The sequence below is a fragment of the Cherax quadricarinatus genome, chromosome 89 (assembly GCF_038502225.1).
Source record: "Cherax quadricarinatus isolate ZL_2023a chromosome 89, ASM3850222v1, whole genome shotgun sequence".
NCBI lineage: Eukaryota > Metazoa > Arthropoda > Malacostraca > Decapoda > Parastacidae > Cherax > Cherax quadricarinatus.
Window position 1 is genome coordinate 10,203,758 of NC_091380.1, and position 144,179 is coordinate 10,347,936.

General features: G+C 40.2%; 3 protein-coding genes across 6 annotated transcripts in view; 1 reads left to right on the forward strand and 2 right to left on the reverse strand.

Annotated features, from left to right (window-relative positions):
* Positions 1-13,005: 13,005 nt before the first annotated feature.
* Atg13 (Autophagy-related 13) lies at positions 13,006-89,473 on the reverse strand. 3 transcript variants are annotated; one of them, XM_053788842.2, is made up of 9 exons: positions 89,341-89,473; positions 78,095-78,677; positions 73,739-73,957; positions 56,706-56,835; positions 53,633-53,825; positions 44,618-44,731; positions 27,853-28,087; positions 19,971-20,120; positions 13,006-13,493 (listed from the first exon to the last, which is right to left on the reverse strand). In XM_053788842.2, the coding sequence occupies exons 2-9, from the start codon at positions 78,326-78,328 to the stop codon at positions 13,275-13,277; spliced, it is 1,494 nt and encodes a 497-aa protein (XP_053644817.1). In that variant the 5' UTR covers positions 78,329-78,677; positions 89,341-89,473; the 3' UTR covers positions 13,006-13,274. The 3 variants fall into 3 exon arrangements, with proteins under 3 accessions (XP_053644817.1, XP_053644816.1, XP_053644818.1); XM_053788841.2 differs by having other exon boundaries at positions 19,971-20,126; XM_053788843.2 differs by lacking the exon at positions 44,618-44,731 and having other exon boundaries at positions 19,971-20,126.
* Positions 89,474-97,936: 8,463 nt separating this feature from the next.
* Positions 97,937-99,298, forward strand: LOC128697244 (group XIIA secretory phospholipase A2). The gene is made up of 2 exons (XM_053788845.2): positions 97,937-98,303; positions 98,809-99,298. Exons 1-2 carry the CDS (start codon positions 98,040-98,042, stop codon positions 99,142-99,144), a joined length of 600 nt encoding a protein of 199 aa, XP_053644820.1. The 5' UTR covers positions 97,937-98,039; the 3' UTR covers positions 99,145-99,298.
* A 30,320-nt stretch (positions 99,299-129,618) lies between these two features.
* Positions 129,619-144,179, reverse strand: part of LOC128697246 (uncharacterized) — a 106,708-nt gene continuing 92,147 nt past the window's right edge. The window contains exons 11-13 of one of the 2 annotated variants that reach the window (XM_070104173.1): positions 143,035-143,217; positions 140,003-140,147; positions 129,619-130,643 (exon numbers count right to left, since the gene is read on the reverse strand). In XM_070104173.1, the coding sequence (XP_069960274.1) occupies positions 130,491-130,643; positions 140,003-140,147; positions 143,035-143,217 (481 nt within the window). In that variant the 3' untranslated portion in view covers positions 129,619-130,490. The remainder of the gene's footprint in view (positions 130,644-140,002; positions 140,148-143,034; positions 143,218-144,179) is intronic. The other variant, XM_070104172.1, reaches the window with a different exon arrangement.

A 144,179-nucleotide genomic window follows, 5' to 3' on the forward strand; every position in this document is an offset into this window, starting at 1 on the left:
TTTTTTGCTGAAGGCCTAATATCATTCATTTTCTGTAGTACTAATAGCAACCATCCAACATGGCAATGAACTCAAGATTGTCATCCATTACCTGTAGACCAAATGGAACCTGGCCAATGCAACAGTACACTTTAAAATTGTCTATGTACAAAACACTGCATTTCAATTTTTTCTAAACTCCTTAAATATCCTATATCTCTTGCCTTAGAAAGCTAAATGTTAACTATTAATTCTAAGATTTTATTTACGATTTAGACAAGTGTTACTTCTACCTAGAGCCAGTATTGTAGCAAAACTTTCCAGCATAGCCTTAAAACAATCTTCAAGCGTGATGATGCGTGTGCTACCCCACCGTTTGTCATCAATACACTAGTGAAACACCAGCATTACCTTAAAACAATCTTCAAGCGTGATGATGTGTGTGCTACCCCACCGCTTGTCATCAATACACTAGTGAAACACCAGCATTACCTTAAAACAATCTTCAAGCGTGATGATGTGTGTGCTACCCCACCGCTTGTCATCAATACACTAGTGAAATACCACATCACATGTTTAGTAATCTCTTAACTTACAAAATCATAATGGCACAACTGTAAACAAACCATGGAAGGGGCAGGAACTAACCCCTTGGCAAGTGGGGTTCAATCCCTGCCTGTTCCATGGTTTGCTAATATAGTAGAATCCTAGTATCTGTGGATTCAGTTTCCACATTTTCAGTTACCCATGGTTTACTGTGGCCCAAAAATAACCCTTAATTTTACTTTATAATGGCCCCAAAACATAAAAGCAGTGATGGTGGCAATTCTTCAAAGCCTAAGAGAAGCTGTCAAGTGCTTCCCATTGGTGCAAAAGTACTAATTCTCCACTTATTGTGTGTAATTTATCAATTAAACTTAATCACTGATAAAGTTTACATACATACATAAGTATGGATATATATGAATAACTTTTATAGCACTCCTCATTTAACAACCGAATTCCGTTCTGTACTTCTTTCATTCTTTCCCCCTCTTACTCTTCCAAGTGCTGCTATGGTTCCAACTCTGTTATATTCCACTAATTATTCAACATCTTCCACTTCAATCGTTTGGTTGGAGAGCTGGTCATAAGTCCGCGCAGTCGTTAAACAGGTAGGTTGTTAAGTAAGGAGTGTCTGTGTAGGGTTAGCTCCTATCTGTAGTTTTGGGCATCCATGGTAGGTCTTGGAACATACCACCCGCAGATACGGGGTACTACTGTAACCTCTTACTTCATCATAAACAACAGCAAGAGAATTTACTTCATGTAGACCACTCCTTCACATGACCTACAGTTACATCAGTAATGTTATTATATTTTATGTGAAGGAGAGAACTCGTGTGGGTAATCCAGTGCAAGGAGTCAGGGAACAGGGTGGAATCTGAACCCAAGGCAAGTGAATCTTAACCCTTAAACTGTCCAAACGTAGATCAACGTTCACTTGCTTATCGCTCAGAACGTAGATCTACGTTTTATTTTACACGCTTTCAAGTGAACGTAGATCTACGTCTGGACAGTTTAAGGGTTAAAACTCACAGGCCAGAGCATAGGGGCCACATAATCCATCTGCTGATTGCATGACATACATTTTACCTCACTAGAATTATACAGTGGACCCCCAGTTTACGATATTATTTCATTCCAGAAGCATGTTCAGGTGCCAGTACTGACCGAATTTGTTCCCATAAGGAATATTGTGAATTAGATAAGTCCATTTCAGACCCCCAAACATACACATACAAATGCACTTACATAAATACACTTACATAATTGGTCGCATTGGGAGCTGATCGTAAACCGGGGGTCCACTGTATTACCATACAAAAAATTTTTAACTAAAGGCATCCCTGGCTTTATGCAGTGGAGACATTCCAAGCTTATAGTACCTCTACTATTAATACTTAATTCTGCAGAAGAAGCTTCAGTGCACTTTTTGAAAGTAGTCAATCACAAACAGCAAATGTATATCGCATATACAAAATTACTAATGGAAATTTACATAAAGTAAACTCGCACATTGTGAGGGTAAACTTTTATTCGACTTCATGTCATCCTTCTTTTCACAGTGATTTTTTTACTAAACCAGCTTTGGTTGACACTTGCTTCTCCACCTATCTAATGCTGTATGACCCTTGTCGGTTTAGCGCTTCCTTTGATAATAATAATAATTCTCCACCTATCCAGTACAGTATACAGTGGACCCCTGAGTTTCGTGATTAATCTGTTCCAGAGAGCCTGCCTAAAGTGGAAATTCCCGAAACTCGAAACCATTTTCCCCATAAGAAATAATGGAAATAAAATTAATCCATTCCAGACACCCAAAAATATTAAAATATTTTTTTTTTCAAATTAAATAAAGATTTATATACTGAAATCAATGAGAAATCAAGTACATGCATATAAAAAATAATAGTAACATTACACTTACCTTTACTGAAGACTTCTAGGTGGATGGAAGACGGGAGGAGGTGATAGGAGGAAGGTGTACACTATTGTTTGGAAGGAGAATCTCCTTCCATTAGGACTTTAGGTAACAAGTCCTTATCTGGGGTTACTTTCCTTCTTCTTTTAATGCCACTGGGAACAACTTGAGACTCACTGGACCCCTGGCGCACAAAATATCTATCCAGAGAGGTCTTTTTCTGGCGTTTCTTTAAGATTTCCCTGAAGTGGGACACAACACTGTCATTGTACGTGTTGCAGATACGGCTTGTTTCAGCTTGGTCAGGGTGATACTTTTCAACAAAACTTTGCAACTCGTTCCACATTCCACACATGTCCTTAATCACTGAAGAAGGCACCTCATCCACTCCCTCTTCCTCCTCCTCTGAAGCAAGTTCCTTGGCTGTGATCTGATGCTGTTCCAGTTGAAGCTCTTGCAGTTCGTCAGTGGTTAGCTCTTCCCTGTGGTCGTCCACCAACTCTTCCACATCCCCGTCACTCACCTCCAACCCCATGGACTTGCCCAATGCCACAACACCTTCCACAACAGGCAGAGGGTCGGCAGGGACAGGGTCTGCCTCAAACCCTTCAAAATCCCTCTGGATCGTGTTCCTCACTTTATTTACCAAAGGGCTTGCACTAGCTTTCCTTGGGTCCATGATGACTTATTTAGCAGTTGCAAGCACAAAAACAATGGATTATTATGAAATGTATTGTATGAACCCGTGGGGTGATGGTCGTGTGTTGGTAAACAATGGCACACTGAGCTTGAATGGCATGGGAGACTGGCTTGGTGTGCGCGGTGACGGGTGGACGGGTACCGGACGGTCACCGAAACACGAGTCTAATCACGAAATTCGAGGCCAAATTTTGCCAAAAAAACTCGCTGAAGGTCAAATTTCATGAAAGTCGAGGCTGCCGAAACTCGAGAGTCCACTGTACTACTGTTTATTATTTTTGGTCCACCTGCTGCAACCTTATCCTAGCTGTAAATTATTCTACCTTCCATCCTACAGATAATTTCAATCCCTGCAGGATCATGCAGCGTTGCACGTTACAATGATCTTAATTTGAATTACAGCGGTACCAACATTATACAACACATCCTGATGCAGACTTCATACACCGTTTGTCTCTTGCAGATTCAATAATCTATTTGTTGAACACCTTACAATTACACATCAATAAATTAATTCATCTCTCAAGCAACAAGACACATGATCAAATAAAAGCAGTAACGAGAATCTGAAGAAACAAAATGCATTAGCAATTTGCTGTAACTCCGGTAATTTTCCTGTGTCCCATAGCTCAGTTGGTAGCACACTCAGCTCACACATTAGGGCCAGTGGTTTGATCCCCAGTACGGGTGGAAACATTTGGGCATGTTTCCTTAAGACATCTGCTGTCCCTGTTCACCTAACAGTAAATAGGTGCCTAGGTGTTAGCTGACTAGTGTGGGTCGCATCCTGGGGACAAAACCTAATTAGCCGAAATGCGCTGTATAACAAGGGGCTTTCTACACAGTACAGTGGACCCCCGCATAACGATCACCTCCGAATGCGACCAATTATGTAAGTGTATTTATGTAAGTGCGTTTGTACGTGTATGTTTGGGGGTCTGAAATGGACTAATCTACTTCACAATATTCCTTATGGGAACAAATTCGGTCAGTACTGGCACCTGAACATATTTCTGGATTGAAAAAATATCGTTAACCGGGGGTCCACTGTACGTCACTGATGTCAGCCAGGTCTGTATACATCGTAGATGTACTTGTAGAAATAAAGTTTACTATTATTAAGCTAAAAACAACAAAGATGCTTCATGTTAAGGCCTAATATCAGTTACTCGAGGCAAGTCTCATGCAACTGACACTCAGCATTCAGGTTTAACATCTGCGCACACTTGCCAGTAAGTGCTATTCCATTGCTTCCATATGTGCAGAAAGCTGAGAGAAATCTTAAATACTGATATGTGAGAATTGCAAGGCATGGCTGGGAATTTAGGAGAAGCAGATGTGTTGCAAGAGTGACTATGTTCATGTTTATGTGCATATATAAATTAATTATATTTTGTGTGTAATAATATTCCTTTGTGGCATAGTAACAGAGCTATATATGTAACTTCCTCCTGACACTTGTTCCACTCATCAACTTCTTTGTGAAGAAATATTTCCTGCCATCACTGTTTTCAAATAATTTTAATAATTTATAAAAATTATTACAATGATTATTATTTTACACTGCCCCAGTCACTCAACCTAGTTAATACTTATCACATTTCCTCTTTCAGTCCTAATAACCCATGCTAGGCATGGGTTATTAGGACTAACTAGAGCAGTACTGCTAACTCATGCTAGGCATGGGTTACTAGGACTAACTAAAGCAATCCTGCTAACCTATACTAGGCATGAGTTAGCAGGACTAACTAGCGCAGTCCTGTGAGCCCATCCTAGGCATGAGTTAATAAGACTGCTCTAGAGCTGCTATTATTTTGTTACAAAGAATAAAAACTCGCAATACCGTGACTGGAACAATACACAAATAACCTGCACGCAGGAGAAACTTAATTACAACTTTACGGTCCCACTCAGATTAGTTAATGGTCTAAGTTGGACTAATATGTTATCCTAAGCTTCACTGCCTTATTAATCTTAAGTTTGTCTTAAGTTAGCCTGAAATTCTCTGCATACAAAGGGACTTTCAGCATTTACACCCAAATGTTACTTACCTTTGTATAAACATTGTATCATGCTGAAATAAACATTATTATTATTATTTTCCTACGTGTGGGTTATATGTGTATTATGTTGTAGTGAAGACACTGTACTTCCCACCTTCACGGCTGTAACATCCCTCCCCCTCCTTCATAGTGAAGACACTGTACTTCCCACCTTCACGGCTGTAACATCCCCCCCTCTCCTTCATAGTGAAGACACTGTACTTCCCACCTTCACGGCTGTAACATCCCCCCCTCTCCTTCGTAGTGAAGACACTGTACTTCCCACCTTCACGGCTGTAACATCCCTCCCCCTCCTTCATAGTGAAGACACTGTACTTCCCACCTTCACGGCTGTAACATCCCTCCCCCTCCTTCATAGTGAAGACACTGTACTTCCCACCTTCACGGCTGTAACATCCCTCCCCCTCCTTCATAGTGAAGACACTGTACTTCCCACCTTCACGGCTGTAACATCCCTCCCCCTCCTTCATAGTGAAGACACTGTACTTCCCACCTTCACGGCTGTAACATCCCTCCCCCTCCTTCATAGTGAAGACACTGTACTTCCCACCTTCACGGCTGTAACATCCCTCCCCCTCCTTCATAGTGAAGACACTGTACTTCCCACATTCACGGCTGTAACATCCCTCCCCTCCTTCATAGTGAAGACACTGTACTTCCCACATTCAGGACTGTAACATCCCTCCCCCTCCTTCATAGTGAAGACACTGTACTTCCCACCTTCACGGCTGTAACATCCCTCCCCCTCCTTCATAGTGAAGACACTGTACTTCCCACCTTCACGGCTGTAACATCCCTCCCCCTCCTTCATAGTGAAGACACTGTACTTCCCACATTCAGGACTGTAACATCCCTCCCCTCCTTCATAGTGAAGACACTGTACTTCCCACATTCACGGCTGTAACATCCCTCCCCCTCCTTCATAGTGAAGACACTGTACTTCCCACATTCACGGCTGTAACATCCCTCCCCCTCCTTCATAGTGAAGACACTGTACTTCCCACATTCAGGACTGTAACATCCCTCCCCCTCCTTCATAGTGAAGACACTGTACTTCCCACATTCAGGACTGTAACATCCCTCCCCCTCCTTCATAGTGAAGACACTGTACTTCCCACATTCAGGACTGTAACATCCCTCCCCCTCCTTCATAGTTCAGGTTCCGTACTGCATAGTCTCTAATTTATGACTACTGTACGCCTCTACAGTTACAAGATATTATCTATGATCGTGGGTTCCTATCTTCTCTTACTCATTGGCCTTACAGTTTTATGACCACTCCAAGCGTACATACCATACACTAACAATCTTAGAAACTGTCTTACCCATCTACCACTCAAAGGAATATGTGATTGTAACTCCTTTGAGGTGATTGTTTCTTTCAATCCAAGGTAGCAACTGTTGGCTCTTTCTTGCTTCCGTTAATGGTAAAATTTACATAGATTGTTTTGAAAGTGATATATATTTCTTTCAAGTGCTTCAGCTGCACTAATATATCAATAATTTAGTTTTTGAGGAAGGGGCTAGTAACCCCTTCTCCTGTATAAATTACTAGATGTAAAAAGAAAGATTTTTTTTTCTTTTTTTTTTGGTCACCCTGCTTTGGTGGGATATGGCTGGTTTGTTAAAAAATATAAATTAAGTTTTGTTTGAGCATACAATGTGTATACATACATCAGTTGTATTACATAGTAATAAGTACGGTAAAAAGATAAACATGGTTTATTGTATTGTACTGAAAAGCTTTTCCTCCACCAGCAACTTATCAACTGAATACCGCCTCTCCTCACTTAATGATGGAGTTCCGTTCCTAATACCTCGTTGATAAACACATTCATCGCTAAACGAGGAGCCTACTATAACGGTAGTGGGTTTATGTCAACTATCTTTGATACTGCTTTAATGTCACCTTTGCACTATTTATAACATTTTTAGTATATTTTTAAATCTTTATATAGTAGTGTACTGTACATTATATATTAGGTATGCATACTGGTCAGAGAGCCCGTCGTAAGTCCCAGTCATTGGTAAACGAGTACGTCACTAAGTGAGGAGACGTTGTATTATCTTAATATGCAATGTATGATTCCTTTTGTATTGATCTCTGAATTAAGGTTTTTTTAAGTGCACCTTTGTGAATGTCTGCAAATGTAATCTTTATAATACAATTGTTATTTCATGTTTCCCTGAATATTTTCCTTCGTTGTCTCTTGCTTGCTAATTTTCAATTATGGATGAAATTACATATATTACTATATTAGCTTAAAGCATTACAACTGTGTGTGTGGTATTGTTTCTTGCAACTAATCTGCTTAACATATTTTCTAGAAATCGTTCTTCTGTCATGTGTCGTAAGAGACGACTAAAATGCCGGCAGCACGGAGCTAATAACTCCTTCTCGTGTATAAATTACTAAATGTAAAAGGAAGAAAGACTTCATAAAAAAAGTCTGGGAGTGAGTACTTGCCTAGTTGTGTTTGCCGAGGTTAAGTCATAGCTCCTGGCTCTGTTTCTTAACCCTTATCAAGCAACTTCAGTGATTTCTGGCCTACAGGGCCTGTAATGGTGAATGTGAACCTTCTCTGGATTATCTTAATGGACACACTGTGCTAAAAAAAAAATTAAATTTGCTATCTTGAATTCCATTTCAGGTATCAACTACCATTTGTTAAGATGTACACATACTTCTTATCATTCTGTAATAATTTCTGTTGTACAGGTGCTCCATGACTTATGATATTTCAAGTTACGATGGTGAAAAGGCGATTACTCTATAGATTCAACTAAAGATAATTACCCAGCATGAAGGCAAGTCCATAACTTGTATTCACTTATTTACTTTTCAATACTGGTATTTAGTTACAGCAATTGTTTATTTACTTATTAAGTGACAGTAGTTAGTTATTTACTTATTTATTTAGCATTCTTCATGGGGAAGTGGGACAGAATTCTTCCTCCGTAAGTCATGCATGTCATAAGAGGCAAGACTAATATGCCGGGAGCAAGGTGCTAATAACACCTTCTACTGTATACATTACTAAATTTAAAGAGAGAAACTTTTGTTTTTCTTTTTGGACCACCCTACCTCAGTGGGATGTGGCTGGTTTGTTGAAAGAAGATTTATTTAGCATATCATATCCACGTTCAACTTACGATATTTTTGACTTACGATGGGTTTGTCCGAACGTAGCTCCATTGTAAGTCAAAGAGAGCCTGTATATGAACAATACAGTGTCTTTTCCACTTATCCACAGTGTCTATGATCTTGTAGCAGATACGTTTCAGGCCCATAGCAACTGTAGCAACCTTAATCAGGTCAGAACTTAAAATTTTCCATTATATGACTCATGAAATAGTAATGAGATGATTGCAAGCAAACCATGGTATGGGTGGGGATTGAACTCGCAGCAAGTGTCGCAAAACTCCAGGCCAGTGCTGACCCAGTGGCCTATGCGCTGGCCTGGAGTTTTACCACTCGTTGTGAGTGGTAACACACCATTGTTTCCATTATACGAATCTTCATTCCGTTGAATGAACCACTAATCACATAAAATGAAATTTGTGCTGCATATAGTAAATTACTTTAAAAAATCGAGCATCGCATAGTGAAATCTGGTATAGCAAATGCACATAAAACAAGGGACTACTGTATTCTCATAGTCTTTCACAAGTTTATACATGATATACTTATCTTCTATTTTATTCTCTTAATGCTGAACCCAATTTCTGGTATACAGTGGAACCTCGGTACTCGAACTTAATTGGTTCCAGAAGGTTGTTCAAGTGCCAATCTGTTCGAGTACCGAACAAATTTTTCCCAACCAATTTTCCTTTTGGTTGTCTGCTATCATTAACCCTCTTACACCCTATGGTGATTTATTTATACAAATATATAATAAACGAAAAATGCGAAGAAACACGAAATAGTTTACAGTGAAGTTCTGGCAGGTCATGTTTCTTTGGTCGAATGCCGAGCAAACAGTCAACTACCGAGCAATTTTTTTTTTTACCGAGCAAAACGTTCAAACACCGAATTATTCGAGTATGGAGCTGTTTGAGTACTGAGGTTCCACTGTATATCTCTGCTCTTTTTCTAGTGTTTTGTCTGAGTGTGAATATTAGACAATAGCTGCAAGATCCTCTCTAGATTTAACCTATTTGCTGAACAATTATATTAGTATCTCTTCAATCATATGTTTATGTATATGCACATGTATATCCACATGTACATGTACTTGGGTCTATTTATAAGCATGTGAAACATAAGCATCCATATATTATACACCAAAATGTATACAGGTCTCCCTCAACATTCGCGTTTTCAACTTTCGCGGGCTTCACACATTCGCGAGTTCCCAACTGCCAAATTCCCAGCCTCCAAATTCCCAGCCGCCAAATTCCCAGCCGCCAAATCATATTTAAGTTTCCCGCCACCTGCGAGTCCCTACTACCCTCCCTCCGACCCCCGCAACTGGCAGCCAGCCCTCCCACCACTCAGTGTGGTGAGTGTTTTGTTTGTTCATTATTTGTTATTAAACTACAGTATAAATAATGTAAACCCATTCATGACTGCATATTGGAATGGCTATTTGGACAGGTATTGGACGGTGACATCATGTGTTTACTCTTGAACACTGCGAAGAATCAAACATTTTTGCTACTGCTAATAATAACAATAGTAGTAGTAGTAGTAGTAGTAGTAGTAATAATAATAATAATAATAATAATAATAATAATAATAATAATAATAATAATAATAATAATAATAATAACAACAATAATAATAATAAGAATAATAATAATAATAATACGATATAATTGAAGAAGGAAATTGTACAAAAATACGAGGGAGTGGTTGACACATCGTCAGTGTGACTTTGTTTATGCTGGAGTGAACATTAGTCTCCGTGCTCTTCCAAACATTTCACAATAATTCATTGTGTTTGGTGCTTGTAGATTGAGTGCGACTGGAGTGGTAGAGGCAGTGGTTGAGGAAGTGGTTGAGGCAGTGGTTGAGACAGTGGGTGAGGCAGTGGTTGAGACAGTGGGTGAGGCAGTGGTTGAGTCAGTGGTTGAGGCAGTGGTTGAGGCAGTGGTTGAGACAGTGGTTGAGGCGCTGGTAGAGGCAGCGGTTGAGGCAATGGTGGAGGCAGCAGTTGAGGCAGTGTTATATAATAACATGTTATAAATAATAACAATACATATTATTAACATTTATTATTATTAACATGTATGTTATTAAATACCACTGTCTCATCTGCTGTCTCACCCACTGCCTCAACTGCTGCCTCACCTACTGCCTCAACCGCTGTCTCACCTACTGCCTCACCCACTGCCTCAACCGCTGTCTCACCTACTGCCTCACCCACTGCCTCAACTGCTGCCTCGCCCACTGCCTCACCCACTGCCTCAACCGCTTCCTCAACCACTGCCTCACCCACTGCCTCACCCACTGTCTCAACCACTGCCTCAACCGCTTCCTCAACCACTGCCTCTACCACTGCCTCTACCACTCCAGTCGCACTCAATCTACAAGCACCAAACACAATGAATTATTGTGAAATGTTTGGAAGAGCACGGGGACTAATGTTCACTCCAGCATAAACAAAGTCACACTGACGATGTGTCAACCACTCCCTCGTATTTTTGTACGATTTCCTTCTTCAATTATATCGTATTATTATTATTATTATTATTATTATTATTATTATTATTATTATTATTACTATTGTTATTATTAGCAGTAGCAGAAATGTTTGATTCTTTGCTGTGTTCAAGAGTAAACACATGATGTCACCGTCCAATACCTGTCCAAATAGCCATTCCAATATGCAGTCATGAATGGGTTTACATTATTTATACTGTAGTTTAATAGCAAATAATGAACAAACAAAACACTCACCACACAGTGGTGGGAGGGCTGGCTGCCAGTTGTGGGGGGTCGGAGGGAGGGTAGTAGGGACTCGCAGTGGTTGAGGAAGTGGTGGAGGCAGTGGTGGAGGCAGTGGTGGAGGCATTGGTGGAGGCAGTGGTGGAGTCTGTGGTATTTAACCCTTTGACTGTCGCGGCCGTATATATACGTCTTACGAGGTACCGTGTTTGACGTATATATACTCATAAATTCTAGCGGCTTCAAATCAAGCAGGAGAAAGCTGGTAGGCTCACATGTGAGAGAATGGGTCTGTGTGGTCAGTGTGCACCATATAAAAAAAATCCTGGAGCACGCAGTGCATAACGAGAAAAAAAACTCCAACCATTTTTTTTAATTAAAATGCCGACTTTGTGGTCTATTTTCGTATAGTATTTATGGTTGTATTCTCATTTTCTTGGTCTCATTTGATAGAATGGAAAACATATTATAGAAGTAGAGGTGATTTTTGATTGATTTTACTATAAAAAGAACCTGGAAATGGAGCTCAAAGTAGGGAAAATGTTTGATTTTTGCCAATGTTCAAAAGTAAACAAATGATGCCATTGTCCAATAAATGTCCAACTAGCCATTCTAATATACAGTCATGAATGGGTTGATGTTATTTATACAATTATTACAGTATTGCAGTAGTCTGCATAACAGTAAGTCTTCTATTTTTTGTTTGAATAAAAATTCAAAATAGAAAGCAAGAGTAATATCAGAGGGGCCTGGAGACATGACTGATGAACAAAGAAAATGTTATTTTAGATCCAGGAATGTCTGCATTGTTCATTCTGGATCTTATTTTGAAATTGTCATATTTTTTAATTTTTGTGAAATTGGCCAAATTGCAAATTTCTGACCACATTATTGGGTAGTTGAAATCGGTAAATGGGCAGTTTCTTGTACTCAATCGATAGAAAAAATGGAGTTCTAAAGAAATAGCTACGAGTTTGGTCGACTGGAATAACGGAATTAGTCGAAAATAGGGCTCAAAGTGGGCGAAATCGCCGATTTGTAAATATCGCCGAGGTTGCTAACTTCGCGAGAGCATAATTCCGTCAGATTTCCATCAAATTTCGTTTTTTTGGTGTCATTACAATCGGGAAAAGATTCTCTATCATTTCATACGAAAAAATAATTTTTTTTTTATAAATTTTGCGACACCAGAAGACACCTCAGGATTGGGGGTTGCGACAGTCAAGGGGTTAATAACATACATGTTATTAAAGTATAACATGTATATATTTAGTACAATTTACGACATTTTCATGTATTTTATGATTGTTCATGGTTCAACAAGTTAAGGAAGCAGTATTGTATTATATTTCCCTACAATATTTTGGGGCACCAAACATTTGTGAGGCTCTTGATCCCCTAACCCTCACGAATGTTGAGGGAGACCTGTACAGTATATCTTGCATGTACTATATACATACATATACGCAAATAAATAATTTGATACAAAACACAGCATACATACACTGTACATGTTGCCATGTACAAGGACAGCCACATCAGTGATTATTTTTAATATATACAACATACACACCCAGAGTGGCAGATGTATGGTCGTCCACACCAACACTTCCCCACCATACACTGAACTACCACGCACTCACCAACACCGAGCTACCACACACTCACCAACACTGAACTACCAGGCTGTGATGGATATGTGGGGCAGCGGGCCTCCAGCAGCAACAGCCTGGTTGACCAGGCGAGCACCAGACGAGCCTGGCCCATGGCCAGGCTCAGAGAGTAGAGAAACTCTCGAAACTCTTCAAAGCTACCATGCACTCACCAACACCGAGCTCAACAACAATGTTCTCCACGCAGGGGCCAGATTTTGAGCTGTATAACAACAAATGCGTAAATAAAAACTATAAGCCCATGATGAAATTTATTTGGACGCTGCAAGAGGTCCCATCTAAGATTCCCATTTAAAAAAGTTCAATGAACATATTTTCATCATTTTTTTCCTCAGCCTAAAAAAAATTTAATAGCAAAGTGATATTACTAGCCACACAGATCAGTAGGTTTTCTTATTGAAAAATTTTATATTAATTACTTTAAATTTTAAAACACTTAAGATTTAATTGCCATGACTATTTACACTCCACTTACACAGAAGATAAACTGAACACTCATGCCTACTTTAATCTGAGTTATTAGGACTATTCTCAGAATGAAGCGATTTGACTAATTCATTATATTCATCCATATTGGCCTCAAAGGTCAAGAGCTGCTCGGTCAAGTCGCTGATCTCGTCTTCGGGTGTGTCGGCAAACATTCGGAGAGGAGGGGCACTCTGACATTCCCGGTAGAACGCTCCCAGGTCATTGCCAGTGTCGTATGTCCCGGCAAATGGCGTTTTCTGTGAAGAAAAAGAAAAATGTCAAAAAGACAGAAGAACTTCTGCAGGTTGAGAGAAAACTTTTACCTAAAAAAACTGGGAGTGGAGGTAAGTGGTTTTTATGACTTGATGTGCTGTTGGAGTGTGAGCAAGGTAACATTTATGAAGGGATTCAGGGAAACCGGTTAGACGGATGCAAGTCCTGGAGGTGGAAAGTACAGTGACTGCACTCTGAAGGGGGGGGGTGGACATATGTTGCAGTTTTTGATCTCTGGCAAGACAGTGATGGAGTGAATGATGATGAAAGTGTTTCTTCATTTCTGAGTCACCTGCCTTGGTGGGAAATGGCCAATGCATTAATGAAAAATAAAAAATGTTCTATAAATATGGTCATTGTCTTATAGTTATTCCATACGGTGCAATTTATTGAAAATGAATATAAAATAAGTGCATTCATGGGCTATTCAACTGAATAACGTATTATAAAATCCCTTTTATGGGCTACTCAACTGAACAGTACATATTATAAAAGCCTTTTTATGGGTTATTCACTTCTAGATGCATTTTTTCAATCACATTTACAAAAAAAAAAAAAACACCCTATATAAATTAGCTTTATTAACCCTTTCAGGGTCCCCAGGCCCTCTCCGAGACTTGTTCTCAGGGTCCCCAAATTTGAAAAAAAAAAATTTTTTTTATGAAAAGATAGAGAATCGTTTCCTGGTTATAATGACACCAAAAGTATGAAATTTGATGGAAAACTTATGGAATTATGCTCTTGCAAAGTTAGCGATGTTTACACATCAGCGATTTTGCCCACTTTGAGCCCTATTTTCAGCCAATTTCAATGTACTAGTCAACAAAAATCATAACTATTTTGCTAAAACTCCATTTTTTCTATCGAATGAGTACAAGAAACCAACCATTTACCCATTTCAACTATCCAATAAAGTGGTCAGAATTTAGCAATTTTGCCAATTTCACAAAAATTTCGAAAGATGGCAATTTCCAAATAGGGTCCAGAATAAACAAGAAAGACATTCCTGGCACTAAAATAACAAGTTCTCTGTTCATTAGTCACATCCCCAGGCCCCTCTTATATTTCTTTGGCTTTCCACTTTGAATTTTTATTCTTACAAAAAATAGAAGATTTACTGTTATGCAGACTACTGCATTAGTGTAGAATTGGTATAAATAATATCAGCGCACTTGTGAAAGAATATTAGACTCACCAGTTGACATGTATTGGACGCGTGGCATGATTTGTTTACTTTTGAACTTTGGTAAAAATCGAACATTTCTGCTACTTTGAGCTCAATTTCAAGGTACTTTTAATTGTAAAACCAGTCAAAATCATCTCAATTTCTGTACTATGTCTTCCATTCTATAAAATGAGACCAAGAAAATTAGAATACAACAATAAATACCGTACGAAAATACAGTGCAAAGTCGCTGTTTTAATCCAAAATCACGGTCAATGTTTTTTTTTCTCATTATGCACTGTGTGCTGCAGGATTTTTTTTATACTGCACACACTGACTACATAGACCCATTCTTTCATATGTAGGCCTACCAGCTTTCTCTCACTAGAACTGAGGGTGCTAGAATTTAGGCGTACTAGTACGTCAAAAACCCTGGGGCGTACACTGTACTAGTACGGCCGAAACCCTGAAAGGGTTAAGGAACTGGCTCTACCATTTATAATATTAGCTTTATAGATAGTCTGCATGTGACATGGTGATCCTCCGGCATGTTGGTGATCTAGCTTAGGCCAGTGCTGAGAAAACAGACACAATTGCAGAATAATGCAGTCTTTTAATGACTACATTTTGCCCACCATGTGGGCAAAACGTGCTTGTTCTCGGGGTTCTTTAGGTAAGGGCGAGGTAGCAATGGCACCAGTAGATGAGGCTGTTAACCCTTAAACGGTCCAAACGTATATATACGTTTTCTCGCGTAGTGCCCCAAACATATATATATATACGTTCTCTCGCGTAGTGCCCCAAATGTATATATACGTTTCATTTTTCATTCATTCAACATTGGCACGATAGGCCTGAGTCACCTAGACATGAGAGAATGGGTGTGCGCACTCAGTGTGCGCCATATGAAAAAAAATTGGGGACGCCTGGGTACCACATGCTCTCTTTTCCTATAAAAAAAAACTTTTTTTTTTCTCAAAATATTCGGGGTGCTGCGCAGGTGAACGTATATATACGTTTGAACCGTTTAAGAGTTAAACCATGCTCAAACACAAAGACAGAGCCTGGCTTTTATCAATGTCTACTCTCAGGGTCTGACTGCAATCTAACCCCTACAGGCTAGCTTGGCACAGTTCAAATGGGGAAGTCAAATAATGCTAGAATCATGTACAGTGGGATGGTGCATACAAGGTATTGGCACGTAAGGTATAAGGGCTGGGCACTGTGACACAGGATCGAATCCTGGCTAGCTGCAGTTCTGATAATGATTCAGAATCACTTGTTTTGTGATTTCATTAATATACATGTATATGCAGTGGAACCTCGGTATATGACCAGCTCCCTATTCGAACAGAGCTCAGCACTCGACCAAACAAATACAACCTGCCAGAATTTCACTGTAAACTACAGTGGACCCCCGCATAACGATCACCTCCGAATGCGACCAATTATGTAAGTGTATTTATGTAAGTGCGTTTGTACGTGTATGTTTGGGGGTCTGAAATGGACTAATCTACTTCACAATATTCCTTATGTGAACAAATTCGGTCAGTACTGCCACCTGAACATACTTCTGGGTTGAAAAAATATCGTTAACCGGAGGTCCACTGTATTTCATGTTTCTTCGCATTTTTTGGTGTTTTTTGTACTATTTGTTTAAACAAGTCACCATGGAGCCTACGAAGATTAGTGATAACAGCCAACCAAACAGAAAATTGGTTGGGAAGAACTTGTTCGATACTCAAACGGAGCGGCACTTAAACACCCTTCTGGAGTGAATTAAGGTCGCATACCTAGGTTCCACTGTACTACACAATTCTCACACCACTGACATAGTCAATAAAGTATCACATTATACTGTATTTATGGCTATTTTCCAAAGTCTTGGTATTTTATATAATTTATCTCCATTGTACCTGTGGTGCTGTGTTTACCTCTCCTAAGGTTAGGTTAGGTAAGATTTGTCAGATTGTAATAAAGTTGGTAGAATTACCAACAATATGTAAAGTAAAAGGACACAAGTGCAACTAATGTGACACTTTATTGTGGCAATGTTTCGCTCTCCAGGAGCTTTATCAGGTAACAAGATAAGTGTTTCCTGACGCAGGTCTCAGTCATATCATGACCAACCACTGGAGCTTTTGGTCATCTGACCGAGGCCTTCCACTGGCTTACCACTCCACCACTTTAAAAATTATGGTTATAATATACCTCTCCTAAATCTGAACAAAACCATATATCTGAAACTTAATACTGCACCTCACCACTATCAATTCTGTTGCTAAAAGAATTAATAATGAAGAAGAAATGTGGATACTTGCAGTTTGGAGGGACATCTGAACTGTAGCATCAGTGTGTCTGATGAGACAGTGGTAGAGTGAATGATGCTGAAACTGTTTTTTTCTTTTCTGGTTACCCTACCTCAGCGGGAGATGGCCAATACGTTAAAAACAAAATATATCGTAAAAATTATAATAATAGTAGTAGTAATAATTCAAGAACAAAAAGGCACAATATCGTGACTGGAACAATGCACAAACAACCCGCACACAGGAGAGAGATGTTTACAATGTTTCAGTCCAACTTGGACCATTTACAAAGTCACACAGTGTGACTTTGTAAATAACCCAAGTTGGAACAAAACACTGTCATAAGCTTCTCTCTCCTGTGCACTGGTTATTTGTGTAATAATAATTATAATAATGTTAAGTTAAAAGTTTATTTTAAAATTTTGAAGCATTGATACTTTTTATTTGTAATATAGTATTTTTTTCAACACATCAGCTGTTTCCCACCAAGGTGGCCCCAAAAAAAGAAGAAACACTTTCATCATTACTTACTCCATTCACTGTTTTGCCAGAAGCATGCCGATACTACAGTTCAAATATTGCAACGTATCTCCGCACCTCCTTCAGAGTGCAGGCAATGTACTTCCCACCTCCAGGACTTAAGCCCAGTTAACCTGTTTTCCTAAATCCCTTAATAAGAGTCGCCGTGCTCATACTCCAACAGAATGTCGTCATAAAATCCATTTGTTTCCACTTGCTCCTAACACGCTTGCTGGAAGTTCAAGCCCCTTGCATACAAAACCTCCTTTACCCCCTCCCTCCAGCCTTTTCTAGGATGACCCCTACCCCGCCTTCCTTCCAATAGAGATTTATACGCCTTCCAAGTCATTCTATTTTGTTCCATCCTTTCTAAATGTCTGAACTACCTCAACAACTCCTCTGGATAATACTTTTAAAAACCTTGCACCACCTCCTAAATTCCAAGCTACTGATTCTTTGCATAATACGTATTTACACCACACATTGCCTTCAGACATGACATCTGCACTGCCTCCAGCCTTCTCCTTACCAAAACATTCATCACCCATGCTTCACATCCATATAACTATACTCTCATACATTCTCCTCTCTGCTTGCATGAATAATGTTGTCTCCACAGATTCCTCAGTGCACCAGACATCTTTTTTCCCTTCATCGACCCTATGATTCACCTCGTCTTTCACAGACCCATCTGCTGACAAGTCCATGCCCAAATATCTGAACACATTCACTTCCTCCATACTCTCTCCCTCCAATCTGATATCCAATCTTTCACTTCCTAAATTTTATCCTCATTACCTTACTCTTTCCTATATTCACTTTTAATTTTCTTCTTTTAGACACCTTCCCAAATTCATCCACCAACCTCTGCAACTTCTCTACAGAATCTCCCAAAAGCACAGTGTCATCAGCAAAAAGCAGCTATGAAAACTCCCACTTTGTGTTAGATGTTTTATCTTTTAATCCCACAACTCTTGCCAACACCAGAGAATTCACTTCTCTTACAACCCCATCTATAAATATACTGAACAACCATGGTGGCATCACACATCCCTGTCTAAGGCCTACTTTTACTGGGAAATAATCTCATTCTCTTACATACTCTAACCTGAGCCTCATTATCCTCATAAAGACTCTTACTGCTTTCAGTAACCTACCTCCTATTCCATTCACTTGCAACATCTGCCACATTGCTCTCCTATCCACCCTATCATATGCCACTTTCCAAATCCATAAATGCAACGAAAACCTCTTTACCCTCATCTAAATACTGTTCACCTATATGTTTCACTGTAAACACTTGGTCTACACACCCCCTACCTTTCCTAAAGCCTCCTTGTTCCTCTCTGATCCTACTCTCCATCTTGTTCCTTCAATAACAACTCTACTATACACTTTAGTATACTCAATAGGTTGAGTCTCCTATAATTCTTACACTATCTTTTGTCCCCTTTGCCTTAATACAAAGGAACTATGCACACTCTCTGCCAGTCCCTAGGTAATATATTATGTGTTTACATTTTAAAATACAATGTTCTATTAAGTGCCCCTGTATCTGTCCACACTTTATATCTCTTGTGACTGATATTATTTTTTTCATTAACACATTGGTCATTTTCCATGAGGCAGGGCAACCCAAAAGAGAAGAAACTCTCTCACCATCATTCACTCCATCACTGTCTTGCCAGAGGCATGCCTACACAACAGTTAAAACTGCAGCATACCAACACCCCTTCTTCAGAGCGCAGACACTGTACTTCCCACCTCCAGGACTCAAGTTCGGCTAACCAGTTTCCCTGAATCCCTTCGTACAATGGCTGTTCAAAGGTGAATGACATTTGGGCGTACATGCAGAGAATTTCGGGGAAACTTAAGACTAAATATTTATTACCACCAACATGAAGGAACCTTCCTTGAGAGGCATACATTATTACAGTCTAGAAGTGACGATGTTTTGTAATCTGCTCGTCTTGCAACTTTCTCCGCAGATAATGTTTACTCGACACATTTTGTTACGATGGGCTATGGATCTGTTATTCCCTATCTCTTGTTCTACATTTTCAACCTTATCTGCTACTTCTGTTTAACAAGTGGATCTCTAAGAAAGTAAAACTTACCAGCTCTATCATGACTGTGTCAGCCTCAGAGAGAGAGAGAGAGCAAGAGTGAGAGAATGAGAGTGAAAGAATGAGAGTGAGAGAGTGAGAGTGAGACAGTGAGAGAGTGAGAGGGTGAGAGAGTGAGAGGGTGAGAGAGTGAGAGTGAGAGAGAGTGAGAGAGAGTGAGAGAGAGTGAGAGACAGAGTGAGAGACAGAGTGAGAGAGAGAGTGAGAGTGAGAGTGAGAGTGAGAGAGAGTGAGAGAGTGAGAGAGAGTGAGAGAGAGTGAGAGAGAGTGAGAGAGAGTGAGTGAGAGTGAGAATGAGACAGTGAGAGTGAGAATGAAAGAGAGAGATGGAATAAGACATACCAGCTCAACCATAACAAAATCAGCTTCTTCCTTGAGGTGTGCTGAAGTAGTGGACTTGTGTGAACCATCAGAGGTTGTCATGAGAGTCTTCTCCGCAGCTTCGTGTTGAGGTATGCCACCCGTTGCTCCACTCACTGCACCTCCTCTCTCCTGAAACTTCACAAAGATAATTACCTACTCACTCCTTTGATTCCAGGTGATCAAAATATTGTAATAATGTTGCTAGAATTACCCACAATATGTTAGGTAAAAGAACACACGTGCAACTAATTTTTTTTTTTATTAAAACACTGGCCATTTCCCACCCTGGCAGGTTGACTTGAAAAAGAAGAAATGCTTTCATCATCACTCACTCCATCACTGTCTTGCCAGAGGCATGCCTACACTACAGTTGAAAAACAGCAACATATCAACACCCGTCCTTTAGAGTGCAGACACTGTACTTCCCACTTCCAGGACTCAAGTCCAGCTAACTGATTTCCATGAATCCCTTCATAAATGTTACCTTGCTCACACTCCAACAGCAAGTCATAAAAACCATTCACCTCCACTCAAGCACACCAGTAAAGGCTTGACAAAGCTCCTGGAGATGAAATGTTGCCATAATAAAATGTCATATTAGTTGCACTTGTCCTTCTGCTAATCAAAATCTTCCATAAAATCCTTTTACATTTCTAACTATAACTTTTGTTTTTCCTTTCGGGTCGCCGCCTCAGTGGAATACCGCTGATGCGTTGAAAGGATTTCTAACTAAAGAACGCTGAACTGAACTGAATAACAAAAAAGGGCACAATACCATGATTGGAACGATACACAAATAACCCGCACATAGAAGAGAGGAGCTTACGATGACATATCGGTCCGACTTGGACCATTTACAAAGTCACACTGTGCGTGAATTGAATTGAGGCCATAAAAGAAAGCTTTTCGTAAAATATGTTACTGTTACTGAGCATAACTCTGTATAAAGAACCCTTAATGTAACCAACTTCTGTAATAACTGTCAAATCTACTGAGTAATATAACTGAGGTAGTATAACTGAGCAGTATAATTGTGAATAGTGTGTATAATATTATATTACAGTGTTACAGTGTCTTTTAATTCATTTTTAACATTGTTCAGATTTAATAGACACTCAGAAAATCCCCCAACAATTAATTTCTTATATCGAGGGTTTATTGTACACGTGATCCTCGTCTTACGATGGTTCAGCAATTACTTTAGCGGTGGAACTTAACCCTTTCAGGGTCCAAGGCCCAAATCTGGAGTCACGCACCAGTGTCCAAGAATTTAAAAAAAAAAAATTTGTTATTTTTTCTTATGAAATCGTAGAGAATCTTTTTGTGAAGGTAATAAAACAAAAAGTACGAAATTTGGTGGAAAATTGACGAAATTATGCTCTCACGAATTTTGATGTGTCAGCGATATTTACGAATCGGCGATTTTGCCGACTTTGACTCCCATTTTAGGCCAATTACATTATTCCAATCAACCAAATTCTTAGCTATTTCACTAGTATTACTTCTATTCTATCGATTGAGCACAAGAAATCGCCAAGTCAACTGTTTCAACTACAAAATAAAGTGATCGGAAATTGTTAATTTGGCCAATTTAACACAAAGTTCAAAATATTCCAATTTCAAAATAGGGTCCAGAATGAACAATGTAGGCATTCCTGGCACTAAACTAACATTTCCTCTGTTCATTAGTTATGTTTTGAGGCTTTACAAATAAATTCCATTTTGATTTTTATTCACACCAAAAAATAGAAGATTCACTGTTATGCAATACTGTAATAATTGTATAAATATCATCACCATATTTGTGAATGTATATTAGACCCACCAGCTGACGTGTATTAGACGTGTGAGGTCGTTTGTTTACTCTTGAATATCGGCAAAAATTTAACATTTCTGCTACTTTGAGCTCAGTTTGAAGCCATTTCCAGTGCTAAAACCAATCAAAATCATCTCTATTTCTGTAATATGTCTTCCATTCTATCAAATGAGACCAAGAAATCGCAAATACAACTATAAAAAACATACGAAAAAACACTGCAAAGTTGCTGTTTTAATCGAAAAATCATGATTTCATTTTTTTTCTCTCATTATACACAGTGTGCTGCAGGATCTGTTTTATGTGGTGCACACATACCACATAGATGTATTCTCTCATATCTAGGCCCAAATGTACCACTCACAGTTTATCAGAGTGAGCTGAGCTCATGGCGTAGATCTACGGTTTGGACCCTGAACGTAAAGCCGTAGATCTACGGGACGGACCCTGAAAGGGTTAAGGTAACAAGTCCATAACTTGTATTCATTTATTTACTTTTCAATACTGGTACTTAAGTTACAGTAATTACTTATTTACTTATACGGTGGCAGTAGTTATTTATTTACTTATTAATTTAGCATATCGTATTCATAATCGAGGTACTACTACCATCCTGCCGAGTGTAAAACAAAAGCCTATAATTGTTTTACATGATGGTAGGATTGCTGGTGTCTTTTTTTTCTGTCTCATAAACCTGCAAGATTTCAGGTACGTCTTGCTACTTCTACTTACACTTAGGTCACACTACACATGCAAGTACAAGCATATATATATACAGTGGAATCCCGAATATCAGCCTTAATTTGTTCCAGAAAGCTGTTTGAGTGCCGTTTCCGAACGAATTTGTTCCCCTAAGGAATAATGTAAATCAGATTAGTCTGTTTCAGACCCACAAAAATATACCTTTGAAAACGCTTACAAAAATGCACTTACAGAATTGTTTGAGTTGGGAGCTGTTCAAAATTTGAGGTGCCACTGTATATACACTGTATATACACACCCCTCTGGGTTTTCTTCTATTTTCTTAACCCTATCAGGGTCGACAGGCCCTCTCCCAGACTTGTTCTCAGGGTCGACAAATTTAAAAACAAAAAAAATTCTTATGAAAAGATAGGGAATCTTTACCCGACCATAATGACACAAAAAGTAGAGAAATTTGATGGAAAACTTATGGAATTATGCTCTCGCGAAGTTAGCGGTCTCGACGATGTTTACGTATCAGCGATTTTGCCCATTTTGAGCCCTAATTTTGGCCAATTGCAATGTACTAGTCAATAAAAATCATAACTATTTCGCTAGAATTCCATTTTTTCTATCGAATGAGTACAAGAAACCACCCATTTACCGATTTCAACTATCCAATAAAGTGGTCAGAATTTAGCAATTTTGCCAATTTCACACAAATTTCAAAAGATGCCAATTTCCAAATAGGGTCCAGAATAAACAAGAAAGACATTCCTGGCACTAAAATAAAATTTCCTCTGTTCATTAGCCATGTCCCCAGGCCCCTCTTATATTCTTTTGTTTTCCACTTTGAATTTTTATTCTCACAAAAAAATAGAAGATTTACTGTTATGCAGACTACTGCATTAGTGTAGAAATGGTATAAATAATATCAGCGCACTTGTGAAAGAATATTAGACTCACCAGTTGACGTGTATTGGATGCGTGGCATGATTTGTTTACTTTTGAACTTTGGCAAAAATCAAAGATTTCTGCTACTTTGAGCTCAATTTCAAGATACTTTTCATTGTAAAACCAATCAAAATCGTCTCAATTTCTGTAATATGTCTTCCATTCTATAAAATGAGACCAGGAAAACTAGAATACCATCATAAATACCATACAAAAATACAGTGCAAAGTCGCTGTTTTAAATCAAAAACACTGTCAAAGTTTTTTTTTCTCATTACGCACTGTGTACTGCAGGATTTTTTTTATACTGCGCACACTGACCATATAGACCCATTCTTTCATATGTAGGCCTACCAGCTTTCACTAGATTTGAGGGCACTAGAATTTAGGTGTACTAGTGTGTCAAAAACCCTGGTGCGTAAGCCGTACTAGTACATCAGAAACCCTGAAAGGGTTAATAGTTCTTGTTCTTGTTTATTTCCTTCTATCTCCATGGGGAAGTGAAATAGAATTCTTCCTCCATAAGCCATGTGTGTCATAAGAGGCAACTAACATGCCGAGAGCAAGGTGCTAGTAACACGTTCTCCTGTATACATTACTAAAGTACAATAAGAAAAACTTCCATTTTTCTTTTTAGGCCACCCTGCCTCGGTGGGATAGGGCTGGTTTGATAAAAAAAAAATCACATTCGACTTACGATATTTTTAACTTATAATGGGTACATCGGAACTTAACCCATTATGAGGAGCACCTGTACATACAGGCTGCCTGGCATTGCAAGGAATGAGATAACAGTCTTTCTGCTTTGTTCAGACTTTGTACAATTTTGATATTTGTTTGTGACAATATCAAAAGTGCACTCACTCCTAACACACTCATGCTCGCTTGCTGGAAATCCAAGCCCCTCACACACAAAACCTCCTTTACCCTCTCCCCCCAACCTTTCCTAGGCCAACCCCTACTCCACCTTCCGTCCACTAGAGATTCGTATGCTCTCCAAGTCATTCTATTTTCTTCCATCCTGTCTTAATGTCCTAACCACCTCAACAAACCCTCCTCAGCCCTCTGGATAATACTTTTAGTCCCTGCACCTTCTACTAATTTCCAAACTACAGATTCTCTGCATTATATTGACACTACACACTGCATTCAGACATGACATCTCCACTGCCTCCAGCTTTCTTGTTGCAATATTCACCACCCACGCTTCACACCAATATAAGAGCATTGGTATAACTATATTCTCATACATTCCCTTCTTTGCTCCCATGGGCAAAGCTCTTTGTCTCCACAGACTCCTCAGTGTGCCACTCACCTTTCTTCCTTATCATTTCTATGATTCACCTCATCTTTAATAGACCCATCTACTGACACGTCCACTCTCAAATATCTGAATACATTCACTTCCTTCATACTCTCTCCCTGATATCTAATCTTTCATTACCTGAATTATTTGTTATCCTCATTACTTTACTCTTTCCTATATTCACTTTTAATTTTCTTCTTTCACATACCCTACCAAATTCATCCACCAACCTCTGCAACTTCTCTTCAGAATCTCCCAAAAGCACAGTGTCATCAGCAAAGAGCAACTGTGACAACTCCCACTTTGTGTTAGATTCTTTATCTTTTAACTCCACACCTCTTGCCAAGACCTTCACATTTACTTCTCTTACAACCCCATCTATAAATATACTGAACAACCACGGTGACATCACACATCCCGGAACAGGTAAAGGATCCCCTGACTACTTATAAATTTAGAACTTTGATAAAAAACTATCTTCTCTCTCAATACCAGTTCAACCAAAACAAATGCTAATTAGTTACATTATGTGACCTCTAGACTTTTAAACTTCTGCCAGTCCAAGAAATATTACTGAACCAAAATTTGTAATATTATTTTTATTTCCAACTTCAGGATTATTAGTCTTAAAAACCTCCACCTTGACAACCTCGCATTAGTATTAAGAATAAATAAAACAGCAAGTGTGCGTGAGCGTATTTGATAGGAGTGAATGGAGACAAATGGTTTTTAATACTTAACGTGCCGTTGGAGTGCGAGCAAAGTAACATTTACGAAGGGATTCAGGGAAACTGGCAGGCTGGACTTGAGTCCTGGAGATGGGAAGTACAGTGTCTGCACTCTGAAGGAGGGGTGTTAATGTTGCAGTTTTATAACTGTAGTGTAAAGCTCTCCTCTGGCAAGACAGTGGAGTGAATGATGATTAAAGTTTTTCTCTTTTGGGCCACCCTGCCTTGGTGGGAACTGGCTGATGTGTTAATAAATAAAAAATAATAAATAAATAAATAAAACTAATAAATGTACGGTTAACCATTACTATCTTGTCTAGTTTTAAGTAGTTACTATGTACTACAGTGGAACCTCAGTTTTCGTGATTAATCAGTTCGAAAAAGTCTGACAATAATCCAAATCGTACAAAAACTGAAGCAATATTTCCCATAAAAAATAATGTAAATCCAATTAATCCATTCCAGTCACCCAAAAATATTAACAAAAAATTATATTGACAGTTTGGAGTTTGACTTTTAAACTGTTGTAATTATGTGTGAGTGAGGTGAAAGTGTTGAATGATGATGAAAGTATTTTCTTTTTTGGGGATTTTCTTTCTTTTTGGGTCACCCTGCCTCGGTGGGAGACGGCCGACTTGTTGAGAGTAAAAAAAAAAAAAGAACCTATAGTTTAACATACAAACTAGGGCATGCCGAGATTCCAATGTATTATCTGTCTAGTTTTCAGTAGTTTCTATGTACTAGGATTTGTCTGCCCAAAATGCCCCTACATAATAGAGGCTTTATTGGCACTTAACAAATCAAAATTGTAATTACACATTGTAACCTTTACAAAGAAATAAACCTTTATCTTTATCTTATCTTTATCTTTAGCTGAGAGTGAGCGGTGAGTATATTGTATGAAGTCTGAATAAATGAAGAATAGCCATAATTGAAAACCGCTGCATTAGCGAAACACTGTAAAGTGAAGTGCTGTAAAGTGAGGCCTGCCTGTACTGTGTACATATATTGAATCATAAATAAAGAAAAGTAGGCAAAAGAAAATAGAAGGTAAATTTTATATACTACTGCATTTTGGCCTAATACTGAGGGAGACTTCACATTTTTTTCTGCCATACCAGCTGTCACCCACCAAGGCAAAGTGTAAGTAAATAAATAAATAAGTTTATTTAGGTGCTGGTACACGTAAGTATAACTGCAATACACAGTGTAAATTACCCAACAAGATAACCGATTTGGTCTATTGTGGTCCTTGTAATATCTTATTATTTAAACATTTAGGGGCACGTAAGTTTCCCCGTCTTCTAATAACACGTTTATTTTTCCACTAAAATCTACCTTGTCCATAATTACTGTCATATTTACTTTGTCTGCTTTTGTAAGGTAAAGTCTAGGATCTTTCCTTAATTCATGGTAATTATGGACAAGATGGATTATAGGGGCAAAATGAACATATTACGAGACAGGGAAACTCACTCCTCCCTTAAAAGTTAAAACAGCTAAGTAACTACTTGTACAATGATTATATTGTGCCTTACACCTCACTCTAAGCCTATATATATGTGTCCATATATTGTTTATAACAACTTGACAAAGCTCCTGGAGAATGAAATGTTGCCACAATAAAATGTTACATTAGTTGCACTTGTGTCCTTTTACCTAACATCAAAACAGTAATCTAGCAGAGTACCAATACTACCTGAGCTGCTGAAGATGGTTTGAGTACAAGGCTGAAATATACAACACAGTACTCATCTTGTTTTCCATTGCCTCTCTGTGGATTTGTTAATGACCTTGTTTATTAAACTCTTGTGTTTATATGTGTAATGTATTTCTACAGTAAATACCTTGTGGTTGAAGGTAATTAACAGTGTTCTCACCTGAGCATAGCACTACAGAGGAGGTATACAAGAGAGCTGATAGTAAATACCTTGTGGTTGAAGGTAATTAACAGTGTTCTCACCTGAGCATAGCACTACAGAGGAGGTATACAAGAGAGCTGATAGTAAATACCTTGTGGTTGAAGGTAATTAACAGTGTTCTCACCTGAGCACAGCACTACAGGGGAGGTATATAAGAGAGCTGACAGTAAATACCTTGTGGTTGAAGGTAATTAACAGTGTTCTCACCTGAGCACAGCACTACAGAGGAGGTATATAAGAGAGCTGACAGTAAATACCTTGTGGTTGAAGGTAATTAACATTGTTCTCACCTGAGCACAGCACTACAGAGGAGGTATATAAGAGAGCTGACAGTAAATACCTTGTGGTTGAAGGTAATTAACAGTGTTCTCACCTGAGCATAGCACTACAGAGGAGGTATACAAGAGAGCTGATAGTAAATACCTTGCAGTTTAGAGCAAATAACTTCTTCCCACCTGTGCATTGTGGTCCTGAGTTGTGTGTGATGGTTGATGAGCTGCCCCTTCACACTTCTCCACTTTCTTCTCAAGCTGCACTTCAACAGTCGAGGTTAGAAGGTTAGAAAATGGAATATCTGGCAGGATAAAATCATCTGGTTTGGGTGGCTTAGCATCCACGAACGCTACAGAAACCTTCCTCTCTGGCTGTTGCTGCTGTTGCTGCTGCGCATATCCTCGACAACTGCTGTCACTGAAACATAAACATTATAATAGTAACTGAAGATAAGATAAGATAAGATTTCGTTCAGATTTTTAACCCCGGAGGGTTAGCCACCCAGGATAACCCAAGAAAGTCAGTGCGTCATTGAGGACTGTCTAACTTATTTCCATTGGGGTCCTTAATCTTGTCCCCCAGGATGCGACCCACAACAGTCGACTAACACCCAGGTACCTAGGTGAACAGGACAATAGGTGTAAGGAAACGTGTCGGAATTTCCACCCGCCGGGAATTGAACCCGGGCCCTCCGTGTGTGAAGCGGGAGTTTTAGCCACCAGACCACCGGGCCACCACCTGAGTACAATACTATCTCCACTAATGACAGTCTGGTCAGTAACCTGTGGGGTTGTTTAATGAGAATCAGGGGCGGCATAGCTTATTCTACAAATCTCTACATACTGGGGGAGAAGAATCAGGATATTACTGAAATTGAAATGTTTATTTCCCTGTAAAGATTACAATGTGTGGTTTACACATTATAAAATATTAATTACAAAGAAGGCCACTAGCAGGCCTAGGCATGTCGGGTAGACTAACACTAAATCTTACTCTACACTGACAAAGGTTATGGAGCATACTGATATTAAAGTTAGATAACTGTAGTGATTAACCCTTCCAGGGTCGAGACCCCTGATCCTGAGCTCACTCTCAGGGTCGAAAAACTTAAAAAAAAAATTGATTTTTTTTATGAAATGAGAGAGAATCTTTTCCCGATGGCAATGACACCAAAAGTAGGAAATCTGACGGAAAACTTACAAAATTACGCTCTTGCAAAGTTAGCAATATCGGCAATATTTACGCATTGGCAATTTCGCCCACTTTAAGCATTATTTTTGGCCAATTCCTTTGTGCCAGTCGACTAAAATTAAAGCTATTTCGCTAGAACTCCATTTGTTCTATTGATTGAGTACAAGAAATTGCCCATTTAATGATTTCAACTACCCAATAGAGTGGTCAGAAATTGGCAATTTGGCCAATTTCACAAATTTCAAAAGATGCCAATATTAAAATAGGGTCCACAATAAACAAGACAGACATTCCTGGCACTAAAATAACATTTTCTCTCTTCATTAGTCATGTTTCCAGGCCTCTCTTATATTACTTTTGCTTTCCATTTTGAATTTTTATTCTCACAAAAAATAGAAGATTTACTGTTATGCTGACTGCATAACAGTAAATCTTATTGCAAAAATGATATAAATAATATCAGCACACTTGTGAAAGAATATTAGACTCGCCAGTTGATGTGTACTGGACGCATGCCGTGATTTGTTTACTTTTGAACATCGGCAAAAATAGAACATTTCCACTACTTTGAGCTCAATTTCAAGGTACTTTTCATTGTGAAACAAATCAAAATCATCTCTATTTCTGTAATATGTCTTCCATTCTATCAAATGAGACCAAAAAACGAGGATATAACCATAAATACCATACAAAAATACAATGCAAAGTCGCTGTTTTCAACGAAAACATGGTCAGAGTTTTTTTTTCTCGTTATGCACCATGTGCTGCAGGATTTTTGTCATACTGTGCACACTGACCACACAGACCCATTCTTTCATATGTAGGCCTACCAGCTTTCTTCCATTCGATTTGAAGAGGCTAGAATTTTGGCGTATAAGTACTACACCGACCCTGGCTCTCAAGCCGTACATGTACGACACCGACCCTGAAAGGGTTAAGGATCAGGGGTCTTGACCCTCAAAGGGTTAAAATACCAGGAGCAAAGGGTTAGTAACACCTTCTCCTGTATAAATTACTAAATGTAAAAAGAAAAGCTTTATAAAAGTATTTATTATTTTTCAGGTCACTCTGCCTTGGTGGGAGATGGCCAGGGTGTTAAATATAAATATATATAAATATACAGTAGACAGTCATTTAACACGGTAGTTACGTTCCTAAAAACACCATGTTAGGTAAAACCGTGTTAGATGAACTGAAGAACTTATGGGAAAAATAGGGTTACATTCCTGAGAGCCCCAAAAAAGCCAAACAACTTTTTTAGGCCACCACATCTTACAAAAATAAAAGTGAATATGCAGTTGTAGTTCATTGTTGTGATATATTATGTTGTTTTTACTGCTTAAGACTACAAATGTAACAGAAATAACAGTATTTCTTACCTTAAATTGTGGGTGCTGGTGTTCGTGGATGATTGTGAAGAGAGTGGAGAGTTATGTTGTGGCCCTACTGGGCTGAGGTGGATGGTAGAGGTTCTGGTACTCAAGTTGATGGTTGTACTGGAGTGTCTAACTTTAAGTCATTCAGTCAGTCAAGTCATTCAGTAAGTCAGTCAAGTCATTTAGTAAGTCAGTCAAGTTGTTCAGTAAGTCAGTCAAGTTATTCAGCAAGTCAGTCAAGTTGTTCAGTAAGTCAGTCAAGTTATTCAGCAAGTCAGTCAAGTGATTCAGTAAATCAGTCAAGTGATTCAGTAAGTCAGTGAAGTCATAAAGTCAGTCAGTCAGTCAAGTCATTGGTAAGTCAGTCAAGTCATTCAATAAGTCACTCAAGTTGTTAGTAAGTCAGCCAAGTTATTCAGTAAATTGATCAGTCACACAAACTTATGTTTACCTCTTTTTGTGTACAAAGTAACACTTCATTATGGCCACAGGTTATGTCTTGTCTAATATCTGTTTCCTTCGTTAATTCTAAGACTTAAATGCTTACACCTTTTCTTGCCACTTTGAGCAACACTGGTGTGCCTACTGAGTGTCATGATTGCTTGGCAGATACAAGATATAGTAGTTAAAAGATCAATACACAATTCACTAGGGATTGGCGGAGAGCATGTATAGTCCCTTTATATAAAGGGAAAGGGGACAAAAGAGATTGTAAAAATTATAGAGGAATAAGTTTATAGATGGGGTTGTAAGAGAAGTAAATGCGAGGGTCTTGGCAAGAGGTGTGGAGTTAAAAGATAAAGAATCACACACAAAGTGGGAGTTGTCACAGCTGCTCTTTGCTGATGACACTGTGCTCTTGGGAGATTCTGAAGAGAAGTTGCAGAGATTGGTGGATGAATTTGGTAGGGTGTGCAAAAGAAGAAAATTAAAGGTGAATACAGGAAAGAGTAAGGTTATGAGGATAACAAAAAGATTAGGTGATGAAAGATTGAATATCAGATTGGAGGGAGAGAGTATGGAGGAGGTGAACGTATTCAGATATTTGGGAGTGGACGTGTCAGCAGATGGGTCTATGAAAGATGAGGTGAATCATAGAATTGATGAGGGAAAAAGAGTGAGTGGTGCACTTAGGAGTCTGTGGAGACAAAGAACTTTGTCCTTGGAGGCAAAGAGGGGAATGTATGAGAGTATAGTTTTACCAACGCTCTTATATGGGTGTGAAGCATGGGTGATGAATGTTGCAGCGAGGAGAAGGCTGGAGGCAGTGGAGATGTCATGCCTGAGGGCAATGCGTGGTGTGAATATAATGCAGAGAAATCGTAGTTTGGAAGTTAGGAGGAGGTGCGGGATTACCAAAACTGTTGTCCACAGGGCTGAGGAAGGGTTGTTGAGGTGGTTCGGACATGTAGAGAGAATGGAGCGAAACAGAATGACTTCAAGAGTGTATCAGTCTGTAGTGGAAGGAAGGCGGGGTAGGGGTCGGCCTAGGAAAGGTTGGAGGGAGGGGGTAAAGGAGGTTTTGTGTGCGAGGGGCTTGGACTTCCAGCAGGCATGTGTGAGCGTGTTTGATAGGAGTGAATGGAGACAAATGGTTTTTAATACTTGACGTGCTGTTGGAGTGTGAGCAAAGTAACATTTATGAAGGGATTCAGGGAAACCGGCAGGCCAGACTTGAGTCCTGGAGATGGGAAGTACAGTGCCTGCACTCTGAAGGAGGGGTGTTAATGTTGCAGTTTAAAAACTGTAGTGTAAAGCACCCTTCTGGCAAGACAGTGATGGAGTGAATGATGGTGAAAGTTTTTCTTTTTCGGGCCACCCTGCCTTGGTGGGAATCGGCCAGTGTGATAATAAAAAAAAAAATAAGTTTACTGAGTATACCAGGAAAAGTGTATGGTAGGGTTATAATTGAAAGAATTAGAGGTAAGACAGAATGTAGGATTGCGGATGAGCAAGGAGGTTTCAGAGTGGGTAGGGGATGTGTAGATCAAGTGTATACATTGAAGCATATATGTGAACAATATTTAGATAAAGGTAGGTTAGTTTTTATTGCATTTATAGATTTAGAAAAGGCATATGATAGAGTGGATAGGGGAGCAATGTGGCAGATGTTGCAAGTATATGGAATAGATGGTAAGTTACTAAATGCTGTAAAGAGTATTTATGAGGATAGTGAGGCTCAGGTTAGGGTGTGTAGAAGAGAGGGAGACTACTTTCCGGTAAAAGTAGGTCTTAGACAGGGATGTGTAATGTCAGCATGGTTGTTTAATATACAGTGGACCCCCGCATAACGATCACCTCCGAATGCGACCAATTATGTAAGTGTATTTATGTAAGTGCGTTTGTACGTGTATGTTTGGGGGTCTGAAATGGACTAATCTACTTCACAATATTCCTTATGGGAACAAATTCGGTCAGTACTGGCACCTGAACTTACTTCTGGAGTGAAAAAATATCGTTAACCGGGGGTCCACTGTATTTATAGATGGGGTTGTAAAAGAAGTAAATGCTAGGGTGTTTGGGAGAGGGGTGGGATTAAATTATGGGGAATCAAATTCAAAATGGGAATTGACACAGTTACTTTTTGCTGATGATACTGTGCTTATGGGAGATTCTAAAGAAAAATTGCAAAGGTTAGTGGATGAGTTTGGGAATGTGTGTAAAGGTAGAAAGTTGAAAGTGAACATAGAAAAGAGTAAGGTGATGAGGGAATCAAATGATTTAGATAAAGAAAAATTGGATATCAAATTGGGGAGGAGGAGTATGGAAGAAGTGAATGTTTTCAGATACAGTGGTCCCTCGTTTTTCGTAATTAATCCGTTCCTGGAGCCGTTACTATAAACGAAATTTACGATTTGCGAATCAATTTTCCCCATAAGAAATAATGTAAATACAATTAATCCGTTCCTGACACCCAGAAGTATTAAAACCAAAAAATTTTTTACATGAAATATACATGTAGTACATAAACAATACAATGGGAAATGATGAATGAAACATTAACAGCAAAACACTTACCTTTATTGGAGATTCTTCTTAGTGTATGGGAGACTGGAGGAGGAGAGAGATTGGATTGTTTACAGTTTGGAAGGGGAATCCCCTTCCAGCAACACCTCAGGTACCAATTGCTTCTCTGGGGTTGCTTCTCTTCTCTGTTTCTTAATGCCACTAGGACCACCTTGAGAGTCACTCTAGTACTGTCTCGCAAAGTAACTGTGGAGAGAGCTCTGTTTCTGGCGTCTCTTTAACACTTCCCGAAAATGGCCCAAGACTTTGTCACTGTACATATTTCTCACCTTCTTTACCACAGGCTTGGCACTAAGAGCTTTCTTTGGAGCCATGGTAACTTATTTAGTAATTGCAAGCACTAAAATGAGTGGAATATTATGAAATATTTCGTAGGAGCATTTGAGGGGACCTTCACTCACTGGTAAACAATGCCAGACTGGCTGAATAGGGAGGCCGCCCCAGCTCACACTGTGCATACGCGTCCCGGACGAACTACTATTCGCGAGTCAACCTATGAAAAGCGAGTCCATGTTTATACGAAAATACCCCTATGATTGGAGAAATTTACGATTGCCGAGAACTACGAAAAGCGAGGGACCACTGTACTTGGGAGTTGACGTGTCGGCGGATGGATTTATGAAGGATGAGGTTAATCATAGAATTGATGAAGGAAAAAAGGTGAGTGGTGCGTAGAGGTATATGTGGAGTCAAAAAACGTTATCTATGGAGGCAAAGAAGGGAATGTATGAAAGTAGAGTAGTACCAACACTCTTATATGGGTGTGAAGCTTGAGTGGTAAATGCAGCAGCAAGGAGACGGTTGGAGGCAGTGGAGATGTCCTGTCTAAGGGCAATGTGTGGTGTAAATATTATGCAGAAAATTCGGAGTGTGGAAATTAGGAAAAGGTGTGGAGTTCATAAAAGTATTAGTCAGATTAGTCAGAGGGCAGAAGAGGGGTTGTTGAGGTGGTTTGGTCATTTAGAGAGAATGGATCAAAGTAGAATGACATGGAAAGCATATAAATCTATAGGGGAAGGAAGGCTGGGTAGGGGTCGCCCTCGAAAAGGTTGGAGAGAGGGGGTAAAGGAGGTTTCGTGGACGAGGGGCTTGGACTTCCAGCAAGCGTGCGTGACCATGTTAGATAGGAGTGAATGGAGACGAATGGTACTTGGGACCTGACGATCTGTTGGAGTGTGAGCAGGGTAATATTTAGTGAAGGAATTCAGGGAAACCGGTTATTTTCATATAGTCGGACTTGAGTCCTGGAAATGGAAAGTACAATGCCTGCACTTTAAAGGAGGGGTTTGGGATATTGGCAGTTTGGAGGGATATGTTGTGTATCTTTATATGTATATGCTTCTAAACTATTGTATTCTGAGCACCTCTGCAAAAACAGTGATAATGTGTGATTGTGGTGAAAGTGTTGAATGATGATGAAAGTATTTTCTTTTTGGGGATTTTCTTTCTTTTTTGGGTCACCCTGCCTCAGTGGGAGACGGCCGACTTGTTGAAAAAAATAAAAGAAAAAAGAACTAGAACGAAAATAGAAGAAAACCCAGGGGTGTGTGTGTGTGTATATATATGCTTGTACATGTATGTGTAGTGTGACCTAAGTGTAAGTAGAAGTAGCAAGACGTACCTGAAATCTTGCATGTTTATGAGACAGAAAAAAGACACCAGCAATCCTACCATCATGTAAAACAATTACAGGTTTCTGTTTCACACTCACTTGGCAGGATGGTAGTGCCTCCCTGGGCTGTTGCTGTCTACCAACCTACTACCAGAGGGCTGAAGAGGGATTGTTGAGGTGGTTTGGTCATTTAGAGAGAATGGATCAAAGTAGAATGACATGGAGTGTGTATAAATCTGTAGGGGAAGGAAGGCGGGGTAGGGGTCGTCCTCGAAAAGGTTGGAGGGAGGGGGTAAAGGCGGTTTTGTGGGCGAGGGGCTTGGACTTCCAGCAACCGTGCATGAGCGTGTTAGATAGGAGTGAATGGAGACGAATGGTATTTGGGACCTGACGATCTGTTGGAGTGTGAGCAGGGTAATATTTAGTGAAGGGATTCAGGGAAACCGGTTATTTTTATATAGCCGGACTCGAGTCCTGGAAATGGGAAGTACAATGCCTGCACTCTAAAGGAGGGGTTTGGGATATTGGCAGTTTCGAGGGATACGTTGAGTATCTTCATAGGTATATGCTTCTAAGCTGTTGTGTCCTGAGCACCTCTGCAAAAACAGTAATTATGTGTGAGTGAGGTGAAAGTGTTGAATGTATTTTCTTTTTGGGGATTTTTTTTTTCTTTTTTGGGTCACCCTGCCTCGGTGGGAGACGGCCGACTTCCCTGAATCCCTTCACTAAATATTACCCTGCTCATACTCCAACAGATCGTCAGGTCCCAAGTACCATTCGTCTCCATTCACTCCTATCTAACACGCTCACGCACGCTTGCTGGAAGTCCAAGCCCCTTGCCCACAAAACTTCCTTTACCCCCTCTCTCCAACCCTTTCGAGGACGACCCCTACCCCGCCTTCCTTCCCCTATAGATTTATATGCTTTCCATACCATTCTACTTTGATCCATTCTCTCTAAATGACCAAACCACCTCAACAACCCCTCTTCTGCCCTCTGACTAATACTTTTATTAACTCCACACCTTTTCCTAATTTCCACACTCCGAATTTTCTGCATAATATTTACACCACACATTGCCCTTAAACAGGACATCTCCACTGCCTCCAACCGTCTCCTCGCTGCTGCATTTACCACCCAAGCTTCACACCCATATAAGATTGTTGGTACTACTATACTTTCATACATTCCCTTCTTTGCCTCCATAGATAACGTTTTTTGACTCCACATATACCTCAACGCACCACTCACCTTTTTTCCCTCATCAATTCTATGATTAACCTCATCCTTCATAAATCCACATGCCGACACGTCAACTCCCAAGTATCTGAAAACATTCTCTTCTTCCATACTCCTCCTCCCCAATTTGATATCCAATTTTTTTTTATCTAAACCATTTGACAACCTCATCACCTTACTCTTTTCTATGTTCACTTTCAACTTTCTACCTTTACACACATTCCCAAACTCATCCACTAACCTTTGCAATTTTTCTTTAGAATCTCCCATAAGCACAGTATCATCAGCAAAAAGTAACTGTGTCAATTCCCATTTTGAATTTGATTCCCCAAAATTTAATCCCACCCCTCTCCCGAACACCCTAGCGTTTACTTCTTTTACAACCCCATCTATAAATATATTAAACAACCATGGTGACATTACACATCCCTGTCTAAGACCTACTTTTACCGGGAAGTAGTCTCCCTCTCTTCTACACACCCTAACCTGAGCCTCACTATCATCATAAGACTGAGAATAGGATAGCAGATGAACAAGGAGGCTTTAGGAAAGGTAGGGGGTGTGTGGACCAGGTGTTTACAGTGAAACATATAAGTGAACAGTATTTAGATAAGGCTAAAGAGGTCTTTGTGGCATTTATGGATTTGGAAAAGGCAAATGACAGGGTGGATAGGGGGGCAATGTGGCAGATGTTGCAGGTGTATGGTGTAGGAGGTAGGTTACTGAAAGCAGTGAAGAGTTTTTACGAGGATAGTGAGGCTCAAGTTAGAGTATGTAGGAAAGAGGGAAATTATTTCCCAGTAAAAGTAGGCCTTAGACAGGGATGTGTGATGTCACCGTGGTTGTTTAATATATTTATAGATGGGGTTGTAAGAGAAGTAAATGCGAGGGTCTTGACAAGAGGCGTGGAGTTAAAAGATAAGGAATCACACAAAGTGGGAGTTGTCACAGTTGCTCTTCGCTGATGACACTGTGCTCTTGGGAGATTCTGAAGAGAAGTTGCAGAGATTGGTGGATGAATTTGGTAGGGTGTGCAAAAGAAGAAAATTAAAAGTGAATACAGGAAAGAGTAAGGTTATGAGGATAACAAAAAGATTAGGTGATGAAAGATTGGATATCAGATTGGAGGGAGAGAGTATGGAGGAGGTGAATGTATTCAGATATTTGGGAGTGGACATGTCAGCGGATGGGTCTATGAAGGATGAGGTGAATCATAGAATTGATGAGGGGAAAAGGGTGAGTGGTGCACTTAGGAGTCTGTGGAGACAAAGAACTTTGTCCTTGGAGGCAAAGAGGGGAATGTATGAGAGTATAGTTTTACCAACACTCTTATATGGGTGTGAAGCATGGGTGATGAATGTTGCAGCGAGGAGAAGGCTGGACGTGTCAGCAATGTGTGGTGTGAATATAATGCAGAGAATTCGTAGTTTGGAAGTTAGGAGGAGGTGCGGGATTACCAAAACTGTTGTCCAGAGAGCTGAGGAAGGGTTGTTGAGGTGGTTCGGACATGTAGAGAGAATGGAGCGAAACAGAATGACTTCAAGAGTCTATCAGTCTGTAGTAGAAGGAAGGCAGGGTAGGGGTCGGCCTAGGAAAGGTTGGAGGGAGGGAGTAAAGGAGGTTTTGTGTGCGAGGGGCTTGGACTTCCAGCAGGCGTGCGTGAGCGTGTTTGATAGGAGTGAATGGAGACAAATGGTTTTTAATACTTGACGTGCTGTTGGAGTGTGAGCAAAATAACATTTATGAAGGGGTTCAGGGAAACCGGCAGGCCGGACTTGAGTCCTGGAGATGGGAAGTACAGTGCCTTCACTCTGAAGGAGGGGTGTTAATGTTGCAGTTTAAAAACTGTAGTGTAAAGCACCCTTCTGGCAAGACAGTGATGGAGTGAATGATGGTGAAAGTTTTTCTTTTTCGGGCCACCCTGCCTTGGTGGGAATCGGCCAGTGTGATAATAAAAAATAATATTTATATATATATATATATATATATATATATATATATATATATATATTTTTTTTTTTTTTTTTTCAACAAGTCGGCCGTCTCCCACCGAGGCAGGGTGACCCAAAAAAAAAGAAAGAAAATCCCCAAAAAGAAAATACTTTCATCATCATTCAACACTTTCACCACACTCACACATTATCACTGCTTTTGCAGAGGTGCTCAGAATATAACAGTTTAGAAGCATATATGTATAGAGATACACAACATATCCCTCCAAACTGCCAATATCCCAAACCCCTCCTTTAAAGTGCAGGCATTGTACTTCCCATTTCCAGGACTCAAGTCCGACTATATGAAAATAACCGGTTTCCCTGAATCCCTTCACTAAATATTACCCTGCTCACACTCCAACAGATCGTCAGGTCCCAAGTATCATTCGTCTCCATTCACTCCTATCTAACACGCTCACGCACGCTTGCTGGAAGTCCAAGCCCCTCACCCACAAAACCTCCTTTACCCCCTCTTTCCAACCCTTTCGAGGACAACCCCTACCCCTCTTTCCTTCCCCTATAGATTTATATGCTTTCCATGTCATTCTACTTTGATCCATTCTCTCTAAATGACCAAACCACCTCAACAACCCCTCTTCTGCCCTCTGACTAATGCTTTTATTAACTCCACACCTTCTCCTAATTTCCACACTCCGAATTTTCTGCATAATATTTACACCACACATTGCCCTTAGACAGGACATCTCCACTGCCTCCAACCGTCTCCTCGCTGCTGCATTTACCACCCAAGCTTCACATCCATATAAGAGTGTTGGTACTACTATACTTTCATACATTCCCTTCTTTGCCTCCATAGATAACGTTTTTTGACTCCACATATACCTCAACGCACCACTCACCTTTTTTCCCTCATCAATTCTATGATTAACCTCATCCTTCATAAATCCATCCGCCGACACGTCAACTCCCAAGTATCTGAAAACATTCACTTCTTCCATACTCCTCCTCCCCAATTTGATATCCAATTTTTCTTTATCTAAATCATTTGATACCCTCATCACCTTACTCTTTTCTATGTTCACTTTCAACTTTCTACCTTTACACACATTCTCAAACTCATCCACTAACCTTTGTAATTTTTCTTTATAATCTCCCATAAGCACAGTATCATCAGCAAAAAGTAACTGTGTCAATTCCCATTTTGAATTTGATTCCCCATAATTTAATCCCACCCCTCTCCCGAACACCCTAGCATTTACTTCTTTTACAACCCCATCTATAAATATATTAAACAACCATGGTGACATTACACATCCCTGTCTAAGACCTACTTTTACCGGGAAGTATTCTCCCTCTCTTCTACACACCCTAACCTGAGCCTCACTATCCTCATAAAAGCTCTTTACAGCATTTAGTAACTTACCACCTATTCCATATACTTGCAACATCTGCCACATTGCTCCTCTATCCACTCTATCATATGCCTTTTCTAAATCCATAAATGCAATAAAAACTTCCCTACCTTTATCTAAATACTGTTCACATATATGTTTCAATGTAAACACTTGATCTACACATCCCCTACCCACTCTGAAGCCTCCTTGCTCGTCCGCAATTCTACATTCTGTCTTACCTCTAATTCTTTCAATTATAACCCTACCGTATACTTTTCCTGGTATACTCAGTAAACTTATTCCTCTTTAATTTTTACAATCTCTTTTGTCCCCTTTCCCTTTATATAAAGGGACTATACATGCTCTCCACCAATCCCTAGGTACCTTCCCCTCTTTCATACATTTATTAAACAAAAGTACCAACCACTCCAACACTATATCCCCCCCTGCTTTTAACATTTCTGTCATGATCCCATCAGTTCCAGCTGCTTTACCCCCTTTCATTCTACGTAATGCCTCACGTACCTCCACCACACTTACATTCTGCTCTTCTTCACTCCTAAAAGATGGTATACCTCCCTGGCCAGTGCATGAAATTACCGCCTCCCTTTCTTCCTTAACATTTAAAAGTTCCTCAAAATATTCTTGCCATCTACCTAATACCTCCCTTTCTCCATCTACTAATTCCCCTACTCGGTTTTTAACTGACAAATCCATACTTTCCCTAGGTTTTCTTAACTTGTTTAACTCACTCCAAAATTTTTTCTTATTTTCATTAAAATTTCTTGACAGTGCCTCTCCCACTCTATCATCTGCTCTCCTTTTGCACTCTCTCACCACTCTCTTCACCTTTCTTTTACTCTCCATATACTCTGCTCTTCTTATAACACTTCTGCTTTGTAAAAACCTCTCATAAGCTACCTTTTTCTCTTTTATCACACCCTTTACTTCATCATTCCACCAATCACTCCTCTTTCCTCCTGCCCCCACCCTCCTATAACCACAAACTTCTGCCCCACATTCTAATACTGCATTTTTAAAACTATTCCAACCCTCTTCAACCCCCCCACTACTTATCTTTGCACTAGCCCACCTTTCTGCCAATAGTCGCTTATATCTCACCCGAACTTCCTCCTCCCTTAGTTTATACACTTTCACCTCCCTCACACACACACACACGTATATACAAGTACCATCCGACTTACGACCAAGCTTGGTTCTGACCAACCGGTCATAAAGTCAAAATGGACGGAAGTCGAACCTTTGAAAATTGCCGACATACTGGGTAGGGCATAATGTCAAAACTTTCCTATATAAACTACCTACAAACCATTCATCATAATACTGTAATGTAATGTACAATCATTATTTCATTCTTTTTACCGTAATTTACTTCTATTGTTATATTTTAATTATTTACGTACTGTATATAATGTATACATGGTAGTGAACTGTATTGCAAATTTTACATCACATACAGTATCATATGTTACTGTTATCTTTATGTATTGTCGACACAGTGGAATGGGAGAATACCACTGGTAGTGTCATCCTGCCAGAATGTTGTATAACCTATACCCTAAGTAAAGAGAAACAACTCTGGAACATGTGTAATACGTATCCGGCTGGCTGGCTGGCTGGGTGGCCGGGTGGTTGGCTGACTGGCTGACTGAATGTGGCTGTCTCTCTTTCTCTGTATCTCTCTCTCTTTCTCTCTCTCGCTCTCACAGGTGCACATAAGTGAAGTTATCATACATAGTATAAATTACCTAGGATAACCCAAAAAATCCAGACAAAGTGCTATACAGTGGATCTGTGCTCCAGTGCCCTAAATTAATAATAATAATATTAATTATTATTATTATTATTACAATAATACATATGTACTAATATTAATAATATTATTATTAAACTATAATATAATAATCGTGTCCACTCATTACTTACCTTAAAATATCTGTAGTCTTAATGTAGAGCGAGAGGTGAGTAAACAAGATTAAATGAATAAACGAGAGAGAGAATGATTGTGTAGAAGGTTCACGAGTTATGTAAACAAACGTTATTGTTGTTACCAGCCTGGACACGAATGGTTTTTGTTCATTCTGTCAAGCCGACCAGAAAAACATCTCATATTTGTTAATTATATGTTTATATGTTACGTAGCATGTTTATTATATAATTTTGAAAAAAATCATAGATGGATTAAGTAAAATGTCTATATTAACATTTTATACACATTTAATGTGCCTCAGCGATTATTATTATTATTAATTTGGTGTCTTCAAGACCAATTACACTCTTAATGAGTGGCTCTGAGACAGACAAGCAGACAGAAAGATAGACACAGGTAGACAGACACACAGGTAGACATAAAGACACACACAGGTAGACATAAAGACACACACAGGTAGACATAAAGACACACACAGGTAGACATAAAGACAGACACACAGGTAGAAAGACACACACACAGGTAGACAGAAAGACACACACAGGTAGACAAAGACAAACACACAGGTAGACAGAAAGACACACAGGTAAACAGAAAGACAGATAAACAGACACACAGAGATACAGACAGACACAGATATACAGGCAGACAGATACAGACAGGTTTATGTGCAACAGTGAAAGCAAATAGAGAGTTTGAGAGTAAGAGCCTTTCTTGCCACAACCTCCAGTGCAAGATTCAGACTTCATCTTAGGGGCCATGGTGAAATTTACTGTCCATTTAGTACAGTTAATGCAGTATGATGCTTTTGATATGGCAGGGTTACTCAAACTGATGCTGCCTGCATGACTCATTGCCGTGGCAAGTATCGTCAAATATTGTACAGCGGTGTGCATCAGCCGGCCCAGCCCAGCTGCCAAATGCATGGCTGTAAGTCGAGTGGACGTATGTCGAGCAGGTCGTAAGTCGGATGGTAGGTGTACTTACATACTGTGCAGGCATGCAGGTACATATTAAAATCACTAAGTCCCTCTACTCATGACGCAATACGTAATCTCTTGGGCACATTAAATGTTGTATATTACGTTAATACAGACATTGCCATTAATCCTTCTATTATATTTTTCAAAACTATATAATAAACATGCTACGTAACATATAAACATTATAAATACACCCCACAGTAAAATAAATTAACATAAATATGGAATGTGGCTTGTGGAATATTGGAAATATTCCAAATATTTTGGGATTTGTGTGGGAGTAAAGGGCAAGATATTTTGCAAATGTCAAAAACTTAGCAAATTTATTACACGATAATTACACGATTACATACCTCCAGTGAGAACATCGCACTAGCATTCTTTTATAAGTACCAAGTCCGAAAACCACCTTTCGTTGTGCCATTTAGGACAGGGTCCTTGCCAAATGCCATTTTCAGTAAATATTTTTTTGTCATTTTTTTTTGTTTTGTGGCGGCGTATCTGAAGCTTGCTTGTAACTTGGATTTTGGCTAGCAACTCAAAGCAAAAAATCAACCAAGCGATGGCTCATAACTCAGAAAACTTGAAAGTTGGGGCACTCGGAAGTCAAGGTACCACTGTAATCCTAAGTAGTAGAATGGTAGAGAGCAACCGCCCAGGGAGGTACATACTACCATCCTGCCAAATGAGTGCAAAATGAAAGCCTTTTATTGTTTTACAATACGGTAGGATTGCTGGTGTCTTTATTTTCTGTCTCATACACATGCAAGATTTCAGGTATGTCTTGCTACTTCTACTTACACTTAGGTCACACTACACATACATGTACAAGCATATATATACACACCCCTCTGGGTTTTCTTCTATTTTCTTTCTAGTTCTTGTTCTTGTTTCTTTCCTCTTACCTCCATGGGAAAGTGGAACAGAATTCTTCCTTTGTAAGCCATGCGTGGTGTAAGAGGCGACTAAAATGCCGGGAGCAAGGGGCTAGTAACCCCTTCTCCTGTATATATTACTAAATTTAAAAAGAGAAACTTTCATTTTTCTTTTTGGGCCACCCTGCCTCGGTGGGATACTGCCGGTTTGTTGAAAGAAGAAGAAGGATTGCTGGTGTCTTTTTTCTGTCTCATAAACATACAAGATTTCAGGTACATCTTGCTACTTCTACTTACGCTTAGGTCACACTACACATGCATATACAAGCATATATATACACACCTCTCTGGGTTTTCTTCTATTTTCTTACTGGTTCTTATTCTTGTTTATTTCCTCTTATCTCCATGGGAAGTGGAACATAATTCTTCCTCCGTAAGTCATGCGTGTCCTAAGAGGCGACTAAAATGCCAGGAGCAAGGGGCTAGTAACCCCTTCTATTTACATTACTGAAGTTAAAAAAAAAACTTTTGTTTTTCTTTTTGGGCCACCCCACCTCGGTGGGATACACCTGGTGCATTGAAAGAAGGATTTACTAAATGTAAAAAAAAGAAAAACTTTGTTCTTTTTCGTGTCACTCTGCCTTGGTGGAAGACGGCCAATGAATTATAATAAAAATAATAATAAGAACCTCACTGCCTGTAACCAACTATCTTACAGTTTAGTCTTTCAATCAAACTGTCACTACTAAGCCCCTCTTACACTCAACTCCTCTACTGAGCTATTCTACACAGTGCGATTTTTTTTTTTTGGTAAATGCATTAAAAAATGCATACAAATATTAATAAGAGTGTATTATGAAGGCCTTTACACATGTTATTCAATTTTGGATGCAGTTTCAATTGCATTTACACAACTGTACAATACAGTGACCTTCTAAGAGAGATGACTGTACAGGAGGGCCCCACTTATACAGCAGGTTAGGTTCCAGGCTACTGCTGTATAGCTAAAATTGCTGTAAAGTGAAACGTAGCCTTTTTTTTCATTTTCAAATGCATATAAAAACGTGACATGTTTACACTATTATATATTAAGTGAACAATAGAGCTAGGCCTAAAGAATACATATACGGTACACACATTACTTACCTTAAAATATTTTCATTCATAGCTTAGAGTGAGTGGTGAACATATTTATTGTAGGAAGTCTGAATAAATGAAGAATGACTGTAACTGACAACGGCTGTGTTAGCGAAGCACTGTAAAGCGAGGCCTGCCTGTATATGAAAGTTCTGAGGTTGCCCCTGCTGCTTTCTCTGCTCAGGAACCTTAAAGTAAGCAAAATACCTGCTTGTTCTGGAGCGGGGTGTGGACGGCTGGTCCAGAGGAGAAGCAGTAAACAGGCGTGCGGCGTCCTGGCTGTCGTCCGATGCCTGAGTGGCCTCGCTGCTGTCGTTCCCTCTGCAACACATGAGTCTCGGGGTTAGCTGTTTAAAGCACAACCAAACTGACAGCAGCGTCTCTCGGCCAAAGATGTCACGGCAGTCCGAGTTGCAGAAGCATCGTACAGAAATAAACAAAGTCACAATACCATGACTGGAACAATTCACCAAAATCTTGAGCTTAGGAAAGGGTCATATGGATGACATTTCAGTCTATCCTGAACCACTGTCAGTACTGTAATGATACTCTTCCATCTGACTGAGAGTCAAAATAATGATTGCACATATTCACACAACACAAGGTGCCAAGTCAGCAATCTCAACTCTTCTTTTCCTCTCCAATCAACACCAAAATACAATTATTATTATTATTATTATTTTAACACACTGGTCATCTCATACCAAGGCAGGATGACCCAAAAAAGAAGAAACAAAAGTTTTTCTTTTTACATTTAGTATTTTCTACAGGAGAGAGTGTTACTGGCACCTTCCTCCTGGCATTTTAGTCGCCTCTTTCGACACACAAGGCTTACATTATAATTATTATAATCATGGGGGAGCGCTAAACCCGTAGGATTATACAGCGCACGTGGAGAGGGGGTGGAAGGTATTCAGACTCTATTCAGGGACCTGGAGCACAGATCCAATTCCCTAGATCAAGAGCCCCTCTCCAGCAACAAGGAACCTCCCTTGAGGTGACAAGGCTCACAGACGAAGGATTTTTCTCCACTTTCCATGGAGTATTATCATCATAGTAATAAGCAAAAATCTTATTCTTATATCAATAGTATTCGATATAGGTATTATATATATTGTATACATGTAGCTGAACACACACCAAGCTTGAGGGACTGACTACATCAAACTTACCAGTACAACTTCAAGCTTGAGGGACTGACTACATCAAACTCACTACTACAACTTCAAGCTTGAGGGACTGACTACATCAAACTTACCAGTACAACTTCAAGCTTGAGGGACTGACTACATCAAACTTACCAGTACAACTTCAAGCTTGAGGGACTGACTACATCAAACTTACCAGTACAACTTCAAGCTTGAGGGACTGACTACATCAAACTTACCAGTACAACTTCAAGCTTGAGGGACTGACTACATCAAACTTACCAGTACAACTTCAAGCTTGAGGGACTGACTACATCAAACTTACCAGTACAACTTCAAGCTTGAGGGACTGACTACATCAAACTTACCAGTACAACTTCAAGCTTGAGGGACTGACTACATCAAACTTACCAGTACAACTTCAAGCTTAAGGGACTGACTACATCAAACTTACCAGTACAACTTCAAGCTTGAGGGACTGACTACATCAAACTTACCAGTACAACTTCAAGCTTGAGGGACTGACTACATCAAACTTACCAGTACAACTTCAAGCTTGAGGGACTGACTACATCAAACTTACCAGTACAACTTCAAGATTGAGGGACTGACTACATCAAACTTACCAGTACAACTTCAAGCTTGAGGGACTGACTACATCAAACTCACTACTACAACTTCAAGCTTGAGGGACTGACTACATCAAACTCACTACTACAACTTCAAGCTTGAGGGACTGACTACATCAAACTCACTACTACAACTTCAAGCTTGAGGGACTGACTACATCAAACTCACTACTACAACTTCAAGCTTGAGGGACTGACTACATCAAACTCACTACTACAACTTCAAGCTTGAGGGACTGACTACATCAAACTCACTACTACAACTTCAAGCTTGAGGGACTGACTACATCAAACTCACTACTACAACTTCAAGCTTGAGGGACTGACTACATCAAACTCACTACTACAACTTCAAGCTTGAGGGACTGACTACATCAAACTTACTACTACAACTTCAAGCTTGAGGGACTGACTACATCAAACTCACTACTACAACTTCAAGCTTGAGGGACTGACTACATCAAACTCACTACTACTACTTTAAGCTTGAGGGACTGACTACATCAAACTTACTACTACAACTTTAAGCTTGAGGGACTGACTACATCAAACTTACCAGTACAACTTCAAGCTTGAGAGACTGACTACATCAAACTCACTACTACAACTTCAAGCTTGAGGGACTGACTACATCAAACTTACTACTACAACTTTAAGCTTGAGGGACTGACTACATCAAACTCACTACTACAACTTCAAGCTTGAGGGACTGACTACATCAAACTCACTACTACAACTTCAAGCTTGAGGGACTGACTACATCAAACTCACTACTACAACTTCAAGCTTGAGGGACTGACTACATCAAACTCACTACTACAACTTCAAGCTTGAGGGACTGACTACATCAAACTTACTACTACTACTTTAAGCTTGAGGGACTGACTACATCAAACTCACTACTACAACTTCAAGCTTGAGGGACTGACTACATCAAACTCACTACTACAACTTTAAGCTTGAGGGACTGACTACATCAAACTCACTACTACTACTTTAAGCTTGAGGGACTGACTACATCAAACTCACTACTACAACTTCAAGCTTGAGGGACTGACTACATCAAACTCACTACTACAACTTCAAGCTTGAGGGACTGACTACATCAAACTCACTACTACAACTTTAAGCTTGAGGGACTGACTACATCAAACTCACTACTACAACTTCAAGCTTGAGGGACTGACTACATCAAACTCACTACTACAACTTTAAGCTTGAGGGACTGACTACATCAAACTTACTACTACAACTTTAAGCTTGAGAGACTGACTACATCAAACTCACTACTACAACTTCAAGCTTGAGGGACTGACTACATCAAACTTACTACTACAACTTTAAGCTTGAGGGACTGACTACATCAAACTTACTACTACAACTTTAAGCTTGAGGGACTGACTACATCAAACTTACTACTACAACTTCAAGCTTGAGGGACTGACTACATCAAACTCACTACTACAACTTCAAGCTTGAGGGACTGACTACATCAAGCTTACCAGTACAACTTAAAGCTTGAGGGACTGACTACATCAAACTTACTACTACAACTTTAAGCTTGAGGGACTGACTACATCAAACTTACTACTACAACTTTAAGCTTGAGGGACTGACTACATCAAACTTACTACTACAACTTCAAGCTTGAGGGACTGACTACATCAAACTTACTACTACAACTTCAAGCTTGAGGGACTGACTACATCAAACTTACTACTACAACTTTAAGCTTGAGGGACTGACTACATCAAACTTACTACTACAACTTCAAGCTTGAGAGACTGACTACATCAAACTTACTACTACAACTTCAAGCTTGAGAGACTGACTACATCAAACTCACTACTACAACTTCAAGCTTGAGAGACTGACTACATCAAACTCACTACTACAGCTTCAAGCTTGAGAGACTGACTACATCAAACTCACTACTACAGCTTCAAGCTTGAGAGACTGACTACATCAAACTCACTACTACAGCTTCAAGCTTGAGAGACTGACTACATCAAACTCACTACTACAGCTTCAAGCTTGAGAGACTGACTACATCAAACTTACTACTACAACTTCAAGCTTGAGAGACTGACTACATCAAACTCACTACTACAACTTCAAGCTTGAGGGACTGACTACATCAAACTCACTACTACAACTTCAAGCTTGAGGGACTGACTACATCAAACTCACTACTACAACTTCAAGCTTGAGGGACTGACTACATCAAACTCACTACTACAACTTCAAGCTTGAGAGACTGACTACATCAAACTTACTACTACAACTTTAAGCTTGAGAGACTGACTACATCAAACTCACTACTACAACTTCAAGCTTGAGGGACTGACTACATCAAACTTACTACTACAACTTCAAGCTTGAGAGACTGACTACATCAAACTCACTACTACAACTTCAAGCTTGAGGGACTGACTACATCAAACTTACTACTACAACTTCAAGCTTGAGGGACTGACTACATCAAACTCACTACTACAACTTCAAGCTTGAGGGACTGACTACATCAAACTCACTACTACAACTTCAAGCTTGAGGGACTGACTACATCAAACTCACTACTACAACTTCAAGCTTGAGGGACTGACTACATCAAACTCACTACTACAACTTCAAGCTTGAGGGACTGACTACATCAAACTCACTACTACAACTTCAAGCTTGAGGGACTGACTACATCAAACTCACTACTACAACCTCTCCTCACTTAGTGACGTACTCATTTACCAATGACTCGGCCTTATGATGGGCTCTCTGACCAGTATACATTCCTAAATAATGTATATTAGAGCTAATTTCCTCTATATTACAATATACAGTACACTACTATGTAAACATTTAAAAATATATTAAAAATGTTATAAATGGTACAAAGGTGACATTAAAACAATATCAAAGATGGTTGACACAAACTCACTACCATCATAGTATGCTCCTCACTTAGCGATGAATTCGTTTACTGACATGGTCTTAGGAACGGAACTCTGATGTTACGCGAGGAAAGGCCACACTTCAAAACTGAAGGACTGATCACCTCAGATCTACATCTCCATCACTTCCATTGTCACCTCTGTATTTCGACTCAGGAAGCCTGCCGAGCAGGATATTACTGTTATCTACAAATTACTATTGGTTTCGACTAATTTTCGTCCTTAAAGTGAGGTTCCTTGATACGAGTGAGAAGCTCCGGATCTAAGGAACTGAACCTGACTTCCTCTACCTCACACTAGATTGAACTTCATTACCTCCCATTCCCACAAGTTCTGCAGAAATACAAAATATAGCAAGTCTTCAACTTACGAACACGTTGAGAACCTTTTGTATTGTGAATAATATCATTACTGTGTATAACACTATTATACACAATACAAGTCACCAACGTGTTTGTAAGTTGAAGACTTCCTGTATTATGAATATTATACACGTGCTGTTTAAGTGTGAGCAAGGTAACAATTATGAAGGGATTCAGGGAAACCGGCAGGCCGGACTTGAGTCCTGGAGATGGGAAGTACAGTGCCTGCACTCTGAAGGAGGGGTGTTAATGTTGCAGTTTTATAACTGTAGTGTAAAGCATCCCTCTGGCAAGACAGTGGAGTGAATGATGATGAAAGTTTTTCTTTTTTGGGCCACCCTGCCCTGGTGGGAATCGGCCTATGTGTTAATAAAAAAAATATATACACAATTCAGAAGGCCCCAATGTGCTGGTAAGGTGAGGACTACGTGTGTAAGTTCATTTCAACATAATAAAATATTTATACAAAAAACGGTGATATTGGAGTGTATGTTGAAAACTCAGGGTTATGCGGAGAATTTGGGAAACCATCAATAATATATACATAGGTATGCCTAAGACTGTTGACAGATGTGGACAGTTACTGTAAGTCACACTGAAAGGTTACAAACACTTTTAGACTTTGTGGGAGAGTGGAACAAGAATGATAAATGCAGACAGGCCCTGCTTATACAGCAGGTTAGGTTCCAGGCTGCTTTAGGGCCCTGCTTATACAACAGGTTAGGTTCCAGGCTGCTGTAGAGCCCCGCTTATACAGCAGGTTAGGTTCCAGGCTGCTATAGGGCCTCGCTCATACAACAGGTTAGGTTCCGGGCTACTGTAGGGTCCCACTTATATAGCAGGTTAGGTTCCAGGCTATGGAAGAGCCTTGCTTATACAGCAAGTTAGGTTCTGGGCTACTGTAGGGCCGCACTTATACAGTAGGTTAGGTTCTGGGCTACTGTAGGGCCACACTTATACAGTAGGTTAGGTTCTGAGCTACTGTACTACCCTGCTTGTACAGCAGGTTAGGTTCCAGGCTGCTGCTGTAATGTGAAAATCACTATAAAGTGAAACAGCCTTTTTCACTTTCAAATGCATATAAAAGCCTGATAACATAACAGTATCACATGCATATACAGTACACACATTACTTACCTTAAAATATTTTCTTCCATAGAACGATTGCTAGCGCACTCGGCTCACACACTGAGGTCAGGGGATCTAATCCCCAGTACGGCCAGAAAACATTAGGACGTGTTTCCATGAGACATCTGCCATCCATTTTCACCCATTAGTATAAAATGGGTACCTGGGTGTTAGTGGACTGGTGTGGGTCGCATCCTAGGACAAAATTGCCCTAATTTGCGGGAAATGCTCAACATAACAAGGGGCTTTCTATATAGTATTATGTCACCGATGTCGGCTATGGTCTGTATACTTTGTACATGTACTTGTAAAAATAAAGATATTATTAGACGCTCCTCACTTAGCAACGTACTCGTTTACTGAAGTGGTCCTAGGAACGGAACTCCGTTAAGTGACGAGTATCTGTATTGTATTAATTATTATTATTATTATTATTACAGGTCCACAACCCTTTATCCGAAATTCTGCAACTGGAAGTTCCAAAAACCAAAGGTTTTCCGTGGAGTGTAGGGCGTCAGTCATCTCAGTGCTGGGTCACACCGCCATGTGGCTGCATTGAGAATCATTCTGAACTTCAAAAAATTCTGAAATTCGAAACAATACTGGCCCCAAGGGTTTCAGATAAAGGGATGTGGACCTGTATTATTATTCTTTCATTCAACACACCGGCCATATCCCACCAAGGCAGGGTGGCCCAAAAAGAAAAACGAAAGTTTCTCTTAAATTTAGTAATTTATACGGGAGAAAGGTTACTAGCCCCTTGCTCCCGGCATTTTAGTCACCTCTTACAACACACATGGCTTACGGAGGAAGAATTCTGTTCCACTTCTCCATGGAGATAAGAGGAAATAAACAAGAACAAGAACTAGAAAGAAAATAGAAGAATACCTAGAGGGGTGTGTATATATATGCTTGTACATGTGTGTGTAGTGTGACCTAAGTGCAAGTAGAAGTAGCAAGACATACCTGAAATCTTGCATGTTTATGAGACAGACAAAAGACACCAGCAATCCTACCATCATGTAAAACAATTACAGGTTTTCATTGTACACTCACCTGGCAGGACGGTAGTAACTCCCTGGGCGGTTGCTGTTTACCAACCTACTATTATTATTATTAGCTTATAATGAGTGATGAATATAGGAAGTCTGAATAAATGAAGAATGGGAATAATCGAAAGCCAGTGTATTAGCGAAGCGCTGTCAAATGGGGCCTGCCCATACAAGACCATTGCTAAATGTGGATGATTAGCTTGAGTCCCACAGAAAGGTCATTGATGTTGACTTCTATTTCAAAACCCCTGGCTCTCTGAAAGGCATAACTCAATCAAGCTGTAGGAGCCAAGCTGAAAGGATACTCTTAGGGTACGCTGGCAGGTGAGGCCACCAATAAACTCTGTGGAGAGCAGTTGCGTAATACTCAAAAAACACTCACTACATTTCAAAGCCCAGACTTCACAACAGCATGACCCCTTAGAGTTTAGCACTCCCCCACTTAATGACAGAGCTCTATTCCGAAGACCTCGTGGGTTATCAAATTCGTCACCAAGCTTATACAGTAGGTTAGGTTCCAGGCTACTGTAGGGCCCTGCTTATACAGCAGGTTAGGTTCCAGGCTACTGTAGGGCCCTGCTTATACAGCAGGTTAGGTTCTGGGTTACTGTAGGACCCCACTTATACAGTAGGTTAGGTTCTGAGCTACTGGAGGGCCTCACTTATACAGCAAGTAAAATTCCAGGCTACTGTAGGGCCCCACTTATACAGCAAGTTAGAGTCCAGGCTACTGTAATGCCCCACTTATAAAGCAGGTTAGGCTCCGGGCTACTGTAGGGTCTCCATTTATACAGCAGGTTAGGTTTTGGGTTGCTGTAGGGCCCCACTTATACAGCAGGTTAGGTTCCAGGCTACTGTAGGGTCCCATTTATGCAGCAGGTTAGGTTCTGGGTTGCTGTAGGGCCCCATTTATACAGTAGGTTAGGTTCCAGGCTACTGGGGGGTCTCGCTTATACAGCAAGTAAGGTTCCAGGCTACTGTAGGGCCCCACTTATACAGCAGGTTAGGTTCCAGGCTACTGTAGGGTCCCATTTATACAGCAGGTTAGGTTCTGGGTTGCTGTAGGGCCCCACTTATACAGTAGGTTAGGTTCCAGGCTACTGGAGGGCCTCGCTTATACAGCAAGTAAGGTTCCAGGCTACTGTAGGGTCCCATTTATACAGCAGGCTAGCTTCTGGGTTGCTGTAGGGCCCCACTTATACAGTAGGTTAGGTTCCAGGCTACTGTAGGGCCCCACTTATACAGCAGGTTAGGTTCCAGGCTATTGTAGGGTCCCATTTATACAGCAGGTTAGGTTCTGGGTTGCTGTAGGGCCCCACTTATACAGTAGGTTGGGCTCCAGGCTACTGTAGGGCCCCACTTATACAGCAGGTTAGGTTCCAGGCTACTGTAGGGTCCCATTTATACAGCAGGTTAGCTTCTGGGTTACTGTAGGGCCCCACTTATACAGCAGGTTAGGTTCCAGGCTACTGTAGGGTCCCCATTTATACAGCAGGTTAGGTTCTGGGTTGCTGTAGGGCCCCACTTATACAGCAGGTTAGGTTCCAGGCTACTGTAGGGTCCCCATTTATACAGCAGGTTAGGTTCTGGGTTGCTGTAGGGCCCCACTTATACAGTAGGTTAGGTTCCAGGCTACTGCTGGAAAGTGAAAAATCACTGTAAAGTGAACAGCCATTTTTTTTTCCCACTTTCAAATACATACAAAAGCCTGATAACATATTTACACTATCAAATATTAAATGAGTAACTGAGCTAGGCCTACAAAATGCTAATAATGAATGAATATATTTATTGTAGTAAGCGAGTAAATGAAGAATGAGTAACTGAAAATTGCTTCATTAGCAAAATGCTGTAAAGTGAAGCACTGTAAAATGACATTCTGTAAAATGAAACCCTCCTATTACTGAATAAAATAAACTGATTACATTTGTTACTAGAGGGTACACATCACCCACCTGTCAGCAACACGACGACAATGCCGCGGTGACACTTCTGGCTTAAAGTGATCACTCTTCAGCATGATGGCGTCATGCGCCGGGCTGCGGCTCGGGGGAGCAATGGTAATCTGGGTTCGGTAACTCACACACAAGAGCAGCGTAGACTCTGGGGTCGTCACTTGGCCGAGACGGGCCTGGATGGGGTTTTCGCCTGCGTAAGACCAACAAAATGTCAAAGAGGATAATACAGTAAGTCCTTTTCTCACAAACATGTTAAGAATCTTATGTACTGTGTTTAATATCATTATTATACACAATACAGAAGGTCCCAACGTGTTCCTTAGTTAGGTAAAAGGACACAAGTGCAACTAATGTGACATTTTATTGCGGCAACGTTTCGCTCTCCAGGAGCTTTATCAAGCCGTTACCTAACATATTGTCGGTAATTCTACCAACATTAATACAATCTGAATATTATATACATGTACTATTTAGAAAGTCCCCAATGTATTTGTAAGTTGAGGACTTACTGTGTACATAGAGCTGTATCCCTCCTGGTGCATATACACTGATTTAAATGTATTTTTTAGGGTATTAAAGTATTTTCAACTGGTGGTGAATAAGTGACATGCAGCAGATATGTTTTTACATTGACGGACAGTTTGTGGGTATGTGCTAAGTACAATATACAACAGCAGGAGGAGGAGATTGTAGCTCTTAGTTGTGAAAAACAAGTGAACAAGTGATGGTGACTGTTTACTCCAGTTGTCAAAAACAATTGAACAAGCAATGGTGACTCCTTCATGTACTAGGAAAACCTTGTATAACACGTGCCAAGATCAACACATTATTATGAAAAGCATTTTGGGCAGATCAACTGTAGTCCTTAAGCTCAAACATTTCTGCACATTAATAAAAGTTAATACTGAGTACAATGAGAAATACAGTAAACCCTCAATGTACTGGGCCTTGATATAACAGACTTCTCAAACAATGTACAAAATCCACTGGATAAATTGTACAGTGAAACCTCAGTTTTCGTATGCCCTGGTTTTCCTAAGATTCTGTTTTCGGCGACTTTTTTTATCTAAATTTTGTCCCAGTTTTCGTACATCCACTCGGTTTTCGTAGAGTTGACAATGGTTCATACCAAATGCGTCTGCCTGCCCGCGCCCACACAAAGCATTCTGACTCAGTCTGGCGTTGTTTCTCGTCGAGTGAACATTACCCTGAGCGTTCGGATAACATTTCATAATAATCCATTTTTTTTGTGCTTGTTTATTGAGTGTGACTGCTAAATAAGCCACCATGGGGCCAAAGAAAGTTCCGAGTGCCAGCCTTCAATAAAGAAGGCGAGAAACACAATATAATTCAAGAAAGAACTCGTAGCAAAGTACGACAGTGGCGTATGCATGGCTGATCTCGCCAGGCTGTACAGAAAGTCCACATCATCAATCAGTTCCACCCACATCATTAATCAGTTCCACCCTGGCGAAGAAAAAAAAATCAAGAAAGCTGATGTTGTGAAAGGGGTAAATGTGCTAACGAAACAGATCGCGAACAACCGAAGATGTGGAGAACTTCTTGTTGGTGTGGATCAACGAAAAACAATTAGCAGGAGATAGTGTTGTGGAGGCGATAATTTGCAAAAAGGTCAGGCAGTTGCATGCGGATCTCACAAAGGACATGTGTGCAAAGTAGAATGAGTTGCAAAGTTTTGAGGACAAATATCACTATAACAAAGCTGTTGCAAGCCAAGTCTGCAACACGATTACTGACAACGCCTTGTTTCATTTTAGGCAAATCTTAAAGAGACACCAGAAACAGACCTCTCTGGACAGATTTTTTGTGTGACAGGGGTCCAGTGACTCAAGCTGATCCTAGTGCCAGTAAAAGACAAAGAAGGGAAGTAACCCTGGATAGTGCCTTGATACCCAAAGTCCTTATGGAGGGGGATTCCCCTTCCAAACACTAACCTCTCCTCCTCCCTCTCCCCTCCTCGCTGTCTTCCATACGCCAGCTTGAGTCTTCAATAAAGGTAAAAGTGATGTTAGATTTTCATTTATCCATTTCATTAGTCCTTTATATTTATTTCTCATTGTTTTCTATATGTAAAACTATAGTTATTCTCTATAAAATGTAGTTTTTGTTAATATTTTTGGGTGTCTGGAACGGATTAATTGGTTTTACATTATTTCTTATGGGAAATATTGCTTCAGAGTTCGTACAATTCGGTTTTCGTCAGACTTTCTGGAACGAATTAACCACTAAAACCAATGTTCCACCGTACTTCTAATTAATTTAATTTCAAGATTTACTGTGGTATATGTGTACATTGTGTGTAGTACTGTGTTACATATACAATAAAGCACTTTTGTTTTGTTACTATTTTCAACCCTTAAACGGTCCAAACAGATCGACGTTCAAATTCGTAGCTACAAAAGTAGATCTACTTTTTTTACATATTTTCAAATATAACAAAAAAAAATGTAGATAAAAGTTTTTTTACACGTTTTCAAATGTAAAACAAAAAAGAAGATCTATATTTTTTTACATACTTTCAGATGTTGAAAAAACGTATATATACGTTTGGACCATTTAAGGGTTAAACATTCCAATTTAATTGACACTCGGATAATCCACCCTGTAAGTGTTATATCAATGGTTTACTGTATGAATGATGCCACTCACCAAGATATCAAGGGTCTACTGTATGCATGATGATACTCACCAAGATATCAAGGGTCTACTGTATGCATGATGATACTCACCAAGATATCAAGAGTCTACTGTATGCATGATGATACTCACCAAGATATCAAGAGTCTACTGTATGCATGATGCTACTCACCAAAATATCAAGGGTCTATCGTATGCATGACACCACTCACCAAGATATCAAGGGTCTACTGTATGCATGATGATACTCACCAAGATATCAAGGGTCTACTGTATGCATGATGATACTCACCAAGATATCAAGGGTCTACTGTATGCATGATGATACTCACCAAGATATCAAGGGTCTACTGTATGCATGACGCTACTCACCAAAATATCAAGGGTCTATCGTATGCATGACGCCACTCACCGAGACATTCGTAGTTTGGGTCACCGAGGTACACACGGTAACAGATGATGAAGGAGTCGGGCCCCTGTCTGAAGGCCAGTTTATATGCAGGAGTGATGCGAGTCACCGCCAGAAGCGACTTCAGTAACACCTGAACAGTCAGAAAACAAATGAATAACAAACTAAACAACTTTGCTACTGTAGCTACAGCACCGATATATACAGGTGCTGCTCAACTTAGGATGGTTCGACTTACTGTATTTCGACTTAATGATGGCGCAAATGCAATTACTACTTTGAAGATAAAACTTAATTACCCAGAATGAATGAAGCAAGTCTGTAATTTGTATTCATTTATGTATTTACTTTTATAGTAATTATCTGATTTACTTATTCAGTGACAGTACAGTGGACCCCCGGTTAACGATATTTTTTCACTCCATAAGTATGTTCAGGTGCCAGTACTGACCGAATTTATTCCCATAAGGAATATTGTGAAGTAGATTAGTCCATTTCAGACCCCCAAACATACACGTACAAACGCACTTACATAAATACACTTACATAATTGGTCGCATTCGGAGGTAATCGTTATGCGGGGGTCCACTGTAGTTATTTAACTCTCTATTTATCATATCGCATTTATATTCGACTTATGATATTCTTGATTTACGATGAGTTTGTTGGAACATAACCTCATTATAAGTCGAGCAGCACACGTATAAACAAATAACCTTCACACAGGAGACAAACTGATGATGATTTGGTCCAATTTTGACTATTAGTTAGTCACAGTGTGACTAGTGACATTAACTAGTCACAGCCTGACTAGTGACATTAACTAGTCACAGCCTGACTAGTGACATTAACTAGTCACAGCATGACTAGTGAAATTAACTAGTCACAGCCTGACTAGTGACATTAACTAGTCACAGTACGACTAGTGACATTAACTAGTCACAGTATGACTAGTGACATTAACTGGAGTTTACCTGGAGTTTACCTGGAGAGAGTTCCGGGGGTCAACGCCCCCGCGGCCCGGTCTGTGACCAGGCCTCCTGGTGGATCAGAGCCTGATCGAGCCTAACTAGTCACAGTATGACTAGTGACATTAACTAGTCACAGCGTGACTAGCTAAAGGTTCAAGGTGGACCAAAGTGTTGTCACAACTTTCACTAGCCTACGTACAGGTTACCTGTATGTTGCTCCAATCACAGTATTCGAATTTATTCTTTCCCTGTATTTACCAGTCATATAAGCCCGTGACTGGTTTCAAGAGATTTTCTACCCCTCACAGTCAGGCCTGGGGCCAGGAGATAGAGGTTGAAGAAGAAAAGTCAGCACACCAAGTTTACAACACACTCTACAAACCATACCACGGGCGGGATTTGAACCCGCGGTCAGAGAGTCTCAAAACTCCAGACAGTCGCGTTAGCCACTGGAGTTTTGAGACTCTCTGACCGCGGGTTCAAATCCCGCCCGTGGTATGGTTTGTTTGCAATTGTGTCATTACGATTTCCTGAGTCAATCTACAAAACCTGCTGAAACCCTTATATAAATGCTGCTACAATGTCTTCACAGTATACAATGTATTATTGTACTATGTGGCAGATGTTGCAAGTTTATGGAATAGGTGGTAAGTTACTAAATGCTGTAAAGAGCTTTTATGAGGATAGTGAAGCTCAGGTTAGGGTGTGTAGAAGAGAGGGAGAATACTTCCCGGTAAAAGTAGGTCTTAGACAGGGATGTGTAATGTCACCATGGTTGTTTAATATATTTATAGATGGGGTTGTAAAAGAAGTAAATGCTAGGGTGTTCAGGAGAGGGGTAGGATTAAATTATGGGGAATCAAATTCAAAATGGGAATTGACACAGTTACTTTTTGCTGATGATACTGTGCTTATGGGAGATTCTAAAGAAAAATTGCAAAGGTTAGTGGATGAGTTTGAGAATGTATGTAAAGGTAGAAAGTTGAAAGTGAACATAGAAAAGAGTAAGGTGATGAGGGTATCAAATGATTTAGATAAAGAAAAATTGGATATCAAATTGGGGAGGAGGAGTATGGAAGAAGTGAATGTTTTCAGATACAGTGGACCCCCGGTTAACGAACTTTTTTCATTCCAGTAGTATGTTCAGATGCCAGTACTGACCGAATTTTTTCCCATAAGGAATATTGTGAAGTAGATTAGTCCATTTCAGACCCACAAACATACATGTACAAACGCACTTACATAAACACACTTACATAATTGGTCGCATTTGGAGGTGTTCGTTAAGCGGGGGTCCACTGTACTTGGGAGTTGACGTGTCGGCGGATGGATTTATGAAGGATGAGGTTAATCATAGAATTGATGAGGGAAAAAAGGTGAGTGGTGCGTTGAGGTATATGTGGAGTCAAAAAACGTTATCTATGGAGGCAAAGAAGGGAATGTATGAAAGTATAGTAGTACCAACACTCTTATATGGGTGTGAAGCTTGGGTGGTAAATGCAGCAGCGAGGAGACGGTTGGAGGCAGTGGAGATGTCCTGTCTAAGGGCAATGTGTGGTGTAAATATTATGCAGAAAATTCGGAGTGTGGAAATTAGGAGAAGGTGTGGAGTTAATAAAAGCATTAGTCAGAGGGCAGAAGAGGGGTTGTTGAGGTGGTTTGGTCATTTAGAGAGAATGGATCAAAGTAGAATGACATGGAAAGCATATAAATCTATAGGGGAAGGAAGGCGGGGTAGGGGTCATCCTCGAAAGGGTTGGAAAGAGGGGGTAAAGGAGGTTTTGTGGGCGAGGGGCTTGGACTTCCAGCAAGCGTGCATGAGCGTGTTAGATAGGAGTGAATGGAGACGAATGATACTTGGGACCTGACGATCTGTTGGAGTGTGAGCAGGGTAATATTTAGTGAAGGGATTCAGGGAAACCGGTTATTTTCATATAGTCGGACTGAGTCCTGGAAATGGGAAGTACAATGCCTGCACTTTAAAGGAGGGGTTTGGGATATTGGCAGTTTGGAGGGATATGTTGTGTATCTTTATACGTATATGCTTCTAAACTGTTGTATTCTGGGCACCTCTGCAAAAACAGTGATAATGTGTGAGTGTGGTGAAAGTGTTGAATGATGATGAAAGTATTTTCTTTTTGGGGATTTTCTTTCTTTTTTGGGTCACCCTGCCTCGGTGGGAGACGACCAACTTGTTGGGAAAGAAAAAAAAAAAAAAAAAAAAAAAAAAAAAAAAAAAAAAAAAAAATAGCAATATTATCTTCCTGTCTAAATGTAATACCAACTACCATCAAATTCATTACATAACAACATTAGCAATATTATCTTCCTGTCTAAATGTAATACCAACTACCATCAAATTCATTACATAACACAATGTAAGAAAATTTCACTTCTGTGGTGTTTCTGGGAAATAAGCATCATTTCCCAATTCTTTATAAGTAAACAAAATTTACAAAAGCAATTTTGATCCTAGAACTTTACTTTTGTTGTCAGGACACTTCTGGAACACCTTCAAGAAAGACCGATGTAAAACTGTTATGTTCTAGGGTTTTGCTTGACAAATATAAAAACAGCGGCTCACAAACCAACATTCAGTTCAGCTCTGTCTACCCGAGAAGACACATCAGGAGAAGTGAAATGGCATGAAGAGGCGGCAATCATTCTCCAGATGCATTTTGCTACATATGTGGTCAATTCTCTAGGACAAGAGCAAAGAAGTTCTCTGTAACAACATCTAAAAAAAATGTGTGAAGCTTATAAAGCATATTTTGGTATGCCAGTTGTGGACCAAGACAAGACCTGGGCGCCTCATGTTGCTGTGAACATTGCAAGAAAACATTGGAAGGTAAGAAAGTCATTAGTTATTTATTTTATTTTTTTTTTATTATCACACCGGCCGATTCCCACCAAGGCAGGGTGGCCCGAAAAAGAAAAACTTTCACCATCATTCACTCCATCACTGTCTTGCCAGAAGGGTGCTTTACACTACAGTTTTTAAACTGCAACATTAACACCCCTCCTTCAGAGTGCAGGCACTGTACTTCCCATCTCCAGGACTCAAGTCCGGCCTGCCGGTTTCCCTGAATCCCTTCATAAATGTTACTTTGCTCACACTCCAACAGCACGTCAAGTATTAAAAACCATTTGTCTCCATTCACTCCTATCAAACACGCTCACGCATGCCTGCTGGAAGTCCAAGCCCCTCGCACACAAAACCTCCTTTACCCCCTCCCTCCAACCCTTCCTAGGCCGACCCCTACCCCGCCTTCCTTCCACTACAGACTGATACACTCTTGAAGTCATTCTGTTTCGCTCCATTCTCTCTACATGTCCGAACCACCTCAACAACCCTTCCTCAGCCCTCTGGACAACAGTTTTGGTAATCCCGCACCTCCTCCTAACTTCCAAACTACGAATTCTCTGCATTATATTCACACCACACATTGCCCTCAGACATGACATCTCCACTGCCTCCAGCCTTCTCCTCGCTGCAACATTCATCACCCACGCTTCACACCCATATAAGAGCGTTGGTAAAACTATACTCTCATACATTCCCCTCTTTGCCTCCAAGGACAAAGTTCTTTGTCTCCACAGACTCCTAAGTGCACCACTCACTCTTTTTCCCTCATCAATTCTATGATTCACCTCATCTTTCATAGACCCATCCGCTGACACGTCCACTCCCAAATATCTGAATACGTTCACCTCCTCCATACTCTCTCCCTCCAATCTGATATTCAATCTTTCATCACCTAATCTTTTTGTTATCCTCATAACCTTACTCTTTCCTGTATTCACCTTTAATTTTCTTCTTTTGCACACCCTACCAAATTCATCCACCAATCTCTGCAACTTCTCTTCAGAATCTCCCAAGAGCACAGTGTCATCAGCAAAGAGCAGCTGTGACAACTCCCACTTTGTGTGTGATTCTTTATCTTTTAACTCCACGCCTCTTGCCAAGACCCTCGCATTTACTTCTCTTACAACCCCATCTATAAATATATTAAACAACCACGGTGACATCACACATCCTTGTCTAAGGCCTACTTTTACTGGGAAAAAATTTCCCTCTTTCCTACATACTCTAACTTGAGCCTCACTATCCTCGTAAAAACTCTTCACTGCTTTCAGTAACCTACCTCCTACACCATACACTTGCAACATCTGCCACATTGCCCCCCTATCCACCCTGTCATACGCCTTTTCCAAATCCATAAATGCCACAAAGACCTCTTTAGCCTTATCTAAATACTGTTCACTTATATGTTTCACTGTAAACACCTGGTCCACACACCCCCTACCTTTCCTAAAGCCTCCTTGTTCATCTGCTATCCTATTCTCCGTCTTACTCTTAATTCTTTCAATTATAACTCTACCATACACTTTACCAGGTACACTCAACAGACTTATCCCCCTATAATTTTTGCACTCTCTTTTATCCCCTTTGCCTTTATACAAAGGAACTATGCATGCTCTCTGCCAATCCCTAGGTACCTTACCCTCTTCCATACATTTATTAAATAATTGCACCAACCACTCCAAAACTATATCCCCACCTGCTTTTAACATTTCTATCTTTATCCCATCAATCCCGGCTGCCTTACCCCCTTTCATTTTACCTACTGCCTCACGAACTTCCCCCACACTCACAACTGGCTCTTCCTCACTCCTACAAGATGTTATTCCTCCTTGCCCTATACACGAAATCACAGCTTCCCTATCTTCATCAACATTTAACAATTCCTCAAAATATTCCTTCCATCTTCCCAATACCTCTAACTCTCCATTTAATAACGCTCCTCTCCTATTTTTAACTGACAAATCCATTTGTTCTCTAGGCTTTCTTAACTTGTTAATCTCACTCCAAAACTTTTTCTTATTTTCAACAAAATTTGTTGATAACATCTCACCCACTCTCTCATTTGCTCTCTTTTTACATTGCTTCACCACTCTCTTAACTTCTCTCTTTTTCTCCATATACTCTTCCCTCCTTGCATCACTTCTACTTTGTAAAAACTTCTCATATGCTAACTTTTTCTCCCTTACTACTCTCTTTACATCATCATTCCACCAATCGCTCCTCTTCCCTCCTGCACCCACTTTCCTGTAACCACAAACTTCTGCTGAACACTCTAACACTACATTTTTAAACCTACCCCATACCTCTTCGACCCCATTGCCTATGCTCTCATTAGCCCATCTATCCTCCAATAGCTGTTTATATCTTACCCTAACTGCCTCCTCTTTTAGTTTATAAACCTTCACCTCTCTCTTCCCTGATGCTTCTATTCTCCTTGTATCCCATCTACCTTTTACTCTCAGTGTAGCTACAACTAGAAAGTGATCTGATATATCTGTGGCCCCTCTATAAACATGTACATCCTGAAGTCTACTCAACAGTCTTTTATCTACCAATACATAATCCAACAAACTACTGTCATTTCTCCCTACATCATATCGTGTATACTTATTTATCCTCTTTTTCTTAAAATATGTATTACCTATAACTAAACCCCTTTCTATACAAAGTTCAATCAAAGGGCTCCCATTATCATTTACACCTGGCACCCCAAACTTACCTACCACACCCTCTCTAAAAGTTTCTCCTACTTTAGCATTCAAGTCCCCTACCACAATTACTCTCTCACTTGGTTCAAAGGCTCCTATACATTCACTTAACATCTCCCAAAATCTCTCTCTCTCCTCTGCATTCCTCTCTTCTCCAGGTGCATACACGCTTATTATGACCCACTTCTCGCATCCAACCTTTACTTTAATCCACATAATTCTTGAATTTACACATTCATATTCTCTTTTCTCCTTCCATAACTGATCATTTAACATTACTGCTACCCCTTCCTTTGCTCTAACTCTCTCAGATACTCCAGATTTAATCCCATTTATTTCCCCCCACTGAAACTCTCCTACCCCCTTCAGCTTTGTTTCGCTTAGGGCCAGGACATCCAACTTCTTTTCATTCATAACATCAGCAATCATCTGTTTCTTGTCATCCGCACTACATCCACGCACATTTAAGCAACCCAGTTTTATAAAGTTTTTCTTCTTCTCTTTTTTAGTAATTGTATACAGGAGAAGGGGTTACTAGCCCATTGCTCCCGGCATTTTAGTCGCCTCATACGACACGCATGGCTTACGGAGGAAAGATTCTTTTCCACTTCCCCATGGACAATAGAAGAAATAAAAAAGAACAAGAGCTATTTAGAAAAAGGAGAAAAACCTAGATGTATGTATATATATATATGCATGTGCGTGTCTGTGAAGTGTGACCAAAGTGTAAGTAGGAGTAGCAAGATATCCCTGTTATCTTAGCGTGTTTATGAGACAGAAAAAGAAACCAGCAATCCTACCATCATGCAAAACAGTTACAGGTTTTTGTTTCACAGTCATCTGGCAGGACGGTAGTACTTCCCTGGGTGGTTGCTGTCTACCAATAGGAACATTTTTTAAATAAAATGTATATAACTAATTCCTTTGTTCTTTTACAGCATTGGTATTCATTGCGCGGCTCGCGAGCCGCCAGCAGCTTGCGAGCCACTATTAATAACAAGATATGCAGGTTAATATTACCATGTCTAATTTTTCTCATATACTATATTGCACTAGCAGCTCAGTACTACTTAATTTAGTTGAGTTACGCTAACTTGCAGTAGCTGCGGCTCTCTCAATGTGTTTAACCGAAGTGGCTCTCTTGCAAAAATTAGTGAATAACACTGTTTTACAGGATGGTATAGAGGAGAAAAGAGAGCCATGAAGTTTGATCTTCCTAGAATATGGTGTGAACCCACTGATCACTCAACCAACTGCTACTTCTGCCTGGTAGATCCTTCCAAATACTGAACTGGGAAAAATGCACCTGCTATTTCTTATCCAGACCTTCCATCTTCTATTGCACCAGTACCACACAGTGCTGATCTTCCTGCACCTCCAGAAAGAAGTCAACCGTCAGAAGAAAGCAGCAAATCAGAAAATGAAGAGCACAGTGAACAAGACTATGATCTCACAGATGCAACTGTTGGGAGGAATCCTTACAACCCAAACCAAACAGACCTCAATGACCTTATCAGAAATCTTGGTTTGACAAAAACAAATGCTGAGCTTTTGATTTCAAGGCTCAAGGAGTGGGACTTGGTGGATGAAAGTGTGCAAGTGACAAGCCAAAGAAAACATCACCATTATTTCTCAAGTTTCTTCACTAATGAAGACAGGTTTTCCTACTGTAATGATGTATCAGGTCTTTTTGATGCAATTGGAATTGGATGCCATCCAGATGAGTGGAGACTCTTCATTGACAGTTCCTCCAGAAGCCTAAAAGTTGTATTTCTGAACAATGGGAACAAGTATCCATCTCTTTCCTTGGCTCATTCAGTGCATCTTAACCCTTTGACTCTTTTGGTCATATATATAAGTCTTATGAGCCACCGTTTTTGACGTATATATACTCATAAATTCTAGCGGCTTCAAATCAAGCAGGGGAAAGCTGGGAGGCCCACATGTGAGAGAATGGGTCTGTGTGGTCAGTGTGCACCACATGAAAAAAACCTGCAGCATGCAGTGCATAATGAAAAAAAACAAACTGACCGTTTTTTTAATTAAAATGCCAATTTTGTGGTCTATTTTCGTATAGTATTTACAGCACTTCGCTGTATCTCGCATCTACTTGACAGTAGGGGTTACAAGATTCTGTACGAGGCACAAGTACGCTCGTACCTCAAGTATGCTCCACTTTCTTGGTTTTCCTGCCCCCCTTCTCATCTGCGACTGCTTGACAGAGTAGAGAACAGAGAAAGACGTCTCATCTCTCGCCTGGACCCATCCTGGATAGATCTGTCATTTCAGCAGAGCCTTCAACATAGGAGGGATGTGGGTGGCCTTACTGTTATGTACAAGGCCAATATTGTCAAAGTACCACACTTGGATCCACTTCGAGGACAGCGTGTAACAAGCTTTTATGCCACAAGACAGGCAGAAAGCAGCAACTTCACTCTGGCTGTACCCTTCTCCAGAACTTCACTCTATCTGAGATCCTATATACCCAGGATGACTCGAGTATGGAACACATTCGTACAGCATAATGATGTCAACGAGATAAAGTCAGTTGATCAAATGAAAATGCTGGCCCACAGATGGCTCCAGCTTCATCCTGTTCCCTACTTGTATGTCTTATAACAATAAAAATGCTTTCAAATGAGCTGATGTAGGTAACAGCTCTTAGCTTGCCAATAAAGTTAGGAATCCTTAACCAGTAAATAGCTTGTCAATAAAGCTAGGGATCCTTAACCTTGTCAAACCCTGTGTAAAAAAAAAAAACTAAGAAAATGTTATTTTAGAGCCAGGAATGTCTGCATTGTTCATTCTGGACCCTATTTTGAAATTGGCCTTCCTTGAAGTTTGTGTGAAATTGGTCAAATTACTAATTTCTGATCACTTTATTGGGAGGGTTGAAATCGGTAAATGGGCAGTTTCTTGTACTCAATCGATAGAAAAAATGGAGTTGTAAAGAAATAGCTATGAGTTTGGTCAACTGGAACAATGGAATTAGCCAAAAATAGGGCTCAAAGTGGGCAAAATTGCCGATTCGTAAATATTGCCAAGGTCGCTAACTTCATGAGAGCGTAATTCCGGCAGTTTTCCATCAAATTTCGTCCTTTTGGTGTCATTACAATCAGGAAAATATTCTCTATCATTTCATAAGAAAAAAATTTTTTTTTTTTTTTGGGGGGGGGGGGGGGGGGGGGGGGGATTTTGGGACACCAGGAGACCCCTCAGGATTTGGGGTTGCGACAGTCAAGGGGTTAAGGATGACTACAACAGTGTCAAACTTCTACTGGAAGCTTTGAACTATGACAAGTTTGGCTGGGAGGTTACTGGAGACTTCAAAATGGTGGCATTTTTGATGGGACTCCAAGGAGGTTTAACCAAGTTTCCCTGTTATCTCTGTCATTGGAATAGTAGAGACAGAGCAGCACATTAACCCGTAAACAGTCCAAACGTATATATACGTTCACTACTGTACTGCCCCAACTTTTTTGAGAAAAAAAAAACATTGTTGTTTTTAATAGGAAAAAAGAGCATATGGTACCCAGGCATCCCCAATTATTTTAATATGGTGCACAGTGAGTGCTCACACCCATTCTCACATGTCTAGGCGACTCAGGCTTATCGTGGCAATGTTAAATGTAGGACACATAAAACGTATATATACGTTCGGGGCACTAGCGGTAAAAACGTATATATACGTTTGGACCGCTTACGGGTTAACAGAGGAAGCACTGACCTCAAAGGACTAAGTTCTCAGTAGGAAGACATAATATCAAACATAAACCATTGGTGGATCCTCAAAAGGTTCTGTTCCCTCCATTACACATCAAACTAGGGATAATGAAACAGTTTGTTACAGCTCTTAACAAAGAGTCTACAGCCTTCAAGTATCTTCAAGACTTCTTTCCCAAGCTATCAGAGGCAAAGGTGAAGACTGGCATCTTCACTGGACCACAAGTCAGGAAAATCATGGAGTGCTCAGAATTTTCAAAGCTCAGAGAGAAGGAAAAGGAAGCCTGGGAGAGTTTTGTTGCTGTAACACAGGACTTTCTGGGCAACAACAAGGCTGACAATTATGTGGAACTTGTTGAGACCTTGGTAACAAGCTATGGTCTGATGGGCCGTAGGATGTCCCTTAACCCATAAACGGTCCAAACGTATACATACGTTTTTTCAACATTTGAAAATATTTAAAAAAAGTACATCATCTTTTTGTTCTTTTACATTTGAAAATGTGTAAAAAACTTTGATCTACCTTTTTTTTTGTTATATTTGAAAATATGTAAAAAAAACTTAGATCTACTTTTGTAGCAGTGCACATGTGAACGTAGATCTGCTTGGACTGTTTACGGGTTAAGGTTCATATCGCTGATGTTCATCTTGACAATTTCAAGGAGAATATGGGAGCAGACTCAGAGGAGCAAAGGGAGCGCTTCCACCAAGATATAATGGACTTTGAACACAGATATCAGGGATTTTATAATGAAAACATGATGGGAGACTACATTTTGGGACTTAAACGGGAAAGTGGATTGTTGCTGCTCGCAAATCTAGAAAAATTGCTCATTTTTAACTTTGTAAATATGTTTCAGAAAGTTTAAAATAAAATTTGTGTAAATTTTAAGTAAATTTTATTTATTTTATTATATATTTTTGTTTTACATCCAAAACTAGCAAAAAATATTGAAATTTAGCCATTTTTTGTCAAAAATTCAACCTGTATGCCATGATAGCCAAGTTTAAAAGGAATAATGGGCATTTTCTATTGTTTTGCAATAAAAGGAGTTGGAAAATAACACTTGCCAGGAACAAAAATTGTGTTAGAGTAATTAGTGCCTTTTTTTGTGACTTTTTGTACCAAATTTTCTATCATATTATCTACTGTAATACAATGTACCACTATGAAAAAATAGTGAATTTCCAAGCATTTTCGTGATTTCTCACGAAAATGCTAGGGAATTCACTATTTTTTGACAGTGGTTATGCCAACAGTGATATATGTGTAGTAAACTTATATAGAGAGATTCCCAACTACATTATAGTAAGGCGCCCTCACTAGCCATGACATCACGTCCTTCTGTGAACCTGCAAGTTAGCCCAGAGGCCTCTCTCTCACTTCTTGGCTAGGCTTAGAAAATGGTGGACAACAGGCCTGGGTCCTCTCTCAGATATCAGTAATATAACACCTCCAGAACAGTTTACGATTGTCTCTATCCATCCATTTATCCCCTTGATGAATCCCACAACAGTTAATTTTCATATTGTGATACCAGCTGTCTACTGTGATCTTACTGCATCTACTGCCATCTTTACATGGATCATGAGTTTAAGTTTAATCATACTGTAATTTTATTTTTTTTTATTAACACATAGGCCATCTCCCACCAAGATAGGGTGGCCTGAAAAAGAAAAACTTTCACCATCATTCACCCCATCATTGTCTTGCCAGAGGCATGCTTACACTAGAGTTATAAAACTGCAACATTAACACCCCTCCTTCAGAGTGTAGACATTGTACTTTCCATCTCCAGGACTCAAGTCTGGCCTGCCGATTTCCTGAATCCCTTCATAAATGTTACCCTGCTCACACTCCAACAGCACGTCAAGTCCTAAAAGCCATTTGCCTCCATTTGCTCCTATCAAACATGCTCACGCATGCTTGCTGGAAGTCCACGCCCCTTGCACACAAAAACTTTACCCCCTCCCTCCAACCTTTCCTCAGCCCTCTGGATAATAGTTTCAGTAATCCCACACCTCCTCCTAATTGCCAAACTATTGCTATTGAATTCTCTGCATTATATTCACACAACACATTGCCCTCAGACATGACATCTCCACTTCCTCCAGCCTTTTCCTTGTTGAAACATTCACCACCCATGCTGCACATCCATATAAGAGTGCTGGTACAACTATACTCTCATAAATTTCCCTCTTTGCTTCCATGGACATAGTTCTTTCTCTCCACAGATTCCTAAGTGCACCATTCACTTTTTTGCCCTCATCAATTCTATGATTCACCTGATCTTTCACAGACCCATCTGCTGACACGCCCACTTCTAAATATCTGAATACATTCACCTCCTCCATACTCTCTCCCTCCAATCTGATATTCAATCTTTTGTTACCTAATTTTTTTATCCTCATCACCTTACTCTTTCCTATATTCACTTTTAATTTTCTTCTTTTACATGCCCTACCAAACTCAGCTACCAACCTCTGCAACTTCTCTTCAGAATCTCCCAAAAGCACCGTGTCATCAGCAAAGAGCAACTGTAACAACTCCCACTTTGTGTTAGATTATATTTAACTCCACATCTCTTGCCAACACCCAAACATTCACTTCTCTTACAACTCCATTTATAAATATACTGAACAACCATGGTAACATCAAACATCCTTGTCTAAGCCTACTATTACTGGGAAATAATCTCCCTCTCTCCTACATACTCTAGCCTGAGCCCCACTATCTTCATAAAAACTCTTCACTGCTTTCAGTAACCTACCTCCTATTCCATACAACTGCAACATTTACCACACTGCCCCCCTATCCATCCCATCATATGCCTTTTCCAAATCCATAAATGCCACAAAAACCTCCTTACCCTATCTAAATACTGTTCACCTATAAGTTTCACTGTAAACACTTGGTCTACACACCCCTGACCTTTCCTAAATCCTCCTTGTTCATCTATCTTACTCTCCATCTTACTCTTTATTCTTTCAATAATAACTACCATACACTTTACCAGGTATACTCAACAGACTTATTCCCCTATAATTTTTGCACTCTCTTTGTCCCTTCTGCCTTTATTCAAAGGAACTATACATGCTCTCTGCCAATCCCTAGGTACCTTACCCTCTTCCATACATTTATTAATAAAAGCACCAACCACTCCAAAACTATATCCCCACCTGCTTTTAACATTTCTATCTTAATCCCATCAATCCCGGCTGCCTTACCCCCTTTCATTTTACCTACTGCCTCACGAACTTCCCCCATACTCACAACTGGCTCTTCCTCACTCTACAAGATGTTATTCCTCCTTGCCCTATACACAAAATCACAGCTCTCCTATCTTCAACAACATTTAACAATTCCTCAAAATATTCCCTCCATCTTCCCAATACTTCTAACTCTCCATTTAATTACTCTCCTCTCCTATTTTTAACTGACAAATCCATTTGTTCTCTAGGCTTTCTTAACTTGTTAATCTCACTCCAAAACTTTTTATTTTCAACAAAATTTGTTGATAACATCTCACCCACTCTATCATTTGCTCTCTTTTTACACTGCTTCACCACTCTCTTAACCTCTCCTTTTCTCTCCATATACTCTTCCCTCCTTGCATCACTTCTACTTTGTAAAAACCTCTCATATGCTAACTTTTTCTCCCTTACTGCTCTCTTTGCATCATCATTCCACTAATTGCTCTTCTTCCCTCCCGCACCCACTTTCCTGTAACCACAAACTTCTGCTCAACACTCTAACACAACATTCTTAACCCCTTGACTGTCGAAACCCCAAATCCTGAGGTGTCTCCTGGTGTTGAAAAAAAAAAACTTATGAAATGACAGAGAATCTTTTCCTGATGGTAATGACACCAAAAGAACGAAATTTGATGGAAAACTTACAGAATTACGCTCTTGTGAAGATATTTACAAATTGGTGATTTCGCCCACTTCGAGCCCTATTTTCGGCTAATTCCATTGGTCCAGTCGCCCAAACTCATAGCTATTTCTTTAGAACTCCATTTTTTCTATCGATTAAGTACAAGAAACTGCCCATTTACCTATTTCAACTACCCAATAACGTGGTCAGAAATTTGCAATCTGGCCAATTTCATGAAAATTAAAAAATATGACAATTTCAAAATAGGGCCCAGGATGAACAATGCAGACATTCCTGGCTCTAAAATAACATTTTCTTTGTTCATCAGTCACGTCTCCAGGCCCCTCTGATATTACTCTTGCTTTCTATTTTGAATTTTTATTCAAACAAAAAATAGAAGATTTACTGTTATGCAGACTACTACAATATTGTAATAATTGTATAAATAATGTCAACCCATTCATGACAGCATATTAGGATGGCTAGTTGGACATTTATTGGACAATGACATCATTTGTTTACTTTTGAACATCGGCAAAAATCAAACATTTCCCCTACTTTGAGCTCAATTTCAAGATTCTTTTCATAGTAAAACCAATCAAAATCACCTCTATTTCTATAATATGTTTTCCATTCTGTCAAATGAGACCAAGAAAACGAGAATACAACCATAAATACTATACGAAAATAGACCACAAAGTTGGCATTTTAATTAAAAAAAAAAACGGTGAGTTTTTTTTTCTCATTATGCACTGAGTGCTGCAGGATTTTTTTTATATGGTGCACACTGACCACACAGACCCATTCTCTCACATATGGGCCTACCAGCTTTCTCCTGCTTGATTTGAAGCCACTAGAATTTATGAGTATACATACGTCAAACACGGTGGCTCGTAAGACGTGTATATACGACCGAAACAGTCAAAGGGTTAAACCTACCCCATATATCTTTGACCCCATTGCCTATATTCTCACTAACCCATCTCTCCTCCAACAGTTGTTTATATCTTACCCTAACTGCCTCCTCCTTTAGTTTATAAACCTTCACCTCTCTCTTACTTGCTGCTTCTATTTTCCTTGTATCCCATCTACCTTTTACTCTCACTGTAGCAGAAATAAAGGTTGTAAGGAAAGCATAAATTATGCTGCCCTTCGCAAAATTTATTAAATGAATGCTGGATTAAATTTATAATCTCTAGGCAGAAGGAGTGATGACCTCAAACTCCCTCCACACATCTACCTTCATTTGTATTACATGCCAGCACAACAGCCTGATTGATCAGCAGACACTCAGGTGGATTATTCACCAGCCGTAGGATTAGTTTACTCAAAATGCATTGCCTACTAGTGGCTTTATTTTGTACCTAACAATATTCTATCACATTTAAACTACATTATCTGTCTACTGCATAAAAGAAATAAACATGTGAATCTATTAACCCTTAAACGGTCCAAACGTATATATACGTTTTTTCAACATCTGAAAGTATGTAAAAAAATCTACATTTTTTTTTGTTATATTTGAAAATATGTAAAAAAAGTAGATATACTTTTGTAGCTACGAATTTGAACGTCGATTTGTTTGGACCGTTTAAGGGTTAAATAAAGCCAGTGGTTGGAGAAATGTTTCCGCAATACAGGAATAGTTGTCTGCTTGTTTGTTCTCTTTGCAATGCCTAAATTTGTTGTTTGTATACCTTTAATGTCCTTATATACGTATAACCAAATAATTATTGCCATTATAATCTTAAGTTAGACTCAAACTTGTCTGAAATGCTCGGCAAAACTATGGACTTTCTGCATGCACAATCAATGTCGCCCATCATTATACAAACTTTTTTTTTTTTCAACATGTTGGTCGTCTCCCACCGAGGCAGAGTGACCCAAAAAGAAAGAAAATCCTCAAAAAGAAAAATACTTTCATCATCATTCAACACTTTCACCATCACTCATACATAATCACTGTCTTTACAGAGGCGCTCAGATACGACAGTTTAGATGTCTCTCCAAACTGCCAATATACAAAAAAAACCCTTCTTTAAAGTGCAGGCATTGTACTTCAACCCTTGCACTTTAATTATTATTATTAATTAGGTAGTAGGTTGGTAGACAGCAACCACCCAGGGAAGTACTACCATCCTGTGGTAGTAGGTTGGTAGACAGCAACCACCCAGGGAAGTACTACCGTCCTGCCAGATGACTGTGAAACATAAACCTGTAACTGTTTTGCATGATGGTAGGATTGCTGGTTTCTTTTTCTGTCTGATAAACACGCTAGATAACAGGGATATCTTGCTACTCCTACTTACACTTTGGTCACACTTCACAGACACGCACATGCATATATATATACATACATCTAGGTTTTTCTCCTTTTTCTAAATAGCTCTTGTTCTTCTTTATTTCTTCTTTTGTCCATGGGGAAGTGGAAAAGAATCTTTCCTCCATAAGCCATGGGTGTCGTATGAGGCGACTAAAATGCCGGGAGCAATGGGCTAGTAACCCCTTCTCCTGTAGACATTTACTAAAAAAGAGAATTAGAAAAACTTTGCACTTTAAATAATAATAATAATATAATAATATTATACAAACATTATATTATGTGGAAATAAATCTTTACCATTTGACTTTGAGATATCCAAGTGGTGCACAAATGTCTCATTCAACTTGTCACCTTCCTAAACCATTTATATAAAATCTTGTTTGAGTTTTATCTGTACCTAAAGTCATTACCTGACCAGCTGGGTTGTGGTTGGTATGTTAGTTTGTGTGCAGCCAGCAGTAACAGCCTGGTTTATCAGGCCCTGATCTACCACCAGGCCTGGTCATGAACTGGGCCGAGGGGGCGGTGACCTTTGAAACCCTGTCCAGGTATACAGTGATACACTTACTGTCATTCTGTTGTAAATAGTTGGGTTTATCCTGGAAGGTGAAGAGTCACAAGCATCCAGAATTGTGAGAGTCCAGAATTCCAGGACTAGGCTGTCCGATTCAGGTGTTCGGAGAAGGATCTCCACCACCAGGGGCTTTCCAACATCCGGCAGATGTCCTCCCAGTCCTCTCTTTGTCTCCTGCTGGATCTCATGTATGTCCTCAATACCCAAGTTGAACTGCCAAGAATAAGCACAATTTCAACATAGATGTTAACAACACAGCAGCACTGCTATTAAGTACAGTGAAGGTAATGTAATGTTTAGACTATCAATACAGCTTAATCACCACTGTATTAAAAATAATCAGAAAACCCTCAATATACAGTACTAACAGGAGGGGGAAGTGTCAGTGTGTGTTAAATTAGAATGTTAATAAAGTACAGAAAACACACTAAAGTACTCTACTGTGCATACAACTTACAGTACTAGTACAATAAATACTGGAAATGAGTTAAAGGTACAATTTATCCAGTGAATTTTATGTGTGTTTTCATAAGTCTGTTACTATGAGGCCCATTATATCAATGTCTGTCATAGCAAAGTCCTTTTTATCAAGGATAATTATACATATCAAGATCCATTATATCAGGGTCCTTTATATCAAGGTTTATTTTATCAAGGCCTGTTATACTAAGATCTGCTATATCAAGGTTCATTATATCAAGGTCAATTATATTGAGGTGTGTTAACCCTTTCAGGGTCTGTGCCGTAGATCTATGGCTTTACGTTCAGGGTTCAAACCATAGATCTACGCCATGAGCTCAGCTCACTCTGATAAGCTGTGAGTGGTAAATTTGGGCCTAGATATGAGAGAATACATCTATGTGGTATGTGTACACCACATAAAACAAATCCTGCAGCACACAGTGTATAATAAGAGAAAAAAACTGAGACCGTGATTTTCGATTAAAACAGCGACTTTGCAGTGTTTTTTCGTATGTTTATTATATTTGTATTTGCGATTTCTTGGTCTCATTTGATAGAATGGAAGACATATTACAGAAATAGAGATGATTTTGATTGGTTTTAGCACTGGAAATGGCTTGAAACTGAGCTCAAAGCAGCGGAAATGTTAAATTTTTGCCGATGTTCAAGAGTAAACAAACGGCCTCACACGTCTAATACATGCCAGCTAGTGGGTCCAATATACATTCACAAATGTGGTGATGATATTTATACAATTATTACAATATTGCATGACAGTAAATCTTCTATTTTTTTGGTTTGAATAAAAATTCATTATTTGAATAAAAAATCAAAATGGAATTCATTTGTAAAGCCTCAAAACATAGCTAATGAACAGAAGAAATGTTAGTTTAGTGTCAGGAATGCCTGCATTGTTTATTCTGGACCCTATTTTGAAATTGGAATATTTTGAACTTTGTGTTAAATTAGCCAAATTACCAATTTCCGATCACTTTATTTTGTAGTTGAAACAGTTGACTTGGCGATTTCTTGTGCTCAATTGATAGAATAGAAGTAATACTAGTGAAATAGCTAAGAATTTGGTCAACTGGAATAATGTAATTGGCCTAAAATGGGAGTCAAAGTCGGCAAAATCGACGATTCGTAAATATCGCTGACACATCAAAATTCGCGAGAGCATATTTTCGTCAATTTTCCATCAAATTTCGTACTTTTTGTTTTATTACCTTCAGAAAAAGATTCTCTACAATTTCATAAGAAAAAATAACAAAATTTTTTTTTTTTAAATTCTTGAACCCTGGTGCACACTTTGAAATTTGGCCTCTGGACCCTGAAAGGGTTAAACTGAGGTGCGTTATACTGAGTGTTAATAATACAGTGGACCCCTGAGTTTTGGCAGCCTCAACTTTTGCGAAATTCGACCTTCGGCGAGTTTTTTTGGAAAAATTTGGCCTCGAGTTTCATGAAAAAGCTCGTGTTTCGGCGACCGTCCGGTACCCGTCCGCCCATCACCGCACACACAAAGCCAGTCCCCCACGTCATACATGCTCAGTGTACCATTGTTTACCAACACATGACCATCACCCCGCGGGTTCATACAATACATTTCATAATAATCCATTGTTTTTTGTGCTTGCAACTGCTAAATAAGTCATCATGGACCCAAGGAAAGCTAGTGCAAGCCCTTTGGTAAATAAAGTGAGGAACACGATCCAGAGGGATTTTGAAGGGTTTGAGGCAGACCCTGTCCCTGCCGACCCTCTGCCTGTTGTAGGTGTTGTGGCATTGGGCAAGTCCATGGGGTTGGAGGTGAGTGACAGGGATGTGGAAGAGTTGGTGGAGGACCACAGGGAAAAGCTAACCACTGACGAACTGCAAGAGCTTTAACTGGAACAGCATCAGACCACAGCCAAGGAACTTGCTTCAGAGGAGGAGGAAGAGGGAGTGGATGAGGTGCCTTCTTCAGTGATTAAGGACGTGTGGAATGTGGAACGAGTTGCAAAGTTTTGTTGAAAAGTATCACCCTGACCAAGCTGAAACAAGCCATATCTGCAACATGTACAATGACAGTGTTGTGTCCCACTTCAGGGAAATCTTAAAGAAACGCCAGAAAAAGACCTCTCTGGACAGATATTTTGTGCGCCAGGGGTCCAGTGACTCTCAAGTTGTTCCCAGTGGCATTAAAAGAAGAAGGGAAGTAACCCCAGATAAGGACTTGTTACCTAAAGTCTTAATGGAAGGAGATTCTCCTTCCAAACAATAGTGTACACCTTCCTCCTATCCCCTCCTCCCGTCTTCCATCCACGCAGAAGTCTTCAGTAAAGGTAAGTGTAATGTTATTATTATTTATTTTAAATGCATGTACTTGATTTCTGATTGTTTTCATTATGTAAATCTTTATTTAATTTGAAAAAAAAAAAAAATTATTTTAATATTTTTGGGTGTCTGGAACGGATTAATTTTATTTCCATTATTTCTTATGGGGAAAATGGTTTCGAGTTTCGTGAATTTTGAACTTCGGCGGGCTCTCTGGAACTGATTAATCATGAAACTCAGGGGTCCACTGTACATATAGCATAACTTGTGAATGACACAAAGTGTATAGAAAACAACAGACGGATAATATCCTGACTGTGCTTTCCTTGTAATTAAACAGAAAGCCAAATTACACATTACCGCTCTGTTCCCCTTTCAGTTCACATTAACCCTTAAACTGTCCAAACGCAGATCTACGTTCGTTTGCATAGCACTCCGAACGTAGATCTATATTTTTACATGCTTTCTTATGGAGAAAATCAAGGTCGGAGCGCCACGCGTGCAAACGTAGATCCACATTTGGATAGTTTAAGGGTTAAAAGGAGATGGTCACTTTGTTCAGTAAACTACCATTCAACTGACTGATTGTTTGCTCTCCTTGCAGTTCCAAAATTTATTGTATATGAATCTTTAGAGACCATAAATAAAAGCAATTAATTAGTTTTTGCAACTGTAGTCTTAAGTTAGGCTTAAGTTTGCCCGAAATGCTCTGCATAACTCGGGGCTTTCATGTTCACCTAAATGTTAACCATCTCTGTACAAATATTTTATCATGCTGAAATAAAAATTATTATTATTATTATTGTTTCAACGCACCGGCCATATCCCACCGAAGCAGGGTGGCCCAAAAAGAAAAACAAAACTCTCTCTTTATAAATTCAGTAATGTATACAGGAGACGAGGTTACTAGCCCCTTGCTCCTAATGTAGCTACTGCCTATTAAACCTTACGTTAGTCTTATCAAATCTTAAGTTAACCCTAAGTTTGTCTAAGATACTCCTCCAGTATGGCTTTAACCCTTAAACTGTCCAAACGTAGATCTATGTCCACGTGCTGGGGGCTACGAACGTAGATCCACGTTTTTTTTACATGCTTTCAAATGGGAAAAATCAAGGTCGGAGCACTATGCACATGAACGTAGATCTACATTTGGACAGTTTAAGGGTTAATAGAAACGATGTATCATTACAAGACAAATCAAATCCCATTACTCAATCTGCCATTTGTACTAATATCAAATGATTTGACTACCTAACTATTTGAAACCTAAATATGTATGTACCTAACTGAGAATGTATCTAATTAAGTACCTAATAATATGCTCAAATGTTCTGTTGAAATATGACCTATATCATAAATAGCATAAGAATTAGTATTAGTCTGCCTGAAGTGCCTAGGTACATAGTGGCCATCTTTGTAATTAAAATCTTATAACATGTAAACCATGCACTGTACACTTTACAAGGAAATAAAAATTTTTATTTGAATTTTAGTCACCTTTTACGACATGCATGGCTTACGGAGGAAGAATTCTGTTCCACTTCCCCATGGAGAATTATTATTATTACTCACCCACTCTGATCCTTGTGCTGGTGTCTTGGACTTAGTGAAGGCCTTCTCTCCAAGTCTGCTCTGAACAACCACTTGTACGATCTTCTGGGTCAAGATTTTGGTGAGGCGGGCCAGCTCCCGTCGGTCCTCCGAGCTTAGGTGACGACCAGACATGCTTGCACCTAAGTGTTGCGCTTCATATCCACTTGGAGAGCCCAAGTGTTTATTCTCGGGTTTGCAGCCACAGAAAATCATTCATCTATTGGAATGACTTGAAGGTCATGGCACTTATAGCTGCACTACACTGGTTACCAATTTTTTTTATACTCAGTGATAAGTCCCTCAAGATCTTTTGGCCACAAAAGAAAACTTGAGTCTTCATATAAATCCAAGTTTACAGGAGTTGATGTGAGAGACCCTCCAGCTTATCAGCTAGCATACCCATAGAGAAACCAATTTGACATGCAGCAATAAAAGTTAGGAACAACTTGCTCTAAGATACTATGGTGACGTAGGCTAAGTGCCATGAGAGATGTTCTACTAGTATACACACATGATACTAAAAATTTCTCTCTCTCCCACTTCTTGTTATAGCATAAACCATCTGCAAAAGTAACAAGAATGTATGTTAGGTATAATACATGTGGGAGGTATGAAGGCAACAAAGTTACTTAACTCTTAAACTGTCCAAACGTAGATCTATGTTCACATGCGTAGCGCTCCGACCTTGTTTTGCCCCATTTAAAAGCATGTAAAAAGAAACGTAGATCTACGTTCGGAGCCCCTGCACATGGACGTAGATCTACGTTTGGACAGTTTAAGGGTTAATATGAGGCTACATTCCCAACATGAACCTCAATGGAAATAAGCCGCTGACTTTTTTCAGTTATCCTGGAGAGTAATTTACACATGTTAAACTATGTATGACAATTGTACTTATGTGCTCCTGTAACTAAATAAACTTACTTGATAAATATAACAAAAATGTAACCTATATTAGTCCTAAGTGATGACTTACTCTTAACCCTTAAACTGTCCAAACGCAGATCTACGTTTTTTCAACATTTGAAAGTACAGTGGACCCCCGGTTAACGATATTTTTTCACTCCAGAAGTATGTTCAGGTGCCAGTACTGACCGAATTTGTTCCCATAAGAAATATTGTGAATTAGATTAGTCCATTTCAGACCCCCAAACATACACATACAAACGCACTTACATAAATACACTTACATAATTGGTCACATTCGGAGGTAATCGTTATGCGGGGGTCCACTGTATGTAAAAAAAACACAGATCTTTTTTTTTTCATTTGAAAGCATGTAAATAAAAAACTTTGATCTACGTTTTTCTTTTATATTTGAAAGTATTAAAAAAACGTATATCTACTTTTCGAGCACTATACATGTGAACGTAGATCTATGTTTGGACCATTTAAGGGTAAAGACAATATGTATCAAATTACCTTCAACTTTATACAGTACAGTGGACCCCCGGTTAACGAACTTTTTTCATTCCAGAAGTATGTTCAGGTGCCAGTACTGACCGAATTTGTTCCCATAAGAAATATTGTGAAGTAGATTAGTCCATTTCAGACCCCCAAACATACACATACAAACGCACTTACATAAATACACTTACATAATTGGTCGCATTGGGAGGTGATCGTTAAGCGGGGGTCCACTGTACACTTAACAGTATTAACCCTTAAATGGTCCAAACGTATATATACGTTTTTTCAACATCTGAAAGTATGTAAAAAAATGTAGATCTTCTTTTTTGTTTTACATTCGAAAACGTGTAAAAAAACTTTTATCTACATTTTATTTTTTGTTACATATGAAAATGTTAAAAAAAGTAGATCTACTTTTGTAGCTACGAATTTGAACGTCGATGTTTGGACCGTTTAAGGGTTAATCATTCCAATTCAGCAACACATGTCTAGTGATTAGAAAACTGAGCCCCTGAGACTTATGTCCGAGTGACTTTTTAACATAGTCAATCACTTTAAAAAAGGCACCACTGAGTTATAATTACAGACGAAAAATATTCGAGTCGATTAGGTATGGTACAATGGGGCAATTGCACCATGCGAGGGGTAATTGTCCCACCACCTAAGTGCCTATTATCTGAGTTTTTTCCATAATATGTACTACTGCTTGACTGGTAAACACATTCCAAATAGGCGTGCTTTTAGACATAGAACATACTTTGGAAACTACACAAAAAATGGGTATTTTTAGGGGATGGTGCAGTTACCCCTTACATGATGCAACTGACCTATTGTACAATACTGTACTGTATCTGTATGTTAATGGCCAGTTCCTCCAGCCTCGACTGTATATGCCCTACCTATCTACCTAGAGGTTGTTCCAGAGGTCACAGCCCCTGTGGCCCAGTCCATGATCAACCTCCTGGTGGATCAGGACCTGATCAATCAGGCTATGGTTTGTACAATCTAATGTACAAACCATAGCTCAGCTGGTCAGGCACTGACTTAGGTATCTGTCCAGCTCCCTCTTGAAGACAGCCAGAGGTCTATTGGTAATCCCCCTTATGTATGACAAGAAGCTGTTGAACAGTCTTGGGCCCCTGACACTTATTGTTTTCTTTTAATGTTCTCACGACATCTGTCGCTCTTCATTGGGGTGTATTGCACAGTCTGCCAAGTCTTTTGCTTTCACAAGGAATGATTTGTATGTGTAGATTTGGGGCAAGTCCCACTAAGATTTTCCAGGTGTAAATTATGATGCATCTTTCTCACCTGAATTTTAAGAATTACAGATCAAGGGGACTTCAAATGTTCACAGTAATTAAGATGCCTGACTGAGCTTATACATGCATGAAGGTTCCCTGTACATTCTCCGCCTTGAAGGGGGTAGTTAACCCTTTCAGGGTCTAGACGCCAAATTTCAAAGTGCGCACCAGGGTCCAAGAATTTTCAAAAAATAAGTTTGTTATTTATTCTTATGAAATGGTAATCTTTTTCTGAAGGTAATAAAACAAAAAGTATGAAATTTGAGGGAAAAGTTGACAAAATTATGCTCTCACGAATTTTGATGTGTCAGCGATATTTACACATCAGCAATTTTGCCGACTTTGACTCCCAGTTTAGGCCAATTACATTATTCCAGCCGTCCAAATTGTTGGCTATTTCACTAGTATTACTTCTATTCTATCGACTGAGCACAAGAAATCGCCAAGTCAACTGTTTCAACTACAAAATAAAGTAATCAGAAATTGGTAATTAGGCCAATTTAATGAAAAATTGAAAATATTCCAATTTCAAAATAGGGTCCAGAATAAACAATGTAGGTATTCCTGGCACTAAACTAACATTTCCTCTGTTCATTAGTTACATTTTTGGGCTTTACAAATGAATTCCATTTTTATTTTTAATTCACATAATTTTTATTCAAACCAAAAAATAGAAGATTTACTGTCATGCAATATTGTAATAATTGTATATATAATATCAGCACATTTGTGAATGTATATTAGACCCACCAGCTGGCGTGTATTAGACGTGTGAGGTCATTTGTTTACTCTTGAACATCGGCAAAAATTTACCATTTCTGCTACTTTGAGCTCAGTTTCAAGCCATTTTCAGTACTAAAATCAATCAAAATCATCTCTATTTCTATAATATATCTTCCATTCTATCTAACTATAATAAACATGCGATAAAACATTGCAAAGTCGCTGTTTTAATCGAAAATTATGGTCTCAGTTTTTTCTCTCATTATTTACTTATTTATTTATTTAACAATTTGAACATACAGAGGTACAAAAAAAAATACATGTAAGAGCAGCATGCCAAAGCCACTTGTATGCATAGCATTACGGGCTGGCTTAAAATTAACTGAAGATTAACTAAGCAATGATGAAATCAGTGATAAAACATTATTGTAAACAGATAACAATAAAGCACAAATGAGTATATGTACTGTGTGTTGCAGGATTTGTTTTATGTGGTGCACACATACCACAAAGATGTATTCTCTCATATCTAGGCCCAAATTTACCGCTCACAGCTTATCAGAGTGAGCTGAGCTCATGGCGTAGATCTACGGTTAGGACCCTCAACATAAAGCTGTAGATCTACAACACGGACCCTGAAAGGGTTAATGTACAGGAATATTTCAGCCTAAAGGGAACAAATAACTTAACGAGGATCATCATTCGCTTGGTGTTCCTTGTTCTGAAGGTTTTCAAGAATCCATCCTACCATTTTCTTTGAAGCTGTGACAATGACACTGCTGTGATCCATGAAGGTGAGATTCTCTGATACTATCACTTCTAAATCCTTCACATTACTTTTCCGCTCTAGTTAGGTTACAATTTGTTTTATACTCCATTTCCTCAAGGGAGTAACTGAAATTTGTCATCATTGAATATCATATCGTTTTCTGTGGCCCACTGGAAGTCTTGGTTTATAACTGCTTGGAGATTTAGTCTCCTCAATGGATGACACTCATTGTATTAATGTTGGCAGAATTACCGACAATATGTAAAGTAAAAGGGCACAAATGTAACCAGTGTCACATTTTATTGTGGCAAATTTTCGCTCTCCAGGAGTTTCATCAAGCCATTACCGTAATGGCTTGATAAAGCTCCTGGAGAGCGAAACGTTGCCACAATAAAATATCACATTAGTTGCACTTGTGTCCTTTTACTTTACACGATGACACTCATGCAAATTCTAGTGCTGTGTGGCCCCATATGGGTTTCCCATTTTTAATAATAATAATACAGCATCAGAGATCATGTTACTGAAAGAAATGTCCTCATTGGGGTCAATGTGCTCAGTCAAGCTTATTCAAACCCCTGCATAGCCCTCCAAACATTCCTCAGCACTGGTGAACACTCCTCCAGATGGATCACAAAAACTGAAACTGACCTCCTGTCACCTCCGCATAAACCAGATACACGATTTATGTCAAGTAAGGCATTTCCCGCTCCATGGGATATTACACCATTCCAAACCTTCTCTCCCTTTCCCCACAACTACAGCTTCGCCTTGAAGCCAAGCAGGATGCCTTAAGCTGTACTGACGACTTAGTCATATAGTATACACTTTCACAAATTATTTATGTTGATTATTCTGTTCACTAATCCACTGGTGAGGCTAGAAACTCTGCTGTTGTCATACAGAGTGATGGCTCTCATAAAGGAATTGGAGTACACATCAATAACTGGGCCTCTACCCTTCAGACAGAACTGTTTGCCATATTCCTTGCACTCAAATACACCCATGTATCTAAAGTTGACATTTTAATTGTAACTGATTCATCATCCATAAATGCTCTCAACTCTTTAAGTGTCAATTGTGGCATGCTTGTGTCAGAAGCCAGACACAGGTATGGTAAGATTGTGGACAGTGGAGTCAGAGTGCACATGCTGTGGATTCCATCTCACATTGGTCTTCAGATGCATGATAAAACTGAGAGGAAGTTCATTACAATCTTGGGTTGTCAGTTAGCAGTTTGAGAACAATACATAATATGAAAAGAACTTCAACTGAACTTATTGACTTAAGACTGAGGGAGACTGACACCAATCAGTCCATCTATCATTATTCTATCATGTAGGAGCAGCCACATGTCTATCATGTAGGAGGAGCCACATGTCTATCAAGTAGGAGGAGCCACATGTCTATCAAGTAGGAGGAGCCACATGTCTATCATGTAGGAGGAGCCACATGTCTATCATGTAGGAGGAGCCACATGTCTATCAAGTAGGAGGAGCCACATGTCTATCAAGTAGGAGGAGCCACATGTCTATCAAGTAGGAGGAGCCACATGTCTATCATGTAGGAGCAGCCACATGTCTATCATGTAGGAGGAGCCACATGTCTATCAAGTAGGAGGAGCCACATGTCTATCAAGTAGGAGGAGCCACATGTCTATCAAGTAGGAGGAGCCACATGTCTATCATGTAGGAGCAGCCACATGTCTATCATGTAGGAGCAGCCACATGTCTATCATGTAGGAGGAGCCACATGTCTATCAAGTAGGAGGAGCCACATGTCTATCAAGTAGGAGGAGCCACATGTCTATCATGTAGGAGCAGCCACATGTCTATCATGTAGGAGCAGCCACATGTCTATCATGTAGGAGGAGCCACATGTCTATCAAGTAGGAGGAGCCACATGTCTATCAAGTAGGAGGAGCCACATGTCTATCAAGTAGGAGGAGCCACATGTCTAGTGTATCCAACAAAATAAGCAGACTCGGACATCACTACTGCTCAGCTCCGGTTGGGTTAAAAGTATCTTTGGGAGATTAAATCACTACCACCAGCTGCAGACCAAACGAAATGTAAACCGTGCCTGATGAACAACTGTCACACCCTGCATCATTATACACTGGAATCTGATAAAATTAATGAATTCAGAGACAACTCACTTTGAAATGTTCAAGAAATGTATTTTATCCACAGTGGTATATTACAAACCATTCTGGAAAAATACCCTAACTTTGCTCACCGTAAATACAGAATTGCCACTTTTATTTGTGTATGTATGCGTGTGTGTGATCCTTTGACTACCACCCACAGGAAGGGTATGGGGTGCATAATAGAGTTGTTAAAGCAGCTTCCAATACCATCAAATTTAGCTACTACCCACTAGTACCAATACTCTCCACTGATATTCAATTTCAGGCTGATACCAATAAAATTATCCACTACCCACAGTATCTGATGCTTTGACCCCCCCCCACCCTCAATGACCATCCAGCGTGACCACTTTTTTCTTTGCCCTGGTTATTGTTCAGTGATTGTTATGCCACACTTGTATGTATAGCTTGCTTTCAAGATTCTTGGGTGGCCTGGACACGTGTGCAGCATTTGGATACCTATCAATGGAGATGTTCTGCCAGCCAGTTTCTTTATGTGTCCAACAGAAAGAATAACACTGCAGATAGTGGGAAAACAAACAGTACTGCTCCCTGGAGATGGAAGTACAGTGTCTACACTCTGAAGGAGGGGTGTTAATGTTGCAGTTTTATAACTGTAGTGTAAAGCACACCTCTGGCAAGACAGTGATGGAGTGAATGATGAAAGTTTCTTTTTCGAGCCACCCTGCCTTGGTGGACATTGGCCGACGTGTTAATAAATAAAATAAAATAAAATAGTGCTCCCTCAACCTCTTTATTCTCTCTGTTTAATTAATAAAGAAACTGGTTGGCAAAACATCTCTAGAGTAAAGATATCACCTGAATCTTACTCATCAATCTGTTGGTTTTGTAACTCATTAATTTATGTATATTACAAGTGTATTTTTTTCCAGTGCATAACCTCAATGAAACTGCATCATACTAATGCACTCTGCTGGGTTATCCTGGGTTAACAGTGGTGTGCAGAGGGAGGGGCCAAAGGGGCAGTGGCCCCGGGCATCCAAATCAGGGGAGATCCAATTTGAGGGGAAAATCAGATAGTGATTTGGGGCATACAATCAAGGAGTCTTTGGGGAATACAATCAAGGAGTCTTTGGGGCATACAATCAAGGAGTCTTTGGGGCATACAATCAAGGAGTCTTTGGGGCATACAATCAAGGACTCTTTGGCACATACAATCAAGGAGTCTTTGGGGCATACAATCAAGGACTCTTTGGGGCATACAATCAAGGACTCTTTGGCACATACAATCAAGGAGTTGGCCCCGGGCATCACCAGACCTCTACACACCACTGTGGGTTAAATCTACATAACTCATCACCACTGAACATTCATCAGATGGTCTTAATTAAATATAATTATTTTTTATATTTTTTATTATCACACTGGCCGATTCCCACCAAGGCAGGGTGGCCCGAAAAAGAAAAACTTTCACCATCATTCACTCCATCACTGTCTTGCCAGAAGGGTGCTTTACACTACAGTTTTTAAACTGCAACATTAACACCCCTCCTTCAGAGTGCAGGCACTGTACTTCCCATCTCCAGGACTCAAGTCCGGCCTGCCGGTTTCCCTGAACCCCTTCATAAATGTTACTTTGCTCACACTCCAACAGCACGTCAAGTATTAAAAACCATTTGTCTCCATTCACTCCTATCAAACACGCTCATGCATACCTGCTGGAAGTCCAAGCCCCTCGCACACAAAACCTCCTTTACCCCCTCTCTCCAACCTTTCCTAGGCCGACCCCTACCCCGCCTTCCTTCCACTACAGATTGATACACTCTTGAAGTCATTCTGTTTCGCTCCATTCTCTCTACATGTCCGAACCACCTCAACAACCCTTCCTCAGCCCTCTGGACAACAGTTTTGGTAATCCCACACCTCCTCCTAACTTCCAAACTACGAATTCTCTGCATTATATTCACGCCACACATTGCCCTCAGACATGACATCTCCACTGCCTCCAGCCTTCTCCTCGCTGCAACATTCATCACCCATGCTTCACACCCATATAAAAGCATTGGTAAAACTATACTCTCATACATTCCCCTCTTTGCCTCCAAGGACAAAGTTCTTTGTCTCCACAGACTCCTAAGTGCACCACTCACTCTTTTTCCCTCATCAATTCTATGATTCACCTCATCTTTCATAGACCCATCCGCTGACACGTCCACTCCCAAATATCTGAATACATTCACCTCCTCCATACTCTCTCCCTCCAATCTGATATTCAATCTTTCATCACCTAATCTTTTTGTTATCCTCATAACCTTACTCTTTCCAGTATTCACCTTTAATTTTCTTCTTTTGCACACCCTACCAAATTCAACCACCAATCTCTGCAACTTCTCTTCAGAATCTCCCAAGAGCACCGTGTCATCAGCAAAGAGCAACTGTGACAACTCCCACTTTGTGTGTGATTCTTTATCTTTTAACTCCACGCCTCTTGTCAAGACCCTCGCATTTACTTCTCTTACAACCCCATCTATAAATATATTAAACAACCACTGTGACATCACACATCCTTGTCTAAGGCCTACTTTTACTGGGAAATAATTTCCCTCTTTCCTACATACTCTAACTTGAGCCTCACTATCCTCGTAAAAACTCTTCACTGCTTTCAGTAACCTACCTCCTACACCATACACCTGCAACATCTGCCACATTGCCCCCCTATCCACCCTGTCATAAGCCTTTTCCAAATCCATAAATGCCACACAGACCTCTTTAGCCTTATCTAAATACTGTTCACTTATATGTTTCACTGTAAACACCTGGTCCACACACCCCCTACCTTTCCTAAAGCCTCCTTGTTCATCTGCTATCCTATTCTCCGTCTTACTCTTAATTATTATTGCTGATAAATGGTTCAAAAAACCGACAAATGAATGAGACACTTGTATAACATTTACAACTCTTCATTGAGGAAATATTTTGCCAGCCAATGGCTTCGTCAGTCCAATACAGAGAAGAATGGTGGAGGATCAGAAGGCGTATGAGGTAATCAGCCCCTCCGCCTGGAGTTGATGCGATCAGTCCATCAGTCTTGATAAAAATACAATATATGCAATGAGAAGGGTGAGGTGAAGCCATCATAGGCAGCTTCACCAGTGAAAAAATCCACAGCTGGAAGTAGGTCATGCTTGTATGTTATGCAACCATATTATTATTATTATCATTATTATTATTATTATTATCATGGGGAGAGCTAAACCCACAGGATTATCCAGCGCCTGTTGGGGGAGGGGGGGATGGAAGGTATTCATGTTTAATTCAGGGAACTGGAGTACAGATCCAACTTCCTAGATCAAGAGCCCCTCACCAGCATCAAGGAACCTCCCTTGAGGGGCCAGCAATCAATGGTTCAGAAAACTGACAAACTGATGAATGAGACACAAGTACAAGTACACGTAAGTACAAACACATGCAAGAACACGTAAGTACAAACACACGTAGGTACACGTAAGCACAAACACACGCAAGTACACGCAAGTACAAACACACGCAAGTACACGTAAGTACAAACACACACAAGAACACGTAAGTACAAACACACACAAGAACACGTAAGTACAAACACACGTAGGTACACGTAAGCACAAACACACGCAAGTACACGTAAGTACAAACACATGCAAGAACACGTAAGTACAAACACACGCAAGTACACGTAAGTACAAACACACGCAAGTACACGTAAGTACAAACACACACAAGAACACGTAAGTACAAACACATGCAAGTACATGTAAGTACAAACACACGCAAGTACATGTAAGTACAAACACACACAAGAACACGTAAGTACAAACACATGCAAGTACATGTAAGTACAAACACACACAAGAACACGTAAGTACAAACACACACAAGTACACGTAAGTACAAACACACACAAGAACATGTAAGTACAAACACACGCAAGTACACGTAAGTACAAACACAAGTACACGTAAGTACAAACACAAGTACACGTAGGTACAAACACACGCACAAACACGTAAGTACAAACACAAGAACACGTAAGTACAAACACATGCAAGTACACGTAAGTACAAACACACACAAGTACACGTAAGTACAAACACACGCAAGTACACGTAAGTACAAACACACGCACAAACACGTAAGTACAAACACACACAAGTACACGTAAGTACAAACACACACAAGTACACGTAAGTACAAACACACACAAGTACACGTAAGTACAAACACACACAAGTACACGTAAGTACAAACACACACAAGTACACGTAAGTACAAACACACACAAGTACACGTAAGTACAAACACACACAAGAACATGTAAGTACAAACACACGCAAGTACACGTAAGCACAAACAAGTACACGTAAGTACAAACACACGCACGAACACGTAAGTACAAACACACGCAAGAACTTAACCAATACATTAATTAATTAAAAAAAACAATAAACAAAAACATTCAAATATTCAAAATAAATACAATAATCTATTATTGAACATTAAATATTATTGTACAAGAATATAACATGAACAATGTTAAACATTAACTTAATATTTAACAAATTAACAATATACAAAAAAATATTCTTGAATTTACGGTGAATAAAGAAAATTAGTATAATCATGGGGGAGCGCTAAACCCGTAGGATTATACACGTGTGGGGAGGGGGGAGAGATGGAAGGTATTCAGACTCAATTCGGGGAACGGCAGCACAGCTCCAATACCCTGGATCAAAAGCCCCCACCAGCCTGGAGGAACCTACCTGGAGGAGGAATAAAGAAACATGAAGAACGTAACATAAAACACAACATCTGAGACACTTACTCTCCACCACCACCACCACAAAGTGTCTCCAACACTGCTACACACACTTACCACTTATTACAAGTCATTAAACCTCCAACAAAGTGCCTAAGAGCTCAACAAGAGTCAAATATAAGAGTGAGGGCGGTGAAAGCCTCCACCTCGCCACCTCTTGTTTACATTACCAACTGATCGCTTATTATACTACAACAACACTACAATATGTTAATACATTACAAACAATAATACAACAACACTACACCATGTTAATACATTACAAACAATAATACAACAACACTACACCATGTTAATACATTACAAACAATAATACAACAACACTACACCATGTTAATACATTACAAACAATAATACAACAACACTACACCATGTTAATACATTACAAACAATAATACAACAACACTACATCATGTTAATACATTACAAACAATAATACAACAACACTACACCATGTTAATACATTACAAACAATAATACAACAACACTACACCATGTTAATACATTACAAACAATAATACAACAACACTACACCATGTTAATACATTACAAACAATAATACAACAACACTACACCATGTTAATACATTACAAACAATAATACAACAACACTACACCATGTTAATACATTACAAACAATAATACAACAACACTACACCATGTTAATACATTACAAACAATAATACAACAACACTACACCATGTTAATACATTACAAACAATAATACAACAACACTACACCATGTTAATACATTACAAACAATAATACAACAACACTACACCATGTTAATACATTACAAACAATAATACAACAACACTACAACATATTAATACATTACAAACAATAATACAATCAACACTACACCATGTTAATACATTACAAACAATAATACAATCAACACTACACCATGTTAATACATTACAAACAATAATACAACAACACTACACCAAGTTAATACATTACAAACAATAATACAACAACACTACACCATGTTAATACATTACAAACAATAATACAACAACACTACACCATGTTAATACATTACAAACAATAATACAACAACACTACACCATGTTAATACATTACAAACAATAATACAACAACACTACATCATGTTAATACATTACAAACAATAATACAACAACACTACACCATGTTAATACATTACAAACAATAATACAACAACACTACACCATGTTAATACATTACAAACAATAATACAACAACACTACATCATGTTAATACATTACAAACAATAATACAACAACACTACACCATGTTAATACATTACAAACAATAATACAACAACACTACACCATGTTAATACATTACAAACAATAATACAACAACACTACACCATGTTAATACATTACAAACAATAATACAACACTACAACATGTTAATACATTACAAACAATAATACAACAACACTACACCATGTTAATACATTACAAACAATAATACAACAACACTACACCATGTTAATACATTACAAACAATAATACAACAACACTACAACATATTAATACATTACAAACAATAATACAATCAACACTACAACATATTAATACATTACAAACAATAATACAACAACACTACAATGTATTAATACATTACAAACAATAATACAACAACACTACACCATATTAATACATTACAAACAATAATACAACAACACTACAATGTATTAATACATCACAAACAATAATACAACAACACTACAATGTATTAATACATTACAAACAATAATACAACAATACTACACCATGTTAATACATTACAAACAATAATACAACAACACTACACCATGTTAATACTTTACAAACAATAATACAACAACACTACAACATATTAATACATTACAAACAATAATACAACAACACTACACCATGTTAATACATTACAAACAATAATACAATCAACACTACAACATATTAATACATTACAAACAATAATACAACAACACTACAACATATTAATACATTACAAACAATAATACAATCAACACTACAACATATTAATACATTACAAACAATAATACAATATAGTAATACATTACAAACAATAATACAACAACACTACAACATATTAATACATTACAAACAATAATACAACAACACTACAACATATTAATACATTACAAACAATAATACAATCAACACTACACCATGTTAATACATTACAAACAATACTACAACAACACTACACCATGTTAATACATTACAAACAATAATACAATCAACACTACAGCATGTTAATACATTACAAACAATAATACAACAACACTACACCATGTTAATACATTACAAACAATAATACAATCAACACTACACCATGTTAATACATTACAAACAATAATACAATCAACACTACAACATATTAATACATTACAAACAATAATACAACAACACTACACCATGTTAATACATTACAAACAATAATACAATCAACACTACAACATATTAATACATTACAAACAATAATACAACAACACTACACCATGTTAATACATTACAAACAATAATACAACACTACATGTTAATACATTACAAACAATAATACAACAACACTACACCATGTTAATACATTACAAACAATAATACAATCAACACTACACCATGTTAATACATTACAAACAATAATACAATCATACTACAACATATTAATACATTACAAACAATAATACAATCACACTACAACATATTAATACATTACAAACAATAATACAACAACACTACACCATATTAATACATTACAAACAATAATACAACAACACTACATCATATTAATACATTACAAACAATAATACAACAGCACTACAACATATTAATACATTACAAACAATAATACAACAACACTACAACATATTAATACATTACAAACAATAATACAATCAACACTACAACATATTAATACATTACAAACAATAATACAACAACACTACACCAAGCTAATACATTACAAACAATAATACAACAACACTACACCAAGCTAATACATTACGAACAATAATACAACAACACTACACCAAGCTAATACATTACAAACAATAATACAACAACACTACAACATATTAATACATTACAAACAATAATACAATCAACACTACACCATGTTAATACATTACAAACAATAATACAACAACACTACACCATGTTAATACATTACAAACAATAATACAATCAACACTACACCATGTTAATACATTACAAACAATAATACAACAACACTACACCATGTTAATACATTACAAACAATAATACAACAACACTACACCATGTTAATACATTACAAACAATAATACAACAACACTACAACATGTTAATACATTACAAACAATAATACAACAACACTACACCATGTTAATACATTACAAACAATAATACAACAACACTACACCATGTTAATACATTACAAACAATAATACAACAACACTACAACATATTAATACATTACAAACAATAATACAACAACACTACACCATGTTAATACATTACAAACAATAATACAACAACACTACACCAAGCTAATACATTACAAACAATAATACAACAACACTACTACATATTAATACATTACAAACAATAATACAACAACACTACAACATGTTAATACATTACAAACAATAATACAACAACACTACACCATGTTAATACATTACAAACAATAATACAACAACACTACACCATGTTAATACATTACAAACAATAATACAACAACACTACAACATATTAATACATTACAAACAATAATACAACAACACTACAACATATTAATATATTACAAACAATAATACAACAACACTACACCATGTTAATACATTACAAACAATAATACAACAACACTACAACGTATTAATATATTACAAACAATAATACAATCAACACTACAACATGTTAATACATTACAAACAATAATACATCAACACTACAACGTATTAATACATTACAAACAATAATACAATAAACACTACAACATATTAATACATTACAAACAATAATACAATCAAATTTTATTTCTTGTTGTAATATACAAAAATAGTTTATGTATAATAAAATATTATTAAGCACAAAGAAAGCCACTAACATGACTGTGTTTATTAGGCAAACTAATAATAATGATGATTACACGTACTTGAAAAAATAAATATTATTATTATTATTATTATTATTATTATTATTATTATTATTATTATTATTATTATTATTATTATTAAGAGCAGCAATCCCACATGGGCCCACACTGCATTAGGATTTTCATAGCACAAGACCATATAGATACACAATAGGCCTAGGAACTAGGCCTCAAAAGGGTTAACAGGTGTACATTTGGGTTTGTATCTACATATGTACAGTTCACTCATCTGTTACAAGCAAATTTAGGGAATTTGCTTAGTATATCTGGTATCTTATTTTCATTAATAAGATATCTTGACATGTTTCATAGACCAGAACGAGTCCCTTGTTTACCAGACGGTGTAAGGAGGAAAAAACTAAGTGCACTAGAGAATGGAAAAAGTACAGAAGGCAAAGGACACAGGAAAATAAAGAGATTAATTGAAGTGCCAGAAACGAGTATGCACAGGTAAGGAGGGAGGCCCAACGACAGTATGAAAATAACGCAGCATCAAAAGTCAAATCTGACCCGAAACTGCTGTATAGCCACATTAGGAGGAAGACAGTCAAAGACCAGGTAATCAGGCTGAGGAAAGAAGGTGGGGAACTCACAAGAAACGACCACGAGGTATGTCAGGAGCTCAACATGAGATTTAAGGAAGTATTTGCAATGCAGAGAGGAAGGACTCTGGGAAGACAGCATAGAGGGGAACACCAACAAGGAATATACCAACAAGTGTTGGATGACATACACACAACTGAGGAGGAGGTGAAGAAGCTGCTAAGTGACCTTGATACCTAAAAGCTGGTGGGACCGGACATCATCTCCCTGTGGGTCCTTAAAGAGGGAGCAGAGATGCTGTGTGTGCCACTGACCACATTCTTTAATACATCCCTTGAAACTGGGCAGCTACCTGAGATATGGAAGACGGCAAATATAGTCCCCATTTTTAAGAAAGGAGACAGAAACGAGGCATTAAACTACAGACCAGTGTCTCTGACGTGTATAGTTTGCAAAGTCATAGAGAAGATTATCAGGAGGAGAGTGGTGGAGCACCTGGAACGGAACAAGATTATAAATGACAACCAGCACAGATTCATGGAAGGCAAATCCTGTGTCACAAACCTTCTGGAGTTTTACGACAAAGTTACAGAAGTAAGACACGAGAGAGAGGGATGGGTTGATTGCATTTTCCTGGACTGCAGGAAGGCCTTCAACACAGTTCCTCACAAGAGATTAGTGCAGAAGCTGGAGGATCAGGCACGTATAACAGGAAGGACACTGCAATGGATCAGAGAATACCTGACAGGGAGGCAACAACGAGTCATGGTACGTGATGAGGTATCACAGTGGATGCCTGTGACGAGCGGGATCCCACAGGGGTCAGTCCTAGGACCAGTGCTATTTTTGGTATACGTGAATAACATGATGGACGGGATAGACTCAAAAGTATTCCTTTTCGCAGATGATGTGAAGTTAATGAGAAGAATTAAATCAGATGAGGATCAGGCAGGACTACAAAGAGACCTGGACAGGCTGGACACCTGGTCCAGCAACTGGCTTCTCGAATTTAACCCCACCAAATGCCAAGTCATGAAGATCGGGGAAGGGCAAAGAAGACCGTAGACAGAGTATAGGCTCGGTGGCCAAAGACTGCAAACTTCACTCAAGGAGGAAGATCTTGGGGTGACCATAAAACCGAACACGTCTCCAGAAGCACACATTAACCAGATAACTGCTGCAGCATATGGGCGCCTGGCAAACCTGAGAATAGCGTTCCAATATCTCAGTAAGGAATCGTTCAAGATTCTGTACACCGTGTACGTCAGCCCATACTGGAGTAAGCAGCACCAGTTTGGAACCCACACCTGGTCAAGCACGTCAAGAAATTAGAGAAAGTGCAAAGGTTTGCAACAAGACTAGTTCCGGAACTCAGGGAAATGTCCTGCGATGAAAGGTTGAGGGAAATCGGCCTGACGACACTAGAGGACAGGAGGGTTAGGAGAGACATGATAATGACATATAAAATACTGCGTGGAATAGATAAGGAGGACAGAGATAGGATGTTCCAGAGATGGGACACAGAAACAAGGGGTCACAATTGGAAGTTGAAGACCCAGATGAGTCAAAAGGATGTTAGGAAGTATTTCTTCAGTCATAGAGTTGTCAGGAAGTGAAATGGTCTAGCAAGTGATGTAGTGAAGGCAGGAACGATACATAGCTTTAAGACGAGGTATGATAAAGCTCATGGAGCAGTGAGAGAGAGGACCTACTAGCGATCAGTGAAGAGGTGGGGACAGGAGCTGAGTCTCGACCCCTGCAATCACAAATAGGTGAGTACAGTGACCATATGCCTGATCACATAATTTGCATTTAGTTTGATCATCATCTGTGTGTCTCCCAAACTGCCAGAAGTACTTGTAACCAAGCCTAAGTCTGACCACTACAACATCAGTCAGTAGTTGTAACCAAGCCTAAGTTTGGCCACTACATCAGTCAGTAGTTGTAACCAAGCCTAAGTCTGGCCACTACAACATCAGTCAGTACTTGTAACCAAGCCTAAGCCTGGCCACTACAACATCAGTCAGTACTTGTAACCAAGCCTAAGCCTGGCCACTACAACATCAGTCAGTACTTGTAACCAAGCCTAAACCTGGCCAATACAACATCAGTCAGTACTTGTAACCAAGCCTAAGCCTGGCCACTACAACATCAGTCAGTACTTGTAACCAAGCCTAAGCCTGGCCGCCACTACAACATCAGTCAGTACTTGTAACTAAGCCTAAGCCTGGCCACTACAACATCAGTCAGTACTTGTAACCAAGCCTAAGCCTGGCCACTACATCATCAGTCAGTACTTGTAACCAAGTCTAAGCCTGGCCACTACATCATCAGTCAGTACTTGTAACCAAGCCTAAGCCTGGCCACTACAACATCAGTCAGCACTTGTAACCAAGCCTAAGCCTGGCCACTACATCATCAGTCAGTACTTGTAACCAAGCCTAAGCCTGGCCACTACATCATCAGTCAGTACTTGTAACCAAGCCTAAGCCTGGCCACTACAACATCAGTCAGTACTTGTAACCTAGCCTAAGTCTGGCCACTACAACATCAGTCAGTACTTGTAACCAAGCCTAAGCCTGGCCACTACAATATCAGTCAGCACTTGTAACCAAGCCTAAGCCTGGCCACTACAACATCAGTCAGTACTTGTAACCAAGCCTAAGCCTGGCCACTACAACATCAGTCAGTACTTGTAACCAAGCCTAAGTCTGGCCACCACAACATCAGTCAGTACTTGTAACCAAGCCTAAGTCTGGCCACTACAACATCAGTCAGTACTTGTAACCAAGCCTAAGCCTGGCCACTACATCATCAGTCAGCACTTGTAACCAAGCCTAAGCCTGGCCACTACATCATCAGTCAGTACTTGTAACCAAGCCTAAGCCTGGCCACTACAACATCAGTCAGTACTTGTAACCAATCCTAAGTCTGGCCACTACAACATCAGTCAGTACTTGTAACCAAGCTTAAGTCTGGCCACTACAACATCAGTCAGCACTTGTAACCAAGCCTAAGCCTGGCCACTACATCATCAGTCAGTACTTGTAACCAAGCCTAAGCCTGGCCACTACATCATCAGTCAGTACTTGTAACCAAGCCTAAGCCTGGCCACTACAACATCAGTCAGTACTTGTAACCTAGCCTAAGTCTGGCCACTACAACATCAGTCAGTACTTGTAACCAAGCCTAAGCCTGGCCACTACAATATCAGTCAGCACTTGTAACCAAGCCTAAGCCTGGCCACTACAACATCAGTCAGTACTTGTAACCAAGCCTAAGCCTGGCCACTACAACATCAGTCAGTACTTGTAACCAAGCCTAAGTCTGGCCACCACAACATCAGTCAGTACTTGTAACCAAGCCTAAGTCTGGCCACTACAACATCAGTCAGTACTTGTAACCAAGCCTAAGCCTGGCCACTACATCATCAGTCAGCACTTGTAACCAAGCCTAAGCCTGGCCACTACATCATCAGTCAGTACTTGTAACCAAGCCTAAGCCTGGCCACTACAACATCAGTCAGTACTTGTAACCAATCCTAAGTCTGGCCACTACAACATCAGTCAGTACTTGTAACCAAGCTTAAGTCTGGCCACTACAACATCAGCCAGTACTTGTAACCAAGCCTGGTTTAGAAAACCTACAAGTTGATGAATGAGACTTGTGCAACATAACGATTCCCATATATTGCATAAATATGTCAGTCTACCCTCCACTATGGTCGAGGTTTCTTCCCCAGACACTGGACGGCTCGATATTACTGAAGCCGTCAATGGCCCTTATAAACAGCAACAACTATGACTAAGTTACTATAGAATTACGCATTTTCTGCAAAAATAAAAATTTTATATCAAATAATGAAGAACTACATATTGTGTGATCCATAATAAAATCTGAGGAACAGTTAGGTGCTAATTATAACCATATTATGGCATAACAGTGATGAAAAAAACATTCTGGTAATGAAGGAATATACGACATAGACTGTCAGTGGCCCTATAAACTATCAACAACAACAAGTACAATACCTGTCCGTATAGTGAGGTAACTTTATGTAGTTTGAGTCAGTGTTGGTTGATGATGATGATGTTAGTGGTGACCTTGATGACCTTGATGAGTGTAGTGTGTGGTCAAGGTTACTTTGATGCTCTGTATAACAACATGATGGAGGCCCAGGAGACCCTGAGGGAGGTCGCCATCGCTGTCAACAAGGGTCTCAACACCATCACAAAAACAGTCAAATATGTGGAGAACATCATCGATGCGACGGTGGAGGAAGAATGTATTTATAAGTGCAAGAACAATAAGATCCCCGTCCATGATAACACTCACAAACCCCAGGTACAGCACTCTAGTGGAGTATTATCAAGGGGAAGCGCTAAACCCGTTGGATTATACAGCTCCTGTGGGGGGGATGTGGAAGGTATTCAGGCTTAATTCGGGGAACTGGAGCACAGATCCACTTTCCTAGATCAAGAGCCCCTCACCAGCATCAAGGAAGCTACCTTGAGGGGGGCACCCCAGTGGAAATAAATCCCCTCAGGGGGGCTCTTGATCTAGGGAATTAGACCTGTGCTCCAGTTCCCTGAATTAAGCCTGAATACCTTCCATCCCCCCCCACATGCACTGTATAATCCTACAGGTTTAGCACTGTATAACCCTTGTGGTTTAGCGCTTCTTTTTTATTATAATAATATGGGTTTAGCGCTCTCCATGATTATAATAACAATAATGCAAATAAGTCACTTGTTTAGGTTATCCCAGGTTGTCTACACATATGCTGCTATTTATGATAATCAATGTAACTGTGTTTATGTATACCTGAATAAACTTATTTACTTACCAGGCTAATGGTTGTGGCTCCTTCGGTGTGTTTTTCGAGAAGGAAGACCTGTCGAGGCCAGAAATGGTCGACTGCTGCAACGACCACGACATCTGTTATGACACTTGTGGCAGCAATAAAGAAGAATGTGATCTGAGGTTCAGAAGATGTCTGTACAGCACATGTGAAGTCAACCAGCACCAGATGGACACTTTGACGTATACGAAGTGCAAGGGCGGTGCCAAGTTACTCTACACAGCCACGATGGCACTTGGGTGCACCTCATACAAGGAGGCTCAACATGGTGCCTGCCGCTGTGTCAGTCCTCAGGATTTACCCCAAGACAGAAGTGAACTATAACCATCAGAAGAGTATAATTTACTTTACTCTTCAATGTGAAAATTATTACAATGAAAACTAAGTGCTAAACCCACAAGGAAAGCACTCGAGGGCCTAGGGAAAGTACTCGATGGCATAGGGAGAGTACTCGAGGGCCAAGGGAAAGTACTTGAGGGGTTAGGGAAAATACTCAAGGGCCTAGGGAAAGTATTTGAGGGCTTAGGGAAAATACTCAAGGGTATAGGGAAAGTATTCAAGGGCCTAGGGAAAATAATCAAGGGCCTGGTCCCAAATCAACACACTGCCATAACAGCATACTGGAGTGAGAGATATGGGAGCAAGTGCAAAATCAACCCAGTGAGGAGCAGGGGTGCGGTGGGGACAATAAGGGAACACTGTATCAACATTCGTGGCCCCAGATTATTCAGCATCTTATCAGAAGATATAAAGAAACATGGTTGGGACAAGTATAGAAGTCTTTAAGAGAAAACTGGACAAGTATTTTTAACAGGTGCCAGATCGACCAGGCTGTGATGGATATGTGGGGCAGCGGGCCACCACCAGCAACAGCCTAATTGACCAGGCTAGCACCAGATGACTCCAAGAGTAGGGACTCTCAAAACTCATCAAAGGTTTATCAAAGGGTCATACAGCTCAGCCTCACTGTGAATAGTGACCAAAAATAGGTGTAGAATCAATGGTGAATAATAGTTTGTAATGTTAAAATGTTGAATTTGAACTTTGCAGTAGAACTACGTACTTATATTAAGCCTGTGTGTGTGATCTATGTATCACAAACACCCAGCACGACTCACATCCACACACTCGTGGATCCTGTGTGATCTATGTATCACAAACACCCAGCACGACTCACATCCACACACTTGTGGATCCTGTGTGATCTATGTATCACAAACACCCAGCACGACTCACATCCACACACTCGTGGATCCTGTGTGATCTATGTATCACAAACACCCAGCACGACTCGCATTCACACACTCGTGGATCCTGTGTGATCTATGTATCACAAACACCCGGCACGACTCACATTCACACACTCGTGGATCCTGTGTGATCTATGTATCACAAACACCCAGCGCGACTCACATCCACACACTCGTAGATCCTGTGTGATCTATGTATCACAAACACCCAGCATGATTCATATTACAATCCAGGTACTCAAAGGCCTGTTATCCTAGCTGTAAAGGGAGCAAAATAAACACAGCAGAAAAACTTTGAAATGTATTATCCTTCACCTAGTGTAAACAGTAGTATGTACACTATATACACTATGTACAGTAATAGGCATTAGTGCATGCCACGGTAATCAATGCAAAATTGAAGCCAACAGAAAGCAGACCGTGCTTCAACCAGCTCTCGAATGGAAATGACAGGGGTGAGAATGTGAGTGGTATCCATGTCACCTTCACAATTGCCAGATCCACCTTCTTATTGGCTGAACCTAGATACTGATCTGACGATGGGGCCCCGATTGCCCGACCCTTAGCATCTGGTTCGCTGGTTGGTGAGGCAGCCTACGCGAGTGTGTTAACATGCTCCGAATAAAGATTACATACTCTTTGCGTGCAACACCTCACATCCACACACTCGTGGAACCTCTGGGAACCATAATTTTGTTTTTATTTGGTTAATTGGGTTTATTACCTATCAACTACACAAGTCATTAATGCTGCATGTTGCCTGTTTTGAAATTGTTGGTTACTTGGTTAATTCGGTTTGAAGGATATCTACTACATATGGATCATTAAGTCTTCACGTTACTTGTTCACCATTAACCAAGAATATGTCCCTAAAATAGAGATTAAACTGTTTGCATACAGCACACACACTTTGAGATATACATCATTCGGTGCATATATTCTTGGCACCATTACAGACTAGTATTGTATTTTTATATTAACAAATCGTGGCATTTAATACTTGTAAGTTTTTATTTTTACAGTAATTTTATATTTTGCGAAAAAAAAATATACGCATGTAGTTTTTCTTAAGGATTGTTTTTTTCAATTTAATTTCAGATTTATGTTAGATTTCTTAAAGATGCAATTGCAGCACATAATAGTTTGTCTATTTTGTATTTTTCAGTTAATTTACAAGGATCGTGTGCTGCAGATAGTTTTTTTTTTTTTTTTTTAAAGAAAAATTATCTTCGAGCTTATCTGTACATGATTGATTATAATAATAATAATAATAATAATAATAATAATAATAATAATAATAATCTGTACATGATTTACTGACAAATTATTTTAATTAATTTTTTTAAAGAAAAATTATCTTCGAGCTTATCTGTACATGATTGATTATTTATTTATTTATTTATTTCCAATTTGAGCACACATACAGAGGTACAAAAAATACAGATAAGAGCAGCATGCCAAAGCCACTTATACTATGCATAGCATTACGGGCTGGCTTAAAATTAACTTAAGATTAACTAAGCAATGATGAAATCAGTGATAAAACATTAATGTAAACAGATAACTATAAAGCACAAGTGAGTATTACAAAGACAGGTCATATGGTTGCATTCAGTCATATGAAGGATTCTGTTAGGTAGTGTATTTAAAAAATAATAAAGTTACATTGGGTTTTAGGTTTAACATTTATGTGATATAATTGTGAGAAACATTTAAGATATACAATTTATAAGGTTCAGTTATTCAGTATTTATTTGGTTTTGGGTGAGTAAGTGATCTTTGAGAAGAGACTTGAATTTATAAACAGGTAGTGTTTCTTTTATATTCACAGGTAATGAATTCCAGATTTTAGGGCCTTTTATGTGCATTGAGTTTTTGCATAGTGTGAGATGGACACGAGGAACATCAAAGAGTGATCTGTGCCTTGTGTTATGGTCATGTGTTCTGTTGAGGTTGGCAAGGAGATGTTTGAGGGGAGGGTTAATATCAGAGTTAAGTGTTCTATGTATGTAATAGGTGCAGCAATAAGTATGGATGTTTTGTATGGTGAGTAGGTTTAGTGTATTGAATATTGGTGGAGTGTGCTGCCTGTAGTGAGAATTTGTTATCATTCTAACTGCAGCCTTTTGTTGAGTAATTAGTGGTCTGAGATGGTTAATTGTTGTTGAGCCCCATGCACAAATTCCATAGGTGAGATAGGGGTAAATAAGAGAGTGATATAGGGCCAGGAGGGCTGACTGTGGAACATAGTACCGTATCTTTGATAGTATGCCTACAGTCTTGGAAATTTTCTTAGAAATTTGTTGTATATGTGTATGAAATTTGAGTCTATTATCAAGGTGGATTCCTAAGAATTTTCCCTCTGTTAGTTTTGTGATAGGTGATCCGTTTATCATTATGTTAAGAGGGACATCTGTAGCTCTGTTACCAAACTGAATGAAGTAGGTTTTGTCAATGTTTAGTGTAAGTTTGTTAGTCCTCATCCAGGTAGATATTTTCTGTAATTCGGTATTTACAGTATTGGCTAGCGTGACTGGGCTCGGGTGAGAGAAGACGTATGTAGTGTCATCTGCAAATAGTGTGGGTTTGAGTAATTGCGAAGCATTTGGAAGGTCATTTATGTATATTGGCTTCTGTTGCTGAGGTAAGACTTGAGGTAGTTGAGGGAGTGCCCTCTTATACCATAGTGTGACAATTTTACGTGGAGCAAGTCATGGTCAACTGTATCAAAAGCTTTATATAAGTCAATGAAGATTCCCAGTGGGACTTCTTTTTTCTCTATTGCAGTGTATATGTGTTCTAGCATGTGTATAATAGCATCATTAGTATTTTTATTAGGCCTGAATCCAAACTGGCAGGGGTTGAGAATGTTTTGGGAGATAAGGTAGGAGTAGATTCGTTGATGAATTAATTTTTCGAAGATTTTTGAGAGAGGATGTAAGTTGGATATTGGCCTAAAGTTATTCAACTCTGTTTGGTCTCCTCCTTTGTGGATCGGGGTGACCCTTGCTATTTTGAGAACTGTAGGGAAGGTGGAGGATTCAATGGATTTGTTAAAGAGTGTTGCAATGATTAGTGATAGCACTTGACACTTTTTTGTATATAAAGGGTGGTAAGGTATTTAAATCTCCTGCCTTGTTTTTTAGCGTGTTGATAATAAGGGAGACTTCGTATGGGTTAGTCGGAGCTAGGAACAGTGTGTTTGGGTAGTTGCTGGTGAGGTAGTCATTTGGTGGGGTATCTGAGCTTGGGATTTTACTGGCAAGGTTTTGTCCTATAGTGGAGAAGAAATCATAATAATCTGTACATGATTTACTTACAAATTATTTTAATTAATTTTTTTAAAGAAAAATTATCTTTGAACTTAAGTATACATAATGTACTTACAAATTATTTAGGCATTACTTTTAAGAAAACAAGGTCATTGAGCTCATTGTATACTACTAAGAAATTCAAAGTAGATCATAGGTGAAAGACTGTTGAACTTTATACAGAGATCTTACTTATAACCATCAGAACATTTCTGGACACCAAAATTATTTACATGTTATTACTGTTTGTTGTAATGCGATACTGAATTACAGTGGACCCCCGCATAACGATTACCTCCAAATGCGACCAATTATGTAAGTGTATTTATGTAAGTGCGTTTGTACGTGTATGTTTGGGGGTCTGAAATGGACTAATCTACTTCACAATATTTCTTATGGGAACAAATTCGGTCAGTACTGGCACCTGAACATACTTCTGGAGTGAACAAATATCGTTAACTGGGGGTCCACTGTATAAGAAAATAAATTCAGTATATTTTGTATAAGTACTGTACTTGGCATATAGAGAATATGCAGTACAGTTTAGGGTATGTGTGCATGTGCGTACATATACATACAAACATTCTCTCTCAATCCTCAACAGGACTGTGCATTATTTAACCCTTTGACTGTCGCGGCCGTATATATACGTCTTATGAGGTACCGTGTTTGACGTATATATACTCATAAATTCTAGCGGCTTCAAATCAAGAAGGAGAAAGCTGGTAGGCCCACATGTGAGAGAATGGGCCTGTGTGGTCAGTGTGCACCATATAAAAAAAATCCTGCAGCAAGCAGTGCACAATGAGAAAAAAAACTCCGACCATTTTTTTTTAATTAAAATGCCGACTTTGTGGTCTATTTCATATAGTACTTATGGTTGTATTCTCGTTTTCTTGGTCTCGTTTGATAGAATGGAAAACATATTATAGAAAAAGGGATGATTTTGATTGATTTTACTATAAAAAGAACCTGGAAATGGAGCTCAAATTAGGGGAAATGTTTGATTTTTGCCAATGTTCAAAAGTAAACAAATGATGTCATTGTCCAATAAATGTCCAACTAGCCATTCTAATATGCTGTCATGAATGGGTTGATGTTATTTATACAATTATTACAGTATTGCAGTAGTCTGCATAATAGTAAATCTCTATTTTTTGTTTGAAAAAAAATTCAAAATAGAAAGCAAGAGTAATATCAGAGGGGCCTGGAGACATGACTGATGAACAAAGAAAATGTTATTTTAGAGCCAGGAATGTCTGCATTGTTCATTCTGGACCTTATTTTGAAATTGTCATATTTTTTAATTTTCGTGAAATTGGCCAAATTGCAAATTTCTGACCACGTTATTGGGTAGTTGAAATTGGTAAATGGGCAGTTTCTTGTACTCAATCGATAGAAAAAAACGGAGTTCTAAAGAAATAGCTATGAGTTTGGTCGACTGGAACAATGGAATTAGCTGAAAATAGGGGTCAAAGTGGGCGAAATTGCCGATTTGTAAATATCGCCAAGGTCGCTAACTTCGCGAGAGCGTAATTCCGTCAGTTCCCATCAAATTTCATTTTTTTTGGTGTCATTACAATCGGGAAAAGATTCTCTATCATTTTGTAAGAATTTTTTTTTTTTTTTTTTTAAATTTTGTGACACCAGGAGATGCCTCAGGATTGGGGGTTGCGACAGTCAAGGGGTTAACCCTTAAACTGTCCAAACATAGATCTACGTTCACATGCGTAGTGCTCCAAAAGTAGATTACGTTTTTTTACATATTTTCAAATATAAAAAAACGCAGATCAAAGTTTTTTTAAACGCTTTCAGATGTAAAAAAAAAAAAAAAAAAAGATTACGTTTTTTACGTACTTTCAAATGTTGAAAAAAAAGTAGATCTACATTTGGACAGTTTAAGGGATTATTAATGTAATAAATCCACTGTGATAATTATTATAATCATGGGGAAGCGCTAAACCCATAGGATTATACAGCACACATGGGAATGGGATGGAAGGTATTCAGGCTCAATTCAGGGAACTGGAGCACAGATCCAATTCCATAGATCAAGAGCCCCTCACCAGCATCAAGGAACCTCCCTTGAGGGGTCCACTGTGATAAAGACTCTGTTAGTATACTACTACTAAGTAATAGTGTAATGGGTTTGTGATGTCTTGTATACTGTACTAAAGTAATGAAATTTCAGGTCAGTTCAGTTCTGTATATTAGCTACTAGTTAAAATACAGAGAGAATTACAATACACATGAGGGATTTGTATTTCAACTTTCTTACTGCAAGGTAATTACAGATTAAGTGTACTGGTAATAAGTGTAATTGCAGCACTTTGTACTGTAGGGTGTGTATGATAGTTGGGCACAGTGACCTGGATGGATGGTGCAAGAAGTTTATCCGGGCAGTGACTACAGTACTCTGCTGTCAAATTATTATTATTATAATAAAAAAAAAGCACTAAGCCACAAGGGCTATACAGCACTGCTGTCCAAGAAGTGTATACAGTACTCTGCTGTCAAAGAAGTGTATACAGTACTCTGCTGTCAAAGAAGTGTATACAGTACTCTGCTGTCAAAGAAGTGTATACAGTACTCTGCTGTCCAAGAAGTGATACAGGAAGTGAATACATTACTCTGCTGTCCAAGAAGTGAATACAGTACTCTGCTGTCCAAGAAGTGAATAGAGTACTCTGCTGTCCAAGAAGTGAATACAGTACTCTGCTGTCCAAGAAGTGAATACAGTACTCTGCTGTCCAAGAAGTGTGTACAGTACTCTGCTGTCCAAGAAGTGAATACAGTACTCTGCTGTCCAAGAAGTGTGTACAGTACTCTGCTGTCCAAGAAGTGTGTACAGTACTCTGCTGTCCAAGAAGTGAATACAGTACTCTGCTGTCCAAGAAGTGAATAGAGTACTCTGCTGTTCAAGAAGTGAATACAGTACTCTGCTGTTCAAGAAGTGAATACAGTACTCTGCTGTCCAAGAAGTGAATACAGTACTCTGCTGTCCAAGAAGTGTGTACAGTACTCTGCTGTCCAAGAAGTGAATATGGTACTCTGCTGTCCAAGAAGTGTGTACAGTACTCTGCTGTCCAAGAAGTGAATAGAGTACTCTGCTGTTCAAGAAGTGAATACAGTACTCTGCTGTCCAAGAAGTGCATACAGTACTCTGCTGTCCAAGAAGTGAATACAGTACTCTGCTGTCCAAGAAGTGAATACAGTACTCTGCTGTCCAAGAAGTGAATACAGTACTCTGCTGTCCAAGAAGTGAATACAGTACTCTGCTGTCCAAGAAGTGAATAGAGTACTCTGCTGTCCAAGAAGTGAATAGAGTACTCTGCTGTCCAAGAAGTGAATAGAGTACTCTGCTGTCCAAGAAGTGAATACAGTACTCTGCTGTCCAAGAAGTGAATACAGTACACTGCTGTTCAAGAAGTGAATACAGTACTCTGCTGTCCAAGAAGTGAATACAGTACTCTGCTGTCCAAGAAGTGAATACAGTACTCTGCTGTCCAAGAAGTGAATACAGTACTCTGCTGTTCAAGAAGTGAATACAGTACTCTGCTGTCCAAGAAGTGTGTACAGTACTCTGCTGTCCAAGAAGTGTGTACAGTACTCTGCTGTCCAAGAAGTGAATACAGTACTCTGCTGTCCAAGAAGTGAATAGAGTACTCTGCTGTTCAAGAAGTGAATACAGTACTCTGCTGTTCAAGAAGTGAATACAGTACTCTGCTGTCCAAGAAGTGAATACAGTACTCTGCTGTCCAAGAAGTGTGTACAGTACTCTGCTGTCCAAGAAGTGAATATGGTACTCTGCTGTCCAAGAAGTGTGTACAGTACTCTGCTGTCCAAGAAGTGAATAGAGTACTCTGCTGTTCAAGAAGTGAATACAGTACTCTGCTGTCCAAGAAGTGCATACAGTACTCTGCTGTCCAAGAAGTGAATACAGTACTCTGCTGTCCAAGAAGTGAATACAGTACTCTGCTGTCCAAGAAGTGAATACAGTACTCTGCTGTCCAAGAAGTGAATACAGTACTCTGCTGTCCAAGAAGTGAATACAGTACTCTGCTGTCCAAGAAGTGAATAGAGTACTCTGCTGTCCAAGAAGTGAATAGAGTACTCTGCTGTCCAAGAAGTGAATACAGTACTCTGCTGTCCAAGAAGTGAATACAGTACACTGCTGTTCAAGAAGTGAATACAGTACTCTGCTGTCCAAGAAGTGAATACAGTACTCTGCTGTCCAAGAAGTGAATACAGTACTCTGCTGTCCAAGAAGTGAATACAGTACTCTGCTGTTCAAGAAGTGAATACAGTACTCTGCTGTCCAAGAAGTGTGTACAGTACTCTGCTGTCCAAGATGTGTGTACAGTACTCTGCTGTCCAAGAAGTGTGTACAGTACTCTGCTGTCCAAGAAGTGTGTACAGTACTCTGCTGTCCAAGAAGTGTGTACAGTACTCTGCCGCACCTGCTGTAACATACAGTAGTGTGAGGCATCAATAAATTGTGGCCATGTTACCTGCTTGTTCTTCACCTAAACCATCCCACTTGAAGTACTAACATGTATGATAACTTAACCTAGTATATCTCAACAACTCTTGAATTTTTTTTTTAATAATCGTGGTCGTAGTGTGCTTTATCGTATTTTCAACAAAGTAAAACCCGCTTTTGGTGGATGCAAAAAATTTGACTCAAGTCAACAAATAAGCTATATGACTTGTAGATTTGGCACTTAGTTTTGATTATAAGAAGTCAACACATAAAAGGTAAATATTAGTCTATATAATGGTACAGCCTCTCCTCACTTAATGACAGAGTTCTGTTCCTAAGACCACGTCATTAAACAATTCGTCGCTAAGTGAGGAGCATACTGTAATGGTAGTGAGTTTGTGTCGACCATCTTTGATATTATTTTAATGTCACTTTGCACAATTTATAACATTTCTGGTATATTTTTAAATGTTTACACAGTAGTGTACTGTATATTGAAATAAACAGAATAGAGTAAATCAGCTCTAATATACATTATTTAGGTATAAATACTGGTCAGAGAGCACGTCGTAAGTCCGAGGCGTCGGTAAACAAGTACATCACTATGGCAATATAAACACAAATGCAGTATAATGTGATCCTTTATTGACTACGTTTCGCCCACACAGTGGGCTTTTTCAAGTCACAAACAGAACTACCTGGGGTGGAAGGAACGCGAGTATTTATAGTCCGGCTGAGGTCAGGTGAAGAATGCTGCATCTGATGATGTACCGAGTTGGGTTGTAGAGTCTAAAAACTTGGGTAGCTTGGAAAGGAGACTGGACAAGTTTGTGAGCAGACCTTCTACAGTGTTCTTATGTGGGATAGCGATGAAGAAGTTTCTTGGCAAGTGGTTCAGCTATGTTATAGAAGCCACTATTCTGGTTGAAGTTGTCGGATATAGAAATAAGTGATGATTCCAGGATTCTTCAGTATTGGGTGTTGTCTTCTGTGGCGATAAGTCTTGAGTTTCTGTAGTTTATCAAGTGGTTGTGTGAATTACGGTGTTGTACGCAGGCATTCCTTGTGTCGTCAGACCTGCTTGCGTATTGGTGTTCTGAAATACGTGTTTGGAGGTCCCTTGATGTTTCGCCCACGTATAACTTGTTGCAGTCATTACAAGGGATTATGTATACCCCTGCAGAGGATGGAGGCTTGTCCTGCCTACTACTGGTGATGTCCTTGATGGTCGTGGTTGTGGAGGTAGATACTTGGAATGATGTTTTGGCAAAGATGTTGGAAACATGTTTGGCAATGGAGTTGGTGGGAAGGACTATGTATCTCTTCTCGGCAGTGTCTTCTCTGGGTGTGTTGAAGATGTTTAGTGCTCGCCGTCTGCAGTCTCTGATGAATTGACGAGGATAGTGGAGTTTGGAAAATACCTGTTCAATTATAGTGCATTCTTCCTCAAGGAACTCGTTGCTGCAGATTCTGAGTGCACGCAGGAAGAAGCCTATAATTACACCACGTTTGGTTTTGGTGTCGTGGTGAGAGTAGAAGTGGAGAAGATCGTTTTGGTTGGTGGGTTTTCGATAGACTTTAAAACGAAGTTCGTGGTCAGCTTTGCAGAGTAGAACATCAAGGAAAGGAAGAGTGTTGTCGACCTCTTCTTCAAGTGTGAACTGCGTGCACTCAGAATCTGCAGCAACGAGTTCCTTGAGGAAGAATGCACTATAATTGAACAGGTATTTTCCAAACTCCACTATCCTCGTCAATTCATCAGAGACTGCAGACGGCGAGCACTAAACATCTTCAACACACCCAGAGAAGACACTGCCGAGAAGAGATACATAGTCCTTCCCACCAACTCCATTGCCAAACATGTTTCCAACATCTTTGCCAAAACATCATTCCAAGTATCTACCTCCACAACCACGACCATCAAGGACATCACCAGTAGTAGGCAGGACAAGCCTCCATCCTCTGCAGGGGTATACATAATCCCTTGTAATGACTGCAACAAGTTATACGTGGGCGAAACATCAAGGGACCTCCAAACACGTATTTCAGAACACCAATACGCAAGCAGGTCTGACGACACAAGGAATGCCTGCGTACAACACCGTAATTCACACAACCACTTGATAAACTACAGAAACTCAAGACTTATCGCCACAGAAGACAACACCCAATACCGAAGAATCCTGGAATCATCACTTATTTCTATATCCGACAACTTCAACCAGAATAGTGGCTTCTATAACATAGCTGAACCACTTGCCAAGAAACTTCTTCATCGCTATCCCACATAAGAACACTGTAGAAGGTCTGCTCACAAACTTGTCCAGTCTCCTTTCCAAGCTACCCAAGTTTTTAGACTCTACAACCCAACTCGGTACATCATCAGATGCAGCATTCTTCACCTGACCTCAGCCGGACTATAAATACTCGCGTTCCTTCCACCCCAGGTAGTTCTGTTTGTGACTTGAAAAAGCCCACTGTGTGGGCGAAACGTAGTCAATAAAGGATCACATTATACTGCATTTGTGTTTATATTGCCATTGTGTCGGTATTTTATACCATTTATTTCCAAGTACATCACTAAGTGAGGAGAGGCTGTATAGTCAGCTCGCTTATTTTGGGTTATCCTGGTTGGCAATTTAAACAATGTATGATAATTGTACTTTGTGTACCTGTATCTAAATAAACTTATTTACTAAGTTAAGTAGTGTGATTTTTTTTATGCTCTATGACCCTAGTGGGTTTAGTGCTTTTTTATTATGTGATTTTTTTTATAAATGAGACTCCAGTTCCCCAAATTAAGCCTGAATGCCTTCCAACCCCCCCCCCCCCGGTGCTGTATAATCCTCCGGGTTTAGCGCTTCCCCCTTGATTAGAATAATAATAATATAAATGTGACAAAAAATTTGCATGCCTGCAAGCTTGCAGTGTGACACAAGAACAAGTAGTGGCAGGACATAATCAACCAGTGAACTAATATAAGCAAAATACATCATAACAGGGATGAAATCCTGCCACAACTAAGTGCTCTCAGCCTTTCTTTGTATTGGTGACAAAGTCTTGCTATAACAAGTAATGGGGCCTCAAAGATTAGATACCAGTATCTTAGGTTAGGTTAGCTAAGATCTGTCAGGTAACAGGACAAGTGTTACCTGATGCAGGTCTTACTCATATGATGACACACAGCCAGAGCTTTGGTCATCTGATTGAGGCCTTCCACTGGCTTACCACTCCACCCCCTTGAAAAATTGTGATTATAATATTCATTTCATATTCACCAGTATCTAGTTACTTCTGGGCAAGAAGGACACTTAAGTATCTTCATTTTTCTCAGCAGAGATAATCATCTCCAGGTCCTGACATGAGGCTAATACAGGTTCTGACACTAGGCTAGTCTATGTTTAATGATGTTTTCTCAGTAGAGATAATTAATCCCAGGTCCTGACACCAGATTAGTACGTACATGGTTAAGAATGTTTTCTCAGCAGAGATAATTAACCCCAGGCCCTAACCCTGTAATCCAAGAAAAGAAATGAGTTATAACCTTTAAACTGTCCAAATGTAAATCTATGTTTACATGCATAGCACTCCAACCTTGATTTTCTCCATTTGAATGCACGTAAAAAAAGTAGATCTACGTTCGGAGCACTACACGAGCGAACGTAGATCTACGTTTGGACAGTTTAAGGGCTAATACCTCAGATAATGGGCCCGTTCACCACATCAAGGGGCCCTCTTTGAAGGGGTGCATCGTCACTAGTCCTAGTTCTGGAAAAAAATTTCTTCCTGCTCCTCACATCATTTAAATCACTAACTGATAAGTACGTATTACAAGCTGTTATTTTAGCTCGTCAAGCTGGACATGTGAGCCTTGAGATGAGACACATTAACATGAAGCAAAATTACAAATTTCTCTTTTTAGCTTGAGAATATTCATGTACAATACATTATAAAGTTTCATGTACTCTAGTGCAGTGGACCCCCAGTTAACGATATTTTTTCATTCCAGAAGTATGTTCAGGTGCCAGTACTGACCGAATTTGTTCCCATAAGGAATATTGTGAAGTAGATTAGTCCATTTCAGACCCCCAAACATACACGTACAAACGCACTTACATAATTGGTCGCATTGGGAGGTGATCGTTAAGCAGGGGTCCACTGTATAGTACTTTTGTGAGGTAAGGGTACTCAAGTACAGTATCAGTACTCAAGTTTACCAGTAGGATAATTAAAAACGTCCATTTATTTATATATATATATATTAATATTTATTAACCAAAATATATGAGCTACACTGCAACATCTACTAAAGGTCCTGCACTAACACTACTCCTTCAGCTGTGTTGCCTACCCTAGTTCAGCAGTCTCTGGTAACACAATATGCTCTTCAACTAGTAAACTCTCACAACTTACGCAACACCATGCAAAATTTTGTGCTAGCATTTTGCATAAATTAAAATTATTCCAAAATAATTCTGAGCATTTTGCATAAGAGAATTTAAGTTGGAAAAGGTTCATAATTTCGTACCAGCCAAATAAAACTCAGATGAGAAGTAGGAACAATAAAGAAAAAACTGCGGGCTTCTGGAACTCAAATCCAACTATAACGATATTTTTTTACCAAGAGTGCGGCCATAACAGAACACCAGAAAATGGTAACGAGAAAGTGAGGCCAGAGATACCACCTTCACACATACAAGCGTAAAAAAAAATGATGATGCTAGCGAGTCTGGACTAGCTGAAGCGCATACCGTGGATGTGAAACTCTAACAACGCTACACTGGCACATGAATAACGTCATGGCCAAGTGGCCAACTACTACTTAGTGAAAACAAAAATACAAAAAGCGGTCAAGAGCAAATCTCAATAACTTTGAGAAGGTAAACTTTTCAGAACTGGAATTGGAAGCAAAAAGGAACAAACTAACATTTAAGACAAATTTACAATAAAGGGAGAGCTCACTCAAAAACTTTACTGGTTGACAAGTGTTGGCTTGTAGGAGCGACAGCAAGAGACAGATTATAACAATATATTTTGACACTTTCCCAAACTGCAAAAGAACCCTAGTAATTTAAGTTAATACGTCAACAATGCAGTAACACCAATGGGTGTTGGCATCAACGTCTGCACACTGTTAAGTACCGTGTCACTTTTCCCAGAAAAACTAACTATACTTCAACTCTCCAATCCATGTGTCAATGGATGAAGTATTCTGACAATAAAAATCTGGCAAATTGCACAGCTGCCTCAAAAATATATATTTCATGAGTGGTTATTTAATATTGTATGCGTTATGTCTATCGATCTATTAAAACATAACATCTACAAAGAGTACTATAAAATGTAGCTATTCATAGTTAAGGTACGACTGATATGCACACATCTGGTCTGACAGCAATAGACTGAATGATGGTGAATGTATTTACTTTTTTGGGGTCCCTCTACCTTGGCGGGAGATGACCGATACAGTAATTGTTTTTTTCCACATGCAAACTTGTAACAATGAAACAGCATTTGGTCCAGGAATCCAAGCAAATTACGTATCAGCAATATACAAGAAAATATGGGACATGCAACACCAGCAGCTCCAATTGTTTTGTAACCAGCGCTCCACTGCTCGCAATCATGATTACAGAACCACAACACAACCTGGCACCTGTGTGTTGCTGCCTCCCACAAGCCAAAACCTTTGCAATCGTAAAATTATACACTGGGAAAACATACAAGGCAAAAAAAAAAAAAAAAAAAAAAAAAAAAAAAAAAAAAAAAAAAAAAAATGAAAACGATAGTCTCACACAAACGTGCTTTCAGCAGTCGTTAAACTTTGCAGCCACTGATTCACTCCTGAAATGTGACATACAGCATTCACAAGTCACATCCATCCAATCTTAAAATCCTACTTAAGGAACTAAACATGTTTTATTCAACCAGTCCAAGAATGGACAAATGTTGAACTTACACTTACCTAATTTTAGTCATGCACATTACAGTTCTGAATCACTCAATATCTCCAACAAATATACTCAACTTTATAAGCCTTACTGATAAATTTCAGTCCAATTTTAGTCACATAAGCTATGTTCATAATAACCTGGCTTATCATTCTCAACCAACTTTATCTGAAACAAAATGGGTCTCGCTGTGTTCAACTGGTTTCCCAGCTAATCAATTACATGTACTCAAACCCCATCTGTTCCGTGATTTATTACAATTTCGCGAGTCAATTATACTCCTATTACACCTAAACCATTTTCAACAAGACAGCCACACTCATCCAGTCTTAAGTCATATCTACAATTACAGTATACGTTCATCCAGTTATATCCACGTTCATCTTGTTTGCACTTAAACATCGCCCCACAAAGTGTTACAACTACAGTACAGTATGAGGATATCAAGAATACTACCAAACCTTAAGACCTGACTACGCATGTCTTAGAGTCTATCTATACTATGGAATGTGTAACCCGGGCAGGATGCGCAGGAGCCGCCAAGCTTGTCACAGCAGTCGAGTCGTGTTCTCATGCCTGCAGTAAATGATATACAGTGGACCCCCTGTTAACGAACTTTTTTCATTCCAGTAGTATGTTCAGGTGCCAGTACTGACCGAATTTTTTCCCATAAGGAATATTGTGAAGTAGATTAGTAAATTTCAGACCCCCAAACATACACGTACAAACGCACTTACATAAATACACTTACATAATTGGTCGCATTTGGAGGTGATCGTTATGCGGGGGTCCACTGTACAGAGTTATATGTCATGCAGGCAAGGAAGAGGAATAGGGAGGTGGAGACTTCATTTTATGTCTGTAGTACCCAAACATAATGAGATATTTTGTCTTACAGAATAGGAGAAATGGAGAAGGGGCAGTCTTCTCGTGTCTTATGTCTGTATTACAAGTATGGGGGATGGGTGATGGGCGCTCTCATGCGAGCCTGCCGGGTGACACGCAATACATTACTTACTAACCAAGACTACTACTTATAACAATTTTTCTAAGTACAGTCACTTTCAACTACTATTTAAGACAAGAAATGACAAAACTACATACAAAGTATTAGGTTATAAATAACCCTAATCAATAAAAAATCATGCAACAAAAATCTATTTTTTTTTTTTAAATTTTACAAATAGAAGACATAAACCCAGCTGTTTCTCTGACCAACTTTAAATGTCTTCAAAACTTTGGATGCAATATCACTTTTGTAAACCTGAAAATACCCTAGAGATGTCACCATCAAACTGGACACTGCCTCCTGTACTGTGAAGTCATTTACCACACTTATACCATGACCAATGAAGCTTAAATAAGCCAATACAGAAGGACCCTGCATATACAGTACCTCTGGTGTTCCACATTTTTCTGGCTTTCAACTGAATCACTGTTCGTTATGTCTGGTGCTTCTACCGTTGTACCGCCATTATCGCACAACAGTCGCATGAGAACTGTATGAACGGGGCCCTCCTGTATTCTTTGCTTATCCCAGGTAAGACTTTTAGACTTGCTTTCATGTTACTACAACCAGAAGAATAGACTAATATTAACACAGCATCCTTGAGATGGTTGGCTAAGTTTTGCATTATAATATAATGTGTACAGACTTAACCTTGGACATTTGTTCTGCAGTACATAATTTTAACTCCATAAACTAGTTATCCCTAAAAAGCATTGAGTAACCCATTCCTGGGTTCTTGTTTACATGGGTCCCTGTTTACATGGACCCCTGTTTACATGGGTCCCTGTTTACATAGGTACCTGTTTATGTGGGCCCCTGTTTACACTATGCATATCTGTGGTGGGTTAGCCATGACAACACTGGCTAAAACTGATGTTATATAAAAGCCAGATATGGAATACTGTATCAGCACAGCTGGCATCCATCGGCTAACCAAATATTACACTAAATGCAACTCCTACGCTACTGCTCTTCTCTTCTTCGCTAAGGGCATGTACAATTTCGATAAACATCATTGTCGAGAGTATACGTGTAGAATTTCCAGTGGAGAAGCCAACAATACTGACAATTCACTGTAGGTCTCCATCAGGAAACTTCTGCTAGCCATTTTACCTTGACAATCTGACTTCATGAAAGAAATCATGCTCTGTTTTGCACTGTATGGAAATGGCAGGAGTGCCAATATATATGCTAGGAGGACACTATCTGCAAAGTCAATTGTATTTTGAGACCTCATCCAAATACAATCTTAGCTGACACATGTTATACTGTAGGGAAGTTATACCTCAAATATTCTCAGGTAATGTTACAAATAATAATTATTTACGGGAAACTCTGCAGCTATAAATAGTGGATGTTATTTACCTGTAAAATGAGTGTAAATATTTACTGTGTAAATAGTGTCCTCTAATCACTGATTTGAGCTGCCCAGTATACGTACTGTGTAAGCACATCCAATTAAAAAATTCACTTTTGATTTTTGGCTGTAAATGCTACGCAAGTTCACCTTATCACTGCCATATATTAAGAATATCCTAAAATATCCACAAAATAATTTTACAGGACAAATGAATTCTAGAAAAAAATTCCAAGCCTACGTACCACCACAATATATCGGGTGTTGGACGTTGTGGCAGACACTTCACACTGTACCAAAAATTCGCAACTTCTTATTATGTCTATGTGTAACAATTATGATCCATGCTTAATTACACTATAAACTTCAATGACTTTATAAATCTATTTTCCAAACTTATACTGTGAAACCTGCTTTAAATTAACCTGAGAGGAAACCTGCTGCAAGTGAACCTGAGAGGAAACCTGCTGCAAGTGAACCTGAGAGGAAACCTACTACAAGGGAACCTGAGAGGAAACCTGCTACAAGTGAACCTGAGAGGAAACCTACTACAAGTGAACCTGAGAGGAAACCTACTACAAGGGAACCTGAGAGGAAACCTGCTACAAGTGAACCTGAGAGGAAACCTACTACAAGGGAACCTGAGAGGAAACCTGCTACAAGTGAACCTGAGAGGAAACCTACTACAAGTGAACCTGAGAGGAAACCTACTACAAGTGAACCTGAGAGGAAACCTGCTACAAGTGAACCTGAGAGGAAACCTACTACAAGTGAACCTGAGAGGAAACCTGCTACAAGTGAACCTCACAGCAAATCTGCTACAAATGAACCTCAGAGGAAGCAGTTAACACTGGTGAAATAGTGAACAACAAAAGTAATGACAAATAGAAAAGACGAAGGAAGAACCGAGTGCACCATCTCTGGGAGACTCCCAAACGTAAGAGCGAGCACAATACCTCGTGTAGTTATTAAGAGAAATCTAACCAGAACTCTTAGACTGGGGATTGTGAGAGGTGATCATGATACCCGAAATATGAGTTTTACACAACTCTCAAATTCCTATAAGGTGTCAGGTGATATTTGATTATATGCCCCAGGCACCTGAGATAGCACCAAGTTCTGTAGAAATGTGGTCTGGGGTAAGAGTGGAGCCTATCACAATCTTGGTACTTGGTAGGGATTCTGGTTAGGATTATTTTAGTGTCAGCAGTGTGAGAGTTACGGGGCTTTTCTGGTGCCCATGGAGTTGGAAGTCTGCAGCTCTGGCCACTGATACAGTGGAACCAGGGTTTTCGTATGCCCTAGTCTGTATGTAAAACTACAGCTATTCTCTATAAAATGTATTTTTGGTTAATACTTTTGGGTGTCTAGAACAGATTACGTAATTGGATTTACATTATTTCTTATGGGAAATATTTAAAAAAAAAAAATACATTTTATAGAGAATAACTATAGTTCTGCATACAGACTAGGGCATACAAAAACCATGGTTCCACTGTACAGGTGCTCGTCACTTTACGATCGTGTAATAAGAATCCACATTCTGTACTGTAGAGTACTGTACACTTATTGATAGGATAAACTTAAATTCATTTACTTTTCAATACTGGTATTTAGAGTAATAATTTGTTTATTTACTTATTTATCGTGTGTTCGACTTATATTTCCAACATATGATGAACTCATCAGAAGATAACCCCATTGTAAGTCAAGAAGCACCTGTTCATTTACAATAATAATATTCAAAATAAATTCACAAATTTTGCCATTTGTAAAACAATTAGTACGTTCATCATGTGAGAGCACAAGCCTCCCTCACCGCAATGTTTGAGTCCAAAATGACGGACATGGTTTACCAGGAAGAGAGAAATACATAGTTGTGATGGGTAGGTTTATACAGCTCAGATGGAAATCCCTACATATGGCCCTTGACTTACGTTGGGGTTACATTCCGATGAACCCATTGTAAATAAAAAATATCCCAAGTCGAATGTGAATATGCTATGATAAACATAACTGAGTAAGTAAATAAACAAATAATTACTGTAACTAGATAAATGCTGGTACTGAAAAGGAAATAAATGAATGAAAGTTTATTCTATTAAAGCTTGATGACTACTGAATATGCATCGCTATCGCACCATCATAAGTCAAAATATCGCAGTTCGAGCCGTTGTAAAGCAAGGAGCATTTGTATAGGCAATCTAGCCCAAAATTAAAGCCAATTTAAATCACTACTGTGTTCCTTAGCTCCCTTCACATCAATTAAATAATTTACATTAAATAACATTAGTGGAAATACCATCCATTTGTTCTAAGTTACTGTACCATCACTGTAGATGACGACGGTAATGTTGACAGGAGACACAATACAGCAGGTATATATATCTTGTAGAGTACCAGTCATGACTCTGGTCTCTGATGACAAACCAAGTCAGTAATACTGCTCACTCTCTATCCGTGGCAACAATATAATTCTTGAACACTGTACACTCGGCTCTCTTTTGAAGTTACTCGTTCACGATTCTTTTGTTAATTCGATTGAAAAAGTACGTAGAAAACTGAACAACATATACTACGAAAGTTTTTCCATGAACTCTTCAATTTCGAATGTACTTTTTCAATTTCATTTACAAAAAGCTGTACTATATAGAGGAGCTTTATAAGAACTGACTGTATAAATTACTCCCTAGATGCCTACATTAAGTGATAACTGAAATATGAACTGACCATCATTCAAAGCTCCAGCAATGCCTATAACAATTCTAACAATTGCTAAAGTACTAACGTCCATTGTCTAATGCTTCTAAAGGTGAGAAAAATATTTATGACCTGACTAAACTGCATTTTGAGACCTTATCCAAATACACTCTTAGCTGACATATGTTTTACTGTAGGGGATATCTTAAAAATTCTTCAAGTAAGGTTGTACTCTCAGGTAATAATATTAACTATTTATGGCAAACTTTTCCCAAAATTCTAATCACAGTTATAAACAGTGAATGTGATTTACCTGTAATATTTACATTTCTAACCCCTTCTGTATATTTTACTAAATTTAAAAAGATAAACTTTTGTTTTTCTTTTTTGGCCACCCCGCCTTGGTGGGATACGGCTGGTTTATTGAAAGAAGATTCATATTTCTGTGAATTTAAACCTAGTGTTAAGAAGTTTATACTTTCAAAACTTGCAGCTCAGCAGCGCTTGATATTGGAAAATCTGTCTCTGGAATATGCAACATTCACTGACGTACAAAATAATACTGACATAATTTTAAACGCAATATATACCAATGGCATTATGAGGAACAAAAAGGCACAATACCATGACTGGAACAATACACAAATATCCCGCACATAGGAGAGAGAGAGAGAGAGACTTACGATGACGTTTTAATCCAACTCGGACCATTAACTAGTTAATGTGACTTAGTTAATGGACCAAGTCAGGCTAGAACATTGTCGTAAGTTTTTCTCCTGTGTGCAGGTTATTTGTGTAGTGATATTACATACCGACAAGTATGTTAATAAGGTAATATGCAGCTTATCGCCTTTTATTTAAAAAGATGTTTTAATCCACCAGACACTATCAACTCTCACAAATAGATAAAGAACTGATAAAGTTCCAGGCAGAAAACATATTTTATCAATAAATTGCCATAAGCCACATGCTGTGTGTTTTTAACAATCTACTCAATATCCATGGCAAGCTAATCCTGCTACAAGTTTAGGACTGGTTTACCAGGGGTTTAAGGAGCACGTCAGTTCCCCTGTCTTCTAATACATTATTTCCCCCCTATAATCTACCTTGTGCATAATTACTGTCACTTGCTTTGTCTGCTGTCATAAGGTGAAGTCCAGGAACTTTCCTTAATTCATGGTATAACTTAACAAATCATCGCTCAGACATCTACAACACAATTGTCCTCTAAGATTTGTTAAGTTATACCATGAATTAAGGAAACATCCTGGACTTCACTTTATGAAAGCAGACAAAGCAAATGCGATAATTATGGACAAGGTAGATTATAGGGGAAAAATAAACATGATATTAAGAGACAGGGAAACTCATGCATCTCTTAAACCTTCCATACATTGAGTTAAGATGCAACGTCCAACTTGCAACTTGCAGTAGCAACTTGTGTCCTCTTGCTTGGTGAAATGAAACGATGCCACCAGATGTCAAGTGTAAACTATTAATCTATATTATATCAACCCAATTTCTCTCAGATTAATTGAAGATATCATGGAATGGTGGGGTTTAAACCCATGGCAAGTCCTAAAACACAGACCAGTGCTGTAACACACTGACCTGACTCAGACCAGTGCTGTAACACACTGACCTGACTCAGACCAGTGCTGTAACACATTGACCTAACTCAGACCAGTGCTGTAACACACTGACCTAACTCAGACCAGTGCTGTAACACATTGACCTAACTCAGACCAGTGCTGTAACACACTGACCTAACTCAGACCAGTGCTGTAACACATTGACCTAACTCAGACCAGTGCTGTAACACACTGACCTGACTCAGACCAGTGCTGTAACACATTGACCTAACTCAGACCAGTGCTGTAACACATTGACCTAACTCAGACCAGTGCTGTAACACACTGACCTGACTCAGACCAGTGCTGTAACACATTGACCTAACTCAGACCAGTGCTGTAACACACTGACCTGACTCAGACCAGTGCTGTAACACACTGACCTGACTCAGACCAGTGCTGTAACACATTGACCTAACTCAGACCAGTGCTGTAACACATTGACCTAACTCAGACCAGTGCTGTAACACACTGACCTGACTCAGACCAGTGCTGTAACACATTGACCTAACTCAGACCAGTGCTGTAACACACTGACCTGACTCAGACCAGTGCTGTAACACACTGACCTGACTCAGACCAGTGCTGTAACACACTGACCTGACTCAGACCAGTGCTGTAACACACTGACCTGACTCAGACCAGTGCTGTAACACACTGACCTAACTCAGACCAGTGCTGTAACACACTGACCTAACTCAGACCAGTGCTGTAACACACTGACCTAACTCAGACCAGTACTGTAACACACTGACCTAACAGACCAGTGCTGTAACACACTGACCTAACTCAGACCAGTGCTGTAACACACTGACCTAACTCAGACCAGTGCTGTAACACACTGACCTAACATAGACCAGTGCTGTAACACACTGACCTAACACAGACCAGTACTGTAACACACTGACCTAACTCAGACCAGTGCTGTAACACACTGACCTAACTCAGACCAGTGCTGTAACACACTGACCTAACTCAGACCAGTGCTGTAACACACTGACCTAACTCAGACCAGTGCTGTAACACACTGACCTAACACAGACCAGTGCTGTAACACACTGACCTAACACAGACCAGTGCTGTAACACACTGACCTAACTCAGACCAGTGCTGTAACACACTGACCTAACTCAGACCAGTGCTGTAACACACTGACCTAACACAGACCAGTGCTGTAACACACTGACCTAACACAGACCAGTGCTGTAACACACTGACCTAACACAGACCAGTGCTGTAACACACTGACCTAACACAGACCAGTGCTGTAACACACTGACCTAACACAGACCAGTGCTGTAACACACTGACCTAACACAGACCAGTGCTGTAACATACTGACCTGTGAATTTTAACACTCACTCACCATGGATTCAAACCCCACCCATTCCTTGTTGTTTACCTGGAGAGAGTTCCGGGGGTCAATGCCCCCGCAGCCCGGTCTGTGACCAGGCCAGAGAGATAAAAAAACAAGTTTGTGTAGCAGAGATAAGAGGAAGAGATAAACCAATAAAACATAATTAACAAGTAGAAGGAAGGTCATATTGCAAGTGCACTGCTGGTTCTGGCATTAGTAATAAATTTCCAGTACAGATAACTGCCATGTTACTGCAGTTACAGCCTGCTGGATCAGTTACATTTCCACTCTTGTTATCATGGACCCCATAGCGACATACATATACGAACAGCATATGAAAGAACACATATGTATGCTTGAATCTATACATGCATGTTCCTGTGTATGCACTTGTGATCACGTATATGTATATGGAATACGCCACGGGAAGTGGAGAAGAATTGTTTCTCTGTAAGTCATGTGTCGTAAGTGGCAACTAAAATGCTGGGAGCAAGGTGCTAGTAACCTTTCCCATGTATAAATTACTAAATGTAAAAAGAAAAAAAAAATTTTATGAGAGTGTTTCTTCTTATTTGGGTCATCTGCCTTAATGGGAGACAGCCGGTGTGCCGCAAAAACAGAAAGAAAAAACCCAGCATGAAGGTGGCAAGTCCACAACTTGCATTCATTTACTTTTCAATCTGGTATTTACAGTAATTATCTATTTACTTATTCAGTGAGAGCAGTTATTTACCGACATATTTATGTAGCATATCATATTCATATTCGACTTAAAATGCATACATTGGACCGTAACCCCATCCAAATTACACCCAATATCCAGCCCACCAAACCTACACCAAACTTGTCATTAGTAATCATCTGTTTCTGCAAGCTTTTATCTGCTACCTGCTGAAAGCTATGATACAAGGTGTACTGCCAACCACAGTGAGGGCAGATTTAGAGCAAGCTTTTATTGAGACACTGTTTCACTCTGTATAGAGCTTTATCAAGACGAAAGCTATCAAGTCACATAACTGATAAGGCTTTACCAAGTCACATAACTGATAAGGCTTTACCAAGTCACACACTTGATAAAGATCACACAGAAGAAAATGTTGGTCAAATGAAGGTTCGCTTTGTACCCGTCGCTGCGTCACCATTGAAGTCCACATTAAGAGTCACAGAGAGTTATGGTGTAAAAAGTTTTAACAACCAGAAAACTCGCCCTAACTTCTTCCTGACGTATGTGTGACCAAGTCTCTCTCGGCGCTTCAATAACTGAGCTGCGCCTGAAACTATCTTAGTTTGGCCTGACATGTAATTTTACACATAGGAGAGAGAAGTTTACGATGGCCATTTACAAGTCACAAGTGACTTGTAAATGGTCCAAGTCAGACTAAAATATTGTGGTTTGCTTCTCTCTCTCCTATACGTGGGTTATTTGTGTATTTTTCCAGTCACGGTATTGTGCCTTATACTATTTCTTAAAGGTTCCAATGGTAGGTTTCTCACATCTTAGTTCCTCTCTTCTATCAAATATAATACAGTAAATCCTTCATATAAAGGACTAATGAACTAATGTTTTGTCTGAGCGTCACTAAATTTGAATAACAATTAAAAATAACAGAAAAAGCACTTAAGTACTCTACTGTACATCTAATATAGTACAAAACAGACATCTTACAAACTATAATAAACATTGTAAAATAATGAGCTAAAAGATAATTTATGCAGGAAATTTTGTCCGTTACAGACATACATCATCAATACAGCACTTGCTTTAGACCGCTTTCCTAATACAGTGGACCCCCGGTTAACGAACTTTTTTCACTCCAGTAGTATGTTCAGGTGCCAGTACTGACCGAATTTTTTCCCATAAGGAACACTGTGAAGTAGATTAGTCCATTTCAGACCCCCAAACATACATGTACAAACGCACTTACATAAATACACTTACATAATTGGTCGCATTTGGAGGTGATCGTTAAGCGGGGGTCCACTGTACACTGCTTCTCAATTATGTCCGTGTTTATTGTATTTGGTGCTTGTCTTGTTTTCAAGATGATTTTTCCCCTGTTTTCAACTTTCTTCATTATTATTTTTTTTTACCTTTGCATCATGTTTTAGGCCTAGTGCTATTGCAGTCTTAATAAATGATAAGGTAAATAAATTTATAGGCTTTTATATGAACTAGCAAGTAGAAAAAAAAAAGGGCCGTGATTCGCTTGAAAGTGATATTGACAGCCGGGTCACCATATGGAGAAGACCCGGGCCGGAAGTACCGGCGAACCTCTAATGAATGAAGTTAGGTTAGGTTAGGTAAGGTTCGTCAGGAAACAGGACAAATGTTTCCTGACGCGGGTCTTAGTCAGATGATGACCCGCCTTTGGAGCTTTTGGTCATCTGACCGAGGCCTTCCGCTGGCTTACCGGTCCACCCCTTTAAAAATTATGGTCATTTATAACCATTGTTATATATCAATGAATGAAGTGATATCGACTTCACAGCAGCAGTCTGGAACCTAACCCACCATATCAGTGAAGTATGTCTGTATTTCAAAAGTTTGTTACATTGAGAATTTACTGCGCTCAGCTGGCAACAAAACGAACCAGCTGCTTCATCTTACCATTCAATGTTGTGTGGACACGAAGCAAGGATATACTGGCAGTGATAATGATATGCTCACATTTACAAAAAAATGCACAAGTTTTTCTGAAACATAATGAAGCATAATGAAACATTAATATTTAAAACTAAAGATCTTTTCGTTCACAGTTAAGTCAAAACATGAGTGAGGAAACTGCTCAGTCTGTCCTCGACTGTTAAGTTCAGTTTCAATAAATAAATAAATAAATAAATAAATAAGCACAGAACTTAGGATAATATGTACGTAAGACTAAGAAGTCAGTGTGTACAACATGTAACACTGAGGAGTCAGCCAGTTTGTAACACTGAGGAGTCAGCCAGTTTGTAACACTGAAGAGTCAGTGTGTACAACATGTAACACTGAGGAGTCAGCCAGTTTGTAACACTGAGGAGTCAGCCAGTTTGTAACACTGAGGAGTCAGCCAGTTTGTAACACTGAGGAGTCAGCCAGTTTGTAACACTGAGGAGTCAGTGTGTACATGTAACACTGAGGAGTCAGCCAGTTTGTAACACTGAGGAGTCAGTGTGTACAACATGTAACACTGAGGAGTCAGCCAGTTTGTAACACTGAGGAGTCAGTGTGTACAACATGTAACACTGAGGAGTCAGCCAGTTTGTAACACTGAGGAGTCAGTGTGTACAACATGTAACACTGAGGAGTCAGTGTGTACAACATGTAACACTGAGGAGTCAGCCAGTTTGTAACACTGAGGAGTCAGTGTGTACAACATGTAACACTGAGGAGTCAGCCAGTTTGTAACACTGAGGAGTCAGTGTGTACAACATGTAACACTGAGGAGTCAGCCAGTTTGTAACACTGAGGAGTCAGTGTGTACAACATGTAACACTGAGGAGTCAGCCAGTTTGTAACACTGAGGAGTCAGTGTGTACAACATGTAACACTGAGGAGTCAGCCAGTTTGTAACACTGAGGAGTCAGTGTGTACAACATGTAACACTGAGGAGTCAGCCAGTTTGTAACACTGAGGAGTCAGCCAGTTTGTAACACTGAGGAGTCAGTGTGTACAACATGTAACACTGAGGAGTCAGCCAGTTTGTAACACTGAGGAGTCAGTGTGTACAACATGTAACACTGAGGAGTCAGCCAGTTTGTAACACTGAGGAGTCAGCCAGTTTGTAACACTGAGGAGTCAGTGTGTACAACATGTAACACTGAGGAGTCAGCCAGTTTGTAACACTGAGGAGTCAGTGTGTACAACATGTAACACTGAGGAGTCAGCCAGTTTGTAACACTGAGGAGTCAGCCAGTTTGTAACACTGAGGAGTCAGCCAGTTTGTAACACTGAGGAGTCAGTGTGTACAACATGTAACACTGAGGAGTCAGCCAGTTTGTAACACTGAGGAGTCAGCCAGTTTGTAACACTGAGGAGTCAGTGTGTACAACATGTAACACTGAGGAGTCAGCCAGTTTGTAACACTGAGGAGTCAGTGTGTACATGTAACACTGAGGAGTCAGCCAGTTTGTAACACTGAGGAGTCAGTGTGTACATGTAACACTGAGGAGTCAGCCAGTTTGTAACACTGAGGAGTCAGCCAGTTTGTAACACTGAAGAGTCAGTGTGTACATGTAACACTGAGGAGTCAGCCAGTTTGTAACACTGAGGAGTCAGTGTGTACAACATGTAACACTGAGGAGTCAGCCAGTTTGTAACACTGAGGAGTCAGTGTGTACAACATGTAACACTGAGGAGTCAGCCAGTTTGTAACACTGAGGAGTCAGCCAGTTTGTAACACTGAGGAGTCAGCCAGTTTGTAACACTGAGGAGTCAGTGTGTACAACATGTAACACTGAGGAGTCAGCCAGTTTGTAACACTGAGGAGTCAGCCAGTTTGTAACACTGAGGAGTCAGCCAGTTTGTAACACTGAAGAGTCAGTGTGTACAACATGTAACACTGAGGAGTCAGCCAGTTTGTAACACTGAGGAGTCAGCCAGTTTGTAACACTGAGGAGTCAGTGTGTACATGTAACACTGAGGAGTCAGCCAGTTTGTAACACTGAAGAGTCAGCCAGTTTGTAACACTGAGGAGTCAGTGTGTACAACATGTAACACTGAGGAGTCAGCCAGTTTGTAACACTGAGGAGTCAGCCAGTTTGTAACACTGAAGAGTCAGTGTGTACATGTAACACTGAGGAGTCAGCCAGTTTGTAACACTGAGGAGTCAGCCAGTTTGTAACACTGAGGAGTCAGTGTGTACAACATGTAACACTGAGGAGTCAGCCAGTTTGTAACACTGAGGAGTCAGCCAGTTTGTAACACTGAGGAGTCAGCCAGTTTGTAACACTGAGGAGTCAGCCAGTTTGTAACACTGAGGAGTCAGCCAGTTTGTAACACTGAAGAGTCAGTGTGTACAACATGTAACACTGAGGAGTCAGCCAGTTTGTAACACTGAGGAGTCAGCCAGTTTGTAACACTGAGGAGTCAGTGTGTACAACATGTAACACTGAGGAGTCAGCCAATTTGTAACACTGAGGAGTCAGCCAGTTTGTAACACTGAGGAGTCAGCCAGTTTGTAACACTGAGGAGTCAGCCAGTTTGTAACACTGAGGAGTCAGCCAGTTTGTAACACTGAGGAGTCAGCCAGTTTGTAACGCTGAGGAGTCAGCCAGTTTGTAACACTGAGGAGTCAGCCAGTTTGTAACACTGAGGAGTCAGCCAGTTTGTAACACTGAGGAGTCAGCCAGTTTGTAACACTGAGGAGTCAGCCAGTTTGTAACACTGAGGAGTCAGCCAGTTTGTAACACTGAGGAGTCAGCCAGTTTGTAACACTGAGGAGTCAGTGTGTACAACATGTAACACTGAGGAGTCAGCCAGTTTGTAACACTGAGGAGTCAGACAGTTTGTAACACTGAGGAGTCAGCCAGTTTGTAACACTGAGGAGTCAGCCAGTTTGTAACACTGAGGAGTCAGACAGTTTGTAACACTGAGGAGTCAGCCAGTTTGTAACACTGAGGAGTCAGTGTGTACAACATGTAACACTAAGGAGTCAGACAGTTTGTAACACTGAGGAGTCAGTGTGTACAACATGTAACACTGAGGAGTCAGCCAGTTTGTAACACTGAGGAGTCAGTGTGTACAACATGTAACACTGAGGAGTCAGACAGTGTGTAACACTGATGAAAGGTAGTATGCACAGTAACAGACTTGTCCACTATAGAGATACTGGTAGGTGTTAGACTTGATATTAAGACCCCAGCTACCAGTCCAGTACTTGCTGGCTACTACCAGAGAATATTAAGACCCCAGCTACCAGTCCAGTACTTGCTGACTACTACCAGAGAATATTAAGACCCCAGCTACCAGTTCAGTACTTGCTGGCTACTTCCAGAGAATATTAAGACCCCAGCTACCAGTCCAGTACTTGCTGGCTACTTCCAGAGAATATTAAGACCCCAGCTACCAGTCCAGTACTTGCTGACTACTACCAGAGAATATTAAGACCCCAGCTACCAGTTCAGTACTTGCTGGCTACTTCCAGAGAATATTAAGACCCCAGCTACCAGTCCAGTACTTGCTGGCTACTTCCAGAGAATATTAAGACCCCAGCTACCAGTTCAGTACTTGCTGGCTACTACCAGAGAATATTAAGACCCCAGCTACCAGTTCAGTACTTGCTGGCTACTTCCAGAGAATATTAAGACCCCAGCTACCAGTTCAGTACTTGCTGGCTACTTCCAGAGAATATTAAGACCCCAGCTACCAGTTCAGTACTTGCTGGCTACTTCCAGAGAATATTAAGACCCCAGCTACCAGTCCAGTACTTGCTGGCTACTTCCAGAGAATATTAAGACCCCAGCTACCAGTTCAGCACTTGCTGGCTACTTCCAGAGAATATTAAGACCCCAGCTACCAGTCGAGTACTTGCTGGCTACTTCCAGAGAATATTAAGACCCCAGCTACCAGTCCAGTACTTGCTGGCTACTTCCAGAGAATATTAAGACCCCAGCTACCAGTCCAGTACTTGCTGGCAACTTCCAGAGAATATTAAGACCCCAGCTACCAGTCCAGTACTTGGTGGCTACTTCCAGAGAATATTAAGACCCCAGCTACCAATCCAGTACTTGCTGGCTACTTCCAGAGAATATTAAGACCCCAGCTGCCAGTCCAGTACTTGCTGGCTACTTCCAGGGAATATTAAGACCCCAGCTACCAGTCCAGTACTTGCTGGCAACTTCCAGAGAATATTAAGACCCCAGCTACCAGTCCAGTACTTGCTGGCTACTTCCAGAGAATATTAAGACCCCAGCTACCAGTCCAGTACTTGCTGGCTACTTCCATGGAATATTAAGACCCCAGCTACCAGTCCAGTACTTGCTGGCTACTTCCATGGAATATTAAGACCCCAGCTACCAGTCCAGTACTTGCTGGCTACTTCCAGAGAATATTAAGACCCCAGCTACCAGTCCAGTACTTGCTGGCTACTTCCAGAGAATATTAAGACCCCAGCTACCAGTCCAGTACTTGCTGGCTACTTCCAGAGAATATTAAGACCCCAGCTACCAGTCCAGTACTTGCTGGCTACTTCCAGAGAATATTAAGACCCCAGCTACCAGTCCAGTACTTGGTAGCTACTTCCAGAGAATATTAAGACCCCAGCTACCAATCCAGTACTTGCTGGCTACTTCCAGAGAATATTAAGACCCCAGCTGCCAGTCCAGTACTTGCTGGCTACTTCCAGGGAATATTAAGACCCCAGCTACCAGTCCAGTACTTGCTGGCAACTTCCAGAGAATATTAAGACCCCAGCTACCAGTCCAGTACTTGCTGGCTACTTCCAGAGAATATTAAGACCCCAGCTACCAGTCCAGTACTTGCTGGCTACTTCCAGGGAATATTAAGACCCCAGCTACCAGTCCAGTACTTGCTGGCTACTTCCAGAGAATATTAAGACCCCAGCTACCAGTCCAGTACTTGCTGGCTACTTCCAGAGAATATTAAGACCCCAGCTACCAGTCCAGTACTTGCTGGCTACTTTCAGAGAATATTAAGACCCCAGCTATCAGTCCAGTACTTGCTGGCTACTTCCAGAGAATATTAAGACCCCAGCTACCAGTCCAGTACTTGCTGGCTACTTCCAGAGAATATTAAGACCCCAGCTACCAGTCCAGTACTTGCTGGCTACTTCCAGAGAATATTAAGACCCCAGCTATCAGTCCAGTACTTGCTGGCTACTTCCAGAGAATATTAAGACCCCAGCTACCAGTCCAGTACTTGGTGGCTGCTTCCAGAGAATATTAAGACCCCAGCTACCAATCCAGTACTTGCTGGCTACTTCCAAAGAATATTAAGACCCCAGCTGCCAGTCCAGTACTTGCTGGCTACTTCAAGGGAATATTAAGACCCCAGCTACCAGTCCAGTACTTGCTGGCTACTTCCAGGGAATATTAAGACCCCAGCTACCAGTCCAGTACTTGCTGGCTACTTCCAGAGAATATTAAGACCCCAGCTACCAGTCCAATACTTGCTGGCTACTTCCAGAGAATATGAAGACCCCAGCTACCAGTCCAGTACTTGATGGCTACTTCCAGAGAATATTAAGACCCCAGCTACCAGTCCAGTACTTGCTGGCTACTTCCAGAGAATATTAAGACCCCAGCTGCCAGTCCAGTACTTGCTGGCTACTTCAAGGGAATATTAAGACCCCAGCTACCAGTCCAGTACTTGCTGGCTACTTCCAGGGAATATTAAGACCCCAGCTACCAGTCCAGTACTTGCTGGCTACTTCCAGAGAATATTAAGACCCCAGCTACCAGTCCAGTACTTGCTGGCAACTTCCAGGGAATATTGATGAAAAAAGTTTTGTTGATGGCAATGCTCAACACCTTCTGAGTGTAATACAAGGGTACTATCGTTCACTACATACCAAGAACCAGCTAAGTCTTCTCTAAGTACAAAGGCTTCAAAGCGCCTTTCTGGCACAGGTGGCATGACACTGGAGGTTTAGCTGTGAGCGTGGCACGATCTTTGTTGTCCTTTAGGATAGAAGGTCAATGTAGCGCTGCTTTAGGGTGGCCCACGAGAAAGCGTTTAGATCGAGGTTGACCTTTTTCGAGCGCACGAGCTGGGGTCGTGAACACCACTGAGCAAGACTCTTCTGCAACTGCTGCGTTGTGTTGTACAGGCATTCCTGAGAACATAGCAAAGTTAACTAGTATATCATTATACGTATGGATGTTTAAGTTTGCCTGAAATGCTCTGCATAACAATGAGGGTTCTGCATGCACACCTAAATGTCACCTCTGTACAAACATTGTATCATGCTGAAATAAAACACACCTACCATCCGACTTACGACCAAGCTTGGTTCTGACTAACTGGTCGTAAGTCAAAATGGACCTAAGTCGAATCTTACTACTGAATATCAGCATCACTTTATGTAATGATTTTATTTTAGTGTTTTATTTTGGTATTTAATTTTCTACTTAGCTTTTTATGCTGTTAGTACTGTATTTTATACTTTAAGGTTTAGGAGAAACACTGTGTACAACACAAACACTTGTTTATTTCCCCAGAACATACGAGTGGTCGTACGTTGAGCAGGTCGTAAGTCGGATGGTTGGTGTTTAGCCTCTCCTCACTTAATGACGATGTTCCGTTCCTGAGATCACGTCGGTAAACGAATTCGTCGCTAAGTGAGGAGCATACTATAATGGTAGTGGGTTTAGGTCACCCATCTTTGATATTGTTTCATGTCACCTTCACACCATTTATAACATTTCTGGTATACAGTGGAACCTTGGCTTACGAGTGTCCCACCATACGAGTTTTTCAGGATACGAGCAGTCACTCTGTCGAATTTTTGTCTCTAGATATGAGCAAAAACTCTGGACGCGAGCTTTTCCCTCAAGGTAGGTTCCTTGATGCTGGTGAGGGGCTCTTGATCTAGGGAATTGTATCTGTGCTCCAGTTCCCTGAATTAAGTCCGAATACCGTCCATCCCCTCCCTTCCACAGGCGCAGTATAATCCTACAGGTTTAGCACTTCCCCATTATAATATTCAGTAAGTCAGTCAGTCAGTTAAGTCATTAAGTCAGTCAAGTCAGTAAATCAGTAAGTCAAGTCAGTAAATCAGTAAGTCAAGTCAGTAAATCAGTAAGTCAAGTCAGTAAATCAGTAAGTCAAGTCAGTAAATCAGTAAGTCAAGTCAGTTAAGTAAGTCAAAACACAATTCACAAACACAGCTAGCTTGTAGGAGAGAAGTGGAACTGAACACTATTCACAACAGCTGGGATGGTGGTGTGGAGTGTCGGGGAATGGCAGTGCACCTCGCGGTGAAATCATAGATAAATACAAGCAGGTGTGCGGGAATGGCCGCCAACACTTGTCACATGACTTATATTATTCAGCTTTCTATGTTATTTATATTGTTTATTATGTCATATTAGATGAATTGTGATAGATAAATAAGCCATAGAGTTGATATGAGCATCATATTCAAGTATTTTGTCCTGAATCCTGAGAGCAGGAATTCCGCTGTAATGGATTAATGGCATTTCAATTAATTCAAATGAGGAAAATTGACTCAGCATACAAGCAGATTGAGATATGAGCAAGGTCACGGAATGGATTAAACTCATAAGCCGAGGTTCCACTGTATTTTTAAATGTTTATACAGTAGTGTACTGTATATTGTAATAAACAGAAGAGAGGAAATAAGCTCTAATATACATTATTTAGGTATGCTCACTGGTCAGAGAGCCCATCATAAGTCCGGGTCATCAGTAAAAGGGTACGTTGCTAAGTGAGGAGAGGCTGTATTAATAATACTACGTGAAAGAGATAAACCCATGTGGGTCACATAATGCTTGTGAAACACCAAGTAATCATGTCTGACCTTAGGAAAGGGATGTAGTTTGAAATCCTTAATTCAAGAAAACTTTATCAGTGTCAGAGCATCCTTCCCTTGAAGAAAATTACTCAAGAAAAATATTGAAGACAATCCAGGGGTCAAGAAACTGAATGATTGGTTTAAGAACGTAGCACAACCTGAGTGATGACTAAACGACGTACACTGTATGACACACTACTGATCATCAACCAGTGATGACTGAAGGATGTACACTGTATGACACACTGCTGATCATCAACCAGTGATGACTGAAGGATGTACACTGTATGACACACTGCTGATCATCAACCAGTGATGACTGAAGGATGTACACTGTATGACACACTGCTGATCATCAACCAGTGATGACTGAAGGATGTACACTGTATGACACACTGCTGATCATCAACCAGTGATGACTGAAGGATGTACACTGTATGACACACTGCTGATCATCAACCAGTGATGACTGAAGGATGTACACTGTATGACACACTGCTGATCATCAACCAGTGATGACTGAAGGACATACACTGTATGACACACTGCTGGTTATCAACCAGTGATGACTGAAGGACATACACTGTATGACACACTGCTGGTTATCAACCAGTGATGACTGAAGGACGTACACTGTATGACACACTGCTGGTCATCAACCAGTGATGAGTGAAGGACATACACTGTATGACACACTGCTGGTCATCAACCAGTGATGACTGAAGGACATACACTGTATGACACACTGCTGGTTATCAACCAGTGATGACTGAAGGACGTACACTGTATGACACACTGCTGGTTATCAACCAGTGATGACTGAAGGACGTACACTGTATGACACACTGCTGGTTATCAACCAGTGATGACTGAAGGACGTACACTGTATGACACACTGCTGGTTATCAACCAGTGATGACTGAAGGACGTACACTGTATGACACACTGCTGGTTATCAACCAGTGATGACTGAAGGACGTACACTGTATGACACACTGCTGGTCATCAACCAGAGTGATGACTGAAGGACGTACACTGTATGACACACTGCTGGTTATCAACCAGTGATGACTGAAGGACGTACACTGTATGACACACTGCTGGTCATCAACCAGTGATGAGTGAAGGACATACACTGTATGACACACTGCTGGTCATCAACCAGTGATGACTGAAGGACATACACTGTATGACACACTGCTGGTTATCAACCAGTGATGACTGAAGGACGTACACTGTATGACACACTGCTGGTTATCAACCAGTGATGACTGAAGGACGTACACTGTATGACACACTGCTGGTTATCAACCAGTGATGACTGAAGGACGTACACTGTATGACACACTGCTGGTTATCAACCAGTGATGACTGAAGGACGTACACTGTATGACACACTGCTGGTTATCAACCAGTGATGACTGAAGGACGTACACTGTATGACACACTGCTGGTCATCAACCAGAGTGATGACTGAAGGACGTACACTGTATGACACACTGCTGGTCATCAACCAGTGATGACTGAAGGACATACACTGTATGACACACTGCTGGTCATCAACCAGAGTGATGACTAAAGGACATACACTGTATGACACACTGCTGATCATCAACCAGAGTGATGACTGAAGGACATACACTGTATGACACACTGCTGGTCATCAACCAGAGTGATGACTGAAGGACATACACTGTATGACACACTGCTGATCATCAACCAGAGTGATGACTGAAGGACATACACTGTATGACACACTGCTGGTCATCAACCAGTGATGACTAAAGGATGTACACTGTATGACACACTGCTGGTCATCAACCAGTGATGACTAAAGGATGTACACTGTATGACACACTGCTGGTCATCAACCAGTGATGACTGAAGGACATACACTGTATGACACACTGCTGGTCATCAACCAGAGTGATGACTGAAGGACATACACTGTATGACACACTGCTGGTCATCAACCAGAGTGATGACTGAAGGACATACACTGTATGACACACTGCTGGTCATCAACCAGAGTGATGACTAAAGGACATACACTGTATGACACACTGCTGGTCATCAACCAGAGTGATGACTGACGGACAAACATTGTATGACACACTGCTGGTCATCAACCAGTGATGACTGACGGACAAACATTGTATGACACACTGCTGGTCATCAACCAGTGATGACTGACGGACAAACATTGTATGACACACTGCTGGTCATCAACCAGAGTGATGACTGAAGGACAAACATTGTATGACACACTGCTGGTCATCAACCAGTGATGACTGACGGACAAACATTGTATGACACACTGCTGGTCATCACAACACTCTAGCTTCTCCCTTATTTTATCTATTTTATTAGTTTCAAGCAATATTACTTGCACACCAGAAGCACTAAAAGAACAAGAGTAATAAAGCTATATACAGATAATAAAATCCCCCCCGTCATCACTTGACCTTCCTAGTATGCAGACAATAGTGTTACCAAAGTAACGAAAAAAACATGGGGGCTCGTGAGTGAATAATGAGGCAGTGCTGACATGATACACTTGGTCTGTTGTGGTATACTGAAAAAATAATTTGAGCCTAGCCATACTGTAGCCATATCTGCCCCTCAAGTCTGGTTGGATGTTCAGTGTCTGCTGGGCAGCCTAGCCCCACTGGTTTAAGAGAAGTCACTAATGGTTAGAGAGGTCGAATAAGGGTGAGCCTAGAGAGCACAATCTAGAGTACGAGTTACTGACAATGTAACAGTAATGACAAGAAAAAAAACGTCAACATTCGTCCTTCCTTGTATACTGAGATTAAGCCGTAACAAAAGTAATGAACACAAACACTCAGCCAACAAGAAACAACAGATGTAATGGTAGAAAATACCAACAAGAAACAACAGACGTAATGGTAGAAAATACCAACAAGAAACAACAGATGTAATGGTAGAAAATACCAACAAGAAACAACAGACGTAATGGTAGAAAATACCAACAAGAAACAACAGACGTAATGGTAGAAAATACCAACAAGAAACAACAGACATAATGGTAGAAAATACCAACAAGAAACAACAGACATAATGGTAGAAAATACCAACAAGAAACAACAGACGTAATGGTAGAAAATACCAACAAGAAACAACAGACGTAATGGTAGAAAATACCAACAAGAAACAACAGATGTAATGGTAGAAAATACCAACAAGAAACAACAGACGTAATGGTAGAAAATACCAACAAGAAACAACAGACGTAATGGTAGAAAATACCAACAAGAAACAACAGATGTAATGGTAGAAAATACCAACAAGAAACAACAGACGTAATGGTAGAAAATACCAACAAGAAACAACAGACGTAATGGTAGAAAATACCAACAAGAAACAACAGATGTAATGGTAGAAAATACCAACAAGAAACAACAGTTACATGGAAACTACAATGACACTATCTTGCCCATGCCTGGGTGAAGCTACAATGACACAGTCTTGCCCATGCCCGGGTGAAGCTACAATGACACTATCTTGCCCATGCCTGGGTGAAGCTACAATGACACAGTCTTGCCCATGCCCGGGTGAAGCTACAGTGACACAGTCTTGCCCATGCCCGGGTGAAGCTACAATGACACTGTCTTGCCCATGCCCGGGTGAAGCTACAATGACACTGTCTTGCCCATGCCCAGGTGAAGCTACAATGACACTGTCTTGCCCATGCCCGGGTGAAGCTACAGTGACACAGTCTTGCCCATGCCTGGGTGAAGCTACAATGACACTATCTTGCCCATGCCTGGGTGAAGCTACAATGACACAGTCTTGCCCATGCCCGGGTGAAGCTACAGTGACACAGTCTTGCCCATGCCCGGGTGAAGCTACAATGACACTGTCTTGCCCATGCCCGGGTGAAGCTACAATGACACTGTCTTGCCCATGCCCGGGTGAAGCTACAATGACACTGTCTTGCCCATGCCCGGGTGAAGCTACAATGACACTGTCTTGCCCATGCCTGGGTGAAGCTACAATGACACTATCTTGCCCATGCCCGGGTGAAGCTACAGTGACACAGTCTTGCCCATGCCCGGGTGAAGCTACAATGACACTGTCTTGCCCATGCCCGGGTGAAGCTACAATGACACAGTCTTGCCCATGCCTGGGTGAAGCTACAGTGACACAGTCTTGCCCATGCCTGGGTGAACCTACAATGACACTGTCTTGCCCATGCCTGGGTGAAGCTACAATGACACAGTCTTGCCCATGCCCGGGTGAAGCTACAATGACACAGTCTTGCCCATGCCTGGGTGAAGCTACAATGACACAGTCTTGCCCATGCCTGGGTGAAGCTACAATGACACAGTCTTGCCCATGCCCGGGTGAAGCTACAATGACACAGTCTTGCCCATGCCCGGGTGAAGCTACAATGACACAGTCTTGCCCATGCCTGGGTGAAGCTACAATGACACAGTCTTGCCCATGCCCGGGTGAAGCTACAATGACACAGTCTTGCCCATGCCTGGGTGAAGCTACAGTGACACAGTCTTGCCCATGCCCGGGTGAAGCTACAATGACACTGTCTTGCCCATGCCTGGGTGAAGCTACAATGACACAGTCTTGCCCATGCCTGGGTGAAGCTACAGTGACACAGTCTTGCCCATGCCTGGGTGAAGCTACAATGACACAGTCTTGCCCATGCCTGGGTGAAGCTACAATGACACAGTCTTGCCCATGCCTGGGTGAAGCTACAATGACACAGTCTTGCCCATGCCTGGGTGAAGCTACAGTGACACAGTCTTGCCCATGCCTGGGTGAAGCTACAATGACACTGTTTTGCCCATGCCTGGGTGAAGCTACAATGACACAGTCTTGCCCATGCCTGGGTGAAGCTACAGTGACACAGTCTTGCCCATGCCTGGGTGAAGCTACAATGACACTGTCTTGCCCATGCCTGGGTGAAGCTACAATGACACAGTCTTGCCCATGCCTGGCTGAAGCTACAGTGACACAGTCTTGCCCATGCCTGGGTGAAGCTACAATGACACAGTCTTGCCCATGCCTGGGTGAAGCTACAATGACACAGTCTTGCCCATGGCCAGGTGAAGCTACAATGACACAGTCTTGCCCATGCCTGGGTGAAACTACAATGACACAGTCTTGCCCATGGCCAGGTGAAGCTACAATGACACAGTCTTGCCCATGCCTGGGTGAAGCTACAATGACACAGTCTTGCCCATGCCTGGGTGAAGCTACAATGACACAGTCTTGCCCATGGCCAGGTGAAGCTACAATGACACAGTCTTGCCCATGCCTGGGTGAAGCTACAATGACACTTTCTTGCCCATGGCTGGGTGAAACTACAATGACACAGTCTTGCCCATGCCTGGGTGAAGCTACAGTGACACTGTCTTGCCCATGCCTGGGTGAAGCTACAATGACACTGTCTTGCCCATGCCTGGGTGAAGCTACAGTGACACTGTCTTGCCCATGCCTGGGTGAAGCTACAATGACACTGTCTTGCCCATGGCTGGGTGAAGCTACAATGACAGTCTTGCCCATGCCCGGGTGAAGCTACAATGACACTGTCTTGCCCATGGCTGGGTGAAGCTACAATGACAGTCTTGCCCATGCCTGGGTGAAGCTACAATGACACAGTCTTGCCCATGCCTGGGTGAAGCTACAATGACACTGTCTTGCCCATGCCTGGGTGAAGCTACAATGACACTGTCTTGCCCATGGCCAGGTGAAGCTACAATGACACAGTCCTGCCCATGCCTGGGTGAAGCTACAATGACACTGTCTTGCCCATGGCCAGGTGAAGCTACAATGACACAGTCTTGCCCATGCCTGGGTGAAGCTACAATGACACTGTCTTGCCCATGCCTGGGTGAAGCTACAATGACACTGTCTTGCCCATGGCCAGGTGAAGCTACAATGACACAGTCTTGCCCATGCCCGGGTGAAGCTACAATGACACTGTCTTGCCCATGCCTGGGTGAAGCTACAATGACACTGTCTTGCCCATGGCCAGGTGAAGCTACAATGACACAGTCTTGCCCATGCCTGGGTGAAGCTACAATGACACAGTCTTGCCCATGCCTGGGTGAAGCTACAATGACACTGTCTTGCCCATGCCTGGGTGAAGCTACAATGACACTGTCTTGCCCATGGCCAGGTGAAGCTACAATGACACAGTCTTGCCCATGCCCGGGTGAAGCTACAATGACACTGTCTTGCCCATGGCTGGGTGAAGCTACAATGACAGTCTTGCCCATGCCTGGGTGAAGCTACAATGACACAGTCTTGCCCATGCCTGGGTGAAGCTACAATGACACTGTCTTGCCCATGCCCGGGTGAAGCTACAATGACACTGTCTTGCCCATGCCCGGGTGAAACGTTCACAGTGAAACATCCAGATAAATGCATCAATATTTATGTCTCTTGTTAATGTTCAATAAACTTGACACGATCTGCACATACTAGTATTGTATGACCCCTAAGGGTTTACGTCTTGCTCATGAATAATAATAATAGTAGTAGTAATAATTATAATTAGTAATAATAATAATAATAATAATAATAATAAAAACAAGTACAATATTATTACAGAGGAAGCACTAAACATGTAGGGGTAATGCAGTGCCTGAGGAACAAGAGGTAATCATGTATGATGCAAGGAACTGTAAAGCAGCTCCAATTCCCTGGATCAAGAGTTCTTTGCCTGCATTAACGTACCACATTTGAAGGGCTATTAATGTACCGGAGGGTCTCGCTTTACAGCACTCCACTTTATTGCTTCACTAATACAGCAGTTTTTAATTATACATGTTTCATTTATTCAGACTTCCTACAATAAATATATTCACTACTCACTATAATCTAAGGTTGAAAATATTTTAAGATAAGTAATGTGTGTCCTAGGTAGTAGGTTGGTAAACAGCAAGCGCCCAGGGAGGTACTACCGTCCTGCCAAGTGAGTGTACAACGAAAACCTGTAATTGTTTTACATGATGGTAGGATTGCTGGTGTCTTTTGTCTGTCTCATAAACATGCAAGATTTCAGGTACGTCTTGCTACTTCTACTTACACTTAGGTCACACTACACATACATGTACAAGCATATATATACACACCCCTCTGGGTATTCTTCTATTTTCTTTGTAGTTCTTGTTCTTGTTTATTTCCTCTTATCTCCATGGGGGAAGTGGAACAGAATTCTTCCTCCGTAAGCCATGCGTGTTGTAAGAGGCGACTAAAATGCCGGGAGCAAGGGGCTAGTAATCCCTTCTCCCGTATAAATTACTAAATTTAAGAGAAACTTTCGTTTTTCTTTTTGGGCCACCCTGCCTTGGTGGGATACGGCCGGTGTGTTGAAAGAAAGAAGTAATGTGTGTACTGTATATGCATTTTGTAGGTCTAGCTCTATTGCTCACTTAATATATGATAGTGTAAATATGTTATCAGGCTTTTATATGCATTTGACAGTGAAAAAAAAGGCTCTGATTCACTTTACAGCAATTTTCACTTTACATCAGCTGCCCAGAAGCTAACCTGCTGTATAAACAGGACTCTCCTGTACAGTACTTCCAGTGAGCCCTATTTAACAAATACCAGAGAGGTCACTCACACACTAGAAGCACAGTCCTTCATGTGAGGTGCTGTCTACATACCTGGGGAAATATTTCAGGATAAACCAGTCGGTTGGGACATATTGGGAAGCAGCCTGCACCAACAGCCTCCAGCATAGCAACACCGAAGAACTCATGGTGTGCCGTCGACACCACAACATCCCCCGAGTGGAGCACTTCCCAGTATCTGAGGAAAAGACTTACATAAGAAAAATATACACAAATAACCCTCACATAGAATAAGGAAACTTATGACGATGGTTCAGTCAGACTTGGACCATTAATTAGTTGCTAGTTAATGGTCCAAGCTAGACCAAAATGTCGTCAAAACTTTCTTTCTGTCTGAGGGTTATTTGTGTATTTTTCCAGCCACGGTATTGTGACTTTTTATTCTTTATAAGAAAAATATAATATAACAATATGGTTGAAATCCCTTGATTTGTACTCCCTGGAATGCAGGCGAGAAAGATACATCATAATATACACTTGGAAAATCCTAGAGGGTATAGTACCAAATTTTTGCACGAAAGTCACTCCCTACAAAAGCAAAAGACTCAGCAGGAGATGCAACATTCCCCCAATGAAAAGCAGGGGTGCTACTAGTACTTTAAGAGACAACACAATAAGTGTCAGGGGCCCAAGACTGTTCAACTGCATCCCAGTATACATATGGGGGATTAACAAGAGACCTCTGGCTGTCTTCAAGAAGGGTCTGGACAGGCACCTAAAGTCAGTACCTGACCAGCCGGGCTGTGGTTCGTACATCAGTTTACGTGCGGCCAGCAGTAACAGCCTGGTGGATCAGGTCCTGATCCACCATGAGATCTGGTCATGGACCGGGCTGCTTGGGCGTTGACCCCCAAAAACGTCTCCAGGTATCACAACAGTATAATTGTAAATTACTGTATTTCATAAATTTTTAGTATTTACAATAATTTTCGATTACTTCCTAAAAGAGATTGTGTGTCAGGTCGCTCTGCCTCAGTGGGAGACGACCAGTGTGTTAAGATTCTGTGTCAGGTCGCTCTGCCTCAGTGGAAGATTGCCAGTGTGTTAAGATTCTGTGTCAGGTCGCTCTGCCTCAGTGGGAGACGGCCAGTGTTAAGATTCTGTGTCAGGTCGCTCTGCCTCAGTGGGAGACGGCCAGTGTGTTAAGATTCTGTGTCAGGTCGCTCTGCCTCAGTGGGAGATGGCCAGTGTGTTAAGATTCTGTGTCAGGTCGCTCTGCCTCAGTGGGAGACGACCAGTGTGTTAAGATTCTGTCAGGTCGCTCTGCCTCAGTGGGAGACGGCCAGTGTGTTAAGATTCTGTGTCAGGTCGCTCTGCCTCAGTGGGAGACGGCCAGTGTGTTAAGATTCTGTGTCAGGTCGCTCTGCCTCAGTGGGAGACGGCCAGTGTGTTAAGATTCTGTGTCAGGTCGCTCTGCCTCAGTGGGAGACGGCCAGTGTGTTAAGATTCTGTGTCAGGTCGCTCTGCCTCAGTGGGAGACGGCCAGTGTGTTAAGATTCTGTGTCAGGTCGCTCTGCCTCAGTGGGAGACAGCCAGTGTGTTAAGATTCTGTGTCAGGTCTCTCTGCCTCAGTGGGAGACGGCCAGTGTGTTAAGATTCTGTGTCATGTCACTCTGCCTCAGTGGGAGACAGCCAGTGTGTTAAGATTCTGTGTCAGGTCACTCTGCCTCAGTGGGAGAAGGCCTGTGTGTTAAGATTCTGTGTCAGGTCACTCTGCCTCAGTGGGAGATGGCCAGTGTGTTGAGATTCTGTGTCAGGTCACTCTGCCTCAGTGGGAGATGGCCAGTGTGTTAAGATTCTGTGTCAGATCGCTCTGCCTCAGTGGGAGACGATCAGTGTGTTAAGATTCTGTGTCAGATCGCTCTGCCTCAGTGGGAGACGGCCAGTGTGTTAAGATTCTGTGTCAGGTCGCTCTGCCTCAGTGGGAGACGGCCAGTGTGTTAAGATTCTGTGTCAGGTCGCTCTGCCTCAGTGGGAGATGGACAGTGTGTTAAGATTCTGTGTCAGGTCGCTCTGCCTCAGTGGGAGACGGCCAGTGTGTTAAGATTCTGTGTCAGGTCGCTCTGCCTCAGTGGGAGACGGCCAGTGTGTTAAGATTCTGTGTCAGGTCGCTCTGCCTCAGTGGGAGACGGCCAGTGTGTTAAGATTCTGTGTCAGGTCGCTCTGCCTCAGTGGGAGACGGCCAGTGTGTTAAGATTCTGTGTCAGGTCGCTCTGCCTCAGTGGGAGACGGCCAGTGTGTTAAGATTCTGTGTCAGGTCACTCTGCCTCAGTGGGAGATGGCCAGTGTGTTAAGATTCTGTGTCAGGTCGCTCTGCCTCAGTGGGAGACGGCCAGTGTTAAGATTCTGTGTCAGGTCGCTCTGCCTCAGTGGGAGACGGCCAGTGTTAAGATTCTGTGTCAGATCGCTCTGCCTCAGTGGGAGACGGCCAGTGTGTTAAGATTCTGTGTCAGGTCGCTCTGCCTAAGTGGGAGACGGCCAGTGTGTTAAGATTCTGTGTCAGATCGCTCTGCCTCAGTGGGAGACGGCCAGTGTGTTAAGATTCTGTGTCAGGTCGCTCTGCCTAAGTGGGAGATGGCCAGTGTGTTAAGATTCTGTGTCAGGTCGCTCTGCCTCAGTGGGAGACGGCCAGTGTGTTAAGATTCTGTGTCAGATCGCTCTGCCTCAGTGGGAGACGATCAGTGTGTTAAGATTCTGTGTCAGATCGCTCTGCCTCAGTGGGAGACGGCCAGTGTGTTAAGATTCTGTGTCAGGTCGCTCTGCCTCAGTGGGAGACGGCCAGTGTGTTAAGATTCTGTGTCAGGTCGCTCTGCCTCAGTGGGAGACGGACAGTGTGTTAAGATTCTGTGTCAGGTCGCTCTGCCTCAGTGGGAGACGATCAGTGTGTTAAGATTCTGTGTCAGGTCGCTCTGCCTCAGTGGGAGACGGCCAGTGTTAAAAAAATGATGCCTGGAACAAACTGAGCAGAACAAATCCCACTTGAGTGAAGCTTCAAAAAATAAAAATTTGGAGACAAGCACAGGAATTAAACAGAATCACATGGGATACATGTATTTATTGCTTACTTTTCCTTATTTGGTGCATAACCCCAATGTGTGATGAAGTTAGACAACCTCTGACGTGCTTCATTGAAGATTGGCGGGTTCTCCGTGTACGACTGACCCAAGACACTGATGCGGAAATTCAGTCCTGCTTCTGCCAACTGGAATAGAACCTGGAACAGGGTAGCAGGGTCCTTGTCATGCTCCCTGGGGAAAGTGAGCAACAATCACTTCAACTGAACACAAATCTGGGAAAAGATATTATTTTCACTTTCCTGTGTGGAAAGACACTTACCACAGAAAGGAAAAAATATTACTGGAAAAGATATGTAGTTTAAGATACAATATAATTAATGTGTAACTCTGCAGCATCACAAGACACTAATAAACAATCCCTATTTACAAACAACTTACATTAATGTTATAATTATAACCAAGTGCTAAACCTGTAAGGGTTATAAAAATTACATTGTTAGTGTTTCAGTTTACAACCAGGTTACTTCCAGGACTGTAACATCCCCACGCATCCTTCAGAGAGCAGGCACTGTACTTCCCACTTCCAGGACTGTAACATCCCCATGCATCCTTCAGAGAGCAGGCACTGTACTTCCCACTTCCAGGACTGTAACATCCCCACACATCCTTCAGAGTGCAGGCACTGTACTTCCCACTTCCAGGACTGTAACATCCCCATGCATCCTTCAGAGAGCAGGAACTGTACTTCCCACTTCCAGGACTGTAACATCCCCATGCATCCTTCAGAGAGCAGGCACTGTACTTCCCACTTCCAGGACTGTAACATCCCCACACATCCTTCAGAGAGCAGGCACTGTACTTCCCACTTCCAGGACTGTAACATCCCCACACATCCTTCAGAGTGCAGGCACTGTACTTCCCACTTCCAGGACTGTAACATCCCCACACATCCTTCAGAGTGCAGGCACTGTACTTCCCACTTCCAGGACTGTAACATCCCCATGCATCCTTCAGAGAGCAGGAACTGTACTTCCCACTTCCAGGACTGTAACATCCCCACGCATCCTTCAGAGAGCAGGAACTGTACTTCCCACTTCCAGGACTGTAACATCCCCACACATCCTTCAGAGTGCAGGCACTGTACTTCCCACTTCCAGGACTGTAACATCCCCATGCATCCTTCAGAGAGCAGG

What these genes read in the sequence shown, in the direction of transcription:
- LOC128697244 (XM_053788845.2), top strand. Translation starts at nt 98,040, where the DNA reads ATGATGATGATGTTAGTGGTGACCTTGATGACCTTGATGAGTGTAGTG. An exon ending in ATAACACTCACAAACCCCAG is followed by an intron (nt 98,304 to 98,808) that starts GTACAGCACTCT and finishes TTTACTTACCAG; the next exon opens with GCTAATGGTTGTGGCTCCTT.
- Atg13 (XM_053788841.2), bottom strand. Translation starts at nt 78,328, where the DNA reads ATGATTTTCTGTGGCTGCAAACCCGAGAATAAACACTTGGGCTCTCCA. An exon ending in CTATTTACAACAGAATGACA is followed by an intron (nt 56,836 to 73,738) that starts GTAAGTGTATCA and finishes CTGACTGTTCAG; the next exon opens with GTGTTACTGAAGTCGCTTCT. An exon ending in TGTCGTCGTGTTGCTGACAG is followed by an intron (nt 44,732 to 53,632) that starts GTGGGTGATGTG and finishes CATGTGTTGCAG; the next exon opens with AGGGAACGACAGCAGCGAGG.